Source organism: Varanus komodoensis, unplaced genomic scaffold (genome assembly GCF_004798865.1).
Source record: "Varanus komodoensis strain SLA01 unplaced genomic scaffold, ASM479886v1 scaffold27, whole genome shotgun sequence".
In the NCBI taxonomy this organism is placed as follows: domain Eukaryota; kingdom Metazoa; phylum Chordata; class Lepidosauria; order Squamata; family Varanidae; genus Varanus; species Varanus komodoensis.
In genome coordinates, this window is record NW_025335701.1 from 7,330,578 (window position 1) to 7,471,860 (window position 141,283).

At 48.9% G+C, this 141,283-nt stretch overlaps 4 protein-coding genes across 11 annotated transcripts; 3 read left to right on the forward strand and 1 right to left on the reverse strand.

Moving 5' to 3' along the window:
- The first annotated feature begins 2,595 nt into the window (after window positions 1-2,595).
- LOC123025317 (dipeptidase 2-like) lies at window positions 2,596-16,817 on the forward strand. The gene is made up of 9 exons (XM_044433905.1): window positions 2,596-2,640; window positions 3,607-3,736; window positions 4,930-5,077; window positions 6,306-6,378; window positions 7,998-8,174; window positions 8,723-8,810; window positions 11,122-11,197; window positions 13,854-13,989; window positions 16,701-16,817. The coding sequence occupies exons 2-9, from the start codon at window positions 3,691-3,693 to the stop codon at window positions 16,815-16,817; spliced, it is 861 nt and encodes a 286-aa protein (XP_044289840.1). The 5' UTR covers window positions 2,596-2,640; window positions 3,607-3,690.
- A 15,512-nt stretch (window positions 16,818-32,329) lies between these two features.
- LOC123025318 (galanin receptor type 1-like) lies at window positions 32,330-56,768 on the forward strand. Its single transcript, XM_044433906.1, has 3 exons — window positions 32,330-33,019; window positions 42,528-42,593; window positions 56,451-56,768. The coding sequence occupies exons 1-3, from the start codon at window positions 32,330-32,332 to the stop codon at window positions 56,766-56,768; spliced, it is 1,074 nt and encodes a 357-aa protein (XP_044289841.1).
- A 5,781-nt stretch (window positions 56,769-62,549) lies between these two features.
- On the reverse strand, window positions 62,550-64,373 carry DDX28 (DEAD-box helicase 28). Its single transcript, XM_044433907.1, has one exon. It carries the CDS (start codon window positions 64,371-64,373, stop codon window positions 62,694-62,696), a length of 1,680 nt encoding a protein of 559 aa, XP_044289842.1. The 3' UTR covers window positions 62,550-62,693.
- A 430-nt stretch (window positions 64,374-64,803) lies between these two features.
- DUS2 (dihydrouridine synthase 2) lies at window positions 64,804-93,370 on the forward strand. 8 transcript variants are annotated; one of them, XM_044434147.1, is made up of 16 exons: window positions 64,804-64,889; window positions 69,334-69,476; window positions 73,358-73,403; window positions 74,197-74,288; window positions 75,239-75,282; window positions 76,820-76,880; window positions 77,608-77,655; window positions 78,152-78,217; window positions 79,845-79,915; window positions 80,075-80,161; window positions 84,397-84,565; window positions 85,317-85,438; window positions 87,694-87,831; window positions 89,254-89,341; window positions 90,902-90,975; window positions 92,505-93,370. In XM_044434147.1, the coding sequence occupies exons 2-16, from the start codon at window positions 69,351-69,353 to the stop codon at window positions 92,731-92,733; spliced, it is 1,461 nt and encodes a 486-aa protein (XP_044290082.1). In that variant the 5' UTR covers window positions 64,804-64,889; window positions 69,334-69,350; the 3' UTR covers window positions 92,734-93,370. The 8 variants fall into 8 exon arrangements, with proteins under 8 accessions (XP_044290082.1, XP_044290074.1, XP_044290080.1 ...); XM_044434139.1 differs by lacking the exon at window positions 64,804-64,889 and adding an exon at window positions 67,580-67,655; XM_044434145.1 differs by lacking the exon at window positions 64,804-64,889 and adding an exon at window positions 67,580-67,655 and having other exon boundaries at window positions 69,334-69,407.
- Window positions 93,371-141,283: the final 47,913 nt, after the last annotated feature.

Consider the following 141,283-nt stretch of genomic DNA (forward strand, 5'->3'; position numbering starts at 1 on the left):
CTCCCGCGTCACGAACTGTGTTTCAGCCTGACTTTCCATGCTAGGACTTCTTTTTTCGGGGTGGGGTGCAGGAGCTCTAAAGATGGCTGAAGAAGTGGCAAAGAAAGAAAACTTGTCTTGAGGGTCTTAAAACAGGTTCTTTCTCATTCTCTGATGTTCTCCTCACTATGAGGAATAGCTGCTGCTGCAGTACCATATTTGGAACCTGCTTCATGTGATTCGATGCAATTTTTTCAAATGGGCAGGAAGTGCTCATCGTAATTACATTGGTGTTGGATGCAAGGGGCCCAGACTTGGCAGACATTGCCCAATGATGCACAAGAGTGAGAGGAGCAAAACTGTGTTTTGTTCTCACAAGTAAGTTCAATCCCAGTGAAAGGACAATCAACCCGGAGTGTATGATATGAGCAGTCCTCTTTTATACCTTTTGCTGACCACGGAGCAATGGCAGTTGTCCATTGGATCGAAATTCCACTGCAGTTGCTGATGGGTACATTTGGATTCAGATGATGCCCAGCTTACCCAGGGGGCTGGGCTACACGGGGTTGGGCTGGGAGCCCTCGCAGGGAATTCGCAATCCCTGGCCACGTGGAAAGCCCTGGCTCACCGTGATGAGGCTTGGGGATGTGACCAGCTTGCCCGGGCTGAATGCCGGCCGGGCAGGTGTGCCCCACAGTGGGGTCCTCTGGGAGTGAGGGGCAGAGTGAGTGTGAGTGTTAGTGCGAGTGCCAGGGAGGCTTGGAGCTTGGCGGGCTGACCTGACACTCGGGAGATCAGGGCTCCAGCCCTGACATTTGCTCAAGAAGCTCACTGGCTAACTTTGGCCCAGTCTCTTCCTCTCGGCCCAACCACTTCCTAGCTTGTTGCAAGGATAACATGAAGATGCCAGGTATATAAGCCGCTGTGCATTTATTGCAAGAGGGGAAAATATGGGATATGCATGCACATACAGCTGATATTTCCCCCACAACATCTTCCCATGTGTTTTCCTGAAGCGTCGCCTTTCCCTGGGCAGCTGGGAATGGAATTGAGAGGCGTCTTCGCGCAGGCTTGGGGCTGCCCTGCCCAGCTGGCACTGCACTTGCCTGGCCAGAAGACGTGGGCAATGCGTGGCCCAGATCCTTAGTTCACCTGACCCTCAGCCTATTTCCAAAAGTGGGGTGGGGGAGTAAAGAATAGAAAGATACCTGTAATGTAACACACCCACACCCACCCGCCCCATGGGAAACAAAAGAGTACGACAGGCAGTAAGTGTCTAATCCTGCAGCTCCACTGAACAGGGAAGAAATACCTGGGAAGGAATAACCATCAAACTGGAAGGGTTCAGTTTAAATAAACAATTAACCTAAAAATACCTTGGGAGTGCTTTGCCTGCCGGGTTGATGCTGCAGCTGCATTTTTGAAAAGTCACCATAAACCAGATGTGGGAGGAAAGTATCAGGAAATCAGCTCAAGGAAACATTGAAAAGCAACTCTTTGATGATTGTATTGTATGTCTTCTGTATTTAAACTGTACAAAAAAGGGAGGGGGAAATAGTCCAAAGAAAAAGTTCATTTAGAACTTGTCTAACTTAGGTTGCAATCCTATAAAAAGTTCCTGACACTGAATTTAACGGTGGGGAGACTCCAGCCTGCAAGCTTAACCCAGCCTGCAAATCCCCCTTGGAGGAACCTCTTAGTCCCACCACCTGGACCAGGCCACTGAAGTAGTCCGCTTAGTGATCAGGGCATTCCATTATCCGTTCTTCTCCCTTCCAACTGGGGCCAAAGAATATACTCACTACTCTCACCTCAGGCCACTGACTGGGGCTTGGAGTTCTCCCTCCAAGCACCAAAGGTATAGAGAATGTCTGGAGAAAAATAAGATGGGTGGGGACGGAACCAGGTGACCAAGCAGGGGGCAGAATTCCACCCCCAAATGCCACCTAGACTCTAGCAGGCATGAGGGGGAAGGGAATCTTGGCCCCAGTCAGTTCACCTGGCGGATTTCGTGGGACTTCTGAGTCTTAAAATACATAGGACTGCAAGATTATTTCCTTAAAATCTAAAGGGTGGCAGAACTTTGTGCAAAATGCAGTTGCCAGTAGCGATATCAAGAAACACATCAAAAGGGATACAACTAACATACACACACCCCAAACCTTTCCAGCAACAGCGATCATTGGATGATTATGGATTGTGTGAAGAGGTACTGCAAAGATATTGTAGTCAGCAAATTGCTACTCATTGTGACACCTCTCAACAGACTTTTCCTGGAAAATATCTGTAGCTGACAGTTCAAACGAGCAAGCTAGAGCTGCTGATCTATTGCAATTACTCATGCCGAAATGTACTAATGGTGAATTCTGTAGCAGCACTTAGCCGATGCCATCAGCAATGTCTGCAAGCACAGCTTTATAAATGTTCCAGTCACATACCTCTGATCCAGGGCTACTTTTATCTTGAGTGGATCACCACCACCATCACCACCAGAAGAAGTCCTGTCATGATTCTCCTGTCTTTTTATCACTCAGACACAATGACCTGCCATGGAAGCTGAGATGCTTTTACAAAAACAGGCTGAGCACAATTGACCTAAGGACCCTCAGCACCACAGACACTAATATTCAGAAACTCCAGGCTGGCCATGTTGGTGCTCAGGTAGGTGGGTTCTTTGCCCATCCAAGCCTTCAGGAAGTATTACAGAAGTATGACTTCCAAATCATGAGAAGTAGTAGTTCCTCTGTATTCCTCACTAGTCAGACCTCATCTGGGATACTGTGTGCAGTTCTGGGCACCAAGATTTAAGGAAGATGCAGCTAAATTAGGAAGGGTCCAGCGGAGGGCAACAAAAATGATGCAGGGTTTGGAAACACTGCCCTGTGAGGAGGGACTGAGAGAACTGGGCATGTTCAGCCTTGAGAAGAGAAGGCTGAGTTGAGTGGGGACATGATAGCCTTCTAGAAGTCCCTCAAAGGCTGTCACAGAGAGGAAGGTCAAGATCTCTTCTCATTCAGTCCAGAGTGCAGGACACAGAATACTGGACTTAAGTTAAAAGAAATCTGATTTAGACTAAACTCCAGGAAAAGCTACCTCACGGTCAGAGCAACACGACAGTGGGACCAGCTGCCTGGAGAGTGGGGGCTCTCCCACACTGGGGACATTCAGAAAGGAACTGGGCAGCCTCTGGGTGGGAGGGTGGAATTTGGTGACCTGCACCAGCAGGGTGGACCTGATGGCCTTTGTGGCCTCCTCTGACTCTACTGTTCTGTGATTCTAAGCTCAGCATGAGCGGCAAGATCTGCCAGCCACCCCTGCTAATCTGAACATCTTGGCAAGTGCCGGCTCTGCCACAATACGGAGCATAGCCAACATTTTTCCTAGAAATCTAAGTAATCCAAAAGGGTTTGGTGGCAGATACATAAGATTCCTTAGGAGACAAGCCTATGAAAATAGAGGGTGTCTCTCTCTCTCTCTCTCTCTCTCTCTCTCTCTCTCTCTCTCTCTCTCTCACACACACACACACACACACACACACACACACACCCTAGGCTGAGGGTGATCTTAGCCTAGGGACCCTTGAAACAGGGTGAAACAGACTCGCACTGCTGATGCTTTTTCTTTCAGTTTTGGTCCGTGTATGTTCCCTGCAGTGCTCAGAACAAAGATGCCATTCGCCTCACCCTGGAACAGGTCGATGTTGTCACACGGATGTGTGAAACATACGAGGAATTGGAACTGGTGACATCTTCACAAGGTGAGCTGTAGCCCTTTTGACCCAGTTCAAACCTAACGGCAAAGCCTGCGTGTGGACAGCTGTGGAACAATGGATTGCTGTTATGTGTGAACCTTGCATATGATTTAACTATGGGTTGGTAGCCAGATACAACATAGGCAGAAAATGCTTGTCCCGTCCTTTGATTCTCTTTTCTTTCCTACCACAAGCAACTTGTAGCTCCTAACCTGGCCATGAACCATGCATTCTCTTTTTGGGTTGTCTTCAGCCAATATTGTGTTGCATGGCTCTTACACACAGTAACCATCGACAATTCAGCGATAGCCCATAATCAACCTGGGTATTCTGGGTTGTTATGTGCAACCAGGTATTGATATTCTGATACCTTCTGGTGCATTGAGCTTGGATCACGAGAGACATCTTGGCACATGAACTCTCACTCCCCTTTCCCCACGATGTCTCACGCAGCTTTTTTCCAAAATGGGTTTCAAGTGCATTTTGTTGCGTGGCCTGTAAAACTCAGTAGCGTTTTACCCCAGACTCACAGTCTTGTTTGTTTGACTTCAGCTAGAAGAGTGTGATCCAGATGGAAGTTGAACCATCACCAGTTTCTTATCAGCTAAAGGGTTTTCCCCACCATTTTTTAGAAGAAACTGTTGGTGATCGAGGGAAGGAGGCTAGGAACAAGACTTGCAAGGAAAGAACTTGCATTATGAGGCTTCTCCTAATGTTTAACTGAGATCCGCTTTCTTGCAATTTATACCACTCAGTTTCACTCCTGCTTCCTGAAGCTACAGGGAGGAGTGAGTCCTCTGAATGCTTTGGGGGGATTGGATGCTTGCCTGTGACTCCGGGGGATTTTGACTCCCAAGTGCTCATCCAGTCCTTTGGCCACTGTGCCACAATGGAATGATTATCAAGCCAGTTTAAGATTGTGCCCAGATTACGCTTCTATAGTACAATCGACCCACCTCTTTCAAGGAATTTTATGGGGGAGCCAAATAATGATGTCTTCCACTCATAGGCAAAAGGAAGGAAGGAAGGAAGGAAGGAAGGAAGGAAGGAAGGAAGGAAGTTATGTCATCATGCCTTCTTGATTGTTGGTATTCCATCTGGAAACCTGTAGGAGTGCCTTTCCCAGGGAACTTTCAGTTCCTTCTATAGCTCTCTGTTAATCTGCCTCTTTAAGATCTGTTCTTTTATTTAAAATCCAGGGATCGCTGATGTGCGGAGCAACAAGATAGCCTGCCTGATCGGCATCGAAGGCGGACACTCCATTGACAGCAGTCTTGCGACTCTGAGGATGTTTTATGACCTGGGGGTTCGGTACATGACGCTGACGCACAGCTGCAACACCCCCTGGTAACTGGCAGGCCGGCCAAGCCTTCCCACTTCCCAAGAGGCAGGGATCTGGGATTCGGCAGCACTAGCAAGAAATAAACAGAGGTCTGGGGCCAGCCCAAGACCCTTTCCTGCCTGAGATGGTGCAGCACACAGTGTCCCCCCCCCCATAAGAAATTCCAAAAATCAGGCAGGTGTGTTGGCTCATGCCAGCAATCCCGCTCTAGACCAAATCATCACAAAATACTTTGGATTGCAAGGAGGAACAATATTGTTGTTGGGAGTTTTCACGGCCCCCCATCCCTGCTGCTTTTAGGGTTGCCAGAACTGGGCGGGAGGAGTGGGAGAGGGAGGTCTGAAGAGGGCAGCTTGTGACCACTGCCAATGGAGGGCCCTGGCACTGAGTCCCTCCGTGCCCTGGCGCTGCCCACCCCACTGACAAGCGCTCACGTCGGCAGACATAAATCTGGCTCGAATCGAGGGTTCAGCTATGTGAGCCAAACAAGTCTGCGGGGGCAATGCCAGAGCGCTAAAAGATGCTTGATGCCGCATAAATCACAGTGCTCCAAGGAATGCCACGTAGATGTGCTTTCGTCCCTGCGGTGGTATTATACATTTGTTGGGCAACATAGCGATTTCTTCTGAAATGCCCATTTCTGGCTTTCTCTGCTGGCTAACCCGGCACAAACTGTGCTGCTGTGAATCAGTGGTGATCTAATGCAATAGATACTGGCCACCAGTGAGTGTGCCGGTCGCATCTTTGTTTGCAGTGCACACGGTCCCTTCTTCTGGTGACACTCTTCTGCCTACTTTTGGAGTGCCCTTGCCGTTCTTTATGCAAGAAAGCAAAGGAACTTAGTACCCTGAGTCAAGAACCGGGAAAGAGCCGGCAGCTGCAGCATCAGGGAATCCTCCACGTGCAGCACTGTTGCTTCATTAAAAGACATATCTTGATGAGCCCTCAAACGAGCAGGGCTGGGACTCTGCACCCTAACCTGAGAAGGCTACACCGTTAAAGCAGTGGCCCTCTGACCTATAGCCACGCACTGGGATTCTGCCCAATGGTGCCTGGCTATCCTTGTTGCCTCCAGTGGAAAATCCCAGGTGGAAGGGACAGGCAGGGGTGAGCCTCCTCCAGACTTTCCTGGCCCAAGATTCGGCACCCTTCTCCTCCAGTTCTGCCTCACCTGCTTTTGAATAACGTGGGACCCACCTTGATGCATGTCTGTATTTTGGATTTGCTTTCCAGGGCACAGTCAGCAACGCAGCAGAAGGTACACAGCCTGTATCCCGTCACCAACCGCTTGAGTGGTTTTGGAAAAGTAAGCAAACACAAAGTCCCCTGTCTCTCTTCTGAGGAAGCGATCTTGCCTCCCCCAGCAAGGACTCCTTTATGTCTGCACTACAAGTCTATCTGGGTCTTACATCCAGAGAATCCTGCGAGCTGTGTCTGCTGAGAGAGCTGAGAAATCTCCTGCTGGTGTTCCAGCTTTCTATCCATTCAGAATTCCATCTCCCTGCCTGTGCGCAGAAAGTAGCTGCTTCATTATGCACAGAATGAGGAACATATGAAATGGTCTTATCCCCGGCTGGACCTTTAGTAGCACTAGCCCAGTATAGTCAGCTCTGACTGGCAGTGGCTTCTCAGGGTCTCAGGCAGAGCTTTTCCTGATCATTTTTTTTTCCAAACTGGAGATGCCAGGGATGGAATCCGGGACTTAGGCACGCACTGCGAAAGCTTGTAAAATCTCACCTGCAGGCTTTTTGAAGGAGTGCCACCAATGCGCTGTGATTTCACTCAGCCTACGAGTTCAGCACAGACTATTCCGGAGTGGCTCAGGCTGGTGTTTAGGAAGAGATGCATGTAAAGACGGCATCCATGTCGCATCCCCAGATTCAATGAGCTCATATCATCACTGGCACAGGTGGTCTAGTCCTTGCCAAGTATCCCTGAGTGAGGTGCCTTGGCTGAACCAGGCCTCTGGGGCTACAATGGCCGTGTAATTTGTAAATGCTATAAAATCAAGCTATTGTTGTCGCAGAATCAGAATTTTCTGAACAGTTGCTTTTCTTTTGAAGGACTCATCTCTGCCTCTGGGGACTTGGCCCAAATGCCATCGATGCACATCCTTACAGAACGGAATGGGTTAGATGTAGGAGGAAAAACGAAGGTAGAGGTGACTCTGAAAACAGGGGAGGTCGCAGCTTGAGAACATCTCATTGTGCAAACAAACACGCATCTTTTATACCTGGAGGGGGTGCTGTTTAGGGCACCATTCTCCCCACTTTTAAGGGGAGCTGAGTCTGTATGCAAAGCTCAGCTGTGGAAGCTTTCTGTTGCTTATTCCTCATGGCAGCCCCAACACACGTTTCCCTCCATTCCCAGTGCATGTTTGCATTTTTTTGACATCTTGTTGAGTTTTTTCCTAGGATATCTATGGAACTACAAATATATACACAGGCATATAGCACAGAAATAAATTCAACAAGATTTTAAATATATGTGCATCGATATTCTGTTCTACTTACATTGAACAGTCAAAAAAGACAAAAGGTGAAAAGCTTGCCTGGTCCGCAAGGGGAGAGATAAATCAGACAACTCTTTCAGCATTCAGCATGTTGGGAGGTCACCCTGGAATAAAGTTGCAATATTAGCTCAAATTAAGTCTTTGCCTTAGATTTTAATAAACCTGAATTATTTTAATAAGTTTATTGAAGGCAAATGGGGGATAATGAGTCCTGCAACTTCTGCTCTTGTCTCAGAGATTTCTACTGCATGGAGATGTGCGTCAATCTTCTGGCTTTTCCGTACATTCCCTTTCAAAGTAAAAAGGCAGGATGTGAGCCAGAACAGTGACACTACTGTAGCCAAGTACATGTTGCATGTTATTGTTAGCCAGCATGACAAAACTGAAGGTGTCTTTTGTCTATGTTGTGCTAGGAAGTGGTGAAGGAGATGAACCGCCTGGGTATGATAATAGACTTATCTCACACCTCTGACACAACGGCAATGGATGCTCTCAAAGTCTCCAAGGCACCCATCATTTTCAGTCATTCGTCAGCCTTCTCAATTTGCGGCCATTCAAGTAATGTTCCTGACCATATTTTGCATCAGCTGGTGGGTGAAGTTTATCTCTTGTGCCTGTGAAGGATCATGCAGGGGGAAGGTTCACAGCAGAGATTTGATTTTCCTTTTCACTGCAAAATCAGTAAGGAAAATGAATCTTCAGAAGAGTTCCAGGTACAATTATGCATCTTAAATATCAGCCAGTACTGGTGCAGAACAGTGCTGAAACTAATTTGACCCCTAACAGAGTTTCTCCTGCCAATGTTGGTGAGGAACGTATTTTGAAAATTCAGATGTTCCCTGGATATTTTATATGGGTATCTGATGAATCATTACACTCCCTCTCCACCCAGGATATGCACTATCTGATAATCATATGTTTTTACTATTTTGACAGATGCTACACGTTTATATTTTGCAGTTGATAATTTCAAGGGGTGGGGATGGCTGTGTTAGTATATTGCAGTAAAACAACAAAGTTGCCATGTAAAATTTGAATTAATAAGACTTTTCCACCTGTGCTCGCAAGAGGTTTTTCTACTTGGACATTTGTCGTGTCTCTTAGAGATACAAAGTACTGATTTTTGTTCCCCTTGCAGAGGATGAACAATGGGATGATCATGGTGACCTTCTATCCAGATATTCTGGCCTGTGGCAATGACATTGTTGACATTTCAACTGTGGCAGGTTTGTGGCCATTCCATCTAGAGTTGGGGAAGAGGGTAGGCTGAAATGTTTGGGTGATGGCTGTGATCCAGCACCTGTTACACTTGGGTTGCTTTATTTGACCCTAAGCTACAAATATTTATCTGGTGGTCTCATATACCAAGAATGCACTAGTCTTGGAGTGCACGATGGACATGGCACTCCTAAGAACACAAGCAGAACTATGCTGGACCCATCAGTCCAGCATTCTGTTCGCATGCTGGCCAAAAGGGAGTCTTCAAGAGAATTTTAATGAGCTGCAGTCCTCCACACCAAGGAGAAACAGCTCATCTTTGGAGTCGGAATCAGGTTACCCATTGCCTGATCTGCTTCTCTTAGAGGACCCTCTAACCGAGAAGACAAAAGCCAGAGCTTGAGTAGGAATGGGCTGCATGGATGACGCCTGCTCACAGCAGCATCGCCCTGGCACGACAGTTCACGACCCTGGCACAGGAAGAGACTCCATTTTTGGTATTGTTCACACAATCAGCTCTTTCAGACGCCACCAGAAATGGCATGCAAAGAGGTGTGTTGGAGGAGTGGCCACAATATTACTGGAAAGGAACATCCCGGAGCTGAGAATATCGGCCTGGGAGGAGTCACTGAAGGCACAACAAGACCTAGGCATGAATGTCCTACTCGGATCATGCCCCTTGGGCCTTCATATGGAATGTACATGTTGGTCCATCAAATTACATGGCGGAGTGTTGCTTCCTTTGAGCGTTGCTTGCTGTGCAATCACAGAGGGGGTGACCTTCAGCACTGGAGCTGCCGCTGGGGCAATCCACCGAGGAAGCAACTCCCTTGGGTTCTAGACTTCTGAGGTGTTCAAGGTGGCAAACATGGGCCTTACCCTTCAAAACCCATTCAAAGTAGTTTAGGGTGAAATGAAGGGACTCTTGAGATTAGGCTGGCGTCAGCACTAGAGACTTTTTGGTTTCACAGATATTTTGGAGAACGAATCTGCTGGGCTTGATTTTAAAGGATGCTTTGAAAGTTTTAGGCATTGCTACCATTTTGATTCTGTAATTTTATGGGTTTATAATTTTATGGATGTGTATAATTATTTTGGGACTGCAGGTGGCACAGTGGTTTAAACCACTGTGCTGCTGGGCTGGTTGATTGAAAGGTTGCCGATTCGAATCTGCACAACGGGGTGAGTTCCCGTTGCTCCGTCCCAGCTCCTGCCAACCTTGCAGTTCGAAAGCATGCAAATGCAAGTAGATAAAAAGGTACCACTTCAGTGGGCGGGTAACAGCGTTCTGTGCACTTCGGTGTTTAGTCATGCTGGCCACATGACCACGGAGACTGTCTGCGGACAAACGCTGGCTCCCTTGGCCAGGAAACAGAGATGAGCACCGCCCCCGAGAGTCAGACATGACTGGACTTAACGTCAAGGGGAAACCTTTACCTTTTACCTTATAATTATTTTATTATTGGTTAATTGTTTTGTATCCCCTTCCCCAGGTTAGTAATTTATTTAATTTACTTTTAATTACTGCTATTAGTTGATTATTATTATTAATTTTTCTCATTTAGTGTTATTACTGTTTTACCGTACTGTTGCTGTTATTGTGAATCTGACCATAAGTAAGCTGTCCAGAGAGCCTATGGCATATAAATAAAATCAATTGATCAAGCAAACAAACAATTCTCCCACTCCTTCCAAGCAGACCAAAACAAAGACTTTCTAATGAAAGGCTTTATTACATTAAAGCTGAGCAGCTAAGCCAGCTCTATAGTACAAAGGAGCACTGCAGAAGTCAGTAACGAAAGGAAGTTAGAATAGTAGTCACTGAAGCAATTCAGCTAAGTGAGAAGCAGTGGATTCCTCCCTGAATAGCCTTGTCCCTTGCAAACTGAGAAGTGCAAATCACACTTTGAAATCGGCTCCACCTTGCCTGTATGTTTGATGCCTCTCAGGTGGTCTACCCCCTTAACCTGCCGCCATGATGTTAGGTCTACCCCCACTTTCCCACCAAATTTTAAACTTTCTGATTCTTGGTGACTTATCTCCAGCTCTCTTGGCCTTGGCATTTCAACCGTAGATTATGGGCCCTACTCTTCATCTGAGTCAGACTCTGTTTCTACAACCTTCGAAGGCTCTTTCACAAGAGGAATGGCCCAGTCCCTACACCAACCAAGCCAACGCCACCCAGTGAGTTCCCTGAACGTTGGGTTTTGCGACTTGCTCTTTCCATGCTCTCTCCATATTACACAGGGGTCACTTTCCAAGTTGTGCTACTGTTTTGCCCCACCGTATACAGAGGCTCTCTCCTCTCTCTTTTCTCAGATCATCTTGATTACATCAAGGCAACCATAGGTGCGGAACACATCGGCATCAGTGGAGACTATGATGGAGTGAACAAGTTAGTAAACTATGAGTTGTGAACAGACCAACCCCTCTCTCCTAGGATTTGCCTTGCATCAAGCCAATCTGACTCCAGAGCAAGTGGAAGAGAGATCAGCTCTTTACTCAAGGCAGTCCATAGGGGTGGGCAGCTGGTTTCCGGGAACTGTTATTAAGATTCTTATTTAGATTCCTTAATAAGATAAGGAATCTTTTTAAGATGCATCCAGTGGCAGCAATGTAGGTGAACAAGAGGGACTTGGTCTTTTCTTTCCCTGCTTTCTACCGACATGCCGCTTAAGTGAATCGAGGCTTCCCTCACAGCGCCCCTGGCGAGTTGTGCCATCCCAAAGGAAGTCCCTCCTCACCCCGAGCATCTCTGGCCTGATGTCCCCCTCCCCCCCACCCTGCCACGTGCTACCCTGAACCTGCAGGACATGAAAGGTGTGGGACCTTGAGGCCCTTCTCTGCTGCAGAAGCAGTGGAAATGGCAGGCACTCCTTAAAAGCAGCAGTCCTGACCCAAGACCTGCGGGAAGGATGGGCAAGACAGGTATGTTTTGCCTGTGAAGATGAAGTAGCTATGAATGGGGCTTCACATATCTGATGGGCTGCCATACAGAAGACAAAGCAGATTTGTTGTTCCAAAGGGCAGAACTAGATGGGATGGGTGGACATTACGGGCGGCAGAGTTCAGCTCAGCATTAGGCAAAGGTTCCCAATAAAAGGATCACTACAGGAGCCCGAGGATATGCAGAATTTTAAAAATCTTTTTCCTCCGTGCTTTGTGAATTTGCTAGGTATCACTGACAAAACCATGTGTGTGCCTTTTTTAATGGGATGCACGACCATTTTCTTGCACTCGGGCCAGCATGCATTCGTACGAGTGCAGATTTGCGTCAATTCTTCCCCACAAGTTAGAAAATGGTTTGTAAATCAGTGGAATTCACATGACTCAGAAAAAACTGGTGGAATCCAAAGTCAGATCCATAACATCCAAACTCATTTAGCTCTGTTGCGGATTTCTCCAAAGTCCCTTTTTGAACCCTTTGACCCAGGAAACAATGGGCCTTCTTTCTCTGCAGGCATTTCAGTAGAGGCTGGACAGCTATCCATCAGGGATGCTCTGCTTGTGCCCCAGGATGCAGAACTTTCATTGCGCAGGGCTGGATGATGTCTAAGTTGCCCTCTAACTCCATGTTACTGTGACTGTATGATTACACTCAGCTTATCTTTATAATTTATGATCATCTTAACAAAGTTGCGCAATTACCTCTAAGAAAGTTATCCAATTGCTTCTGAGAAAGTTGGGCAATCATTATGGGAGATGCAAGAGATGACTAAGCTTCATTTCCTTATCAATTAGCCGACTTCCACAAACACTGGGTGATTCTTCCCACATGCAAAGCACCATCTGAGCATTTCCCTGCCAGAACAGGAAACACCAGTTTTTATATGTTTACTAATTAGAGGTCAACATCTTGCAAGTATTTGGAACAGAGAAGTCAGCTGCTCCCAAACTGACCTGGCTGATACCTAAACAGGGATTTAAGAATGTTTTGTTTGTTCTAAACAAGAAATGTTTACTCTGCACAGAAGTCTTGGCTGCTCTCCACCTGCTCCTTGTCGAGCAAGTGGTACGATGGTAAGCAGGGTTTGCGTCTGCATCGCTCAAGGCCTGGAAACGGCTGCCTTGATCTACACCACTGACACAAGTGATCTGCACATTACGTTAAAGAAATTGTCCCACAGTATTTTAGGATGCCCATGTTTGGGGGATTTTTGCAGTGCCCCATCATCTTGCAACATATGGCTTGCCTTTAATGACTGCACAACATGCAGAAAATAGCCACGGAAACTTTCCCAGGCACTTCAGTGCCCAGAACCAGGAAAAAACGTAAGCACTGTTTTTTCCTTTGCATGGTTTGTTATGAATTTGAAAAGCATTTGGAAACTTGCTTTAAAATGGCGCTGCCCAGTTTGATGGACGGGACCTGTGTCCTACGCTCTGCAGTATTGGTCATGTATTCACTTTCGCACTTGGAATTAGCTCAAAATATTGGTTCATGCCCTGAACAATGCAGGAAAACCATGACGGAAAAACCTGCTTCTTCCTTGCACATCCTTCTGTGCATTGGATCAATACCTGAAGCCCTGCTCTGCACTGTCGGAATGCAAGCATGCGAGGCAGGGCCTTCCCAGTGGTAGCACCTGCATTGTGGAATTTTGTCTATCCTACAGAGGACTGTCCACCTTCTTGCCCTGTCTGAGGGTTTTCTAAGCTGATGTGGGCCATGCACATTTTCCAGCATTTTTCTGCTATCTGGATTGTTTTGTTTGTTTGCTTGCTTGCTTGCTTGCTTGCTAGGTTCTGACTCACTTTTATTGTTTCTTGGCACTGTGGTTTCATTGTTATTAACTGCCTTTGTTTCCTTGGGAAGAATAGAGATATTACTGTTACTGATACTAATGTGTTTTGTTGGGCCTTAATCCTTAATCCTAACCCAAAACTCAAATCGGGTGACCACTTTTTAATTTCCAAAAGCAATTTAAGTGAGTTCAGGCCTTGCCTGCTCTGGAAAATATAAGCACATTTCTTCTACCCCTCTGATTATGGAACAGTTGAAGCATGTGTTTCATGGGGAATAATTCCTTCCATGTTTTGTTTGCAAACAGACATCCCAAAGGCCTGGAGGATGTCTCCAAATATCCAGCTTTGATTGAGGAGCTGCTGAAGAGAGGTTGGAGCGAGGCAGAACTGAAAGGCATTTTGAGAGATAACTTCCTTCGTATTTTCCGAGAGGTGGAAAAAGTAGGGTTTGGGTTTTTTTAAGCACCTTCTGAGTCATGCTGGTTTTCTTTGGCAGAACTGTTCTTCACTGTTAGTGTGGTTTGGGTGCTAGCAATGCTGTTCCAGGTACAACTGGTATATTGAATCATTCTGTCCATTTGGATGGGCAGCTGACATCCCATTGCAGGGTTGGAGAGGACCACAAAATTAATCCTCAATCTCTATCTGAGTGGATTAACTAAGTTCAAGATGAAGTGCTATTAGTTCCTACCATGTAAGTCCGGGGAAAAGCTAAGGTGTATGATGTCAAAGAGTAACTCAAGCATGACCTCAACATCACACAAAATCCATGTTGCAAAGTGGGGAGGGGTTGGAAAGGAACACCTGCGATCACAAGGTGGTGTCTCAAGCTGTTGGTGGAGAAAGCAGGACCAAAATGGCAGAGGCCTAACAGAGGCAGAGCAGATTAAGAAGAGGTGGCAAGATTACACCGAGGAACTATACAAGAAAGACCTTAACGTCCCTGATAACCACGATGGGGTGGTTGCTGACCTCGAGCCAGACATCCTGGAATGTGAAGTCAAATGGGCCTTAGGAAGTCTGAGCAACAACACAGCTAGTGGAGGCAACAATATCCCAGTTGAGCTACTCGAAATCCCAAAAGAAAATACAGTTAAAGTGCTACACTCAATATGCCAGCAAATTTGGAAAACTCAGCAGTGGCCACAGGATTGGAAAAGGTCAGTTTACATTCCGATCCCAAAGAAGGGCAATGTCAAAGAATGTTCAAACTACCGCACCATTGCACTCATTTCACATGCTAGCAAAGTTATGCTCAAAATCCTACAAGCTAGGCTCCAGCAGTACGTGGACCGAGAACTACCAGAAGTACAGGCAGGATTTCAAAGAGGGAGAGGAACTAGAGATCAAATTGCCAACATACGCTGGATCATGGAGAAAGCTAGGGAGTTCCAGAAAAACATCTACTTCTGCTTCATTGACTATGCTAAAGCCTTTGATTGTGTGGATCACAACAAATTGTGGCAAATTCTTATAGAGATGGGAGTACCAGACCATCTTATTTGTCTCTTGAGAAACCTGTATGTGTGTCAAGAAGCAACAGTGGTAACTGGACATGGAACTACTGATCAGTTCAAAATTGGGAAAGGAGTACAGCAAGGCTGTATACTGTCGCCCTGCCTATTTAACTTATATGCAGAGCACATCATGAGAAAGGCGGGCCTAGATGAATCACAAGTTGGAATTAAGATTGCTGGGAGAAATATCAACAACCTCAGATATGCAGATGATACCACTCTCATGGCAGAAAGTGAAGAGGAACTAAAGGGCCTCTTGAGGCAGGTGAAGGGGGAGAGCGCAAAAGTTGGCCTGAAACTCAACATTAAGAAAACTAAGATCATGGCATCCGGTCCTCTCACTTCCTGGCAAATAGATGGGGAAGAAATGGAGTAGTGACAGATTTTATTTTCCTGGGCTCCAAGATCACCGCAGACGGGGACTGCAGCCAAGAAATTAAAAGACACCTGCTCCTGGGGAGGAAAGCTATGGCAAATCTAGACAGCATACTAAAAAGCAGAGACATCACCCTGCCAACGAAAGTGCGTATAGTCAAGGCTATGGTTTTCCCAGTTGCAATGTATGGCTGTGTAAGAGGTTGAGGTGACTGAATGGGGTCACTGGGGAGGTGGGGGTAGGCTCAGGTGGATTCCAGGCGATGGTGGAGGCTGGGAGAGCCTGGGGGAATGTCCATGGGGTCGCAATGGGTCAGGCATGACTTTGCGAATAACATAAGGTTACGGCTAACAGTATCTGCTGACAGGATGCAGAGTGGGTAGCCTATGAGCTACAGCTGGTCCCCAAGTCCAGTTTGACAGCCTCCCCCTAGGGGGGCAGGACAGAGGAATCAAAAAAGGAAACTGCTCTAGAAATGAGCTTCTGGATTGCTACCATAGAACCTTGTTCCTGGTGTGTCCCCTGAAGTGCCATAAGAAGCCATGCCTGAAGGCTTCTGCCTCTCTCCTGGGACACTCTAGGAATAGGGCTTCTATGGCATGAATAACAGAGCCTTTTCCTGGGACATTCTCTCTTATTTTCTGGGATTTATAACTGAAAAAGTTCCAGGTGACAACAGGGTAGGTTGTCAGGATCTTCCAGGGGAGTGGATTAGAGGAAGGAGAAGGGCCAGGAGCCAGGATTCCTGGGTTAACAGGTGGTCTGAAAACCATCATTACTGATGGGTGTGTTGTTTTAATCAATCAGGTCTAAGGCCTCCAAACTGCCTCTGGGCAGGAGGTGGATTTGAGCAAGAGTGGTGTGCAGTTCCTGCCGCCCTAACAGATATCTGGTGTGGCCCTTGGAGCCAAAAGAGTTTGGTGCCCTGATCTAGGCAGCTCATCTGAGCAAACACACTTATTACTGTTAGACCCGCTTGTGTATTTTTAAACATCCAGAAGAGGGAGATATTTGCAAAAGCTCTTCTTGGTTGGACAGGGCCAGGAAAATGACCCTAATGTCCTTTTCTGCAAGGTTTTCCACTGAAATGCCGCTTTTATAAGGCAGGGACATGCCACGGCCCTCTATAGGAGAAGCTTTGCAAATGCTTCCTAAGAGCTCAGTGCTGCAGAGGATTAATTGCACCTAGCGCAAACCTACCCATCTCAGCATGCCACCAGTCTTACCTTCTGGTGATATCTGAATTTGACTTCTTCCAGGTGCGGGATGAGAGTGATTCTATGCCAGCAAGTGAAGAAGAAATTTCCCTGGAAGATTTGGACAGCCCCTGCCGTTTCACTTGGAAATCTCCTCCTGGAGCGGTCATTTTGAATTGATTTCTTCACTGGAACAAACAAACAGATAATGTTTTGTTACTGGTGCATTTGCATAGAAACAGTCAGGACAAAATGAGTGAAATCCCTACTATAATATGGCTGCCGAAAGCCTGGCATTGGAAGAACAGCTTTTGACTAACGGTGGAATACTGACTGATCAGGAAATCATATTGCAAGTCTTGTTCCTGCTTGTATACCGTAGTATGCGAATAGTTGCCTGTCCTGCAACTCCTTCCTTCCATACTCTCACGTCCTCTAGCAAACTGCCCCAGCGGCCCTGCACCACTTCTCCAAACTGGGCATGTACCTGGGAGGCTATAAAAGCTCCCAGTGTGGGCTCCATCTTGGTAGTCCCTTTGCAGGTACCTACATGCTGCATGTTTTTCCCATGTGCCTAAATAACCCGTAAATGTGCTTTTGAATGCACCCCCCAGCAAACCCGTATTCACTGTTTCTTGGCAAAATTACGTTGAGCAATGAGAATAAAATAAACTGGCTGGCATTAGAGGATCTTTGGAGGTGAGCAGGATTTCCAGTTGCGAGAGCCAGGTGGGGCCTGGGATTTGGGGCAGCGCAGGATGCATGGGATTGGCTTTCAGCAAAGTGTAGACCAAACCGATTTTCCAGCCTTGCCAGCTACGGCGGTGCCGTGTTAACGCCTGGTGCCAGCATGCTGCGAGAAGATGGAGTGTTCTCTGTTATGACGTGGATCCACAGCCTCTCTTACAGAACTGTAGCACAGTTCTCAGAGGTTCTTGGATGTTGTCGGAGTCTCCTCACCAATGGCAGGAATGAACACTCGGACCCATAGGGAAGATTAAAATGGCCTTGAACCCCACCGTTTTTACTGGTGAGACCATCCAAGCCCCCTGCAGTTACCTACCACAGCATGCTACCTGGTAGTGGCTCTCACCACCACCTACAAGCTTTTAGAGCATACAGAGAGTGTTTTATAGATTCTGAGTCACATGGGTCCCCCCCCCCCCCCGCAGCTGGGCAGTTGATGATGAAACAAGGGGAACTCAGTCAGAAGAAGGTGAGAGGTCTGCAAAGGGGACTCAATACAATGGCATTTGATTGCAGGGTATTAACATAATGATCATGGAGTCTTGGCATGCAAATAAGGGTGATTGCAATGCTGTTAACCTGGCAGCCTTATCAGCTCTTACTGATCAGCAAAACAAGAGCCATGGCAGCTTCTAAGCCAGCTATTAGTTTCCACTTCTTAAACCAGCAGCAAATGCTAAACAGTGACCTGGCTTGGGCATCAGGTGCTTCCTGAGAAAGGGATGCAGATTTGAATTTATAACACAAAGGCACATAAAAGCAACCCTTTTCTGCCAGGATTTATCTGAATTTTCCCAGCACTATTCCCAACAGATGCAGGGGCCCTGCTGCAATTCTAGTTATCCCTGACCATTGGTTGATAGGAATTGTAGTCAAATCTCATTTGGAGACTTAAGCTTGGGAAAGGCCGATTATTACAGCAAACAAGCAAATGCAAAATGTTTTCAGTGGTGAGCCAGCCCAGAGAAACCTCCTGTGGGATTTTAGGCCAGCAAGAAAGGCATTTGTTCCTGGAAATCTGATTTTATCAAGCCAAGGTTTGTTGCTGCAGTACTGAAGGGTTTTACTATGCTACAGCAAGCAACTGCTGTTTGAGGTCAGGCGGTGCCTCCGCTTCATTTTGGATGTAGAGCAAATGCCCCCATAAGCACGGGCCTTGCATCCACACATACCTGAACAGTGTGTAGCCGAGTCCTTTCTGCAGCTTTCAAAAACTGCGGCTAGATGGCAGCACTAAGCCTTTTGACAGTGTGCGCAATACCCAACCAGCAAGCCTCCAGAAATAATGGAGCTGCGTGCAGGATAATAGCCTTAATATTCTGTTTCGTGTGGTTCTAAATGTGCTTACTCCCTTATTGACTTCACCGGGCTTACTTCCAAATATGTTTGCATAAATGTTGACTCAGAGGAATAATACAGTTGCCAAAGTCATATTAAAAACGTTCTCCTTCTCCAAAAAAGACAAAAAAGTTGCAAAATGGATATATAGGCCTGGTCCGACCGAATGCATTTCGTGTAGTGTTTGAAGGTCTGCAGCTGGGCAAGAACGGAAGACAGAAGGCCGCATGAAACCCATCACAGATGTATGTTGGAGGAGGCCAATCCCATGCAGCTGAGCTGAGGCACACATCCCTGGTCTGAAGCTCTGGCTGTGGGGTGGAGTAAACTGGCGTCCTGGGCCAGCAGGCTTAGACCAATGGCCTTCTTGGCCCCTTCTGACTCTGCTATCTATGATTCTTGCTTGACTCACTTTCAAGTAGAGTGACCCCTTGTGCACTGGCAAACTTGAGGAAGTGTCTCCCCAGAAGAGAGGATGCACCTCCACGTGCAGCTTTATATGCACAGAGGCAAGTCTGGGACTAACTGCTAGAATGGAAAAGGCAGTCCCAGTCATCTCACCCAAGCTGCGGCGTGCGTCAACTGCTGCTTGGCAAAGCCAAGGCCCGCGGCTGCGTCTCCTTATTCTGCCTCTTCCGCTTTAGATCAGGGCTCGACTGGGTAGCCCTTCAAACAGAGGACTGCCTTCTGTCAGGACAGTGTCTGGCCCGACACGCTGGCAGCCTTACGCAGAACCCAAAATATGATAAAACCCTTTATAGCAGTTGAGCAGGTTTCCCGGAGAAGCTTTCCAAAGCACAGCTGACAGCTGACAGAGGAGAAATAGGACTGCACACTGGCAGATGGGACATGTCGCAACATTCCTTGGCAACGTTAGAGAATCCCTAGTCCAAGCCAAGAGAATTTCTCTGAACATTTCTGCTCCTTTCGATTTCTCTGTGCAAGCAATGAGAATGGCTGAAAACAATGTAGGAGAGATTTTTGGCATGGCACCATCAAACCCCTTCAAAATGAAAGCCTCACCTTCTCAGCGTGCATACAAATACGATGAATAAATGAAGTATTTTGATCCACAGATTCCACAACAGATGGCTTGTTATGGTCAGACAAAAGGCAAAGGGCCATTCTATTGGGGCTTATTATCTCAAGAGTTCTGTCTTGGATTTCATGCAAAATGGTAAGAACAGCTATTAGACCTGAGCAAACAGCTTCTCGTGGCAAATAATTTAAATTGCATCCTTCTAGAATCTGTCTGAAGTGCCACTAAACAATTATTGCGTATTGTGGCACAACAAGACATTCAAAACCCAGGTGTAAGCCTAGCGCATGCTCTGAACCATGTGGGTTTGTGAAATAATGGACGTTTTCATAAATTTACTATATAAGGCCTGTTGCAAGTTTGCCTGAGTGGGCCAGGGAGCTCTGTTGAGCCTTCTCTCCCATGTTCATGGCAAATAAAGAATTCCTCTGAACGTCCCGCTGCTGACTGGAATTTCTTCATCACTAGCCAGTCTTTTTTTTTAATGGAGAGCTTGCCCGGATTAATCTGGAACTCTTTTTTTAAATTTATTGCCAATTAACACAGTCAAAATATATAATTCCTTGATCACCCTTCCCTCACTGCTCTCCAGTGATGTGATGGTGAATTTTGGGTGTCGAGAGCTCATTAGGAGCAGAGCCACTCCCCTAAAGAGAAGGCAAAACCCTGCCAGCGGTGTGGATCCATAAGAAGCAGATTACTTCAAAGAGTTTTTATCGGCCAGGAGCAAGGGTTTGTAAAGCTAATGGGTTGTAATCACTCATTCAAGACCAAGGCACTCAAAAATACTTTGTGTGACAACAAGGAACCATATACTGTTGCTGGAAAAATTAATTTCTCTCCAGCCATTGTGTGGGTTCGAGCGAAGCTCAGAGAGAACAGGGGATTCTGTGCTGCATTGCGGTGAGTCCCAGTCCCGCCACACCGCTGCTGCTCCTTCCCCCACCTCCTTCCCTTTCCTTGCTTCCCCCCCCCCTTTCCTGATCCCCCACCACCCTGAGCACTTCACGTGTGAACAAGCAGCACCCACGGAAAGAAAGAAGCTGAAAGGGAAACCAGCCATTGGCAAAGTGCCTGCTGCAAGGCTAGGCAGAAGGACACAACTTCCCTATTTAGAGCAGCCTCTTTGCAATGGTCCCCAACCCCAAAAGAAAAAATAACTGGGAAAGCAGGCACTGGACTTTGTCAGAATCCCGGAATCTCAATTTGAGAAGAGGGAATAAAACTCGGGTTCATGGGAAAGACCAAGCGTCCAGATCATCGGAGGCTTTATTGTATTTACCCCAAGGTTCCCACGGTACACTCACGATAATGCAGGCTGCATTTCCGGGCAGGCAGAGCTGAACTCTGCTGCAAAGCTTCAATACCATTACAGGGCATTTATAGGCACACAGGTACAGGGCAATTGATGACAGAATGCAGAGATTACAATAAGATTCTGAGGTCATCACATACAGAACAGATAAAGAAATGTCAGTCAATCACACTGTAACAATGAGATTAGAATATTTCTAATTGCCTGTATTGACACTTTTGTTGAGTAACTTGAACCCATCTCCAGGTCTGCTTAGACATGTAAATTCAAGCTACTGAGAAGCTATTCATGATAAGCTCAGACTCTTATCTATACTCTAGACATTCTGAGTGATTAGGGCACATGGAGCCTCTGGGCAATCAAAAGATACTTCCTTGTAAACTGAATTTAAACAATGACTATTTACAATGTATATTTGAACTGAATGGCCTGTCTACTGTAGCCCACAGCTAAAGGTGAGAGAAAGGAGTGGGGGGGGGGAATGCCATTTTAAACAGTGACAGCTTGGTTTTGAGCAGGAAGACAGGATTTGATCCCACAATGCAAAAAAGGCACACAGAAGTAATGCTTTTCAGACAGGATTCATCCAAATTTTCCCAACAACTGTGCAGTGGAGCCTTTTGCTCTGCACAGACGCAAACATAGGAATAATGACTACAATTTAGGTGGAGACAAGAGGCACCCCACCATAGTGGAGAAGGTTCTCAATCTGCAGTACAGAAGCGACGTGCTAATTAGCAAGGCTAAGAGTTCTCTTCCTGAGGACCTTTGATCTCTAAAGCAGGCCAAGCAGCCTTTCAAAAGACAGAGTGGCTCAGTTTGGACATGGAGTCAGCCCCTTCAAAATGGCTTCACAGCGGTGAGTCGCCATGGAGACACGAATCCGCAGAAGTGTTAAGGCAGAAGGCAGTGGCCACATCGGGGCTGCATTTCTTCCAGATGTGCTGGACTACCATTCCCAGAGCAGCCAGCTGTGAGCCACCCAACCCATGTGGAGGACACCAGAGTTGGAGAAGGATGGTCAAGGATGTTCTCGAGCAGGAACAATCAACAGCCTCCTCATGAACTGTCAGGGCCAGCCTGACAGTTGGAGCGTCTCGGGCAAGAAGGATTGAGAGGTGACTGCAAAGTTCTGGAGGAGAGGGCAAACAATAGTTCGTGTTGTCCATGGACCCCTGAACTAGCCTGCTGCTTGCTTGTTTCAGAGAAACATCCAGCTACCAGTCCAGTCGACTTTGTATGTGGAATGGGAGAGGACACGGTTTGCTTTTTACTGGGGTAGCACAATGTCCCAGGCCATCCCTGACAACCGCCCACCACCACAGTCCGATGGTTGTTATTCCTTCCCTTCGCAGCAAACCCCACCTTCTCTAGGAGATAGCATTGCCCTGGCTTCTGGGACTGGCATGCGGTGACCATTTCTGGCCTCCACCCCAGGGCACTACTATCGTCTCTAAGCAACACAAAATAGAAACAGCATAAGGTGGGAAATCAATACAAAAAATATAACAGAAAGTTGCTAGCTCTGCCTGCCCTTCAATCTTGTTTTAAAGAAAGGCAGCTTTTTCTGCTAGGGATCATTTGGAGGAAGTCGTCCATTTCACAACAAAAGCCACTGGACTGGCATATGAAGAAACGGGAAAAATCAGGCAGATCCAGCCGTGAAAGAACAACTAAGTCGAATAAAATGTCCAGGATGCTAATTGGGGAGCGAAGATTTAATTCTCTGGATCTTTAGTTCATATCATAAGGCCTATCTGTTATCTCATTCCCGTGACTGGAAGAACCTTTGATACTTCTTCATGAGTTGGCTTGGAGTCAGCGTATTAGGCACTTCATTCCAGCTGGTCCTGGCACATTAAAACTAGGTCCCAGGCACATTAAAAAGAAAAGGCAGCCCCATCTGCAATTTCAGCTGCTAGAGAGACTTGTAATGTCTTGCCAGCTGCAGTTTGATTTGTACTTTCATGCTAAATTAACTTCATGGAGAAATTCTGGTTTGGAAATGGGGAAACAGCCTTTTTGTGGGACTGGGTTGAAACTGGAATTATACTTTAAATGAATTATTAGAACCACACAGAACCATTTTCAGAAGGCAGCTATTCCTTAACACTTACTGCTGGCTAGTTACTATTCAGTTACAACACCTTTTGGTGTCAATATGTAAGACATTATTGGTTAACACTCCAGATTGTCCTGCATGGTTGGAGAACTTGATTCTTTATTCTTTTGGAAGAATTACTGCCTACATAACAGAAGGAAGTAGGCAGTAAGGGCTGCACTCTAAGTTAAAGATACGTCTCTTTGCATTCTGGGACATGGCAACACCTCCTGGAAGACAGACTGCTGGGAAGGGATGGGCTGCACCTGGCAAGGACTGGAAAAAATGAGTTTGGCCCCCGCATGAAGACGTTTATCAGGAGGGCTTTAGAGTGAATCCTACATTGGAGGAAGATGTATACCTGAACATAAACAATGGACAAAAGCTTATGCCCCACAACAGAGGGAACAGCTCTAATAGCACCCAGTAATAGTCTTCCAAAAATGTATTAAGAAAACTAGAGTAAAAAGCACGAGGTCTTTGATGTCAAAATACGTATGCCCTGAGTATGAGAAACAAACAGCATGAACTTGAACTCTTAATACAGGAGGGCAAATATGACCGTATCGGTATAACTGAAACTTGATGGGATGACTCCCATTACTGGAATTCAACAATTGAAGGATATAAAGTGTTTGAAAAGAACAGAAGGGACAGAAAGGGAGGAAGAGTTAAAGGTACATCTCTCTGCACAGAAATGCAGGAGGATGTGCTTAGTAGTCCCATGGGAGCAAGGAATGAAAGGAATGCAAAGGTCACCCAGTCAAGGAACAGACGAGGATGAACATTTTGAAAATGGTGCGCCATCCCAGGATGGGAAGAGGAAAAATAGGTGAGAGACGGGGGAAAGCTGCGAGGCACTGCGGAGTCGAGGTCTGGTAGAACAACAAAAGAGTGGAAGCGGGATTAAGAGAGGGAGGCATCCATCTATCTATCTATGGAGAGAAATCAGATTAGGCAAGGAGAAGTAGAAAGTTCAGCAAATAAAGATGAAGAAGAGAGGAAATCAGTAAGCAAAGGAGAAAAATAGCTGCAAGGAATGGAGCAGACGCTTCCTGAGGCACCCACAATGGTGGCAGAAGAACTGAGGATTGGACGGAAGTCCCATCAGGGCAGGGCCAAGGGGGGGGGGGATTCCCAGTAAATAATCGCAGCTATAGAACCTTCCCCAAGCAAGCTCAGGAAAGTCCCAACACTTGATGCACAGAGACCTCTAGGAAGAACCAGGGAACAAGACGCCTCTCAAGTGGAGGGATTGGGTCGGTCACCCGGAATGAGATGTCAAATTGAGAGGAAGGAAGAGTTCCCACCCGTGCCACATTTTGTCTGGTTCCGGCTAAACTTCAGCTTGAGAACCACAGTTCTCAAGAACCAGTTCTCACAGAACCATAGAGAGGCATCAATCAGGCCGACCCTAATAGGCCGGCTGGAGCCGGGGGTCAGACTAGATGGCCTGGGAGACCCCTTCTGACTCACTCTGTTTCTATGTTTGTATGTTTCTAATATGTAAAGAAAGTCCTAGCTGATGGAACCTTGTGGAGACCAGCATCTTGCAGGCTTGGATATCTAGGTCTGAATTCTCTTAGTCACTCTTTGAATTCTTGTTTATTATATATTGGTAACAGGTTTATGTATGTCTAACCTGTGCTGATAATTACAATGCTTTTAGCTTGGCGCTAAGGTACCAGACAGAGCACCTGCTCCCATAACAACCTGCCAATATATCGATCTTTGAAGGCACTTCTCCATTCCACCGGATGGCTGGTCATCAGAAGGAAAGTATCTTTTTGGCCATATGTGGAATTCTGCTCCAGAGAGGCTGATCGACATATTTCTGTTTTTGGCGCACATTTTCATGAAACACATTTTCATTTCCCCAGCCTTTTAATAAGCATCAATACATCTCTTATATAGTTTGCTGGTTCTGACTTTTATTTTCTCTTGTTTTTGTAAACCACTCTGAAAATTCTGCTGAAAGATGGCACTGAATATCAAATTAAAGCAACCAGTCAATAAAAATAGAGGCCTCCTCCTCCTCCACAGTTTTGCCTCATCTCCTCTCAAAACCGTCCAAATCAACAATCCACGCAGCTAAAATTGGTGTTGTGTGCAGGAGGACTTTCTCTTGCCCGTCCTCGATCTACTGCCTGTCCCTTTCATTGCATGGCCACAAGCACTGGGCGCTATGAAAAAAGAAGGAAGCAACCCACTTGCTGTTGACGCTGCTTAAAAGCCAAGTGGGATGTCGCTCTTTTGCTGAAAAGCTATCTGGAAAAATGGTTATCAGCCTAAAGTTGTCTTTCACAACTGTCTTTCATGCTAACCGTCATTTGTCAGCTATGGCTGGATGGCAGCATGTGTAATTTGATTGACTGATTGATTGATTGATTTAAAACTTTTCTATACCGTCCCATACTTAAAAGTCTCAGGATGGTTTACAGCGATTAGTCCAAAAAAAAAAAAGAATAAGAATAGCAATAACAATAACAATTGCCCAGCATCCAATGTTAAAATATAAATCCACCACTAAAACAAATTAACAGTTAAAATACTGGGAGGAACAGTTGAAACATTTGCTAGAATCCAGGTTTGTTAGTAACTCAGGCCAGAGGATACTGGCATAGATTTCCTTAATTATCTACCTGTTTTTTTAATTTAATGCAAGGACTATGCAAAGGGATTTTTGCACCCTTTGGACAACGAAAGGACTGATGTTACAAATTACAAATACTGGGAGGACAAAGGGCAGGCTCTACTGATGAAAAGGGACAGAGAACTTCACACCGCGTTCGACGTTTGAACAGGTGGTCTTTAGCCATAAATAATAAATGAATCAATACATGGCTATTTAGTCTATCTTCTAGCTATATGCATATGCATAACCATACTTATGAATTATATAATAGATTGCGTTATATAAAATGCAAAGGGGTATATGTAGCAATTATAATTGATCTATTCATATTTCATGTAAGAAATCTAAACAATGTATTTCTTAGTTTTTCTTTCAGTTTTGTCTTGACTTAACGCCATTCACAATGAAAACACTAATGCAAAAAGAAAAAAAAACAACTTTCCTAAACCTAGCGTCTTCCGGATGTGTTGAACTGTATGGCCTTTACCTGGGCCCAGCCTGCAAGCTGGACTGATGGAAGCTCTTGTCCAACAAATCTGGATGGTGAGCGCCAGGTTTGCAGAATGTTTCCCTCACTAGTTTAAAACCTACTTGAGCCGCTGCAGGACTTCTGGGGCACCTGTGAAGGTTACCTGCTCAACTATCCGCCCAGTATCCATACAACCAAAGAGTACAACTAAATCTCTTGAAATCCCAGCAAGTGCGACTTCCTGGGCTAGTGCTTAGGTGTGCAGGATCAGTGCCCCTTCAGCGATCATAATTAATAGATCTGTGCATGCAAGTGTCTCACACCATACGACAAACACGCGTCCTGCATGCCAACTAGCCTGGCGGCACTCTGCCAGGCCCTCTAGCCATGCCAGGCCTCTCCTACCCACCATCTTGCAAACAGGCATGTTTACACCGCGCTGGAAAGAAACAGCTACGTCACTGAAATCCTACATTAGCCTTCTTCCTCCAGAAGTATCTGATTGCCACTCCCATCAGTCCAAGCCAGCCCAGCAAATGGGCAGGGATGATGGGAGTTGTAGTGAAATGTCTGGTGACTATCATGTCAAGGAATGGTTTGGGACCAGGTTATACATGGGCGCATCTCTTCCCACATGCTCACACACGTTTTTGCCACTCTACCCCCTGCACCGGGTTCTTTTGCCTTTGGAGGTTGTGTTGGCTGGGATGCAGGTCCCTCGCAGTGTTGGCCCCAGATTGTGGGACACCATGCCTCAAGAAGCCCTGTCCGCTCCTTCTCTTTAGCGTTTAGGTGATGTGTGTTTTATGCGTGTGTTTCATCCGCGGTTGGAAGGATTGAGATTAGGGCTGAGCAAAAGGTAGGTCTGGGTTTCTGAAGCTGATGGGCAAGGACTTTTGACTCCCAAGTGTTTAACAACAACAGCAACCAAATAACTCCTGCTCTGTATTATACTGCTGTAATGAAGAAATTTAAGGTAATGGAAAGTAGATTTTTCTATGGCAGGACTGCAAACTCTGTTCAGTTCCTCGTCTCCAAATTCTTTAACTGTACACATGTGACTTTCACACTAGGCTCTGATGGTTGGCTTTTGAGGCCGTACAAAATAATAAAATAAAATAAAATAAAATAATAAAATAAAATCCTGCAAGCCTGAAATCTGCCTGCCCTTGATGTAGCTGTCTCTCCCCATTGCTTATGTTTTCCCTTGTCTTTATGTTTTTATTTTCAAGCTCTGTTAGCATTTCTATTTTATTTCTGGGTTGTGTTCCATATGGTTTTCATTTTATTGTAATCATCATGGTTGAAAGTAGGAGAGAAATGAAAGAATAAAGAATTGATCGTGGCCATTATTCCTAGTGTTTGTGTCTGAGTGTAGTTGCCCACCTGTGCCTGCAGAAATCCAGCTCTCTGGCTCTCTAAACCCTCAATAAATAATAAGCAAGCAGGAGAGAGGCATTAGCAGGCTGGGAGGAACTCAAGATCTGCAGAAGTACAAAAGTTCTTGGGGGGCAGTGATACTAAGGAAGAAGACCCTCTGAAATGAATGCTGGCAAGACTATTGGGGTTTGGAGGACACTGAAAACTGGCAAACTGGGTAGGGTAATGGAGTATCACAGAGCATGGCTGGCTGGCATTCTGAAAACTGCCTGATCACAGAGCACTCCAGTATCAGAGGCAGCATTCCTCTGCCTCGGTTGCTGGCGAATATCAGCCGGAAGGATCTGCCTCTGCCTCATTGCTGGGGTATATTGGCCAAAAGGATCACGTCCTGCCTGCTGGACCAGACAGGTTCAAGCCCTCATCCAGCATGGTTGCTGCTCCTGCATTCTGCTGCATCTATTGCTGCAGGGCCCCGCATGTTCTTATTTTGATAACCGCCAATTAATTGTGTGAACAATGGGGCCCATAATCCCTGGCAGGCTGTGACTGCCTGTTCCCTCCCCGCACCCCGGTGAGATCAGCCACCCAGTCTTCCCACTGCCCCCGCCTTCCACCCCCTTCCACCTCGGCACAGGAAGGAAGAGCAGCTCCCTGCTGGGCCCTGAAACTCATGTGCAGGTGGATGTACCTGGCCACTCTTACCAGGTGGCCTTGCACTCCTGACCTCCCATTTGCAGAATTCTTCGCAGTTTCTTTCAAAAGAGCAGCAAGAAAATGAGCAGCAAGAAAGCAACATAGAGTAGAAACATTCCTCAAAGTGGCACCTAAAACCATAGAGTGGGAAGGGGCCATGAAGGCCATCAGGTCCAACCCCTGCTGTTGCAGGACACCAAGTCACACCCTCCCACCCAGAGGGCTGTCCAGTTTCTTTCTGAATGTCTCCAGTGTGAGAGAGCCCCCACCTCCCCAGGCAGCTGGTCCCACTGTCGTGTTGCTCTGACAGTGAGGAAGCTTTTCCTGATGTCCAGCCTGAATCTGGGTAGTTGCAGCTTGACTTGATTATTCCGTGTCCTGCACTGGTATCAGTGAGGACCTTCCTATTTGTAACAACCTTTGAGGTATTTATAGAGGGTTATCATATCCCCCTTCAGTCTTCCCTGCTCTGCTCTGTTCTGCTCTTCTCTTTTCAACATATTAGGACTCCAGCTTCGTTACAGATGAGAACTGAAAGTGCAGCTGCTGGGTAATTAAGGGACAAATCCAATTTACACAAAACATACTCTTGATACAAAGTGGAAGCTGAAAGCTATGTGCTTCCAACATGGCTAGTGTAACTCATGTTAGAATTCTCTAGTTTCTGACTTCCAGTTTTCAGAAAGAGCGCAAGCCATGCTATTTGCACAAATCTTCACAAATATTTATGCAAATTGCACAGTTTGCACATATTTGCTTAGTTGTACAAAATGCACCCTGTCTTAGAGAAAGAAGTCCATGGGGGAAAAAACCTCTGACTTGACCTGCTTCCAGTCATCAGATGGGAAGTGGGCAAGAAAAGCACGACGCTCAAATGAACCTGCAGATGACTTTAAAAGGGGCCTCGAGGCCACCAGGATTATAGAAACAGAGAAAGAGAGCGAGCCAGAAGGGGTCTCCCGGGCCATCTAGTCTGACCCCCAGCTCTAGCCAGCTCTATTCATGACATGCCCACCATGTGCATGTCCAGTCCGTCCTTGAACACCCTCGCCAATGGGGCCTCAACCACCTCCCATTAGGGGTCCTAACCGTCAGGAAGTACCCCGATTGAACCTTGGTTCCCTGAGCTTTGCTCCACTGGAACGCACCCTGCCCTCCACTGCAGGGGAAAAACGGTCATGACCCACCTCTGTGTGGCACCCCCTCATGCACCTGTATGCCGCTAGCAGGTCCCCTCGGAGTCTCCTCCCCTCCAGGCGGAAGAGACCCCGCTCCCTCCGTCTCTCCTCATATGGCTCCCCCCGCAAACCGGCCACCTTCCCCGCGCGGCCCTTCGCGGCACCGCTCTCGGCACCTGCCAGTCGCGCTGGCCGTGCAACATCTCCCGGGTCCGAGACAACGAGCCCCTGCATCGCCGCCTGCCTGGGCAGCGTGAGCAGGAGGGCACCGCCTCGCCTGTGCCCTGCCTGCCCATGGGCTTCCAGGAGTGTCCAGCCAGATTCTGTGGGAAGCAAGGTGCAGGCGCACGGGGCCCGTGGTCTGATCCTGCACGGCTTGCCCAGGGTCTGCAGCTCTGCAGGTGCTCCTGGCCTGCAGCTTCTGTCAGCCTCGAGCAGCGAGGGATGAGCAGCGAGCTGCGTCACAATGTTCTGGATGGATCAATGAGCTGGGATCAATTCGCTCGTCTTCACAGTGCTGCTCGCAATTTACGAAGCCGGTGGGGAACTGTTCCGGGAACAGTTTCCTGCTTTGGCCGAATGCACAGGGCTGCACAACGCTTCCCTTCCAGGGGACTATTGACTCTTTTGCCCAGCCTTCCTCTGCCGGCAGAAGAGGTGTAGTTTCGTGCTGTGAACATTTGCTAAGATACTTCTGGAAGCGGCCTCCCATAGCCGGCTTTCCCCATGAGAAGACAGTACTTGAGATTCACAATGCCTTTCCGGAGCCAGCTTATCGGGAAGGAGCGCATGTGGCACCTGCAGAAAGTGCTAGTGCTCAGAATGACGTCCAGTCCCCACCAGCCCTAAGGTGCGGCGCTTGGTCCCCTGTAGCGGCAACCTCCCCCCCGCCAAGCCGTTTCTGTCCAGTCCCCGGCCAGTGGCATGTTGATGCCGGTTAGCTAATATCCTCAGATCCTCAAATATTTTCAGCTTGCAAACCAGGCAACAGCCTTTAGGAAAGGTCAGCTTCCATGTCCCACGAGGATGCTCAGAACAGCACTGACTCATTTCTAGTTGTGCTGTCACGACTCACTTTAATAAACCAGAAATCCTGGACTCTGTCTTTTGTCCCTTAAAACAAAAGCTACTTTTTGCTGGCCGAATCCCAAATAGATCAAATTATTTCCTTAGTTGAATCAACTGTATGGAAGGGAAAGGGTAGCAAAGTTTCAGTTTCCACAGAACTCTTCTTCAGGCCGGAATAAAGTGTGATTTCATCTAGGCATATAAACATGGGAGATATGAACAAGGTTCATACTTAGCTTGGAGCTGGCTGAACCTTGAACCCAAAACTATGGCCAGCTATACCTGACTGAACTGAAGACCTGGACCTTGTAAATTTAACGTTTACTGTCTAAGATAAAGATTTCATCTAATAGGGTTTGTTTGATGAATTCAGTCTTTGTGAATTCTGGTGAAAACTGATTACTGGACAAGCTGCAGAAGGTAATCCCATAATGCTTTAAATTTTGCACTTCTCTGACTTTTGTAATGCACATTTTGCCTCAAAGTTCGTATCAAAATACATTTGCAAATGTATAGTGTATGATAAATAAAATGCTTAGAAATGTGTACATTTTGAAAAAATACCCCAGGAAGTGTCTATTTTATGAAAAATTTTATGAAGTGCCTCTTATGAAAGAGAACATGAAAAATACATTTATATATGAATTTTTATGCAGGCTTTTAAAAAATCTGCATATTCTTGTGGAAATGGGATGGATTGGGGTTTGTGAGGGTGTGACTGAGTTTCATCTATCCAGGTGGAACCAATATCACGCGCTTCCCCAACCCGGTGCCTTCCGAATGTTTCAGAACCCACTCCCAACATTCCCGACCCCTGGCTGTGCTAGCTGGGAGTGAAGCCCAAAATATCTGGAGGATGCCAAGTCAGGGAAAGGTGCTGTACCACCTTCTTCTCCTGCACTGCCTTCCAAGGAATTTGGGGAAACAGCAACATGGTCATCCCAATTCATCCTCCCAGCATTCCTAGCAAGTGGGTCAGACTGAGGAATCGTGGCTCCTTGAAGACTGGCCAGTCACTTCCCCACCACGTCTGTGGAATTCCCAGCCTCTGGAGGTCGGCACACGCAGTTTTGGCACCTACTGAACACGTGTTTGCTTTCCTTTTCCTTTTCCTCCGGGCAGTGCATGCCCCTTGAGATCCAGGATATTGCCATGCTGGGGAAGGGGAAAAGGAAAAGGAAAAACCGCTGTATGAGTGCCTGGAAAGAAAGTGAAGTAGGGCTATTGTCAGACCACCTGAGTTTGAGTTTTTTGGTCTGCACTGCAGATCTGGCAAAGGGGAAGAAACCCCCCCCCCCGTTCAGTCCCCCTCCCCACTGCCCCCTTCCCTGCCTGGTCAGCAGAGATCCTCTTCCCCTCCCTTGGGCTGCGGAGCAAGAGGAGGAGCGGCACAGCTTGCAGCTTGCCGCTCTTGGCAGAGCTCAGACGCCTCATCGGCTGCCGCGGGGGCTCGTGCAACCGGCTCCTTCAGCCTCTGGCTTGCATTAGCCGCGCTGCTGCGGCTGACCTCTGGATGCTGGGGCTGCCGGAGGCCGCTGGGGCTCTGCGGGGTCAGGGAGTGGCTTCACCGACCAACCGTGACACGGGAGAAGGGAGGATTCAACAGGTCTCCATCCTGGAGGAGAAGTGACGCGCCCAGGCGAAAGGGCGGGTTTTCCCGGAGGGGCTCAGGAGAGGCAAGGCTCCCCACTCCGAGGGGCAGTGTCCCATGAAGTGGCCTTTCTCTATGGAGGAGGATGCGGCCAATGCCACCCCTTGCCCCAGCAGCTTTGACCTCGGGCCGGCCAATGCTTCCGCTGGCTGGCCAGAGATGTCCGGAGGCGGCCCCGAAACGGTGATCGTGCCAGTGCTGTTTGGACTGATCTTCTTCCTTGGCCTGGTGGGGAACAGCCTGGTGCTGGTGGTGCTGGGCCGCCTCCGGCCGGGGAGGCGGCCCTCGCGGAGCGCCACCAACATCTTCATCCTCAACCTGAGCATCGCGGACTTCTCCTTCCTCCTCTTCTGCGTCCCCTTCCAGGCCACCATCTACTCCCTTCCGGAGTGGATCTTCGGAGCCTTCTTCTGCAAGTGGGTGCACTACCTGGCCACGGCCACCATGCTGGTCAGCATCTTCACCCTGGTGGCCATGTCTGTGGACAGGTACATCGCCGTGGTGCATGCCAAGCGCTCGCTCTGCATCCGCAGCAAGCGCAATGCCTGCCTGGGCGTGGGGGCCATCTGGCTGCTGTCCCTGCTCATTGCTGTCCCAGTGGCCCAGCACCAGGCCCTGGTGAGGGGGCACCAGCAGGCGCCCAACAGCTCCTTCTGCTGGGAACTCTGGTCCGACAACCCCGCCGCCAAGCAGACCTACAAGGTGGCCATCCTGGTGGTGGGGTACCTGCTGCCTCTCGTGCTCATCAGTTGCTGCTATGCCAAGGTGGGTGCGGATGGGGGCGGGGGGGAGCGGATGGGGGCAGCAGTGGCCGGTGGACCTCCCAGGTGCGTCTCAGCCGGACGTCAGGTGCTCCTTGGAGCACCCAGGTAATGGTCAGCTCCAGAATATGTGAGAAGATCGTGGAGAAGCCAGTCCCCTCCTGAGGATGACCTTACCCTAAGGAACCGCTCGTGCTTTCAGCTGTGGGGTGGGGGAGGGGGCTCAGGTTTGCTCTGCACGGCTAAGCCAGGAGCAAGACCTTCTTTTGATTGTCTGCCGAGATTCAGCTCTGAAATAGGCAGATGGTTCACAGAGAAGGCAGTGCCCCAGAGCATACACAGAGAGGCATCCCCTTGTCATTAAGGGACAAATGCCAGCCGATTGGTACCTTGAATGGTGGGGTTGGGAAGGGTGGCTCCAGCGCTTTGGGCTTTCCAGCTTAGGTTAGGCAAAAGCCTTCCTGCCTAAGAAACAAACTCCAAATCCCTCGTCGTGTCACGAGTGCTTGTACCAGGTTTGCACAGGCTCCTGGCCGTATCCCAGGAGTCCGGACTGAGACCTTAACTTACAGGTTCTCGTTCTTGTCTCGAGCATCTGTGACTGGCCAAGCCTTGCAATGCAGGGGCTGTGAGTGGGAGATGCAGGCGAGGGGCGAATGGAGCGGCGCTCCAGTGCCTGGGAACATTCTGAGAACCTTTGCCGGCCCACAAATGCATTGCAAGACCGTTTGCATGTGTTCACCCATCTCAGGAGTATAAAACCACAAATGCGCTAATTCAGCTGCACACTGCTGAGCAATTAGAACCCTTGAGGGAAAATGAGAACAGTCTCGAAACCCTGGAAATTGCAGGACCCTCTGCATGCGCAAAATTAGATTTCTGATTGATGTATGTGTAAGCAGCACTGCCGTGTGTGTTGAGGGGACCAAGTATTATGGTTTGATCCAACTGCAAATACTTTTTCAGATGCTTCCATGACATAGTTCTCTCTCCCTCCCTCCCTCCCTTTGCTCAACTTCCCTAGCTGATTTTTAAATTATTTTTGTTAATTGTGATTAATTTTTAACGACGTGTGGAAAGCTGAGCTGTTTATGGTGATGCCAATTTGTTTGTCAGTTGTAATCCCAGTTCTAGGGATGTAAAGTTGATTTAAAGATGGATCTGAGGATGGCGTGCTCTTCCCTGGACAACAGGGTTTTGCTCCCCATCCCCTTCAGACAAAAGAAAACTGTCTAATGTCAAGGAAAGTATCTGGAACATAAACTGAAGACATTTATGAAAGGCGATTTAGGGTGGCAATTTCCATATTTCCAAAACAAAAAACAAAAAAGCAGAGGGACAAGAGAGGACATGCATTTGCATACAATGTGCTTTTCCTTTCCTGCTTTAGTTAAACAAGATGGGGTTGGACAGGGCTTCAAATAAATGCTGTCTTCAGAGGACTCTCCTCAGCAATACAGGCCACAGGGCAGCTTATGGGACTACGTCTTCTCCCGCCCGAGAATGCCTGTGCCCAGACTTTTTGTCAGCTCCATCGAAACTCAGATAAGGAGCAGGGCTGGGTTCTCCATCCCGGTGCTTTTTCCCTCACCATTTTCACATGTTCTCTCTCCTTTGATCTTGGGCAGGCTTCCTCATTGCTTTAAGAGCGATTTTCCCCGCGCACCATTTTCTTGCAACCCCTTTCAGAGCTTCCTCTGCTTTGATCTCCCTTCCTCTGGGAGACTGTCTTGTCTCAGTTTCTCTTCTACATTTCTTTCAGCATCGCCCAATATGTGTCCCATGTTCCTTACACCTGCCCTTGCAGCTCCTCTAGGCAAGGGTCGAGCGAAAGATCTATTTATTTACTATATTTTTTCTTTCCAGGGAACTCAGGGCAGCCTCCTCTCAGCCTTATCCCCACAACAATCCTGTGAGGTAGGCTGAGCTGAGAGTCTGTGACTGGCCCAAAGTCTCCCAGTGGCTCCATGGCTGAGTGGGGACTAGAGCCCAGGCCGCCTGAGTCCCAGGCCTACTCTCCAAACCACTGCACCGCACTGCCTCCCCCAGCCAATTTCCTGGCTGCTTGCTAAAATTCCTGAAACGTATGCCAAACCCCCTGGCCCTTGACGCGTCGTCCAGCAAAACAGGCAGCTGCTCGGCCTCTTCAGAATGCCTGCATCCTCAGGATGGCTTAACTCAGCCTTCCCCAACCCGCCGCCCACCAGATCTGTTGGACCACAATTCCCATCATTCCAGTCAGGGTAGCCAGTGGCCATGAATGATGGGAGTTGCAGTCCAGCACAGCTAGAGGACACTGGGTGAGAGAAGACTGACTGAGCATTCGATTATTACGTGATACCGAGCATGCCTTCTCGTGATTTGGGAAGACCGAGGGGAACATGATAACCCTCGAGAGCACGAGTCCTCAAACTATGGCCCGGGGGCCGGATCCGGCCCGCCATGCCCACTTGGACCCACCATGGGCACGCCCGCGCCCACGTGCGTGCCCGCCACTGCCCACCTCGCTCCGCGCGCGGGGAGGCAGCGGCTTGCTCGCTCGGAGAAAACGATCTCCAAGCAAGCAAGCAAGCAAGCAAGCCGCTGCCTCATGTGCCCGCCTCGCAGTGCATGCCTGCCCCCGCCTCCCCTCGCCCCGCCTCGGCGTGCGCGCCTGCATGCACCACCCCCGCGCGCACCGCTGGCACCGCCTTGCCGGCCCACGCCCAGCACCGGCAGCTTTCAACGGGCCCCCGATGGAAAAGTTTGAGGACCCCTGCTCTAGAAGTCCCTCAAAGGCTGCCACAAAGAGGGAGGCCAAGATCTCTTCTGGCTGGTGCCAGCGTGCAGGGCACGCAAGAATCAGCTCACGCTGCAAGAACCGAGATTCAGGCTGGACATCGGGAAAAGCTTCCTCACTGCCAGAGCAATATGGCAGCTGCCTGGAGAGGTGGGGGGCTCTCCCACACTGGAGACATTCAAGAAGAAACTGGGCAGCCATCAGAGCCAATGGCCTTCAGAGCCCCTTCAAACTCTACTCTTCTCTGATTTGGAAATGTAAGAAAAAGCTTGTAAACTGCTCGGAGAGCTCCGGCTGCTGGGCGGTACAGAAATTAAATAATCCATAAATGCATACATAGCAGAATGTGGAATGTCTCATACTGAAATAAGGAACCATGTAAGACTAAAGCTGACCCTCACCTGCAAGTGTGCACCTGTACATGCAGCCCACTGCTCAGTACGGGGTGTGGATGGAGGCCCCGATCCAGCTTGACAAGTGGCAGCCCTCAGTTTAAAGGCATCCTCCAGTCCAAGTCCAGTTTAATGATAATGAGGCTTTCTAGACAAGTCATTTACTCTGTGGGTGAGATCTCACTCCTGGCAGTTTGCAGGTGCTTTACAGGATGTGAGGAGCAATTCCGTAGTCTACCCTCCAAGCCTCATCGTCAGTGGGTCCCAGAACCAAATCTCCCCTGTCAGCAGTACTTTTGCTAGCCTGTCGTTCACCTGGAGTATTTTTCTTTCTATTTCTCTTCCAAGAACTGGGAGGACGGATGAGAAAAGTCCCTGGGCCCCAAAGTTCTCGCACTTCCTACCCAAGCCATCCAACTCTGATGTGATTTCTTTCAGCTCCATCTGGTGGCATCGTTTGTTCCCAGGTGGATTCGAAGAAGCAGACAGGTGTCTGTGGGCTTTATGGGCTTGGCCATCCTTCAGCCACATCTCCAGCCTGAGCTCCAGGGAGACGGCACCCCTGGTGGGCCCAGGCGGCGGTGTGACGCACCCGGGCAACAAGGAGGCCCCACACTGCCCGCCAGCCTCGTTTCTCAGCAGCTGCCCTTCTGCGTCTCGCTCCCGTTGCCCTTGCGATTCTTCCTCCGCAGGCTGCCCCCTAGAGCCATTCTCCCGGAGCTGCAAGAGGCGACTCGCGAGAGGCTGTTGTCGCTTTTAAGTGGGCAGGTAGGCGCCGGATGCCTGGCAACTGCGTGCAAATCGGTCCGTGCTTTCTGCGCTCTCCTCCCACGGACAGCGGAAAGAGGCAAGGGAAGCGGCGCGCCTGGGCGCGTGCACGCCTGCGCCCGAAGGACGGGCCAAAAGGGCGTGTTCCCAGAGGGCCCCCCCCCCCCCCCGCCCGAGCCCTTCCTTTTGAGGCACAGAAATGTGGAAAGTAAAACGCTGGCACACAAATAGCAGTCCTTCTGAAGGTCCATTTGGGGACCCGCTGCAGGACAGTCACGGGTGAGGTTGTGACAGTGAGGGCCGGGTTTCTACCCGCATCGTGGCCATCCTGACAGCCACCCGGTGTAGTCGCTCTGCTGGGTTTGGACGACAGAACCAACCATTGCAGGCAGGAAAGACCCCAAAATGAGCCTCAGGGCGGCTTGTGCAACTCGCATCCAGCGTGTGGTCCACGCGTACAGTAATTCCGCGATCCTTCTCACTCGCAGGATTTCCCATCTCACGGTGATGCGCTTGGTTTCTTTTTCCTAGGCACAGACTTGGCATTGGTCCCTATTGAGTTTTATTTGGTTGTTTTCAGCCCAGGACTCTAACCTAGCAAGATCACCTTGAATCTTCTTCCTGTCTTCCGGGGTGTTAGCTACCCCACCCAGTTCTGTCTGTCTGCAATTCTGATAGGTGCTCCCTGCACTTCCTCATCCGAATCATTAATAAAAACGTTGAAGAGCCCTGGGCCCAGGACTGAGCCCTGCGGGACCCCACCTGCTACCTCTCCCCAGTCTGAGAAGGTGCCGCTGAGGAGCACTCTCTGAGTCCAGTTCTGTAGCCAGCTGTGGATCCATCTGATCGTTGTTCCATCCAGCTCACTTTTAACTAGTTTACTGATCAGGACATCATGAAGTATTTTTCAAAAGCTTTGCTGAAGTGAGATAAAAGACAAGGGTTGTTTCATATGTGAAGACACTCCCTTGGAGGAATGGCTTTGAGGAGTGTCATGATGAACACCTTCACTCCAGAATTTTGCCACCAAACTCACTTTATTAAGTTTTTGTCCAGAACTGCAGCATGTCCCATCCCAGATACTGCCAAAGGGGTAGTGAGCTGCGGCTCTTAGGATCAGTGCTCTGGGACTTCGGGATTAGCAGGGAGCATCATTCGACACACTCTTGGGTTTCCCTCTAAATGTAGCTGCAATCCAGATAGAGAAACACAGAAACAAACACAGAAACAGAGCGAGTCAGAAGGGGCCTCCCGGGTCATCCAGTCTGACCCTTGGCTCCAGCCGGATTCATTCACGACATGCCCACCATGCGCATGTCCAGCCTGTAGAGGCTTAGGAGAAAAGATTTTTGCCCACCAGAAATGTACTCTTGCAAGAGGTCCCCGTTGTAATGCGAAGCATTTGGGGTGCCCTGGCCTTGAATGGGCAGGACTATTCCTGAAAGCTGTCAGAAACAATTCACCAATAGGAATCAATACCGTTGCCTCCGATTTTGGGTTCTCCTTAGGGAATGTGGCCTGATGAGCCCTTGCGCTGCAAAGGGGACCACAAGATTTGCCACTGCGCAAGGTTTGTCCGTCATCTGCCTGTCCGGTCCTCAGGCCCTGCAGGGGCTGCTGTGGGGAGCAGGGGGAATCCCACTTCTGCCCACACCGTTGAGCCACTGCAACTATGGAATGGCAGCATGTTGGACTCAGGGTTCAGACCCCGGCTAACCTACCAGGCAGGGTTGCTGTGAGGATAAAGTGGGGATGTGTGGGGAGAACGGTTCTTGCTGCCTGGAGCTCCTCGAACCAGCCCTGTTTTGGAGCGGCCAACTTTGTCCAGTGAATTCACGTTCTCTTCCAACCACATAATTCTACAGCGGATCAGCCTGGACATTACTTTGGCTTTCTCTGCTTCACTGCTTTGGGTGAGCATGCCAGCAAGACACATAAATGTTGCATTTAATAGATGGATTTTCTTTTAATTAATTGGCTTAAGTACTTTAGGTCTCCTAGCTCTAATAGTTAAGTACATTCATTGCTTGGTTACGGTGGTGCTGTAACTGCGTTTTCAAAAGGTTAATCTAAATTTTGTTGGAGTGCTGGATAAATTTCCCCCTCTTAATGGCTTTCTTTCTTTTCCTTAAAATCACCTATGAATTTGTCTACAAGATTCTGAATCTGAAACAGAACAAAACAGACAAGCAAAACCTAATAGCGAGGTGATTGCCCCAAAGCAAAGAGCAGGCAGTTGAGTACCAGGAGCCACCTAAGGAAAGGGAACACCAAGATTCTTCCTGGCCCTGCTGCTCCCGGCAGCAGAGGCATGCCCTCCCATCAGCCATCAACCAACAATGCACCAGTAAATAAAAAATAGGTTACAAAGGATTGTATTTTGGAAAAGAAAGAAAGGAACAAATGGGAAATACTAAAACTTCTGGAAATAAAGTACACAAGAAAGGCATTGTGCTGCCTGGGGATATTAGGGCAAAATGGCAGCCCTGTACGGAAGCCGACTGGGGCGCAGTCGAATTTTGACTTTGCCGGTGGTGAGTGGCCAGCATCTTCCACTGCACTGGGGGCACCAGGCTAGCTGGGGGCAGTGCTGCAGGGCAGGTTAAGTGGCTGGAAACCAGCTCCGAAAACTCCAAAGAGATGGCAGTCTGGGCTTTCCAGGTTTTGGTGGCCCCTCAGGCAAGGTTCGACCAACTGGCCTCCTCCCTTGGGCAAGCCTACATTTCACCGCCACTGGCACCATCCACTGCTCTTGCCCCATATCTTCTTTCATCTCACTGGTGCCACTTCCATTCTTGGCCCGCAGGAAGCCTGGAAACAAGCCTGCAGGGACTTGTCTTGCCCCTGCTCCTCCTCCTCACCATCACCATCCTCTGAGCCGGTGGACAAAGCAGGTGAACCGGCAGGTGGCAATGGGGAAGGCGGAGCAAGTCCAGAGGTTGTCCCACCAGGCCCCCGCAGGTACCCAACCGCGCCCCCCTGTATGTCAGCCCTGCCAGTACCCACCCAAAGGTACCAGGACTGGCAGTGAAAAATGCCCCTGGTAGAGTCCTTCTGTGGAAGCTGGGGCTCTCAGCTGCACCATGACAGCACACACACAGCCCAGCGCCTTTGACCTCCCCCTTGCCTTCTGCCTGGTGTTTATGGAGTTTGGGGGAGGTTCCAAAAATACACCAAAATAGTTCAAGGAAAGCCCTAACGTAGACTCCCTCCTGAGACTCAAATGCAGTTCTGAAGTGCTGGAGGCAGCGAAGCCAGCAACCTCCTCCGCTCCGACCCTCCTGCTATCCAAGGCAAATCCACAGTCTGAGTGTCTGCAAGTCTTTGAACATCCCCAGAATGAAGAGCCTTCCATTTTTGCAAGGTTCTCTTTACAAGACAGGGCTCTCTCCAGTTTGTTCTTTGTGATAAAAGACCTCTGTGCCAGACGTGTGAGCGCAAGGGAAGCCCTATAGTGTCCGAACATCTTGGACACTGACTTTTTCCCCACCGTGGCCAAGTGGAGGTAATTTCACCTTCTCTGCAGCACCTGAGGTTAACTGCCTGAAAGTAGTTTGCACACGTGGGTGTTTTGCTAATAAAAAGGGGTTGGAAAAAGCCAGGGCAGTCTTAGCTTTATCTGGGATTAGGAAGCAAAACAAGGCTTTCTCAGTCCCTGACCCCTTCCCTTGGTGGTCCAGGCAGTTGTGGGGAAGCATCTCCTCTTCAAAGCTGTTACAGGCATTGTTGGTGCCTTGAAACAAACATTTATTATTGTTATTGTCGTTATTATGATCATTACACGGCATTTATAACCTGCTTTTCCCTCTTCTGTAAGGAATTCAAGGCTTGCCTAGCTCCATTTTATCCTCACAGCAACGACCCTGTGAGGGAAGTGAGACAGAGTGACTGGCCCAAAGTCACCCCGTGAGCTCCATGGCCAAATGGGGACTGGAGCCTCGATCGCTCAGGTCCCAGTCCAACCCCCTAAGCAGCACATGCATAGTTGATTCGAACAAACAAATCAGCAGACAAAATGATCCATTGCCTGTAATCAAATTCATGTCTAGCTGGACCACTGGCATTATGGTTCTGCTGAACCTGTCAAACCATCCCAAGACCTGGTAGTGGTTGGTATAAAAAAGTCCTAAATAAATAAAAAAACAAATAAACCTGAAGGTAGCATTTAGTCTGCAACAACTCTTCTTCCCTTGACTGTCACTATCAGCAATTAATTGCACCGACTGTACTAAGGAAGATGAAAGATGAAAATGCCCATTTTTCCGGCCCTCCTGGGAGACTTTTTATTCCCCTCCTCTCCTCTCCCTTTCCGTTCCTTTCCTTTCCGTTCCTTTTTCCTTGCATGCCATGTCTTTTTAGATTGTGCATCCTATAGATCATGTGCTGCTTTGAAAACCTTTTTGTCTGAGGAGAGGGGTAAAAAAGATTTCAATAAATGTAGCCATTGTAGCTAGTAGCCGTGGATCACCTTATTCCCATTAATATTATTTATTTATTTATTTATTAAAACATTTTTATGCCGCCCCATTCGCCGAAGCCTCTTTTGAATATCCCTAATCCTCTTTTGAAATTCTCTGTGCCATATAGATCGACAGTAGATAAGGCAGCAGATAGAACAGGATTGAATGGTAGCTGTCCGCTGACTTACGGGAAGTTTTCCATTTTACATGGTTTAATGATAACAATGCATTCCTGCCCAAATTAGGCTTACTGACATTACTAATAGCGGACCTATTTTCTGACAGTGGATCCGTATGTCCCCAAAACAACACTATGCCCAAGGCAAACCCAAGGCTGACAGAAATCTAAAACTCTTTCATGGGGCAGGGGGAACCTTAAGAAGGGGGAAGTCCCCAAAACTGTCCAATCGGGATTGAACATGGAAGGCTGGCCGGCTGTTGGAGGGCAGGGAAGGGTCCAAAAGCCAGATGGCTACTTGAAGACATGCCAAAGCCTGTTTTCCCTGAGTAGATGCCTTAGACATGAGCTGCTTTTGACTGTAAGAAACAAGCCTGCTTGCTTTCCCAAGAGGCTTTGTCTGCCCAGCCCCCTCCTCCAGAAGGGGGGTTAGGGCCTTGTGAACTGAGAGCCTCTAGAACAGTGGGAGAGAGGAACTTCACGAAATTTAGGCCAGAGCCATTGCCTTTTGTTCTCCGCTTGGGGAGAAGAATGCATGCAGTGCTCATTCCGGCAGGTTTGGTGGCCCACGGAGCATCTCCTGGCCAATTTAGAAACCAATATGGTCACAGATGTGGGGCTGTAAGTTAACTTCCACTTGGTTGTACCTGCTTCCCTATTTCAGCATTGCATTCAATAAACTGTATATCGTCTCTGAGACAAAGGGTTTTGCTTCTTCCTCAGTATCCCGAAAGGAGGTGCTCTGGTTGGGCCGGGCTCCTGGGATTAATAGAGTGGCCAAGAGATCTACAAAGGCATTGGAAGGACAGACTCTGACCAAGAGCAACTATTTGCTTGCTAGGCAAAATACATGCAAGAAATCCTGCATGTAGCGAGAGAAAGGGTGGGTAACCTTTCGTGTGATGAAGCGGCAAATTCTCTGTTTCTTTTTTCAGGTGTTGTATCATCTTCATAAAAAGGTGAAGAACGTTTCCAGGAAATCAGAGCAATCAAAAAGAAAGGTAAATTCAAAACACGACGAGCCAGTCAAAACTATGATGTTTTGTGGTTCACAAAGCAACTGTCCAAGCATGGTTTGTATCGAAGCTAAAGTATGAGTACTCTAAAATTATTATGCTGGACTTGCGTTTCTTTGAAAACGTGTGGAAATCTAGACTTGGGCGGGGCTATCAGCTGAATCATCTTATAAGCGTCTAATGACGGCTTGTGGGTTCGGTCCATTCCCCTTGCGACAGAGTATGAAATAATGGTGATATAATCAAATTGTCGCTGACAATTATCTCTTCGTGTGGGTGTAGTGAAGCTCAGTCTTTCCATCCATTCAAATATAAAGCCCTTGCGAAATTTCCTGTGCCATATTGCAATGCAGGGCGACATCTTTTGTTTGCAATAGTGACTCTCAAAGAAGGGACAGTCAGCGCAGGGAGCATTTGTGTACAAACCGTGAAAAAGACTCTGGCTTGTGTTATTACCAGGTCAGCATCAAAGGCATCTTCCCTTTATCTTGTTTTAATTTCCTACTTTTTAAAAATGCATGTTTCTAGCCCTCTGTATCTATGAGGATTGTTGTTGTTGTTAGTCGCAAAGTCATGTCCGACCCATTGCAACCCCATGGACAACATTCCTCCAGGCCTTCCTGTCCCCCACCATCCCCCAGAGTCCGCTCAAGCTCACGCCAACTGCTTCAGTGACTCCATCCAGCCACCTCATCCTCTGCCATCCCCTTCTTCTTTTGCCATCTATTGTTCCCAGAATCAGGGTCTTCTCCAGGGAGTCCTTCCTTCTCATTAGGTGGCCAAAGTATTTGAGTTTCATCCTCAGAATCTGGCCTTCCAAAGAGCACTCAGGGCTGGTCTCCTCTAGGACTGACTGGTTTGATCGCCTTGCAGTCCAAGGGACTCGCAGAGTCTCCTCCAGCACCAGAATTCAAAGGCCTAAATTCTTCTGCGCTCAGCTTTCCTTATGGTCCAGCTTTCACAGTCATACATTGCAACCGGGAAAACCATAGCCTTGACTATACACACTTTTGTTGGCAGGGTGATGTCTCTGCTTTTTACTATGCTGCCTAGATTTGCCATAGCTTTCCTCCCCAGGAGCAAATGTCTTTGAATTTCTTGGCTGCAGTCCCCGTCTGTGGTGATCTTGGAGCCCAGGAAAGTAAAATCTGTCACTATCTATGAGGATACATGGATGCATACATAGAAGGGAAAAAGAACAGAGGAGTTGGCCAGCAGAAGGACAACTGTACAAATTAAATATCTACAGTCTATGCATTTTACAGAATCCAGCTGATGTAACCCGCATTAGAATGTGATGCAAAACATCCTTAGACTATCTCAGCTAAGGATGGGGAACCAATGGACCCCTGCATGTTGCTGAATCACAGCTCCCAGCATCCCTGGCTGTTGGTTATGATGGCAAAAGCTTATAGGAGTTGGAATCCAGCAACATTTGGAGAGCCAGAGCATCTCCAGGACTGGCTGAATAGCAATGTCCTATATATTTCTACTTAGGGATGGCATCCCATGTTAGTATGGCTTAATCCCATGTGAATAGATATATGACAGCAGCTTTAGTAAGAAATTTGGTAGCACACGAACAATTCACCTCTAAAAGAAAGTGTTCTTTTTCTTAAATGCTCCTGAGAATAACTGTTCTTAGATACTGTAGGCACAACTCCGTGGTGATGCCACCAGGAGATTTGGCGATGCTTGGTCTGCTCCTCTCAAAATGCAACATCCCAAGCTGGAAATGGGGGCTGGAGGAAGGAGGGGAGGGGAAATGCCAGGGCTAGTGAGGAAGGCTGGCCGAGCAGCTGGTGAGCACCAGCGCCTGCTGGTGGAGGGAGACATGTAGACGGGGGGGGGGGGGGGGCAGAGAGGGAAGGCCATGAGCGGTCGACCCAGTGGCTCATCATTAAGCCATGCCCAACATTCCCTCTCTCTGGCCCATGAGCAGCAGGGCAGAGCCAGCCCATTGGTCTTCCCAGAGGGAGGAGGGGGCTCCTGGCACTGGCACGAGCCAGCCCCACCCACCGGCGATGCCTGCATAGCTGCTGCTTGTCAGCCATTCCGTTCTTACTCTGTACTGCAAAGGCCGCCTGGCTCAATAAAGGACTGTGCTTCGGAAGCCTTGCAGCTCGTCCTGCTGGACAGGGAAAGGAGAGAGGAACGCTCACGAAAGATAGGCCATACCCCAGCATATCTTAGTCTCCTTTGCTCCCCCTGAACAGCCTCTTCACACCAGCTGTGAGAGAGGAGGTAGATTTGAACAGAGGCCCCTCTTCAGCTCTTGGAGTTGGGAGTCTGAAATGTTCTATGGCCCTCTGGACACTGTCTGGGGGCCACAGGTTGCTGTGTAGGTACCTGAGCTCTACAAACATTCAAGACGTCTCCCCTTATTGCAAAGAAACAATTTCCATTCGTTTTTCTGAAGTCCCCCCTGCAAATGTAGAGGCTCTGCTCTGTGGATAGCATCATTTTACCATCCGGTCGCTAGGTGGCACTCGTGGGTGGGTTCACATGACACAACAAGCCATGGTGGTTTGTTGGTCTGTCATTCAAAACTCGTGGTGGGGTTGCAACATGGTTATGTTTTAGGAGCGGCAAACAGAAACAGCAGGCTGCTGCATACCATGATGGCTTATTTTCCAGATGCAGAAAACATAATTTTCAGAATGAGGGAACTGGCTTGGCAAGAAGGCGGTTACTGCTCTCGCCACGGCCCAGCCTGAGAGAACCACTAACCGCTCTTTGTGCGGCTGGCAAAGGTGTCTCCAATCCGCCTGCCTCCCGTCCTGAAAGTCTTCTTTGAGACAGGAGCAGGCAATTGGAAAGGAATGGCACCGCACAGCTGATTCCCCTGCGGGCCCACCACGCACAGGTCTGAGATGAGCCCCTCTGCTGAGAGAAACGGGCAAAATAGGTAGCCCCAAGGGTGCAGAGAGGGCCTTAAAACCAGCTTGATTTTTTCTACCGGGGCAAATTTGCACACTCTGAACAACCAACGAGACATGGGGAAGTTGGCACTGCGTCCAAACAGCACAAGTGCCCTTCACACAACTGCATGAGTGGAATCTTAGAAGGCAGCAGGAGGTGGGGGGCTTCCCCCTCATACGCATCCAGATGCCCCAGTCAAGAAGGGCCCAAGACTCTATTTGCAGGAGAGTGAGGGGAACACTTCCATAGTGTGACTGGCCCAGTGCTTTGGCTGACTGCAAAACAGAGGCAGCCCCCAGCAAGGGCGAACAGGGACGCTCCTTACCAAAGAGTGCATGCAAACAACAGAGAGCATCTTGCTCCTGGAGAGACCAGCGACCCCAGTGAACAGGCCAAATGCTTTTATACCTTAAGAGCCATCTCAGCAATCCTGGGTCATGTCCATCTCTCTCCATCTACCTTTGATCTTTCCTCTCTGTCTGCTGTTAGCGTTTGAAGGCTGTTTTTACTGCATCCCACATTTATCTGAACAGTGAACAGAGAAGACAGATGCGAGGCACTTTCTTCCCTGCATATGCCCTGTAATTCTCTCACTAGCGGAACAAAATTACAAATATGCTATTTCAGTGCAACTGTTTCTGCTCTACTAGTATTTCATTCACAGACACAAACACCTGCAAATTTCCTGTCTGTCAGTGGAAGATGTCCTGCAATCTTCCACACTGAACCCAGATTCTTCTGCTAGTGCAGGGGGTTTCCAAGTATGGGTCGAGAGGGACCACCATCTTGTCTTCTGCTTTAGCGAGGGAAATGTGTTGGCCAGTCCCGGAATCCTAATCCTTTCCCTCATACACACAACTTGTTTTTCATTCATGCACCAACCCAGCTCAGGGTCCTCCATTCATCACAGACACCGAGCTCTTTCAGCTGCGCCTTCAAACATTTAAACAGCTTTCAAGGAGAAAAAAACGAGGGGATTAACTGTCTTAGAAAGAATTGTGGGTGAGGCTGGAGAAGCTGGAAGTGAGCCTTATTGCTTGTGCTGCTCTTTCCAGCGTCACTTTGCAGATATACAGCATCTTACAGAAGTATTCCCCTGGCTGCTTTGAGTTTTTTCACATTTTATTGTGATAGGACCCAAAACTGAAAAGAATTTTATTGGCATTATTAGTATGTGATATACACTGCGAAGATGCAAAATAATTTACTGTGGTACCAATGTGACGTAAACTAACACCAACTGGAGTTTGTTGGTTGTATGAGTATCCACCCCCTTTGCTGTGGCCTGCCTAAAGCAACTCCAGCATAACCCACTGCCTGCCCCATTTCCTCCAGTCATCCAACATTTTTGGACCTGTGGGCACATTTGGGATTGAGAAACTGCTGTGGGTGCCGCCACAAAATGGCTGCCAGGAAGGAGCCCTTGTGTTGCTCGTGAGGGCTTGGCTGGTCTAGAGGTGGGAGACAGCAGTGGGGAGCTTGGAAGCTGGAGGAGCCGGGGAGGCCCAGTGCTCTCCTGGATTGGGAGCAGTTTTCTCCACGGTCGAAACGCCTCTCTGGAGCCTTAGTTCCTGGCAGTAAGTAGGAGCAATCCGATGACCCGAACATCTTCCAAGCAGCCATGGCCCGTTGACCTCCGGGGGGGGGGGGGGCGTTTGGCACCTCCTTGGTGCAGAGGTGGAAAGACCCGTGCCAGCCAGCCTCGGGGGAGACCCACATGCAAGTGTGCGTTTTTCATCTGGGGAGCCTGAGCCACAGATCTTTCCAGCACTTAGCATTGCCCGTCAGGGCAGCTAGGAACGCAAAATTCAGTTCTGCCCTTCTCCTGCCCTGCACTGGGTGATCAGAAGCTTCCACGTCCGGGGGCTTGGCAGTTATCAAGGGTGTGACCCACGGGACTGCACCCTGTGCTACAAAAAGGGGCATTTGGGGTCATCTTGCTCCCCCCACCCCGAAATCTTCTCCAAGAGGGAATGTGGTCCTTGAGCCAAAAGAGCGCCGTGTCCTGCTCCAGATCCAGGCAGAGGAGATGCTTGCAAGGTTCAAGGAGTCAGCAAAGGAGTGTGAGACGGCTGAGGGGCCGCGGCTTGCAAACGATTCTTGTCGTAGCAGTGAGGATAAAAACTTCATCCGCATCATTTCTCTGTGACAAGCTGAAAATAAATTTAGCAATATTTGGAGACCTTTTACTGAGTACAATTTAATAAAAGGAAAGGGGTGTGCACCACCCCAAGAGTCAGTGCAGTTCTGGAAAGGCAGTGGGGCCACCGGAATGAATAAATGACCTTACATCAAGGAATTAGAGCTGTTGGAGGTACCACTGATGTTGATGTGCTGTTTCATCAGTGATGTTTAGTCACAACTGTTGTTATTGTGTTAATTGCATTGCTTTCTTAGTTGTAAAAAAATAAAAAAGAGGAATGGCTGGGGCGGGGGAGGGGGGATTTAGGGGACATGCAGGGCAGAGGGAGCGTGGGGTTAACCCTTCCCACTCCAGCTGTGATCCTGCCTGGAAACCCGCCTTACCCAGCAGGGGAGCCTCGGAAAAAGGTCTCATTGGCACCCATTGAGGTTTTTTGAGCTCGACTGCCCTGAGGGGAGGGTGCGTGCATGCACGCGCAATCTTTGTCCGCAGCTGCACCCCTTGCAGTTTGTTCTTTGAGGGGGTGCATTTCTTTTAGAGATGCACTTGAATTTGCATATATCCACAAGAACAGAGGGCCAGTGTGGGGACGTGGTGGAAATGTTGTACTGGCGGTACACTCTCGTCCACACCTGGCAATGAAACTCCCCGAGTGACTTTGGGCCAGTCGCAGACCCAAAGCCCAGCCTACCTCATAGGGTTGTTGTTCTGGGGAGAAAATGGACTGACATAAGCTACCTTGGATTCCTCACAAGAGGAAAAAAAAGGTGGTGTCTATTCACAGATATTACAATTGTTCGATATTTAAATGATCGCTTATGAAAGAGACGTTGTGGTATCCAACAGACTCAGAGAAAAAGTCTTCCTGTATGATTACAAAACCTTCCATTCATGCTAATGACCTCTTAGGTCTCTTGGGAATAGATCTGAGGCTGTGGAAGAGAGATTCAGAGCTCAGACCCCAATCCCCAGCCCGTGTGGGGGTGATGGAAACCGTAGGCCAACACACCTGGAGGGCACCAGGTTGGGGAAGGCAGCCTGAGCTCAAGGGCTTTATCTTCGCAAGATTCTTGTCACATTTATCCTTTGTAAAAGCTTCAACAGTCGTTGATGTGCTTGCTCTTTTGCCCCTCTGTGGACAGAACCTTCCATTATGCTCGGTACCTTTGCCGAGGCTTATGCGATGGGGCCAGTATATAAGCTGTCTAAATAAATAAATAAAATAAATACCTCAGCAAACATGAAGCAGGAGGAGGCCAAGCCAGTGCCTTCCAGATGTTTTGGACCCCCCCCCCCATTGCCCTGACCATTGGCCATGCTAGCCAGAGGTGGATGGGAACTGTTGGCCAAAGCAACTGAAGGGCACGAAGGCTGCCCATGCTGGGTGTAAACACGCCTCTCTTCACCGGAGGAAAGCATGCTGAGAGATTTTTGCCATTACATGAAAACACAAAATCTCTATACAGCCCAAGTATCAGTTAATAAACCATTACTTGGGCCAAAGCGCTGCATTCATTTTGCTTCACCTCACCTGCTGAGAACTCACCCAATCTGCACAAACAGTCCCACAGTCACATTTTAAACAACCACCCAAAAAGGCACTGGGGAAACAAACAAACAAACGGTATGGATCAAGTCTTGTGGCAGGCAATTGCAGATGCTTTTACCATTTACTGCCTGCTTCTCGATCCAAACAAGATATGAATTGCACAAAGGGAAAGAAAAAAATGAAAACAGAAGCCAGAAAAAAACAGAGGACTGTTAGGAAGCCAGTGAGAGTTAAAAACAAACAAACTGGCTGTAGCACCTTCCCAAGGTTGTAGCAAGTGGACTTTGGTGAGGAGACCACTCCCTAGCGCATCCCTTTCTCTCTTTGAAAATGGCAGGATTGCCGATGAAAACACGGAAGGAAAGGCAGCAGCCCCCTTTCCCCACTGTGTTGTGCGAGCCAACTTCCCCCAATGTGGTTCTCTCCAAACAGGCTGGACTACAATAACCATCGTCCCCCTGTAGCAGGGACGGTCCAGGCTGAGGACAACACTGCTGCAGTCCAAGAGTCTGGAGAGTGCCAGGTTGGGGAAGGCATGGCCAAGCCATCCCTAGTTGCTAAGGAGGATGAGCCTAGCAGAGGTCCATCTTCTCCGCGTGCGTGCTTCATCCCAGGCATCTCTCGCTTGAAAGGGGCAGGGAGCAGGCGATGGGGAGCCCTTCTTTCCTGAGACGAGGGAGAGCCCTTGCCAGCCAGCCAGCACTGGGCTAGCTAGGCAAATGCTCTACCCGGAGAACAGCTGCCTTCTCTGCCACTAGCAACATGATGGTGAATTGCTCTTACACTTAAATAATCAGGTAACAGTGACAAGAAAGGCCAGGGAGCCTCTGCTGAGAGTGTACAACTAAAAGGACATTTACAGTTCATTCCGATGAAGGGGGAATGCCTGCGAGATGCAGGCAGCCCCCAAGGGGACTCCCAAGATGGAGTCTGTACAAGATGCTTTTATTACCTCTCAGGAGGTTATACACACGCAGCTGCATGCAGCAGGGATGGGGGATCACCGACACACATGAGAATAAAACAAAAGGCTTGAACGAATTAAGGCACCGCTCCCCAGAAAAGAGAAGAACTGTCAGGAGAGGCAAACAGTGAATGTGTCCAAGGTGTGCCTCTGAAGGGAGACTGGGGCAGGAATCCCACCTTCAGTCCAAAGCTGCTCGCTCTTACAGTGCCGGGCTTTTAGCCGCCATATGATGGCAGCGCTTTCGCTCGTTTTGTCCCGGCAATAGGCACAAAGAAATGAATTCAATTAATAACATTGATTCAATGCATTGATTCTAATCAAAGGACAAAGTGGATCAGGCCCTGGTGGCCGTCACCCAATTAAACACAACAGGAGTGAGAGGGGGAAATCTGCATTTTTCTTTTTGAGAATGAGTTTGATTACAAGCAAAATGGCAACTAACTGACCCAGGTGGCAGTCCCTGTTTATATCCTGGCTGAGCAGGTAGCAATGACAGCTACTTCCGGGTTGAAATTCCTGTCACGAGCAAAGACTGGTGCATTTGAATTCAGGCGGTCTCTGCACATACCTGGCGGCTGGGCTAAGGGCTTTGGTGGAAGATCACTCAGCCTCTGGCCATTGACACTGAGGATGCCTGGGACATGACCAGCCTGCTCCTGCTTAATGTCAGCCAGCCGGGCATGTCTTACAAAAGGTATATATGGGTTGGATAATTGAAAATCTCTGGACAGCATATATAATAAACCCCCAGTAAAAACAAATAGAAAATACAGATTCAGGCCTGAGTCAGGTCTGAATCTGAGGCCTGGAGGGAAGGTGCCACAGCCAGTGACTGCACTCAGACAGCAGAATCATCCGCAGGGTTAATTGTGGGTTGTTGCTGAAGCATGGGTTATCATGCTGTCTGAACCCAGGCACACTACTGAACCTCGATCTGTTAGCCTCAAACAACCCATGAAGCAAACCCAGGATTTGCGGTTAGATTGTGAATTTCTCAGGTAGGGATGTCTGAGAATTTTGTTTCAAGCATCCAGACCTGTCCCTGAACATGTACAGATGCACATTCTTTAAAACAAACACATCTGCACATTCCTGAACTTGTGGCCACATTTGGAAACAAAATAAAAACACTTTCACGTTTCAGTCAATGGTGGAGAAAATTCACATGCTGAATGGTAAAAGTGTTCTGGTTTGAACAGAAAAAAGTGAAATGAAATGGGATAGGCCAACCCAAGCTTTAAAGTGATGTTTAGGCAAACTCGGAAATTGCTGCTTCTCCCGTCCTGTGCTTTGGGAGATGGCAGGCTCTCCATCACTAGAGTTAGCCAAGCAAAGGCAAGGTGGCCACCTGGCAGGGATGTTGGAGTTGCATCCTGCATTGTTGGTCGCACACTGAGGAGGGGTTTGGAGTAGGGGACCTCCAAAATACCAACATTATGATCTTATAGGTGGCTGAGAAAGGAGGTCATTTGGAGAATCAGCCAGCATTTCCCTGCCCATTCCCCACCTGCCTCCAAATTCACTTTACTTCTGCAAACCCGAGTCCGGTATTTGCCTACTGCGGCATGTAATTTCATCCCGAGACTGTTGACCTTCCAGATGCTGGCAGCTCCTGATGGGTCCTCGGCAGCAGATGCCGTTTCTTCAGGCAAACATCCCCCTCCCACGTTTTTTCTTCTCCGTGTGCAGTTCCGCAATTAGTCTCCAGCATGACTGAAACCAATCTCAGTGCTGCACCGCGGAGTGTCTATTCAGCCTGAAATGACTCAATGTTTTTTGCACCAGATTGTTAGTGCCTCTGAGATAAGACACTCAGCTTCACTGAGGTAACCAAGAGCAACATAATGAGGATCTATTTCCAACACTACTTTAGCACTGGAAGTACCAATGGGAGAGTTGTGATGTTTGGATGATAATTCAGACTGAGACCTGGGACAGTAATTGTGAGCTGCAAAGAGAAAACAATGTTGATTCCCTATTAGTGTAATTCAGTGGGGAGGTAAGCTTTTGGAGCTGCGAGGACATCGGGCAATCTGAGACACTGTGATGAGCACTAGCACAAAATGGCTGTTGCGGGAGCTACGGCAGTGGACGAAGGACCGTGTTATGAGGCAGGGTCCCCACGCCTGAAGCAATACTTTTGAACGCACAGTTTTCTGTACCAATAAAAGGCTATTCTACTGCAGTTCCAGCTGCTAGTAAGAAAATGTGCTGGTAAAAAAGGCAGGGAGGAGAGAGTTAGAACCCAGAGAATGTGAGCGGCCGTGCTACTTGCTTGGGACGAAACACTTTTATTAGAGCTTTCAAAAGACCTGCACAACTCTTCTTCGGGTAAAAAGAAGCAAGTTGGGGGGTGGAGATGGGTAAGAAGGGAGGCAAGAGGGGTGCAACTGGCCCCTGGTCTTGCGGATGAATGAAAGGAGTTCAGTGCGGGCAACAGAGATAATCAGGAAATGCAGGACTGGGCAAGTTCGCTTTTGCCAAGAGAAGATGGAGGGGCGACATGAGAGTCTGGGTGGGTTCACACGACATGACACGCAAGGGTAGTTTTCTACCTTTTCTGGCCTGCTGTGTTGCTCAGAGTAAGGCCCCAGGCCGTTCTCTGTAATCTGAGACTACAGGTCATGAAGTAACAGGCTCAAGTGACAAGGAGGCAGATTTTAGCTCGGCATCAGGAGGAATGTTCCACCTGCTGGAGAAGTCAGACAATGGAACCGAATGCCTAGCAGGCCGTTGTGCGAGCAAAGACTGGAAGCCACCTGGATTCCTGCACTGAGTAAGGCATGATGACCCAAATGGCCCCGTCCAGCCCCGTGATTCTGTGGTCTTGCACCCCTGCTATAGACTGTGCTACTCAGCCCAGGCCGCATGACTTGCATGAGGACCAGGCGAGCGCCAAAGCAACCAGGAGCTGAGCCGGAGGCTCGGTGACCTGCCGGGGGCGGGCTGGTGCGCTGCGTCCGGTTCCCTGGGCCACACACAGGCTGGCTCCAAGCATGGAGGAGGACATTGGCAAAGTGCCCTCTCCCATGAGCCCCTTCTCGGCCGGTGGGCAGTGCTGGGAAGCGACCCACCAGCAGGCAGCACCAGGCCACCGAGGCCAGGAACGGCCATTTTGAACGGCCATGGGCATTGTGGGAATGAAACAAGGTAGCTCTTGAGCACAGGTGCTTTGTCACAGGCATTAGCAGAAGTCTAGCAGCTTCCCAAGGAGGCCAAATGCTGAACTTAGGACTAATCCCATGTCTTCCTTTATCCTCTTTAATATTTGTGTCCTGCATTTGGTTCAGCTGAGGTCTCCATCACGGTGCCTGCGGGCATTTACCAGGCTGCGTACCCTCCTGATGCAGATTTGATTTCTTTCAAAAACCACCTGTGAAGCTGGCCTGCCGCAGAGCAAAGCGCTTCTTCAAGCACCGTTTTTATCTGGGCTCAGCAGAGCGGGGTCGTGCTTTGGAGCGCAGTGCCTGCCTCGAACTGAGGCTCTTAGGCAAGCGACGTCCCCACAAGTCATGCCCCCTTGCCTTCTGGGGAAACCAGAATGCTTTGAGATGGGCCATATCAGCCAATTTTGTGTCATTTGATGACTGGGCGCATCCAAGGCAGACATCTCGTGAGAACCTCCACAACCTCGTCCCAAAATGCAAAAGTGCTCTTTTGAACCCAAACAATGACGGTGTGGGATGGCATACCAGCCTGCCAGGTAGATGGACAGGGGCAGGCAGGCAGGCAGGCAGGCAGGCAGAATTAATGACTGGGAGCCTTGTGAATGCACACAGTGCTTTGAGAGCAATCCATTTCCCCCATGACTTTGCCTTCCCCATATCTGTTTACTGAGCTGTTGTACCACAATAAAAATATTGTGTACCTTTGCACTGTTGTGTACATCAAGTAGTAACAATGCCAATTAAATCCATTCAAATTCCAGGTCATAACACAACAAAATGTGGAAAAGTCAAAGAAGGGAGACAACTTCTGCAAGGCTTTCTCTCTCCCTTTTCTCTCAGAAAGGGCAGGGGAGTGACAAGAGACATGCTTACTGAACATTAGCTGTTGTTGTTTCCAGAAACATAGCAAAAGGGGAGAATGCGAGGCAATTTATTTCCGTACTATTGGCATGTACCAAGAAAACAGACATTCTCTGCCTGACAATGACACTAATTAGTGGGGTGCTAGTCATGCATATCCAGAGTGGTTTATAAGACAGAAACGGCCTCCATAAAATACTTCAGTAAATCGAAGCATTTTCATGCACTCTGCATGCTCCCGATCCAGCTGTTGCTCAAGTGATGAAAAGTTCACAGATAAGGTTAGTGAGCATGTTCTGACGGTTTTTGATATTTCACCATTGCTTCTTTATAGTGCTCCAGGCTGGAATTAGTTATCCAACACAGATCTGCATCTATTATACACAAAGTTCCTGTTAAATACTTTTTTGCATATTTATTACTATGTGAATATTATTCTTGCCCTCCGCATTTCTGGGTTTGTGACTTTACGTTTCCTCTAATTTAAAATGGGAGACGGCCAGTTAGGACTTGAAGACAGGTGAAAAGGAAGACTGGTTTGGCACCCCCTTCTCCCTCCGCCCCATTCCCTCCCCTACAGTTTTGCCAAGGTTAGCTATAGGGCGGCTCCCAGCTCTGTGCCTTCCATGAGCTCCATTCTGCTTGAATGGACCCTGCTGTGAAGCACAGTTTTTAATTTCCCGGTGGTCATGTGTCTCCCAGCTCCAGAGTCATTTGGAGATTTAACATGGCAGTTCCCTGTCAGATGCCACCATTTAAATTCCCACAGTTCCCCAGAGTGGCACAATATCCAGTGCTCTGGAGCGCTTTATGAGAATATGATGGTTGTCGCCCATCCCTGGGGCGTCTTGGTGGCAGGGGGCCTCAGCAGGGCATCGTGATCTCAACAACTGCTTGAGGAATTCCAGAAGCCGGGGTGACACTTCGAAATCCTCTGCACACGTCTTCACCAGGGATGACAAATACATACGCACAATGTTGCAGACTTGGCCACTACCAATGGCTGGTAGGTGACCCATAAAAGAACCTTCTCGATGCCTAATGTTTAATGTTTAGTTCCCAGAGTGGTCAATTCACTTAAAGAGGGTTGAATGGGTGTTGCTTGGAAGGAGCAACTTTGCCCAGGCTGCCCACCCAAGAGCCCCTCAGATGTGTTGGACTAGAGTCTCTATCATGCACTCCTGGCCTGGCCATCCTGGCTGGGGATCATGGGAGCTGTGGAGCCAGAGGCCAGTCGCTGGGGAAGCCTGCTTCATAGATTCACCAGGATCACATTTATATCAGCCATTATATACATCACAATGGCAACTGTTTTTGAACAAAAATGGCTATTGCAATATAAATATTGCAGAATGAGCTCAGGATGGGGAGGGCAGAAATAGTAGAAAAGGCTATACGATGTACAGAGGTCCCTCGGCTCACGATGCCTCAGTTCATGACCAAACTGGGTTGCGAACAAAAATTTCATAAAAATTTTCACTCAGGTCGCGAACTCCGCATTGGGAGGCGACCGCGATCGTGGCCATCTCCCCCCCGCCCCGCGTGGAGGGATGGCCGCAATTGTGCTGGGGGCGGGGGGGAGATGGCAGAGATCGCACTCGTCTTTCCTGAAGGAGCGCAACCGTGATCTCAGCCATCTCTGCCCCCAGCACGATCGCGCCCGTCTCCCCCCACCAGTGTGCCCGCGTTTGCACCCATCTCTCCCCCCCAAGTGCCCCAGGGTGAGATGACAGGTGCATGTAGGGATGAGGGGCCTGATCACGGTCATGCTGGGGGGGCGAGGAGATGGCCGTGCTCGGGGTGGGGAGGGGGAGATGGCCGCGATCTTTATTGTTCTTTGTCACTTTGCTTCACATTTTTCTGATTAAAAAAATAGTTACAGAACGGATTAACCTTGTTTACACTGAACCTTATGGGGAAATTTAACTTGGCTCATGACCAATTTGGGTCCCGACCAGAGTCCTGGAATGGATTAAGTTCGTGAGCCAAGGTACCACTGTGTGTTGCGAGCACATTAAGTACAAGTAACAATGTTAGCAATTTACACTGACTGCAACGGAAGCCGCGTAGATTCTGCTTGTTTGCCCACAGTTCCAGGACAGTATTCCGCCATCGCAGAGCATCAAACGAGGCTGTCTCTATTTTAGTTGAAATTTGCCAGCAATCCCATATAACACCAAGGCCATATTTTGCATAGTCTTTACTGTCTGCTTTTCCTACCCCCACGCCCCAGACCGCACAGACCGTGTTGCTCGTGGTGGCCGTGTTCCTGATCTCCTGGCTACCGCACCACATCATCGTCATGTGGGTCGAGTTCGGGCAGTTCCCCCTGAACAACGCGTCCTTCACCTTCCGCATCATCTCCCACTGCTTGGCCTACGGGAACTCTTGCATCAACCCCATCATCTACGCTTTTCTGTCGGAGAATTTCCGCAAAGCCTGTCGGCAAGTCTTCACATACAAGTTTCTCCTCCAGAAGGACCCTGTGGAGAAGCTGGCGAGGATCCGCATGGAGAACTTTTCCACTACTCACACAACCACCAAGGTGTGAATTAGGAGGTGCGAATCAAAGCCTTCTATAACCTGGGTGCCCTCTAGATGTTTTGCAATTCATTTCCCATCTGCCCCAGCCAGCTTGGCCAGTGGTGAAAAATGCTGGAGCTTGTGGTCCAACATATCTGGAAGCCAGCTATGTCAGGTTAGGCCGCACAGTTAGAGAAAGGTACAGAGAGAAGAGCATGCAAACGTGTAGATTAACATCCAGTGCAGAAACAGATGCAACTAGGAGAAGCAGACTTAATCTGGATTATCTGATTGCTTGTGTTAATGGCCGTTACATGAGCCTCACTTGGTCCATCTTGCCTGTCTGGTCCAGCTGCATCTTCCAAGGGATGGTGTTCTCAGAGGCTTCTGACATTGCGCAAAGGGGATCTGAGCTTAGCTGCAGCACACTGAGTTATCATTGTCGTTTCTTGCTAAGCATGAAGGTTAATGACTCATGGAAAGGTACGTCTGTGCATAAAATGGATCTATCATGCAGAGGCACAGAATAAAGGCAAGTGGTGGTGATGAAGGAGGACCCAACAGTGCAAGGATGTCTTTTGAAATTGCTCCTAAGGCGTTAAAACAGGAAAGCACACTACCATCACTGCAAATTCATGAAAATTTGCTTGCAAAAGGTGCTCTTGATTGTGCAAGGTGGCTGGGGCTGTGAGTCACTTGTGCTAATAATTCTTAAATTGCTGCATCAAGATAAACTGGATTCTGCAACCTGTGTCTGGTATGATTTATTCTGCAAATTTTATTACTTTATCCTGGCTTACTCAATCATGGGAAGGAGCTGTGCAGAGCAACAAAGCCTTATTCTCACCCACTGGAAGGCTATGTCATCCCTCTAACTTTCGGTGTTTCAGCAGCAGCTCTCCTGCTGGAAACATAAACTTCTTTTTTTTTTTTAATAATGAAATTTGATTTGCGGGAAGCAGAATTCTGCTACTGCTTTAATCCATTCTGCTTGTTCTGTGATTGTGTGGCCAAAAGGTAACAAGTCTGACCAGCAGGCAGTAAGTAAGGCACTGGGGTGTTTTTTTGTGATAATGGAAAGGCAGAGAGAAGGAAGAATATTTTTGATATTCTGACTAAAAATGCTTTACAGCACCATCCACATCCAAGAAGGAAGTGCCAGCAGGCTCAGGGAAGACCCAAGGTGCTCAGAGCCAACAAAAAAGGGGGAATCCTTGCCCTCAGGTAGCCCGTGAGCACCGAAGTATATTCAATGCCCATAGAATAGAATGGTGACTGCTACTGCGTGGGGAATGGTGTGGAAATTGGGAGTAGGACAGAGAAATGGAGCATCTTGAAAAGTAGCACTCTATCCTGCAACATTACCTTGCAAGTTCCACTTGCAACAAATAGAAGTAGTCAATAGCATTCACTGAAGGTAAAGTGAATGTAATGTAACATTCACTGAAATAAAGAAATGTCATCACACACACTTGTCCTTTCTTTGCATTTGCCTGGGCTTCATACTGACCAGATTCCAGCATTCACGGGTGAATCCACATTCAAAGGTTGAGTATGGGCAATCACTGAAATATGGGCTACTGTGTTGTCTGAATCCAGGCACACAAACAGACCATGGTGAACAGCCCACGTGGTAAATAACCACTATCCATAACCCAGCAACAAGCCATGGGTTCTCTTCATGGGTTGTCCATGGTTAACAAGCCATGGCTTGTTAGCACAGCTGGGTGCAGTAACATGACAATCCATGTTTTAACAAGAGCCCACAATGAGCCACTGAATTTAAGTTGTTGTGGTGCTTGCACTGGCTGCTTTGAAGTGGTGCTTCTTTTATTCAAAAGCATGGGCTGCAAAGTGCATTGCTGCTTTAATGTTCTTGTCCAAAAATGCTTTTATTCTGAGCCAAAATGACTGTGTTTGATCTAAATAGTCAGTTTATTGCACTGCTGTTGTAAACATGAAATGGTTCTTACTGATTGCATCTGTGACTGAAAGAAATGTCTTCTTTCATCTTCCTTTGTAAATCGGAAAATGTGCCATTAAAACATTCTGTGACTCAGCTATGATCAATTGATGCATTACTGGCTGTAACCAAAGAGAAACAACTGCCATAGCCGGGCCAAGTGAAACCATCTCTCTTACTAATGGTCAGGATTTCACTTGGTTTAACTTAAATGCAAGGAGTCCTACTGCCAGCCAAGATTTAGACTGAAAGTGTACCAAAGGAAGGACGGACGGACGGACGGACAGACCAAGAATATATTTGGTGCTCATGTTAAAATATCTGCATCTAGAAATCTCAGGAATCAAGGTGTAGAAGCAATTATCCCATCCATCCGAGGAAACATAATAAACAAGGTGTGAAGATGTGTGAAAATCCAAATCTTTCTGATCTCACCCCCAGCTCAGAAGAGTTCAGCTTATATGGAAGAAATATAATTCACTGATCATTTTTCTTTTAAGAAATCATCTTGTTTTATGGATTGTAGTAAACCAATAAATACACAAACCACCCAGGGAGTTTCAGCTATGAGGTGTTATAGAAAATGATGCTTCCAATCCATCAGGCAGGCATGGGAAAGAGCAGAGAAATATAAACATGAACAGAAAACACATTCTGAGGAGGAAAGTGGTACCTGAAGTGAAACTCAGCTCAAGAATAGGGTAGTGAAAGTAATTTTAAAAATGCTCCCCCAAAGCTTTGGCTTTGGCCTCTGTCTTGAAGTAAGGAAGCAGCTCACAATTTCAGGTTTTCCAAAATTGGATTTTTTAAAATAGTAGCATGGCATACAGAAACTTAGGGGATAGGCAGGGGAAGATCAACCAAGGGCCTTCCCACCGCAGCAGCAGCTGCCCTGTCCCTGCTTTTCCAACATCCTTCCATCCACCTACAATTTCTCACTATCGTGAGGTGCTTCGCACAACCTTTTCATTATGAATTCCTGTTATCCAGAACTTGAAAACCAACTCTGGGGCAGAACCCTGGAAGCAGCATGAGCTGCAATGTGGGAAGGGGTGACCCTGGCGCCAAAGGAATCCCAGAGGAATCTCTGGAGGAATCGATAAGGGGGCAGACATTCATGCGCACAGGTTTACACCGAAGTGGTGATCAGGGAAAACAAGGGTTGTCTAAATGTTGCCTTGGCCCCTTGATCCTTTTTGCTTTTCAAGGGCATCCTGACAGAGTGAACATTCACAGAGTCAGACACTCGCAGTGTGTAGCGCACCACCACACCTCATGAAGACCCAATCTTCTCTCTGTAGTGACAGGCAGTGAAAAGGATCAGCTTTCTCCAGGACAGGTAAGCAATGGGCCAGGGGTGGCACAGATATGCTCATCGAAGGAAGGCATGCCCCATGTTGCCATCCTTGCTGCCCTCCACAGGCTGCCGCTTATGGGCTTGGGTAAAGGTAAGCCTGGCCAATGTCACCTCAGTGCATGTTCTGTCAAGGAAGACGCCCCATACCCCAATTTCTTAGCAGCACCCGATTTCTTAGGTGTGGCATGCCCATCTGAGGACACGGACGACTGCCCTCTTCTGAGATGATGATGCTTTATGCCCCATCCTTCTCCAAGGTCCAGACTGGCATGCTGGGGCAGGGTGTGGGACATGGCTCAGGGGCTGAGCCCAAGCTTTGTCCACAGGTGGCCTCAGGTTCAGACAGGTAAGCCCAGCTCAAAGGGCACCAGGTTGCAGAGCTGGGAAAACCCCATTGGCCTGAGACCCCAAGGAGCTACGGTCAACTGGAGTGGAAGATACTGGACTAGAGGTGAGCCATGCATCTGGCCCGGCATAAGGCAGCTTCCTAAATGCATGGAAGCTAGTCTACTTTTTCATTCCGTACAGGTTAGGAAGGGCTGAAATTAATCTTCACCTACCAGACTGAACCAGAGTTCACGTGGTCCAGTATCTTGTTTCCCACAGTACAAACTAACAATGAACTAGACCAGGGATCAGCAACCTGTGGCTCTGGAGCCGAATGTGACTCTTTCATCCCTCTGCTGCGGCTCCGTTGCTCAAAATATGCGTCACAATCGCCAATGTGCGACACCCGCCGGCACGCGATTTATTTAGCTTTTCAACCCCCAGTAGGCCAACCATGGATAAATCCAAGAAAAGAAAAGTTTCAGAAGAAGACAGAATGTTTAATGGTACGTGGGCAGATTCATTTGCTTTCACTGCTGACGAGACTGGATTACCAGTATGCTTAATATGTGGTGAGAAATTGGCAAACAAAAAGTTGAATGTTGCAAGACATTTCCAGAATAAACACACAGCCTTTGCTGAAAAATATCTGGATGGAGATGAGAGAAAAAAAGCCATTTCGGAACTGATGCGGAAGGTTGATCTAAGCAAAAATCATTTCAAGAAGTGGATTAAGTCTGCAAATTCAACTACATATGCTAATTTTGTGGCCGCTCAGGAAATAGTCAGGCACAGGAAGCCGTTCACAGATGGAGATTATATAAAAGAATCATTAATTGATTTCATAAATGCAACACACTATAGTTTTTTATACATAGCATGAAGGTAAAAAAACAATATATGCAGTGCTATCTTCATTTTAGATGTCAAAAGGAGTTTGCGGCTCCCGGTGTTTTCTTTTCTGTGGGAAACAGGTTGGCTCTTTTGAGTGTTTAAGGCTGCCGACCCCTGAACTAGACTGACTTACCGGAAGCCCCTACGATGTTCATTGGTTTCGCAGTCTCACCAGCCACTCGAAGCTAGTGAGACAATGGAGCAGACTGCCCCACCGAGTAGCTCAGAAAAAACACAGGATACAAATATCGGGAAGAAATGGCAACTTGCCATGCAGCTAACGATTAAGTGCTGAGAGCACAACTGTTCACAAGCCTGCTGCGGATGACATTTACTTAGACCACGCACTCAACAGTTAAACGGATCCCTCAGCAGCTTGATGTTTCCAATGAAGTGCATCATGCTAAATGTCATCATATTGTATGTTGCACCGCCATCCAGAGAACAAGGCTATTGGGCAGCCCATATAAATGCTGCAGCTTAACCCTGCACATACTTAGAAAAAGTCCTCAACTCCCAGCATCCCCTAACCGGTCTGGCCTTTTTTCTGCTGAACCAGACACAGGATTGCACCCTAAATAAATATACACACCTACCCCATATCCACTACTGTGATACAAGAACACCTGACACCTTTTCCTAGAGAATGAGACTTCTGACTTTGTCTGCAGAGTACTATAAAAACAAGTATGTCTTTAATTTTAAAACTGTGTGAAATCAGATTTAATTTTATCCCAAAAGTGCCAATCCTTTAAGGGGTACAGACTGCTCCCCCCACTCCCCCTCCACTAAAAGGAGCTGTGCTAGAGTGACAGGAAGCACAGAATCATGATCTCAAGACAGACCGTGTGTAGCACAGCACTGCTGGTGACTGGAGAAAGACCTTTAGAGTTCCAGAGGTATTTCCCAGGTCTGCTAAGAGATACAGGGGCCAAATGTGCAACCTTTTGAATGCAAATCTTGTGCTTCAGCCCTCTTGTGTGATGAAGGACAGATGGCAAAGGGCTAAAGGGATAAGCAGGAGCCGCTGAAAGATCTTTCCTTGCCCAGCTATCTTAGTTACTAAAAGGAGCAGAGGGTGCAGTAGGTCTTGGCTGCCATTTGTTCTTCCACAAGCTGCCCTTTTTAGGCTAAAACATGCAGGGGATGATACACAATGTGTCATACTTCCCTCCGCTACACAGAATGGATGAGGACAGGGTTGCTTTTTAGCATACGCAGGCATCCGCCTCTGTGAGGAAGGGAAAAGGAGACAATTCCACATAAGGTGCCTTTCAGGTTTGAGGCTTAATTTATTGTAAAATTCTTTGGCTGGGCTTGTCTGCACTGCCATTTTCCTTTGATGCTCAAATCAAGCATACAACAGTTTAAACAATGCTTTTTTCAGAAACATGGTCAAGTATTATTCCAACTCAGTGTCTTTGGAAACGCCTCCCCCTGCCTTTTTTGGAAACACCTTCCCCTGCCTTCACAATGGGTTCCAGCCCTGGCAGTGGAGCCCTTTTGCGAGCAGCTGTTTCTATTTTCCGGACAAGGTCCACATCCCACCTGTGGGTGACAAAGCTGACCGCAGTCCCAGGGAACCTACTGCCAATGCGGCCAACTCGCCCCACTCGATGGAGGTAATCATGCAAAGTTGGTGGAAAGTCATAGTTGATCACCAGCTCCACGTGGGTGGTATCCAGTCCTCGGGAAGCTATATCAGTGCATAGCAAGATGTCAAACCTGCCTTTCTGGAAGTCGTCAAAGATTCTCTCGCGCACTGCTGCTTGCATCTGTCCCTGCAGGCGCAGGTGCTTAATCTTATGGTCATCCAATATGTAGCCAAGCCAGTTCACTGTGCTGGCATTGTTGCAGAAAACCAGAATGGCTCCAGATGAAGGCGCTCGATCTTTAATCAACTGCAGCATCTCCACCACCTTGTCGCTGCCCTTCAGGCGTATAAATTTTTGTTCCACATGAGGCTGAATACGATGCAAGCTATGGCTGGTCAGTATTTTGACGCCGTCCAGGTCAGCTACCTTACTCAAGAGTGTGCCCAGCCCCTTCGGGATGGTGGCTCCCATGGCTACTAGCTGGGCTTTGGAATCCCAAATGTCAGCAGCTTCACTGAGCCTGGAGACAAGAGGAGCCTGCTGAAGCAAGTCTTCTATGAGGTCTACAAAGGTGGGATCCAGTAAGGTGTCCACTTCATCCAACACCAGGCAACACAGCCTTTCCAAGGTCAACAGATGACGCCTAAAGGCCTTACAAAGTGCACCTGGTGTGGCCACCAAGAGATCAGCGGGGCCTTCAAGAATCTTCTGCCGGATGTTGCCTATGCCCCGACCACCCCCAACCTGCCTCACCTGCAAGCCCAATGGAGTGCACAGGTAAGAGGCGACACTCCGCACCTGTCCTGCAAGTTCTCGGGAAGGTAGTACCACCAAGGAGCGGGGGGAGGCAATTTGCTGACTAGGCAAGCACTGGGGTTGCAAGAGCCGCTGTACAAGAGGGAGCAGATAGGCCAAGGTCTTGCCACTGCCTGTTTCTGCAGCGCAGAGTGCGCTGGACCCCCTCAGCAGGGTCGGGATGGTGCGCTTTTGCACAGCAGAAGGCTGCGAGATGCCCAGAACGTCCTGCAAGACAGAGACCAGCCGGGGTTCGATTCCTAGGTCTGTGAAGGAGGCGAGGGAAGAGTCAGCGTCCGCCTCCCGGTCTTGAGGAGGCTCCTGCCGCGTCCGCTCCAACTGGAAATAATCCCCTCGGGACAAGCGGTGCTTCCAGCCGCCCGAGACCAAGCGCGGCTTCTCCCAGCGCCCCACCGTGTCCCGAGCAGCTTGACTGAGCTCCTCCCGCCGGCTCCGCAGCAGCAGCTTCCCTGGGCGGGGGAGGGACGCCGCACGCGTGTCCCTTCGCGAGGCGGCCCGTTCCAGCCACAGCCGCCACGCGTGGGGTATCCGCACCACGTTCGCCGCCGCCGCCGCCGCCGCCTCCTTCTCCTCCTCGGGCGGCGCCCCGGAGCCCGAGCGCAGGCCCCAACGGCGCCAGGCCGGCGGCGCGCACGCGGCAAAGCGGCCTGGGGCGGCGGCCCCGCAGCCGCGCAGAGCCATGGCAGGAGGAGGAGCGGGCCGCGCGCGGGCAGCACCGGTCGCGCCGTCGTGACGCCACTTCCCCGCGCGGCCGCTGGACGCGTGCGCGGGCGCGGGCGAGTGACGGCGGCACGTCGCTCCGCGCGCGGCAAGCGGTGCACGCGGAGCCGGGGGCGCCAGCGTCCGGCGGCGGTGCGTAGCCTACAAGGCGCCGTAGCCTCAGAGGAAGACTTGCTTCCGACTGCCGATGGTTTCTCTTAAGACGCCGAGTCCGAGTGAAAACCGTCTCCCTTTGCTAGCCCCGCGAACTCCGCAGCGTCGCGTTAGGATGACGTTGCAACAGGGACCAGCGACTCTCGTCTCTCCCCCGCGTGGGGCGACTTCCCCGGTGCTCTGTGTTCCTCGACTCACAACAGATTTGCTTATTTATTTGTTAGATTCGTAGCCCGCCTTTTTTATTACAACGAACGCAAGGCAGCTTCTATCACTCTCCTGTTGTCTCTCTCCGAGTTATCCCCGCAACAACAACCCTGCGAGGCAGGCTGGGCTGAGAGGCTGTGACTGACCTAAAGTCACCCACTGGCCCCATGGCCGAGCGGGGACTCGAGCCTAGGTCGCCTGGGGCCCAGTCCCGCACTCTTCACCACCACACCAGCCTGGCTCTCGCCTGTAAATGTGGATTTGAAGTGGGGAGAGAGAAGTCGTGTAGTGATGACCGTGAGCCATCTCTGACCAGTAGATTTGCAGGCGAGAAAAATGCATTCCAAATCTACCTGATGCTGAGAAAATTAGAACATCTCTTCATACAGTGGACTATTCTGGATTTCTGGAGCTGCCCATAGAAATTGGTTGTTACTGCAGCGACCTGATGAATGAGAGCCCTCTAAAAGGTCCCATCCAGGACAGCCCTGCCCAGCTTGCACAAACTCAAGGCTCTGGCTTCTTTTACGGAGTCCATCTATCTCATATTTGCTCTTCCTCTTCTACTTCTGCCTTCAAGTTTACTGAGCATGATTGTCTTCTCCAGGGAGTTGTGTCTTCTCACGATGTGCCCAAAGAGGTTCACCTGGTGCCAACACTAAATTCCTTTTGGCGCCAGGCCAAAGCCTTTTTATACTCCCATTATTTTAAGGGTTGAGTGTGATTTTAATGTGGGGTTTTGTCATATAGAAAATCAACTTGGATGCTGTGTTCTACTTTGTTTTAATGTAAGACGGTCCCGAGACCTTTGTAGCAAATGGTATATAAAAGTTATAAATAAATAAACAAATCCAATGCCTGCAGTTTCATCATTTTGCTTCCAGCCTACAGAAAAAGATGGTGAATCACAGGTTTTTAGCCTTGGTGGACTAATAATGTGTTTACTCTAAAACAAAATATTGTGGCAATCATGCCATTTCAGAGGCAGATCTTATTTTGTTCAACTTTTTATTCTTAGTTTTATATTTTAAAATATTTCAAAATTTGTAGTGGCAGTGCCTATACTACAATTTGCAAAGCAGAATATGCTGGGATGTAGTAGTTTTGCTCAGCCATTTGGCAATGTAATCCACTGTTCAAACTGCAAGTCATAATACTAAGACTAGTTATTCCAGCCAAAAGTCCCCCATACGGACAATGCCTCACATTACACCAAAGATCAAATACTCCTGGGTCATATTTACTACTCAACTGCATATAGATTTTTTTGTACTCTGCTGGCTTCCATGTAGAGGTGTTTTGCTTTGAAACATTGAAAAATGAAATAACTATGGTAAATAAATGAGTAAGACTGATATTTCTCCACCCCAAGTAAGACTAAGTTATCTTGAGCAGAGACACCACCTTTTGCTGCCACTAATTTCAGGGTGGAGATGCTGGTGCCCCAAATCACAGCTATATTAAAACACCAGTGGCAGCTATATTAAAACACCAGTGGTTGCATTGAACTCCTGATTGTTTCTTTGACTAAAACACTCCTTACCTCATAACTGAATTTTAGTGGGTGACTTTCTTCAGGCAGAGTTGTACTCGAGCTATATCCTTTCTATTTTGGACTCATGGATTTAACAGTGTTCTAAGGAAAGTTTGTGGCTTGGGATTTTTTAATCGCTCAACCCTGACTGGTTCTTTTGCACAACTTTATTCCTGGAGGTTTGATAGCACCTTGCTCTTCATGATGCTGTTTATTTAGATCTACTCTCCAACAACCTCTGGACCTTCTGGAAACAGTCACACTCAATCGGATCCGGTGGCATTGGAGTTGCAAGCTGGGGCACTCCATTCAACTACAACACTCGCAGTATGTGACTTGTGGAGGCCGATCGGTTGCACCAGGCCTTATTTAGGCATGTCACAGCAAAGGGGGTGAGTGTGCAACTGACAAGGACCAATGTGTTTTTGTTCATTTTTGTGCTGCACCAAAATAGTTACATCTTCACAGTGAGTATCTTGTGTACATCAAGTGGTAACACTGCCAATTAAATCCATTTTAATTTCAGGTTGTGACCAACAAAATGTGGAAAAGTCCAAGAGAAAACCTCTTCAGTACACATATATGTAATATTAAAGCCTGGTGTGTATGCAAATATGGAGAGAGCTAGAAGTAGCTGTAAGAAAATAGTTGTGACAAGTAAGAAACCAATAAGAAAACTCTATGACTGTTGTTACTGTTTCTTCTGTATTTTAACTTTTGGCTGACAACGGGCATTTCAAAACATAGTTGCTTCAGAACTATCTGGATTTTCCACTCATCTGTAGCTGTGAGTTGTATCTTTAGCATGAAATAGATCTTGACATAAGTTTGTTTTAGGCTATCTTCTGCACGCATTGATATACGACGTGCAACCAAAGGGGCAGGAATTTCATATACTTGGAGCTGAAGCGAGCTGCAATTTTCAACGCCCATTCAGAGCGGCAGGCTGCAACGCAAAGTTCCGAGGGAGCAAAAGCAGAGCCGCGGCTGCTGGTGCAAAGGCGAGCACTTGTCTCCGCATTAAATCCATGTGAACTGGGAGCTCCGAGTCCGTAGGAGCCGCGGTTTTCCCTTCCAGCCCGCCTGCCCGCTGACGATCCGCGAGACCACGTGCCTGGGTGGAAACGCCTTGCGGCAGGCGGGGCTGCGCTCTCTTTGGGGGCGCTGGCGGAGCCGGCATGAACTCGGAGGCTCGAGCCCCCGCGTCTCTCTTCACTTTTGCTATCTCTGACTGCACAGCCGTAGCCGGGCGACGTCCTAGGAGGGGGAGGGGAGTGGGGGATCGAGGGCGCCTGCGCGGACGTCGGACGAGGTGCGCGGCGGGAGGGATCGGGCCGGCCTGGAGCGAGGTGAGGCCCGGCCGCGCCGTGGCTCCTTCGAGGGAGAGGGGAGGGAGGGTGCTCCGGGAGAGCCCCGGCCCTCCCTCGGTGCCCTGCGCGCCGCCCTGGGCTCTCTTCTGGGCTGAGGGCCCCGCCGAGGCCTGCAGCCCCCGGCCTGCGCGAGCCATCATGGCTAGCTGGGGCATGCCGGGAGTTGTAGGACTTTCGGTTTGTTTGTTTGTTTGTTTTTACTTCCCTCCTCGTTTCTTTTTCTTTTTTATGAACTCAGAGAGGCTTACATCAGTCTCCTGTTACTGATCTCAGTCCTATCTTCCCAACAACCCTGCGAGGTAGGCCGGGCTGACAGTCTGTGACTGGTCCAAAGTTTCCCATGGTCTGCACGGCTGAGCGGGGACTCGAACCCAGATCGCCCGAGTCCCAGGCCTGCACTTTAACCACTGCACAGCACTGCCTCTCCGTGTGACTTTTCTCTTGCCTAGACACCGATGGTGCCTGCTTAGGTGGGGGTGCGACTCGAAGGCCTTTCAGGCTGCAATTTCGGTTCAGCTCCTTTGGTTAGTGCATAGGTGAGAGGAAGAAGCCTTCACACACACACACACACACACACACACGGCCCCAAATTATGCTGCTGAACTGAAGAAAGTATTGGGTGTAGTAGCAGTGGGGTTTTGCATGGCAGGACTGAGCTTTGGTTCTGGTATCCAAGTCCCAAGGCTGGGGGTCCTTTCATGCCGCGGGGGAATTCATCACTTGCTCTAGCCAGTTAGGTGAATAGCTGCAGCGACAAGGATAGGGCTGCTGAGGCAAATGCCAGTGGCCCACGCTCTTGGGCTGGAGCCTGCTAACAAGAGCCCTGGACTTGCTGCTCTGCTTTGCCCTTGCAACCAGATTGTCACAGGCTTCTTGCTCTGACAAGTGAAAGAAAGTGGAGTGAAGCAGGAGTGCGAGGGGCCATTGCTTATTTCCACTCTGCTGGTCAGGCAAGCAAGCAAAAAGCAGCTGCATGGTTGAGAAGGATGTAGCAGAATGAGACCGGTAGCTGTAGGACACAGATGATTTAATTATTATGCTTTTCCTTGAAATGGTACAATTCAATTTCTCTTGTCCTCCTTTTTATCCTAATAGCTGTGAAGTGGGTTATAAATCTGGAATATTGTGCGCAGTTCTGTTTGCCACTTTTAAAAGGCATTATGGAGCAGGGAAAAGGGAAGGAAGTGGCAGTCAGAATGAGTAAGATTGTTTGCCTGGGAGGAAATATCATAAAGCTTGGGGTTATTTGGTTTAGGAGGAAGGTGTCTGGGCGGATACATGAATAAAGTATATAATAATTTTCCTGGGAAGGAGAAAATGAGCAAGAAAGTTTTTTCCTGTTTCATAATGCTACAACCTGGATCATTGTCCAGCATTTTTGGTTTGAACTTTTGCACCCAGGAAAGCACCAAAGCAAACTAGAATTAAACCAGGATAGCAGATCTGCATGTTACAGCTTTGGTGAGAAGCTAGCCATAGTTGTCTGTGGCAGGTTCATACAGATGTACCACCAGATCACAGCTATGCTAAGCAAGCTGCAGTTTAGCATATGGCCATTATCTTAGTTATCACAATAATAGCTTCCCTTGTACATATTTGTAAATAATGTTGCAATGATGTTTTCTAAAACATTTGTCTTTGCATTTTCTTGTTTCAGACAATCCAAAAGACACCATGACAGTGCACACAACACTGCTCTCTTTCAAAAACAAGACCATATTGGCTCCTATGGTGAGGGTTGGGACTCTACCAATGCGACTTCTGGCTTTAGATTATGGAGCAGATATTGTATACTGTGAGGTAGGGTATATTTTTGCCTCCATTGCTGCTGCTGTTGTTGTTAGTCGTGAAGTTTTGTCCAACCCATCACGACTCCATGGACACCATTCCTCCAGGCCTTCCTGTCCTCCACCATCCCCCGGAGTCCACTTAAGCTTACACCAACTGTTTCAGTGACTCCATCCAGCCACCTCATTCTCTGCCATCCCCTTCTTCTTTTGCCATCTATTGTTTCCAGCATTAGGCTCTTCTCCAGGGAGTCCTTCCTTTTCATTAGGTGGCCAAAGTATTTGAGTTTCATCTTCAGGATCTGGCCTTCTAAAGAGCAGTCAGGGTTGATCTCCTCTAGGACTGACCGGTTTGATCGCCTTGCGGTCCAAGGGACTCACAGGAGTCTCCTCCAGCACCACAATTCAAAGGCTTCAATTCTTCGGCGCTCAGCCTTCCTTATGGTCCAGCTTTCACAGCCATACATTGCAACTGGGAAAACCATAGCCTTGACTATATGCACTTTTGTTGGCAGGGTGGTGCCTCTGCTTTTTAGTATGCTGTGTAGATTTGCCATAGCTCTCCTCCCCAGGAGCAAGTGTCTTTTAATTTCTTGGCTGTAGTCCCCATCTGTGGTGATCTTGGAGCCCAGGAAAATAAAATCTGTCACTACCTCCATTTCTTCCCCATCTATTTGCCAGGAAGTGAGAGGATCGGATGCCATGATCTTAGTTTTCTTAATGTTGAGTTTCAAGCCAACTTTTGCATTCTCCTTCACCTGCATCAAGAGGCTCTTTAGTTCCTCTTCACTTTCTGCCATGAGAGTGGTATCTTCTGCATATCTGAGGTTGTTGATATTTCTCCCAGCAATCTTAATTCCAACTGGTGATTCATCTAGGCCCACCTTTCTCATGATGTGCTCTGCGTATAAGTTAAATAGGCAGGGCGACAGTATACAGCCTTGCCATACTCCTTTCCCAATTTTGAACCAATCAGTGGTTCCGTGCCCAGTTCTCACTGTTGCTTCTTGACACACATACAGGTTTCTCAAGAGATAAATAAGATGGTGAGGTACTCCCATGTCTTTAAGAACTTGCCACAGTTTGTTGTGATCCACACAATCAAAGGCTTTAGCATAGTCAATGAAGCAGAAGTAGATGTTTTTCTGGAACTCCCTAGCTTTCTCCATGATCCAGTGTATGTCTAGTTCCTCTCCCTCTTCGAAACCCTGCCTGTTCTTCTGGTAGTTCTCGGTCCACATACTGCTGGAGCCTGGCTTGTAGGATTTTGAGCATAACTCTGCTAGCATGTGAAATGAGTGCAATGGTGCGGTAGTTTGAACATTCTTTGGCATTGCCCTTCTTTGGGATGGGAATGTAAACTGACCTTTTCCTATCCTGTGGCCACTGTTGAGTTTTCCAAATTTGCTGGCATATTGAGTGTAGCACTTTTACTGCATCGTCTTTTAAGATTTTGAATAGCTCAGCTGGGATATTGTTGCCTCCACTAGCTTTGCCGTTGCTCAGTCTTCCTAAAGCCCATTTGACTTCACATTCCTGGATGTCTGACTCGAGGTCAGTGACCACCCCATCGTGGTTATCTGGGATGTTAAGCTCTTTCTTGTATAGTTCCTCCGTGTAATCTTGCCACCTCTTCTTAATCTCTTCTGCCTCTGTTAGGTCCCTGCCATTTTGGTCCTTTATCATGCCCATCTTTGCATGAAATGTTCCCTTCATATCTCCAATTTTCTTGAAGAGATCTCTGATCCTCCCTATTCTATTGTTTTCTTCTATTTTTTTGCACTGTTCATTTAAGAAGGCATTCTTATCTCTCCTAGCTATTCTCTGGAATTCTGCATTCAATTGGGTGTATCTTTCCTTTTCCCCCTTACCTTTTGCTTCCCTTCTTTCCTCAGCTATTTGTAGAGCTTCCTCAGACAGCCATTTTGCTTTCTAGCATTTCTTTTTCTTTGGGATGGTTTTAGTTGCTACCTCTTGTACAATGTTGCGAACCTCCATCCAAAGTTCTTCAGGCATTCTGTCTATCAGATCTACGAGTAATTCTTTAAATCTATTTGTCACCCCTACTGTATATTCATCAGGGATATGATTTAGGTTATACCTGAGTGGCCTAGTGCTTTTCCCTACTTTCTTCAATTTAAGCCTAAATTTTGCAACCAGAAGCTCATGATCTGAGCCACAGTCAGCTCCTGGTCTTGTTTTTACTGACTGTATAGAGCTTCTCCATCTTTGGCTGCAGAGCACATAGTCAATCTGATTTCTGTGTTGACCGTCTGGTGATGTCCATGTGTAGAGTCGTCTCTTGGGTTGTTGGAAAAGAGTGTTTGCTATGACCAGTGTATTCTCTTGACAAAATTCTACCAGCCTGTGCCCTGCTTCATTTTGTACTCCTAGGCCAAACTTGCCTGTTATTCCAGTTATCTTTTGGTTTCCTACTTTAGCATTCCAATCCCCCATGATGATAAGGACATCATTTTTGGGTGTTAACTCTAGAAGGTGTTGTAGGCTTTCATAGAACCGGTCAACTTCAGCCTCTTCAGCACCAGTGGTTGGGGCATAGACTTGGACTACTGTGATGTTGAATGGTTTGCCTTGGATTCGAACTGAGATCATGCTGTCATTTTGGAGATTGTATCCCAGTACTGCTTTTCCTGCTCTTTTATTGATTATGAAGGGGTCCATTTCTTCTGAGGGGTTCTTGCCCGCAGTAGTATACCTGATGGTCATCTGAATTAAATCCACCCATTCCTGTCCATTTTAGTTCACTGATTTCTAAGATGTCGATGTTCAGTCTTGTCATCTCTTGTTTGACCACGCCCAGCTTGCCTTGATTCATGGATCTTATAAATCAGGTTCCTATGGAGTATAGATCTTTGCAGCATTGGACTCGCCTTTCACTACCAGATACATCAGCAACTGAGTGTCCTTTCGGCTTTGACCCAGTCGCTTCATTCTTTCTGGCGCTACTAGTACTAGCCCTCCACTCTTCCCCAGTAGCATATTGGACACCTTCCAACCTGAGGGGCTCATCTTCCGGCGTCATATCTCTTTGCCTTTTGGTACTGTCCGTGGGGTTTTCATGGGAAAGCTACTGGAGTGGGTTGCCATTTCCTTCTCCAGTGGATCACGTTTTGTCAGAGCTGTCTGCTATGACCTGTCTGTCTTGGGTGGCCCTGCACGGCATAGTTCATAGCTTCATTGAGCTACGCAAGCCCCTTCACCATGACAAGGCAGTGATCTATGAAGGGGTTCATTGCTATAAATATTTCCAGTTATTTCACCTAGGCACCCAAAATTTTTGCTGGATATGTAAGGTTTCAATCTCATGTGGAGAGCCTTCAGTATGGCTCTCCATACCATAGGTCTAAAGTTGTAGACCTAACTGTCTACAACTTTACTTTAGAGAAGCTAAAAGGCTTGTGCAGCTGCAATGCTGGCCAAGAGTTATACTGGCCTCTTGTCAATCACAGGTGAGAAAGTGAGAGCCGCTCTTGGGAATACAAGCCCCCTTTCCCCCTCCCTCTAATCCATGGGGCAAGTTCTCTGCTGCTGCCTTAATCTCTAAGGGGAAACGTCAACCCCAGACCTAGCATAAAACCTTTTACTAGCCAGATGTAACTAAAATGTTTTCAGGGGCAGGCAGCCTGGAGGAGTTGAAGGATCTGCAAGGCACCTCCCATTCAGCCCTTTGTACCACGGCTGCTGGTCAAGGATTTGGGGGGTTGGCATCCAAATCTGTTTCTTTTTGCTGTAATAAGTCAGAAGGGGGAAATCTCTTTTCAGTTCTGTTTCTACATATTTTCTTTCATTAGATTTGTGTGCCTTTGTACAGAGAAATATATTTTTTTCTGCCTGGGACCTTGATCTAATCCATTCTTGTCATTGTTCTTTAAGGAGTTGATTGACCTAAAGATGCTTCAGTGCAAGAGGACTGTAAATGGCAAGTATACTTCCATTATATATTAGAAAGGCTTTGGCAGTTATAAGCGGCCTATAAGTACTTTTATTAATAATTATATGCCTACTTCTATTAGCCTTCTTGAGGTAAATTTGTAGTTGAGGTTTCTCTTCTTGTTTTGGTAAGATTATTCTTTGTGTTTGTTGGTAATCTTGTACCCCCTACTGCTAAATACCCATAAGGATGCTCTCAGTAGCATCTGTCAGCTCCTGAAATAATCACTTCCTGTATAATGGATTTTGTAACTCTTAGCTTGAGACAATAAACTCTTCTAACTACAAGCACCATACAATTTTCAACAGACCACTGAGTGTTCCCCATAAACACATTGGCTGCATGAATGCTTTTCAACGTGGGCCCAGATTTGAATTCATTGACATCCTTTGGCTAGAAGATTGGTATAGAGATAATTAAGAACTCTGGCTGCAAACTGAATAATAAACCATACATAAAAATAAATGTTTGTATATCTTTTTGTTATGTCTGAAAGTGTAGGCTGGGACTTCAGATTATTCAAGGTAGCTTCCATGGAGTATTAAAATGAGTCTTTGGGGTCTCTAATTCTGGCAGAAATGTGCCTCCTTGTCTTGGAAGAGCTTCATGCTAATCTGTCCATGTTGCACTAGACAGGTTTCATTGGGAAAATGGAAAGCCAAACTTCCAGCATCTTTTATTTCTCAAGCTTCTTCCTTTCTCAAGTTCTAGAACTGAAATCTTTTGAGTGACAATGTGGGTGCCCCTACCTTAATGTAGTTCTCCCTTCTTTGTTGTGCAGAGGTTCTTGGAACCGTGGACTTTGTTGCTCCCAATGGGAGGGTTGTGTTCAGGACCTGTGAAAGGGAAAAAGACTGTGTTGTCTTTCAAATGGTAAGAACTGCCTAGATCTTGGCTTCCTGCTTGACTTGACTGTACTGTTCACATACCTTAATGAACTGCTAGAGCAAGAGTCAATGAAGTCTCTCCCACTTTGACTGACTTAGGAAGAGAGAGCATGAAGAATATAATTTCTTAAGATTCAAATAAGAGTATGGGTGAGTATGTATTCTAGTTGTGTCAATACATCGCCTTGGTAAATTTGTCATCATTAGGTGTTCTGTCTGTTTAGAATCGCCTGCATATTCACAGCATTTGCAGTCTGGGCAGCTGAGGTTTTGGTTGCCTGCTTTAAAAGTATCACATAGAGATGAAGCTAAATTGGTTTTTATTGCTCTCTTCTGCCCCAGGGGTATATTAAGTTAAGAGACCAATGCAATAATTAAAGCAGTCTTCATAATGCAAAGAAATGGAAATGACTAAACGAAAACAAAATCTGTTGATTAAAAGTTAAGCAAACCATCGTGGCAGAATACTAATAAGGCAAACTGAACATAGTTAGGTATTTCCAAACTTGAAGGTTTAACTGGTAAATCAGTGTCAATCACAGATAAGAAATCACAGATTTCTTACCTGTTATTCTTATCAAGCCCTATAGGAAGGTTGAGCACAACTGGTTCTGCCCATCCATGCCTGCATTTCCCACTGAAATGAGTACAATATGCATAGTCTCATTTTAAGAGTGAGAGTTTTTTGGTTGTAGGATTTAGGAAAAACTTTTTTCCCAGCCCTCTGGCTAAGAAATACGTTGATTCTTCCAGTTTTAGCCCATATGCTACACGAACTGTGATTTGTTGCAGCGTTAAGGTGAATATAATGTTTTATTGTCTTGATTTATTTGTGAGCGTGTCTGGGGATCCTTTGGGTAGATGGGTGAGACCTAAATGTCTGACATAAAAATGAATAATTACATCATCGGTGTTTTCTCTCTACATGTTGTTCAGGGGACAGCAGATGCTGGGAGGGCTTTGGCAGTTGCAAAACTTGTGTAAGTAACCGTCGAGCTTTGTTTTATTATAGCTGTTTCTTTCTCTAGTATCTACTGACAGGACGTTACCAGCTGGCCCTGTCTTGCAAGTTTTCAGCGTCTGAGGCATGGGCAGCAGGAGTCTGGACAGAGGTAACAGGGCCTGAGGCAGGGCAGGGTCTGAAGACTGTCTGGAGTCTGGTAGCTGGTCAGAGGCAGAGTCATAGTTGAGAAACAGGCTGAAGTGAGGAAACAGGAGTGCATGTCAGAGCAGGATGAGGGCGTGGCCGTGACCAAACCTGTACGGACTGGGCCGGGCGCTCACTCTTAGCTGTCTTTCCAAGGGCCTGAAAGGGATTCTGAAGGGGAGGACACCAAGGAAGGGGCGGTGGGAAGGTAGAAAAATCAAGGGCGGGGGTCAGGAGTTTTGATGTGCTATCAGGGCAGTTGCCCAGTCTCCCAGGGCAAGTGGGCGAACAGACATGTTTTGGAAGAGATGGGAGGGGAGTCAGGAGTGGGGGGAGCCATTGCCTTACCCAGTCCCTGATCTCATGATGGGCGTTGGGAGAGATGAGCTACTCAGAGGACTTTCTGGCTGACTTTCCACCAGCAGGACCCACCCTAGGGGTGGAGCTTGCATGTGAATGAAAGGGGAGTTTTGGGGAGAAGTTTCCAGTTTGGATTCAACATGCCCTCACTCTTTGTGCCTGTCATTCAGCTTTTTAGAGTTGTATTGCCTGGTTAGCTGGGAGGTGCGGATAAGGACCTGCATTGTAAAGGACTGTCTGGTATTTTGGAGCCTGGGGCACAAAGGAGGAGTTGGGCTCTGAGCAGGGCGCGTGGTTGCATCCCAGATTGGGCAGGGAGCAAGTATCAGAGGCAGGATAAACCAGGCGGGATTCAGGAGCAGCAGGAGCTGCGGTGAGGCAAAGGATCGAGCAAGATGAAGGGGCTGGAAGAGCTTGCGCTCACACGGTCCCTCTCCCAGAGCCCCCAGCTGTTGTTCCTCAGGAGGACGGGAGCTCTAGCAAGTCCTGGTCCCAGTCTTGCGCTTGGTGTGGTGGCTGCTCCAATTCCCAGGTGGCGCCCCAGAGCCGCTCGGACCCTGGCACAAGTAAATCCTCAAAAAGCCTTGCTTTTTTCAATCTGCATATCAGGAGTAGAAGTTAGACTTGTCACACCAACATCTATATCTGTATCAAGCTGAACAGTAGATAATACAGATCTTATTTTTTTATAGCCTTGTGCTAGAATTAGGTCTGAGTGCTTGAGTATGGCGCACCTGAACACATCCTTAGCACAGTGGTTCGCTTTCAGCGCCAGAACTGGAGCTCTTTCTCTCTCACACATCCTCCAGTGCACAGATCTGCTTTTACTTCAACCTTCTTAATTGCAGCAACCTAATTCTGGTGTAAAATGTCAGGTTTTGCTGTCACTGTTGCTTCAGTTGCTGGCTATAATCGATCTTGGAAATTGATTGCTTCAAATCTTTTCAGTAGCATGTATCCACTTCTGCCCTGGTGTTTTTTGCATTTGTGATTTCCCTTTTGTATTTCAGAGAGAACGATGTGGCTGCTGTTGATGTCAACATGGGATGTCCCAAGGAATATTCCACTAAGGTCGGTTGAGTCTGTCTTGTGCTCCTTCACATTTAGCACCAGCAGTTTGCCAGATGCTGTACAATCCTTAGCTTGACATCAGTATAAACTTTGGGCATCATTTTGGTTGTTTTCCTCTTTCTTCGTACTATCATGTCATAAGAGAACGATACATATCTTCCCTTGTACTGTGAAACAATGCCAGGCGTTCTTCTGTGTCTCCAGGCCACATAAACCTTCCCACATAAACAATGCTTCATGCCTCATAGCACTGGGTAAAAATGTTTTAGCTAGGGATCTTGCTCCATTTCAATGGGATGCATAACTAAGATGTTGTCCCAGCAAAGTGGATGCCGTGTGCTTGTTGTTATGTTCCTTCCAGTCATCTCTGACTGATGGCAGAAAGGTGAGGCAATCCCAAGCTCAGGTGTGTAGTTTGAACTTCTTCTTGTCAAGGCTTAAAAGGGGCAAAGTGGCAGCTCCTCTCCTGGGCCTCAGTCTTGCCATCAGAGGTCCTTTGAACGAGGACCGTTAGTTTGGACCGGGCTTAGTGGCAACCATTGTCACTGCAGCAAGGGTGATGTGGGTTCCATGGAAGTAAAGGCAGCTGCCCCGACTCCTGTGCAACTGGAAGCTTCACATGAGGCGATCGCGATGCTGCCACACGATCTCATCCATCGTGGCCACCAGCCTGCCATCTGTGTTGCCACAGTCATGATTGTGTGTGTGTGTGTCTGTGTTCCCCCAGGGTGGCATGGGAGCAGCACTCCTTTCCAGTCCTGACAAAATAGAATCCGTGAGTAATTCATGCCTCAGTATTCGTTTTGCCCTGCTGCTGGATTTCTGTCATTTCTTCACAAAGAACAATTTTGATAGGAGTCGTAATTTGTCAAGTGGAGCTGAATCCAAAGCATATGAGTGTCATAACTTCACCCAAACAATTGTTGTTAGTGCAACCTTTCTCTCTGCAGCAAAATTATTGCTGTTATTTAGACTCTGTTTCATGGTGAGAGCCAAAAAGGACAGGCAGTAGATGTAGGTCGTGTTTAAGATTTCCAGGCATAGAGTGGCCAGCAGCCTGATCAAGCAGTGAAAGAGGCATAAGCCTGGGAACTTGCCCACTGCTACAGTTTCTTAAAGATTCCCTTTCAGATGCTTTAGTTCCCTCACTGTTCTCAATGGGGAAGCAATTGGAATGGGGAGGGACAACCTGGCAGGAATGTCAGGTGCTTTAAGCCTGCCAGGCACTGTTCCATGCACTTAAAGAGGACTTTTCTTCTCCCTTTCTTTAGATTCTAACTACTCTTGTCAATGGAATTAGTAAGCCGGTGACCTGCAAAATACGAATCCTGCCATCAGTAAGAACATGTTGTGATCTTGGAAGAATGCTTTGACTAAAACAGTAAATTGCTGATTGATAATAATAGATGAGCAGAATAGAAATGAGCCCAGAAAATACTGTGGTTTGGTGTCTGTGGGAAAGCATTCAGGAGGCAAAGTCTTACAAGATAAATAGGATCAGCTTTTTAAATTTTAAAAATACAAGGTGGCGCACCAGTCGCAGAAGCCAGCAGGGCCCCAAATGTGATTTCTCAAGCCGGTGGTCCACGCACAGGAAGCAGTGCTGTGACTGGAAGAGGCAAAGCAGATGAGATCGTCCCCCTCAAAAGGGAAGCTGTATAAAACAAGCTTGCATCATCGCATTCCTGCACACAATGTTAAAAAGTTGAGGCATGTTGCCTAGGAATGTTAAGGCACAGGCGGAGAGCTCTTTCAGCCTGAGGGCTGGATTCCGCTTTGAGGCTCGCTCAGGGCCACGTTCCAGTGCTGGGTCGAGCCGAAGGCAAAGGGGGTCAGGCTGAAGTTTGTCCCAGTTTGTCGCTGCCGGTTGATGGGTGGAAGCGCGTTGGCGCTTTGTGTGCAGAGGCTGGCTTCAGATGCCGCAGGAAAGTACACTCGGCACTTGCAAGTAGCATCACAAATGCCGAGCCTCCGTGTGTTTACTCAGCAGTCAGCGTGAGCATCATCACTGCTCATAAGTAAAAAGGGTAAGCAGGAAGGCCAGGCTGAATCGCTTAGTCATTTTCTGTGTGGTGCCCCCTCCCCCACACAGTAGCTCAGCACTGAGGCCATTTTCAGGGAAAAGCACTCCAATCAGTTCCTGATCGGAAAAAGGAACGTTTTGTTTCCTCTGGGGCAGAGGGAGCGGGCCAGGAACAGGGCCAGAAACAGCCAGGCCAGATGGGAAAGCCCCAAGGGCCTTACCGGGATGGATTTATTATTTACTATACTTATATCCCACCTTTTTCCACCACAGAAGCCAAGGTGGCTTGCATAGCCCCCCTTTCTGTTCTGTCTTCTCAGCAGCCCTGTGAGGTAGGGTAGACTGACAGTCGGTGGCTGGCCCAGGGTCCCCCACAGAGCTCCAGGGCCAAGTGGGGACTAGAACTTCGGTCTCCTGCATCCCAGTCCTGCTCTTCACACTGGGTAGTCCTCACTGTTGCTGTAAATCAGTCTTCCCTGCCCTTGTGCCTTCCAGACATGTTTGGACTGCAACACCCAGAATCCCCATTCAGTGTCCCTCCTGGATGAGAATTCTGCAAGTTGCTGTCCAAATGCCACAAGAGGCCACCAGGTTGGGTGAGGCCGCTCTAAACAGTCTTCTAAGAGTCAAAGGGGGTGAGTTCTTCTGCAAAGCATTCTGTGTGTGTGTATATATCTCTGTGTTACGATATCTTACTCGTAAATTACAATATTATTGGTCAGATAGGAGTTTTTTATGTTTAGGCCCAGTCTGTGCCTCTCAGAGTTGGGAACTGAAGATTGCATAAACTGTGTCTACATGTGTGGGTCCCTACTCAAGCATGGGGAATGCCAAGCCAACCCGGTGGCACATAGAGGCAAGTCCTTACAGAGCTACCTAATGCTGACATTTGATAGAGCAGAAAACATGAATATGTTTTTTCTTCCTTTTCTCCTTCTCAGAAAGAAGAAACAATAAGTTTAGTAAAGAGGATTGAGCGGACTGGAGTTGCTGCTATTGCAGTTCATGGAAGGTAAACCTCTCTGGGAGAGAGAGAGATACTAGCTGGCCTTTCTTGAATGCCGACTTGTATCACGAGGGCTGGCTGGGTGACATTCTCTCTTCTAAGAGAAACGCTTGGTGGTGATAAGCCTTGACCTGTTTGTTTGCTCTTGTTCTCTCTCCTGCAAAGGAAGAAAGATGAAAGGCCGCAGCACCCTGTCCATTGCGATGTCATTAAAGAAATTTCCGCAGCAGTCTCTATTCCAGTAATGGCCAAGTAAGTCGGACTCTGCCGCTTCTATTAGTCCAAGGTATCTCTGCAAACAGGCCGTATATTAAAAAACAAACTTACTAGAGACAGGATGTTTAGAGGCTTGTAGAAGAGGCATGGCAGAACAACAACAATGGCATTTATATTGTACCTTTTTTATTTTTGCAAGGAGCATAAGGTGGCCTCCCTGATTCCCTTTCCCCTCTCCATTTCATTCTCCAAACAGCCCTTTGAGGTAGGGTAGGACAAGAGTGGTCCAGGGAGATTCTTGGGTGAGCGTGGCCTAGAACTTGGATCTCCAGGTCTCAACTCAGCATCAACCTTTTTGCTGTCACAGAATAGTACCAAGAGCTGTGAGTTTTTGGTGCTAAACAATATACTGCATTTCAGCACTTCAGCAATCCAGATTCTGCACAACTAACTGCTGTGATGTGCAGAAATCATGAAGTGATGCAGACATTTCTCCTCTTTTGCTTGCTTGTGTGTTTTTCTCACTATTTGCTTAACACTGATTTTTGTATTGCCATGCAAGGGCAAAAAGTGAAATAGGGCCCTGAAACCTCACAGGAAATCATGTCAGCAACTCTGGTTTCTGAGATTTCATAGAAACATAGAAACAGAGTGAGTCAGGAGGGGTCTCCCGGGCCATCTAGTCTGACCCCTGGCTCCAGCCGGCTCTGCTCGTGACATGCCCACCATGTGCATGTCCAGCCTATCCCTGAACACCCTCACCGATGGGGCCTCCACCACCTCCCATGGAAGCCCATTCCACACTCTCGGGGTCCTGACTGTCAGGAAATGCTTCCTGGCAACTAAATGGAACCTTGGCTCCCTGAGCTTTGCTCCGTTGGAGCCCGTCCTGCCTTCCTCTGCAGGGGAAAACAGGTCTCTACCTACCTCCATGTGACATCCCCTCACATACCTGCATGTCGCCAACATAACCCCTCTGAGTCTCCTCCAGGCTGAAGAGACCCAGTTCCCTCAGTCTCGCCTCATACGGCATCCCCTGCAAACTGGCCACCAACCTTGTGGCCCTACGCTGCACTGACTCTAACCTGGCTATATCCTTTCTGTAATGAGGGGCCCAAAACGGAGCACAATACTCCAGTTGTGGGCGCACCAGAGTCGTATAGAGTGGTAGTAATACCTCTCTTGATCTAGAAGCCACACTTCTGGCTATGCAACCAAGGGTGGTGTTCGCCCTCTTGACCACCGCATCACACTGCTGACTCATGTTCAGCCTGCAGTCAACCAGCACCTCAAAGTCCCTTTCACAAGTGCTGCTCTCCAGCCACTTGTCCCCTAACCTGTACTTATGACACCCATTCCTATGCCCCAAGTGCAAGACTTTGCACTTATCCACATTGAACGCCATCCTGTTGTCTCCTGCCCACTTCCATAGTCTGTCCAGATCTTTTTGGATCTGGAGTACCTGCTCCTCAGTTGTGGCCACTGCTCCAGTTTTAGTATCGTCTGCGAATTTGATCAGCAGACAGTTCACCCCTTCTTCCATGTCGTTAATGAAAAGATTAAACAGGATCGGCCCCAGGACAGAGCCCTGGGGGACCCCGCTTGTCACTGGCCGCCATCCCGATGATTCTTCGCTAATGGTTACCCTCTGCTTTCGGTCAGTCAACCATGCCCTAATCCACTGGACAGTGCTTTGGTGTATCCCAAAACTCCTCAGTTTCTCCACCAGGATATCATGGGGCACTTTGTCAAAGGCCTTGCTGAAATCCAGGTATACCACATCCACTGCATCCCCTCCATCTAGCCATCTCGAAACCTTGTCATAGAATTCCACAAGGTTTGTCTGGCAGGACCTGTTTTTGCAGAAGCCGTGTTGTGTGGCTGCCAGCCTCCCTTCCCTATCTAGCATCACTAGATCTCTTGCTATTATGAGCCTTTCCACTGTTTTTCCTACAATGGACGTAAGGCTAATAGGTCTGTAATTTCAGTGGGCACTCCTTGTGTACTATTGCAACCAGAAGGACTAGAAACTTGTTTTTCCCTCTTCACCTGACCCCCTCTCCCTGCCACCCCCCCGAGACTCTTGAAAAGAGTCATTCTGTACCACATTTTGTGCTGATGTATAATTTGTCGCAGGCATGGAGCTGTGTTAATTCCTAATGCCAGCTCTTTTATTTTAGTGGAGGTTTTGTTACCTTCTTTAGAGTATTTCTTTGGTTTTGACTTAGCTGCTGTACTGTGAATTAGAAGTGCTTGTGTTAAGTCTCTTGACTGCCTTGATAATAAGTTTTTCTAATCCTTTTGGATGCATTAAGAGCACTGGGTCTGACTACCTTCCCAGCAGTCATTCTTTCTGCCTTGGTTAGAACAGTGTGATCCTATTATCAGGGAAAAGCCAGGATGCGTTCCAAACAAAATCATTCTAATTAGCAGCAGCTTAGCTGTTGGCTCGCATGGATTACAGAATAATAAGGCATGTGGAGGGTTTTTTTTTTCCTGCGGGAAATACATGGTTGTAGCCTGACTTTACTGTTTAAAATTATATAATCGACACATTTGCAGGGTTGTTTTTCAGACTTGAAGGAACTAGAACAGAGTAGCAATTATTAGCAGTGAATACTATCTGGCTACTTTTAATGTATCTCTTCTCTTGCTTTCTCTTTTAAAAATTGTCTTGCAACAGTTTTACAAAATGTGTTGATTGTATTACTTGAGACTGAAATGCCAATGACAATGGAATTGAATATAATTAATGTTACACTTTCTGGTGATAGATGATATATGAATTCAGAGAGCTGCAGACTTCATGCCTTATTACCCATAATAAAAACCATGCCATTGGGACGTACAATCAACCTCTGACAGAATTTTCACATAGCTAAAGAGCCTATCACCTTTTGCAAGACAGTCTTGATTACCTTACCTGTTGCAACATTTTCAGAAATGACCCTTTGCTCCAGTGCTCATGGCTATGCTTGTGTTCACCCTTAACTCTTTGGAGTGCTTCAGGGGTACATCTCCTCTTTCAGAGTAGTTGTAAGACAACCTACTAAGTGGAAACTCGCAGTGGCTTCTGAGCATGGTTGCCTGAACCCAGAGCGCATCCCAGAAGGTGGTTTAGAAATAAGCCCATGGTTTGTTCTAGGGGTTAATTAACCCACTCTCTCATCCCAACCTAGGCAGTGCAGTAAGCCATGGGCAGCCTGAGAGACAAGCATGCCCCGTGTCCAGAGTGGCAGAAGGGCTTGCTGCGTTAGCCAGGCGCTGGTGAGTTATCATCTTTCCCAGCCAGCCCCAAAAGCCGGGGCCTGCGCTTGGGCAACCTGGGAAGGCCTCTGCCTCGTGTGGCACAGCTGCCACTAGCCACTTCCTGGTGGCTGCAGCTTGGCTAAAACAATCAAAAGAGGAGATTTTCAGGTTGCAAAAGCCACCAGTGAAAGGCTGCTAAACGTCTTTGTGTAGGATTTGGGGGGCTGCCTTCCCAGGATGCCCGGCAAGGGTTGCCCATAATGGTGCATCATTTTTAAAAAGGATTTAACATCCGATACCGAGCTCAAGGAGCTATCAGAGGCATTGGGTAAAAAAAAAAAAAAAAAAAAAAAACCCAAAACGATTGCCCTGCCATTTGCACTGTCATTTTTAGCTCCACTGGGACAAGTCTGGGATAACGTGTGTGACATGGACCTCCTTGCTGCTTTTGCTGAACTTGCCAGGTATAAAGAATAGAAGGCTGGTGTGTTGTGTTCACCAGACAAAACTAGTGTCATGTAGTGACTGGGAGAGTGACTTGGGAGCCTGCTAAAATTTCACATCTTCCCCAGGCACCATAGGGAGCTTTTGCTGTCAGCTGTGTGGGGACAATAATATTGGTATCCCATTGAGCACCCTTCCCTAAACCTGGTACCCCCAGGTATGTTGGCTTGCCACCCCCAGCATGCCCCAGCTGGCCTGGCGGGCTGGTGCATGCTGGGAGTTGAAGTCCCAGCACATCTGTAGGACTCTAGGTTGAGGAAGGCTTTAGAGGACTGTTGCAAACATTTCTGAGTGGTAACTTGGGAAGCTCTTTAAATGCTTGAAATGTGCTGTGTGTAGAAGAGCTTGTTACTTGTGTGTGCCACATCCTTTAGAAGTGGGGAACGTTCCTTGGCTGCTTCCAGTGTGCTCCCATTTATATGCAGCATATATCCTGTCTTCTGCACTGTGTTTTGAACGTACCTGCGGATCGTTATGTTTTGCTCTTTCTGATGGGAGCAATGCTGTTTGTGTTTCAGTGGGGGATCCCATGACTTCATTAAAGAATATGCTGACATAGAGACTTTTCAGCAAGCGACTGCGGCGTCCTCTGTGATGGTAGCTCGTGCTGCCATGTGGAACCCCTCGGTCTTCAGGAAGGAAGGTCCATGCCCCCTGAAAGATGTCATGCAGGAATATATCAGATATGTATGGATTGCAATTCCTGACTTTTATGTTCTAACCTTTAACTAGACCGCAATTGCAGTCACATAAGACCCATGGGAGGTGTTTGCATTTCTCGGTATTCCTTATTCAACAGAAGCAGACTTGGTCTATCTTACACCCGGGTGAGCAACTTGTGACTCAGCCGATTTTGTGCAGGCTCTCAACAAGAAGTTGGCTCATTCACATCAGCAGCTGACGAGAGAAGGGGCTGGCAGGGGGGGGGGGGGAGAGGGAGAGGGAGAGGGAGAGAGAGATGTTGGCCATCCCCACGGCTGGCATTTACCCTCAAGGAAATGCGACCCTTGTTTGAAAGAAGGTTCCCCTCGCCTCTCCTACACAATGGCTAGATTTATATCCCCTCCACCCTCCACTATAGGAGGCATCTTCAGTTTTGATGGTTCGGTCATACAGTTTCAAAACTACCTGCAACAGAGGTTTAGAGATCAATCAATCTTTAGAAACAAAGCCAAGGGTTCTTGTGATTCAAAGGGCATTTGCTGGTTTCTCTTAGTGGGTTCTGCAACAACCCACTGTGTTTTTATCAAGCCCTGCTCTCTCTTACTGAATAAGAAGCCCCTGGGCCTTAAGCTTTTAGGCAACTCAGCCATGCCAGCTTCAGAAAGGAGGACGGCATTGTTCAGTGGCATGGGCTTGAAGCCCAATCTTGAAATGCTTCAGATCACTTCTTTCATGCTACTGCGCCTCTTCCTGATTTTTGCCTCGTTTTTATCAGGCAGTGAGATATGATAACCACTACACCAACACGAAGTACTGTTTGTGTCAGATGCTAAGGGAACAGTTGGAAAATGCACAAGGGAAGAAGCTGCATGGAGCACAGTCCATGCAGGAAATCTGGTAAGAGACTCTCCTCTATAATTAAGTAAAAGGGTAAAATCACCCATGTTAGAGGAAGGGAGAAAGGAGGTACCAGTTTTATAAATTAAATGTGCTTTAAATATATCAGGACTTGTATGTATGTTCCATCATATGAGGGCCCTGAAGGAAACAAGGCATTATTCTGTAAATGTATCTCTTGTGGAAGAGATATTTTATTCATTAAGCCCTAAATTATTTTGGTTCATACTTGGTTTATTAAACTATAAGTTAGCTTGCATTGCTTGGAGGAAAGGGGTTTTTATGCTTCATGCCTCTGAAGTGGTCTTTAAAATAACAAGATAAAGATTGATCAGTAATTGGAAAACCAAGCTGTGAAAGCACTGGGGTACATTTCTGCTGGGCACCATCTGCTTTGCTTGCCTGTTTTTATTACGAGAAAGCCATAGGTAGGTCCTGACAGGCAAGAGCCAGGTCTAGATCCGCAGTATTATGCATGTCTGCTCAGATTTAAGTCCCAGTGGAATCAAGGAGGCTTCCTTTGAGGGAAGAGGGTGCAGGATGGAAGCTTCTGTTGAAGTCCCACCAATTTCCCTCCGAGATTGGTGGGACTTCATTTAATGGAGCCCAACTTGCTCTGCTGAGTTTAGTGAAACCTACTTTCACCTAACTTAGTCTGTTTTGAAAAAAGCTTTGGAAAGAGGTTTATTTTAATTGAATTTGGCTTCAAGGAGGAGGCAGCTGGCTCCTATATGGTCTACCCAATGACACATTCCTCAAGCGTTCTGGGTCTTTGCTAGACCAGACTCTCTGCCTTGCCGGTTTATTCGCAGTCAAAGGTATGGACAGCCTTGGGCAAGGACTCGGCGATCGCTTTGGCCGTGCACACCCTTGCCCTGCGCTTCCCAGAGGCCGTGATTTGGCCCACCAAGGTCACTGTGCTGCATTTGAAGCCACTGGAATTTGGGAAGGGGGTTTTCAGATTTTGATTGAAACGAGATGTGTGACTGAATTGCTTCCATTGTTCATAGGTTAATTCTGATTTTAGGCATTAGACTTGTCTTTCTTCTCAAAATGTAACAATTGGGGTAGTTTTTGACAGGTGTAGAATTAGTCTGCTTTTGGAGCCGCGCAAATGAATCAGTCAAATCAGCATCTTTGGATTTAAACAGTAGCTTGGGACTGCTCTCTGGTGGCCAGTGGATGTATAGCACCCAGTAGAAAGTCACTGTTTCACACAGCAGGGCCACAGAATCTTTTACAGCCCACGGGCTGAATTCTGTTTTTGGAGAAATCCTTGCAGACTGCATCCCGTGGAAGCACAGAAAGCTGCTGCAGGGACATGGCTGCTGAAAATTCTTCTGGAAGAACCAGAGGCCGAAGGGAGCATGACCAGGATTCACGAAACACTGGCATGTTTTAGCTTAATGCTCTGACTGCTCATACTCAGCCTTAGGGGAGGCTTTTCAGCCTTTCAGAATGGAGGGAAACTACACCCAAGCTGAGGAAGCACCTGACAGTCAGTGGCTGAGGGGGAGGCGTTGGGGCCAGGGGAGGGGGCAAGGCCTTCTTTGAGCAGCAGAGGCCTTGGTTTTGCCCCCGGCCTGAGCTCCTGCACCCTGTCGTGTGGGTCTTGGTGAGTGCAGCTACACACTCAGTGACACATCCTGATCTAAGAACCCCCTGAACAGTTGTGAAACAGCAGGAGGAAGAGATGGTGGGAGCAGATGCCTCGGCCTTAGCCATTTTCCCTTCGATTGTGCTTCTGGGTGTTTGTTTGCTGGACAGGGTGCCAGGGAGGTGGGGCCTGGAGGGGAGAGTGGGGCTCGGGGTTGCCTGCATGCCTGCTCCTTCGCTGGGGGAAGTCAGTTCTTTCATTCTGCTGTTGCCGCTTCAGCTGAGCATCCGGGGCTTCGAGCTACTGCCGCAAGCATAGCTGCAGCATTAGAAGCTTTCAGTCAGCAGCACTTTCAGGGGGCAGCTTTCCCCCTAGCAGCTTTCTGTGCTTTCAGCGTGATACTGTAGTTCATCCCCCCACCCACTCCCCCAGCCCAGTACATACTCTGGAAGGCAGCTTTGCAGTAGATACTGTCCTAGACATCTTCCAAGAAGTCACAAAGGGGGCAGACAATTATGCCGTCTTTGCCCTAACTTCTCCCCATGTCCATCGCCTTTGAAACTGCTGTTTCCTTGCATATCTGTCTTCCTGCAGTTAGAGGGTTTGCATTCGTTTTGAATGTGCTGTGACTTTGCTCTTTTCCTTTCCTGTTTCTTAGTGAAGCCTTTGGGATGAGCAGCTTCTATCAAGAAGCATCAGCCCTTCTGGAAGCCAAACGGGTTTCCTTAGAAGCCAAGGACCAAGAGGAAGATGAAGAGGATGCAGACGTCATAAAAATGGCAGTTAGATTTGATAAGTAAGAAATAGTATCCACTTCCTCTGTTTATTTCAGTGTGGGGCTAGCCAACGACTCCTATTCTCTGGGAGCCAGCCTGGCGGCTAGTGCGGTGACTACAAGCGTATTTTGCCATGCACTTGGCCTGCGCACAGGGGTGTGGACTCCGTCAGGAAAGCTGCAGTACCTAGTTTTTAACAGGTTTCACAACCGCGGAGCGTGTGTGTTCAGGCATCATGTTGTATGTGTGCACTAACACAGAACCACATGTATTACCGACAAATGCAAAAGAGAGCTGCGACATGGGTGAAACTGTGGGGAAGTCTTTTTCTTTTCTTTTACTATAATATGCTTAAGAATGTGATACACTGCAAACTAAGCCCGCTTGCGGGAAGGCCAGACTTCTGTGTTACTGTATCGGCTAGATAGTCCCAAGACCATCTTGCTGAACCAGTTCTGTGTTGGTAATTGGTAAGGCTTTGTAGTAGAAACTGGGTAACTCACATACGGTAGCTGATGGTGGAGTGGCTTCTGAGAGCTTCCAGTGGCGTGGCCTCGGCGTGCCTCTGGAGCAGTCCAGCCAGCAAGAGAGCTGTGCTGTTGCTCGAACCCCCGTCTTCTCAGCAGCATCCGTGCCCTCAGGATGCGTAAGTTGTCCGGCTGGTGCTCCAGATGCGCTGCTGCTCCACATGGCAGCTTGCAGTACTTGTCCGGCCAGGCCAGGCCCAGGCCAGGGCAGCAGTGGAACAGGCATTCCACGAGAGTGCTTGGCAAACTGCTCACGATAAGCAAAACATTTAAAGTGGTTTGGCAAATCGACATCCCCATACTCGGCTGTGTTTGTGGAAACAAAACCTACGCCCTGGGCACACATTTTGCGTAATAGCTCTTACTCTTGTTTGCTTTACCGGACAGCTATCGCCGAGGCAATGTGTTCACCATGGTTGTGCAGGATTGCAGGAACAACTTAAAGATGTGGCACTGAGCAACAAAATCTTAACGTGCATTTAAAAAAATGTTTCTAGTCCTTATGATAACACAAACACACTTCAAAGTATATGGGCAATGCTTGATGAATTCTCAGGTGCTGGAGAGTTGGCCAGTTCTCGGTGACTGAAAGTGAGTGTTCAGTGCTGCCTATTGGCTGGGATAATAAGAGTAAGTTATACAAAGTAAAACAAGTTATGCAAATAGATTCTGCTTCCTTAATTTATACAGCTGTGGAGTTCAGATTTTCTTGGTATATAGTTGGGATTGCTGGGGTGCAGATGCATTTTTTCCCACAAACACAACAGGGTCACTTCTGCCGCCCAAACCAGTTTTATGCTTCTGGAGACCATTTGAGGGGTTCTTTTTGGCATCGGTCATCTTTGGCATTGAACAATAACACCGCTTCTGTCCTGAAATGTGCATTTATTATTTGTTTTTGCTCTTTCTTCTCAGGCGAGACTATCCCCCACAGATCACACCCAAAATGTGTCTTTTAGAATGGTGTAGAAAAGAGAAGCACCTTCAGCCAGTTTATGAAACGGTGAGTCTCTACATTCTGCAGAAAGTCAGGTTGTGAAAACGCCTGTAATTTAATCCTATACAGGTAGGTGTGCATAGGATTGGAGGTTTAGGCTGCTTCGCATGTGCATTTACACTTTATCTTTCCAAGTGGCATGCTTCATGATCCAAGAGCTGCATTTTCTTTGCACAAAATGGAGTCCATGGTTTTTCCTACAGAGAGATCGGAAGCCAGAAGGTCCAGTAACCAGACCGTCAGGCTCGGCTCAGCCTCATGGTCTGCATTTTTACCTGGGGTTAAGAAAAAGGACCCTTTTTACCTGGGGTGAGGAGCCCACAGGCCACATGGAGCCCCTCGTCTAATTTTATGCAGCCCATGGAAGCCTTCGCCACCGATCCCACTGTTTCCACACTGGACACGAAGGAAAGAGATTGGCCATTTGCATCTGCGTCATCCCCTGCCTGCCGGCCCACTGTGTTTTTAGACTGGTCAAGGAGGAAGGGGCTGCAATAGAGGGTGGGATCACTTAGCTTGTGAAATTGCTGAATCCGTAAGCACACCGAGGAAGAACCTGCTATTCGTTGGCTTTGCTTCTGCAGCTGTTCTTCCTTGCTGATCTACCAAAACACTTCTGAAACTCGGGGGTTTCAGGGTGTCTTTCAGTTTTGGACTCAAAAGACACCTGAAGCAAAGAGAGCCAAAAGCTGCAGGTGTGTGAACTCCGAATGCTGCCTCTCTCGTCCACAGGGCTAGAGAACGAGTCCTCATCTCACCAAAAGAGTGTGAGAAGGTGATGGTCTTAGAGGATGGGCTGATTCTTGTCAGCCATCACCACCATACAGCCTACAGTTGATAACCACTGATGAAATGTAGCTCTCAAAAGGAGAGGAAATCCCTGAATCACATGGCAGAAGCATTCTTTGAACATCATGACCTTCGGAAGGGAATCCTGTTGTCTGGAATCTTTGACTGAGATCCAAAGGGTACTTCAGACACACACAGTATGTTTGCATTTTTGACACTCTCCTTTTCAGTAGCAGATTGGGCCTCAAGCTGCCTTTGAGCTGCCCCTGGTTTCCAAAAGCAGTTTGCCTTATTAAGAGCAGCTGCTCAGGAAACAAGAGTGCAGATCTGAGGTTCTGTAGAGCCAGCTGTGTGTGTGTCTTTGGATCTTGGCCTGAGAATAGTATTTGGGGTGCTTGTTCCCAGCATCCCAGTTAAAACAGCACAGCTGTTGGTGGGCAAGGCTTGATATTTCAGACTGAAGTACCTGAGTGGCTCCGTGTTGAATGCATGATGTGTGCCCATCCCGATGGAGCTGTGCTTTTTTCTCCAACCTCCAATTTTGTAACGACACAGAAACGTAGCGAGTCAGAAGAGGTCTCCTGGGCCTTCTAGTCTGACCCTCCCGCTGGGCTCCAGCCAGCTCCACAACTCAAACGACCATTTGAGTTACTGCACCAAGGATTGAAGGATTGCACTAATGCTTCCCTGGAGAAAGTGCTCAGGTTTTGTGCATTGGGGTGTTCCGTTTTACAAAGCTGACCTCAAACCACCCTGTGACTTCTTATCGTCCTTTAGATTGAAAGACCACAAGACAGATTATTCTGTTCTGTTGTCACAGTAGCAGGAAAAAAATACAGATCAACCTTATGGTAAGTCTTTTTGGACATATATTGTTTGCAAATGGATCTTGAGGGTGGAGGGACGAGGTGTGTGTATTCAGCTTTGGGTAACAGGTACCTTGGAAAGAGGAGGTGGAGGAGGGATATTTTACACCTTTTTCAGGTGTTCAGAGCATCCCACAAGCCTTAGTTTGGCTCACTTGTACAACTAAACAATGGTTTGGCTTACAGCAAACCTCGGATTTGCACACTCTCTGCCCAGACCTCCACCCAGCAGCATCAGTGAGAGGGCTGGTGCCAAGCATTGACTAAGCTAGTGTGAGGAAATCAGCACAGCTTGCCCTAAAAGCAGCGGACTCACAGTGCTGGGCCAGCCGTCACCAGCCTAGCACCAACGACAGTCTGGCATAGTCTTCTCCTGGCCACTGGATGGCGCCACCTTCAGTCCAGGAGACTAGGCGCAAAGCACCCGGGAGGAGAGGCGGTTGTTCAAATGCAGACAGTCCACCTTGATCAGGTGCAGCTCCAAGCTGAACTTCTGTGGACAGATACCTGGTGTCTTCCGTACACGTCTTCTGCTAGGACAGGGGCTGGCAACGTTTAACACTCAAAGAGCCATTTGGACCCGTTTCCCACACAAAAGAAAACACCGGGAGCCGCAAAACCCTTTTGACATCTACAATGAAGATCACACTGCATATATCGTTTTTTACCTTAATGCTATGTATATCTTCATTATTTATTTATTTATTTATTTATTTAAAACATTTCTATGCCGCCCCCATCGCAACAAAGCCTCAGGGCAGCTCACAACAATTTAGCTGCAGCTCTTGTTCAGTCACTAAAAACTGTTATTTTTAATCTTACATTCTAAACTAGTAGGACTCCTTTCATATATTTTGAATAGGAGAACAGCTTCCTGAAGAGTCAAAGTCGGTGCTAAAGGGCTGCATGCATTAAACAGCAAGCCCCATAGGTTTGTCGGCAGTAAAAGCCAATGAATCTACTCACGTATCATTAAACGTTTGGTTTTCTTCAGAAACTTTTCTTTGATTTATCCATGGTTGGCCTAGGGTGGTGTGGGGGGGAGCTCAGTAAATCGGCACGGGTCCGCAGATCAGCGTATTAGCAGATAAACAGTCAAGTGCTGTGAATTGTGACAGATCCCAAGCACAGCTTTTAACATTCAGATGAAGGATATTACATTGGGACAAAGAGAATCTTTTCAGCAGCGTTTCGTGTAACATGAGAGCCTGCAAGAAGCTTGTTTAGCGGAGGAAAGTAGTGATTTACTTAACTAGCTGATTTACTTAACTAGCTGATCTACTTAATTAGCTAGCGCTGCGTTCCTGAGTGGAGCTTCGAGCAGATCAGCGGCTGTGCCGGCGCATGTTTTGAGCGACCGAGCCGCAGCAGAGGGGTGCAAGAGCCACGTGCGGCTCCAGAGCCACGGGTTGCCGACCCCTGTCCTAGGACAAGCACGCAAGATAGCTGTAGAGGCCAAGTAGGTGTGAGCCTCTGCATTGCTTTTTTACCCAGTCTGCTCTATTCTTTTACAGGGAAAAGTCAAAAAAGCTAGCGGAACAAGCTTCAGCGATTGCCTGTTTAAGGACTCTTGGCCTCCCAGAGGGGAAGTGGGAGAGAGAGGCAGATCATCTGGTTAACAAACGCAAGAGGCAAGACAGTGAATGTTTGAACAACGGAGAATTCGGAAATGACCTTGTGGCAGAGGCTGCGGGGAAAACGCTTCGCTTTCTCGCAGGAGCATCTGACGCCAGTGTTCCCTGAGGGAACAGATGTTTGCAGCTCTGCACCTGTGCCGCGCGCTGCACAGGCCTGAACCCCACTTGGGGATTTTGAATCGCCTCACACCTGAAATCATCAGCTTCTGGCTGCCTTCCGTTTGTGCCTTGCAAATGGAACAAAGCAGCTGCTTTTCTGGGAGAGGGAGGAGCGGCCTCCGTATTACATTCTCTTTTACAATGAATTAATTTTGAATGTGGGGAAGGGGGAATACTAATTACGAAAGTCTCTTCGTACTTGCAGTCCCAACACTTTGCAGTTTGCCACAGGTTCTGTCTTTGGGGAAAGCACATCATGACACAGTGATCATGCACAGGGAAGCGCATCATGGTACCAACAAGCACAGTGATCCAAACATCACGGACAATGAGAATGGGCTGCGTAATGTTGGGTGTTTCATTGCAGACGAAAGCTCATACTAGAGCAAATGGGAAGCCAAACGGAATGTAGCTTGGGAGGAACTAGAAGCTGACAGTTTATCTTACCCTCTATATTTTACAGAATGTATATTTTTAGTGTATATGAAATTATGGCACTCTGAATTGATATTTGAAATATCGATTCATCATTATTGGCCTTTATTCCCTGACAAAGAATTAAAAGACATACATTGTCTCCTAAACTACATTCTTTTAGCCTATTTGATAGGTTCTAATTGAAATTTTCTTGCCTTTTTATTGAATTCTGAGCCAAGTGAGATAGAAATGGAAACAAAGTATTATCCAGATCCAGTATATTGAGATTATTTCCTCTTGGAACTGCCAAAATAGTTGTATCCTAGCAAAATGCCCATCATCATACGGTGAAAGTCAGTGTGGTGCAATGGCTAGACTGAGACGCGGGAGTTCTGGGTTCTTCTCTTGCTTACCTGTGAAGCTCATCAAGTAATTTTGGGCCAGTTACTGAGTCTTGGTCTAACCCACCTCACAAGTTGCAAGGATAAGATGGGGAGGAAGAACCAACAAGAAGAAAGAACCAGGAGGGAAAAACTTAGGCTATAAATATAATGATCAGGAAATAAAACTTAGGACATGGCACTCGGGCTGGCGTATTTCAAAATGGCTCCCTCAGATTTCTATTTTGACACCACAGGTGCACAGAAAAAGGGATGCCGCGGAGACCCAGCTTTGGGAAAGAGTGCTGTGACCTGTGATAGAGGCTGCCGGGAGAGCGGCTGGTGTTTGCCCTATACTGGTGTCCCCAGGCACAACGCCTTATCTTTTCCATGTAAGTGTCATATACACTGGTATGACTGACGTTCCTTTATAAGAACTTCCATAAAGCAATTCTGCTGCATAGGCCAACTCTGGGGCGAGACCCCATCTCTGGTGTGCCTGCATCATGCTCATTGATGCACTACTGACAGGGCATTCTTTTCAACGCCACCGTAAAACATGTTGCCTGCGCATTTTAATGGCATATACTAGTTCATCTACTCCGCTGTTTTATGCTTTTGAATTGTTTTTACTGTGCCATTTTTGTCTTTATTGAAGTTTCCGATGTATTTTGATTTCTATGCCTCTTGGATACCACCCTGATAGATGGGTTAAACATTCTTACAACAACTGACAGAAAAAGGGAGGAAGGAAAGGGCTGCGCTCAGAGTACTTGCTGGAATGGGGTGAAGATTCCCCTGGGGACTTCCTGTGATGTGTTTTGGGTGATACCCTGACGGCACATAACAACACCACCTTGGAGAAGCAAGTCAGTCTTAGAATGGGGGAATAACAGGACAAAAGCTGGGAAGCCACCAGACACCTGTCATTTGCAAGAAAGGTGCCGAGCCCACCTGGGGACCCTCAGAGGACTGAATTGAGACCCCAGGACCGGAGGCTCTGCTGATTAGTAAAACCCACTGCTGCAGCATCTCTGCCTAGAGACTGCACCACCTTCCAAAGCAACCTGTCCTCATCTTCCCTTAGAACTCTGTGCGGGCAGGTTAGCTGTTCCGTCCGTCCGTGTTCTGTTTGTGTTGGTGTTTGGTGAGAGGGCATCATGTCTATTTCATACCTAAGAAGACAGATTTGCTGTCTCTCGGCATTGTCCCTTTGCTGCAGCGCACGGAGGCACAGCGTGAGTTGCTGTAAGCGAGAAGGACTTTAGAGGGCAGCGAAAGCCTCAGCTTCAGCCACTCTTGCTCCTGGCCCAGCCATGTGCCTGTGGCGCTGCACAAGAAGCCAAGGAGGCCAGACTGCTCCTGCTTTCGCACTTCTACTTTGCAAGCAAGCAGACTAATCTGGCATGGAAAAAACAACTGCCAGACTTCTGATTCATGCACGAATCTAGGTCAACAGCAAATGTGCACCATTGATCTGTGCATTGATTTTGAGAGACAGTGACTTTTTTTTTCGTCACAGATTTGCAGCATGTGTGTTTATGTTCTGCTGGATTCCACTAAAGACTTCCTTTATAAAATGCCATCTGTTGTCCAGGAAAGCTGCTGAGGACTCAGAGAGAGAGATTCCCAGTGGTTGGTCCATCAGTCGCTCTCAGATCTCCCTCCCTCTCCAGTTCTGCCAAAGTCCAAGCCTTGAGCACCTCTCAGAAACCTCATAGGACCGTGTCTCTAGCAACTAGTTCACCATTGTCTAGAAATGACAGGGAAATGTCGTCAAGATTTCCTCTCAGTCAGTTGTCTGCTTCCGATTATTGTCTTTTTACCTGCCTGTGGGCTAAATCCGTGATACAAATGGGGCAAGACCAAACCCTCCACAGTGCACGCACTGTGGAAGATCTCTGAGGCAAAGGGCACGGGCGCTTGCCTCTGGATGCACTGCTTGCGTGGAGCCTGCATCTGAGGAGAGGGCATGAAGCCCTCTGGCCTTAGATACTCCTGGGCTGGGGACTTCCTCCTCCTGAGGAAATGCTGGCGGAATGCTTTCTGGAATGTCCCAGCCGCCAGCTGAGCCCTGCCCTGGAATGCCAGGCCGAATAAGGGGCCAGGCGCCATTGGAGCAGTGCAGCTCAGCGCTCCCACACGCTGCCGTTCCAGAGCTGAGCTGCCCTCCCGTTCAGACTTCCCAAATGCTTGGCTGGCTTTTCTGTGCAGTTTTCTCTTTCAGACTAATTTCTTTACCCACCATGACCTGCAGCGCAGCGCAGTTTTCAGAAGGCTTTCCGCAGGCCTGCAGCGTGCTGAAAACAGGTGCTGGCTTGATAAAGGAGGCCTCTTTCACAGAAGGGTTTTTGTCCCCATGTCACTTGTGACAGTTAAAAGTCACCCTGGGGAAGCAGGTGGCTGGCGGTGGGGCCGGGGGCAGGTTAACTGGGACACACACAGCAACCCTAGCGCACGGACCTTGTTCCGAGCTGCTGGAGGCCATCTGGCTGGCACAAACAGACTGCTCTGCTGAACGTACGACGTGTGCACAAGAAAATTGATTTGTCCCCCATGCAGGCAGAATGAAGAGAAAGATACAGAGCCAGGCCTTAGGCCGAAGTGAGCTTGGAGTGGTTCTGTGCAGCTGGATGAAACCAAGCTTGAATTTCCCTCATTTTTAAAACCAAGCCTCTGGTCCTCGTGGGACTTCTTAGTACATTTGTAGTCTGCTTCCCCACCGCCATCACACCAGTTGCTCAGGATAACTGCCTGCCCACAAGGTCCCCCCAGAAGCTTCATGGCTGGACATGGTGTTGCCTTATGTCTTTTCAAACACACTTGCGTTAGTCCCTGGGCATGGCAGGGACAGTGACCCGCCTGTTGGAAAGGGTGGTTCTTTGCTAGGGTCGGTCTGCCTGCGATCTTGTTGCCACTCTGGCTCGCTGGAGCAGAGGCTCAGGCAGATGGGTGGGGCGCTCGGCGTCCAGGAACGCGTTGCCGCGACGAGCATTAAGAGCTCCTTCAGTAACGTGGCATCCACAGTGCTCTCCTTCGGGTTCCTGTGATTCAGTGGCTTAAGCCCTGCTGGAAATGTTTTCCTTGCTGTTGCGGAAGGAATGCGTTGACTCCGGCAAGTTGTGGCAAGAGCATCCGCAGCCCGTTCCATCAGTTCTGAACGTCTCCCCATTTCTGCTTATCCAGAATCAAATCGCACATGATGCGCGATCCGATTGAAAAGCAAGCTTAAGGGTCAACCACTTTCAAGTTATTTGAACCAAAATCACTCGGGGGGGGGGGGTGAGCGTGTATTTTTTTTCCAGTGCAAAACCTGGAATCCTGGCCCTTCCATCCTTCGCCTAAAAAGCTAAAAAGTAAGAGCTTCCTTGGGTACTAATTGAAAGTGTGTTTTGTGGGGCAGCCCCACGCAGGGTGAGGTTGGAGCCTGCTGGAAGGCGGAACTGGTCTGGGGGTGGTTGTCAGTTGTGTGTGTGTGTTAGCCCGAGTGCCAGCACACGTGGAGAAGCTCCCCAGGGGCTGCATCTCTGTTGTGGGCAGAGCTGGAGGCAGCCCTAAAATAGCACAAGGGAGATGTCCGTGACGGTGATCAGTGCATCAGAAGCACCATCCAAGAGAGCCCAGAAGTTCTGTGCACCACACTTGCTTGTACTGTGCAGCCCCCCCCCCCCCGGTCATGATTCTTAACTGAGGTGTAATCTTTGAGGGAGCTCATTTTCCCCACAACGGCAGAACTTCCATAAGGGAGCAGCAGTAAGCAAACTCCGTGCGGGGAAATACGGACTTTAAAACTCACCGGTGCAGCTTTTGTGTCTGTTGAGAGGTCTGAACATCCTTCACTGCTTTCACTTTTCCTGGCTCCCACTGTCCCTTCCTGGTTACCCACATCTTTTATCATAGAAGAGTTGGGCTGGAAGAGGCCAGAGGGCCATCTGGTCCAAGCCACTGCCCAGTGCAGGACTCCCAGTCAAACCATCCCTCTCCGAGGGCTGTCCAGCTGCGTCTTGAATCCCTCAAGTGTGGGGGAGCCCTGCCTCATTTCCCTGACGAGATTGGTTGGACTAAGAGAGAGTGAACTGCACATATTTAAGGCAGATGGAATATTTATACTCTAACAAAGGAGCTGTCCTCTCTCTTTCTGCGTTAGGCTTGCCCTTAGCCGCTTGCGCCAGTGACAGAGGCTGGGCACATCTCGCTATGTGTACTTCTTCCAAAGGGAATTGAATTTTGGCTTCCTTCACTCGTTCTGGGTTCTCATTCTTGCACATTTATTTATGGCTCTCGCATTAATCCAGAATCATAATGCTCTGGCGACTCCACAATGTTTGGCTGCTGATAGGCTATGGGGAGTCCACAGCAGTCGTGGCTGCTCACAGCCCCACAGCGCATGAAGCCCATGGGTCTGGACACCTACAAGCAAGTCACCCACCATTACTGGGCTGTCCTGTTGCCGTCTAGGTTTCATGACAGCTTCAAGCTCCTTAAAAGCTTGCGCAAGTGGGAAGCGTTCAGTAAATAAACCAGTGAAAGGGGCAGGACTAAAGCCACCCCCGCCTCCTAAGACCAGCCCTAATCTGGCCTTATGGTGTTCCTAGCCATTTGCACCCCTTCCCCCGGCCTGTACCCCTTTCCCATCTTTTGAGTAGATTTTTTTTTCCATTCGAGAAGCTGAATATGCCTCTCCTAAGACTTCTGTAAGTTAAACTACATTGATGTGTCTGGTGCGCCATTTTTGCTGTTGACACTGCCCACCATTAAAATGAGGCTCTTGCAAGCTTCTCTGAAATCATACTTGGTCCCTGGACTGAAGGAGGTTCTCAACCCCAACTAGAACAAACTTACTGGTCAATTAACCTAATCAACTAGAATCAGTCCCCGCAGGCTGTTGGACGGCAGCTTCCACCAAAGCCGTGGTGGCCGGCTGCAGATGGTGAGAGTGCGAATCCAACACACATGGAGTATCGGGAGACTGAACCAGGTGCTCAGCGAAAGACTTGATACTTCCACTAGATTGTTATGCCAATAGAGATTCCTTGGCTTGGCTTGGCTTGGACTAGACGCTTGAAATCAGCTCCTGGCTGAGTACAGGAGTGGCACAGAAGGGAGAAGCAGTGGGTGAAGAAAAGTTTAGCTGGCCCTCCCTCCCTGCCAGCCCACGTCCACCTGCTTCTTAGACGTCTACGCGATGCCTGGGTTCACAAGCCTGGTCACCTGAAGGTCTTGGTAGGCCTCAGCAAAAGCCTGCAGGTGACTAAAGGGTTAAAGAGAATGCAACACATCATCTGTTTCCCTGCCGATCACGAATCCCTCGCAGGGCACAGACTTTGCAGCTGGGATTTCTGCACATCTGGGAGGTGCCAGGAGTGCTGAAAGTGAATTGGCCAAGGCACAGGGCTCTTCCAGCTGGGAGAGGTCTCAACACAATCTGGGGAAGTGTAGCCAATCTCCTGTGGTTAATCCAGCTTCTGCCCTGGATTATTTTAATCCCTTTGCTGAGCCTGCAGGTGTCCTGTAATGTTGCAGCCGTGTGTCACCGGGCACTGAGAGCCGCAGCAACGGACGCTACAAGTGACCCTGTGGGTGATGAAGTCGGGGGCGCGGGCACACCGAGGTGCTTGAAGAGTGCCTGGAGTGTGATCTACAAACAAAACATCTTTCCAAAGGAGTTTCCTTAAATCACAGATACAATAAAAATAAGAAAATCAACATAATTTTCAAATGTAAAAAGAGCACAGCAATGCTGAAAGCCCCAGAGGAGATGGCATAAAGCTAGTTACTGAAAACAAAGCCAGCCAGTGTGGTTAAGGGTGAGTCCTGAGCTGGGATTCAGGAGACCCAGGTTCCTTGGTTTATTTCTTGCATCCCTCCTCCTCTCCGAAGAGTCCAAGGCAGCGTACGTGATCTTTCTGCTTCATCCTTAGAACAGTCATGAAGCTGACGGTGGCTTTGGAGCAGTCATTGACTCTTAGCCTAAGCGACCCTGCAGGCTCATTGTGCAGATAATATGGAGAGATGGAAGATCATGTAAGTCTCTTGGATCCCTTGCAAGATGGAAAAAGTGGTATGCAAATGCAGATATAAATGCATAAACTCAAACCCTAAGAAAAAGGCCAAAATCCATACTAGGGTTAATTCCTTTACGAGGCCAACTCAGAGCTCACAAAATAGCATGCAAACATTTGGGTTCTCTGCACCTTTTCTTCAGGGTAGGTCTCGGATGCAGAACTTTTAAGGCCTGAGGACCAAACCGTGGTATCCCAAAGCGTCAGGTCCAACGGTTTGGTGGTTTTCCAGCTTTTTTGCAGTTTATCCCCATTCTAAGTGGTTGGAATGCATCTTGTAAGGCTGATTCACTTGCAGCAAGTCCTTTCAGCTAAAATATGCCAGTGCTTTTGACTCCACCCCTCTTGCATTATGCCTACCCCACGAAGCTGCTCCAAACTAGACTTCAGTCCTCCATCTGAACAAGACTCCCGTGCCCTGGTGGGCTAGGTGGTAAGCAAAGCAAAGCAAAAGCGCAGGGGATCGTAGAGGAGAAAAGCAGTCGGAGTCAAAGCCCGTCTCCTGCATTTAGTCCCAGGCTTAAGATCAAACTCGAGAAGTTGCTGACATTCAAATTAGACTCTGCCAGGTGCCGGGCTGGTTTCAGTTTGCATCTGGGGCTGCCTCTAGAGCTGCTGGGATGATGAAACAAGCAGAAGTCTCTTCCTGCCCACGCTGCATTTTTCAACATACAAACTCCAGCTGAAAAGCTTCGGTGAACCACTGAATCGCGTTTCGGTCCCTGCCTGAAGGCCAGCACAGGAAGGGCCCTGCTGGATCAGACCGGCATCCCTTTAGCCCAGCTTTTGCTTTGCAGGATCCCACAGGCAGTGCACGAGAGCAGCAGCTTCCCACTGAACAGGCACTGGGCTCTGTCCTTGGAGCCAAGAGACCAGGAGCTCTGCTAGCCCCTCCATGGAGCCGTCTGATCCCCTTTTAAAACAGGAAAGCGGGAGAGAGAAGGCTCATGGGACTGTCTGTGGGCAGCATTTCCTTGACTGCGCAAAGAAAGCAACAAAGCCTTCCTCCTCAGATCTGCCGGTCAAATCTCTTCCAATCACAGGGCAGAGAACAGGCCTCTGTGCAGACCTTGGGTCCGTGAGGTTGTGGTTGCATGCAGGCTGCAAGTTTCCCCACGGGTCAGCCTTTTGAATGCAGCGGAGCTTGCTTCTGAGTACATCTGCGTGGGGTGGGACTGTTGGAGCCTTAATGGCTAGCATTAGCGCTTTAATCCCGGGGTATATTAGTACACCGATTAGTGTAGGATCAATGCACTTGTTCTTGCCTGCTGTCCAGTCCTCTCTGGGCTATGGCAGCCCCATGCATGAAGGCCTGCAGAATGTCCCACCCATGAAAGCTCCATTCAGTTCTCCCAAGGTCAAGGCTGCAGCATCCTTTGTGGAACCCACCCACCTCATCATTGCTCTTCTGCCTTCGACTTTCCCTGACATGATTGTCTTCTCCAGGGAGTCTCGCCTTCTCATAACGTGTCCAAAGCAGGACAGCCGCAGTCTCGTCCTTTCGGCTTCGATGGAAAGCTCCCGCTGGATTTGATCCCAGACCCACTTGTTGGTCGTTCTGTCACTCAAGGGCCTTTGCAAAGCTCTCCCCAACACCCTGTTTTGAACACAGCTTGGATGGACCTGCCCCAGCCTTCCTGTGGCAGGTGGCCCGTTTTGGGACATGGGGAGTAGGCTGAGAGGAGAAGAGGAAGCTGCAGACATTTCCTCTCTTTCATGAAAGTGCATTTGTTGCCAGGTGTGGCTGTGGAGGCTCCTTAGGACCTCTGAAGGCTGGTCAGCAACAGAGAGCAGTAGCCCTTCCTGTTACTGCCTGCGTAAGGCGCAAGCTCTGCATTTGGGCCCGCCGGAGACCAACCTGGAAGCCACTGCATAGTTTGGACTGCGGCTCCCATAACCTGTGACCACGGGCCATGTTGGCGAGGCTGATGGTGTTGCACTCCAAAGCATCTGGAGGGACCAGGCTGGCTGCCATGTGCTGGGCTGTGAGCCAGTCTCCCTTGGGCAGCTCCTTGACATGCTGCTCTGTTGGAGGCCTGGACCCAGGGCAGGATGGGGAAACAGTCGGGCAGGCTGCTCCTCCCTGGCTTGCCCATGCTTGAAACGGGCAAGCCAGGCACAGCCCTGCCCAGTGGCTTCTCAGCGTGGCTAGGTCAGTGTGGAGAAGCTCATTGAACCAGAGTGCTTGCACGGGATGCGCCACTGAGAGCCACCTTTCTGCTCCACACAGAAATCTCGGAACTGCAGCCGCCGCCTCCTACCTGGTGCTCTCCAGACATTCTGGACTGGACTCCCAGGCCCGCTTGCCAATGCAACCAAGTGCCGGGCAGCTTGGGTGTGGTACTCCAGAACCTCCAGAAGGCACTAGGGTGGGGACAACTGACCCACGAGCCCACCATTCCCTGGCCAGCCCGTCCTGCTGCCAGACTGCACGGAATAGTTGGGAAGGCTCTCCCAGTGCTGAGCCGGAGATACTTCCTTGCCATGTCCAACATCCATTCTAGTTCTGCACTCTTCAGCAACAGAAAGCACACCTACACCATCATCTGCATGGCAGTTCTTCACCTCTCTGAAGGCATCTATCCTGCCCCTCTTCGATCTTTTCTTCTCCTAGCTGAGAATGCTTGCGCTTGACCGTGGGAGCCCAGTAGCCAAGGAAGCGTGGGTAGTCAAGGATGCCTGGCAGCTTCCACTTTCCAGAGAAGTACCGAAGGCCGCCCATCGCAACAAAGAGGCCTGTAGCCCCGAAAGATGAGAAAGTGCATTGCAGCGTCTGTTTTCATGCACCAAAACCCACTTGATCAGTTGTGTAAGGTAGGCTGGACTGAGAGTCTGTGGCTGGCCCAAGGTCATCCAGTTGGCTCCATGGCTGAGTGAAGACCAGAGCCCCTGGCCCGTGCCCCTAACCACTTTTACTTTAAATTTGCTTATGTTGAATCACGCCACCATTGGATGCACATTCTCCCAGTTTGGAGAGATCCTTTCGATTTTAGCCACCCTAAATAGTTTGGTCTCATCAGGACAGCTGCCTCCTTCACCGCTCACTCCCAATTCTGGATCCTTTATGAACAAGCTGAAATGTCCCAGTTCAGACCCCTGCAGGACTCCAGTATGTACATGGCTCCCTTGGGAGGATTTGCTGTTTTTTCCTACTTTCTGCTTTTTGATCTTAAACCATTTATGGGTCCATAACAGCACTGCCCCTCTTACTCCAGGGACGCTAAGTTTGCTCCGGCATCTTTGCTGAGGAGTGTTTTAGAAGTCCGGGTAAACAAAATCTACTGAGTCAATCCTGTCCATCCTGAAAGAACTCCAAAATCAGGAGACAGGATGTAGCTTTGTGGAAGTTGTCACGATCCTTTTTCAACTAGGATCATCCTTCTGTAAGCCTACTAATTTTATCTTTAATGATGCTTACAAGCAATGTACCTGGAACAGACCTTAAGTTAACCAGCCTGTAATTTCCTGAATCCCCCTGGATCCTATTTTTAAAAAATGGTGCTACATAGGTCCTCTGGTTACAGAAGCCAATCTTAAATATTTATAATTCACTTATATTTGTAAGGTCAACAATTTCATAGTTGAGTTCTTAAAGAACTCTAGGACGACTTCTGCCTGGGCCCAGCCTTTCAGGTTCTCAATAAGACTAGAAAGTATTTCATGGCTTAGTTCCTTGGATTCTCTTCCTGGAAAAATCAGATCATAAACAGGTATCTGTTCTGTAATCTCTGCTATGAAAACAGATGAGAAACAATTCATTCCACTTCTCAGCAATCCATGGATCCTCAAGCCCAGCATCCGTTGCAAGAATCCCAGCAAGTTAGTGGCCCACCAGCAAGTGGTCAGTCACCAGTGGGTCTACCCTCCGTGTGCTCCCCACGCACCTCTAGGGCAGGCACTCTCTTTGTGTGGGTAGCAACTAGGCCCGCTGCTCTCCCGGCATGGAGTGCTCAGCCTAAAGAATATCCCCGTTCTGGTGTGTGCAGTGCTCAGGGGAACGATGAGGGGGCAAGATGCTTTTCAGGGAGGCAGTTTGCTGTTACGGACCTTCCCTTTGAGAAATCCTGGACAACTATCAAGGGAACGCTTCAGGAAGGCCAGGCTTTCCTAGGAACATTGTATGGAAGTCGAGTGAGGAGCAGAAGTTGGAGAAAGAAGCGAAAGTGAATGGTGGGAACTCGGGTCCAGACTTGTAAGCCTTCTTGCGACTGTGCGGACAGCTTCCACGGATTCCTAGACTTGCGCCTTTGGGGGCCTTTCCTGCTTTGCCCAGTGTTTGAGGTCAGCCATTTTAAGCTAAGCTTGGAGGATGCAAGACTGTCTTGCTTTCTTTGTGATCAGCTGGTAAAGGCTCGGACTTGACTCCTTCTATCAAAGACGTTGGGGAAGTCTGGAGGTTGCCATCCTTGCCTGCCCAGGGCTGCACCTGTTTGCAACATCGCCAGAAGCGAAAACCACAGAACAAAGCTTAAGCAAAATATATCTAGAATAAAGCTTTGCCCTTCTCCTCTCCCCAGCCCCACCAGGCAAAAGTAAAGCAAATGATGTGTAACCAAGAGGAGGAGAGGAGCGGTTCCAGCGAGAGTTGCTAAGTCAAGCTAACCTCATCCTGTTGACATCAACAAAACAGCCTTGTTTCCTTCAGCCCCTTTTTGCTCCTTGACAAAAAGGTGTTTGTGAAACTTCCATCCAAAATCTGGCAGTGGAGGAGAATGCGAGCGGCTCGCCCCCACAAGTTCACAGCCTTCGCGAAGAAGCGTCTTCTCTCACTCCTCTGCTTACACTGCCGTTTCCACTGGCCTAGGGAAACTGAGGCAGTAGGCACAGCTGCGCCAGTGTGCCTGCCGCCAGTCACCTAATCCGGCACAGACATGCTGCGAAGGAAGTCCGCGTGACCATGCACACCCCCCCCCCCGGATTCCTGGAAACGTACGTTGGATTTTCCCCAGGGAGAAGCCAAGGGTTTCAGCGCCCAAGCTTATGATGGAAGGGGATGGATTTTAATGACGTGCGTTTGGCATGCAGGAGGCTCCCCCCAAGGTTCAGTCCCATGGAAAGGGGTCAGCATCGCTGGCAGAAGCCCCTGTTTGGGGCTTGGAGAGCTGATTTCCTCCAGTTGGAGAAAATGCAGGCAGACACATGTTCTGACTTGGCCCAAGAGGCCTCCAGGATGCACAGGTGCCGTTCCAGGAGAGTCCAGGCATCTGCAGGCAGCCGTGCGGCTGTGCAGTGACAGGGCGGTTTCATGCTCTTTCTGCCTCCATCGGGAGCAGGGCCCCTTCGAGATCGTAAGCCCCCAGTAGCTCTCATTCTCCGAAGAAGCCATGTGTTGTCGCTTGGAGAATTCGTTTCCCTCCGGTCACCATGAGGACGGTAGCTAAGCTCCTGTGCAACAACGAGTGCCCAGCAGGGTGGCCGGCACAGTCACGGTCCCCACCATCAAGAAAGGTGTCTTGTTGTGTCCCCGCCACCACCGGCCCAACTTCTTGTCACTTAAGGTGCCTCAGCAAAAGCAACCTTCTGCCGTCAACTCCATGCCTGGCACTCGCATGTCTATGAACTCGCTGCCTTTGGAAGGAGAGAAGGGAGCAGAGCAAACGGACAGTTTCCTTCCAGAGATGTGTGTGGTGCCGTCCGCTTCCCCCGCTGCCTCTCCTGCTGAAGCCAGACTGGCCTAAAGGAGGGGAGAACTGAAACCCACCGACAACCAGTTAGTCCGCTTCCATTGCCGTCCTCCCGCCAAAGTTCCCAAAGCGGCATGCAGCCCGTCCGCTCCCCCGTGAGGCCAAGTTGGCTCTGTTGGCGATGGGTCCTTGGCAAACGCCCTCTGGTGCGGCCTGCCCTCCGCCTGTGCCCCCTCCCGTGGGCTCATTGCAGGCGACAGAAGCGGCAGCAAATCCTCACACCCACCTTCTGACGGGTGCGGTTTCCATTTCCAGAAAGTCTCCAGCAAGGATGCAGTTGGAAGGCAAAACGGCTCCTGGTGTCTCCTTGGCTGCCACAGGAAGAGGTTCTCCGGGGGGGGGGGGGGCTGGCGGCCACCCAGGAGTGCTGCCAGTGGTGCAGAGCTTGCCGGCCAGCAGCTCATGATGCGGAAAGGCCCCTTTGGGAGGGGGACCAAAGCCCCTCCCAGCCTTTCCAAGGTCCTCCGTTGGGGTGTGCTTTGTACGTACCCCGCCCAAGTGCAGGCTGGCAGCCAAGGAGGACACATTAGCGTAGGCTAATCTATATGCAGAGAAGCCTGTTCAGGGGTGATTATTAGAATCTGAGTAGGAATGCTGTGCACCCCCCCCCCCCCCCGAGCTGCGGGCCTCGCTCCATCTGCCGTAGGAACCACCTCAAGGACGCCTCCTCCTCCTCCTTTCATCAGACAGGCTAGGCAGCCCTTCCAACAGAGGACCGACCTCTATAAGAGAGGACACAGGGCCACCCCATGCTGGCAGGAGCTGAGGGGTAGGACGGAGGTGCCTGATCATGGAGAGCCGCTCGCGTGGACACTCTGCATCGGGCTCCCATGCTGGCTGGGAGCACTGGGAGCACTGGGAGGGTGCCCAGTTGAGAGAGGCTGGTCTTGCTTCTGTGCCACGCAGGCGTTCTGCCAGCCCAGATTTTTAAAAACTTGCATCCATGAGCAAAGTATTCACTGGCTCTTAAAGAAGCAGCACGGCTGTCCCCCTGCCCAAAACCTAACGGGCATAATCATTTGACAAGTTGTGCTCTGAGAGGCTCTTCTCTCGAGGGGCAAGGACGCCGCGCAGCCCCATCCGCTTCCTCTTCCAGCAGAGTATCTGCAACCACATCGTGCGACACCCACGCCAGTGCGACTGTCAACATTTCAGCTCAATTGGTTTTAAAAGGTCATCAGGTTGTGAGATCTTTGCACATGCATGCACATGTTGTTGAGCCGAAACCAAAATAAGATTTTCTGGAAAGAACGGGGTGGGGGGTGGGGGTAAAAGAGCATCCACCACATCAGAGGAGCAGAAACGTGGCCCACCTTAAAAACAAAACAAAACAAAACCTGCTACGGTCTGTGGCCTCTTGTCAGATCTGTGTGACTAACCCCCGCTGCCCCCACCCCCTCAAACAGGACCAAGCAGAGCGGTCCTTCACAGGCTGTCCTGGCCTTCTCTGGTCCGCAGGCGTAAAACATGCACAGCCTCCCAGGACATGATCTGAAGGCATGTGGCATGGCACATTTTATTTATTTATTAGATTTATATCCCGCTTTTTTCTTTTTAAAAAAATCTCAAAGTGGTTTACATCATTCTCCTCCTTCTGCTCTCCAGCTTATCCCCACAACAACAGCCCTGTGAGGTAGGCCGGGCTGAGAGTCTGTGGCTGGCCCAAAGTCATCCAGTGGGCTCCATGGCTGAGCGAGGACTCGAACCCAGATCCCTTGAGTCCCAGACCTGTGCTCCTGACCACTACACCACAGCCAGCCTGTTCTTGGAAGAAGGGCTGGCTACTTAGGTCTGGCTTCCTTTGGCAAACTGGAGACCTTGCATTTATATGTATTATTGGGATTCTGTAGCTACCAACTGCAAGTAGCACTGCTGTGCTGACGTGGCCAGAGTGGCGTCATCCAGTCAGTGGAAATGCCTCCCTGACAGAAAAGAGACGCCGGTTTGCATACAATTTGCATGTGCCTTTTTTAGCTGTATAGATGCAAGAGTGCAACTGACGATCGGAATTTGAATGCAAAGGTCGCACAGGTGCAGAGCCCGGAAGATGTGTGTGCCCCCCCCATGCAACCCGCAGTTTGGGTGGGCAGCCCCCTCTGGGGCACGAGACCTTCCACCCAGGCTTGGGCTGGACAGACCTTCGAACAACTGTCTGCAAGAGGGGCCACGCAGCCACCCGCTGGCCGGAGGCGAGCCTTGCGCGTGGCATTGGTTCCCCAGGAGAGGCACACAAGCCCGCAGGGTGGCTTCAGGGGGCATGTGTGCCGCTTTCTGTAAGACGGTCCTTCGTCTGAAGGCTTGTTGAGGCCACGTCCACCTTAAAGAGAGGCCAGCCGTGATTCCCCACGTTCTGACGCGCCTCCCGGCTGCCAGCAGGCGGGAAGGTGCTGCTGCTCCGGCACTTCCGGGGGCCCGGGGACGGTGGCCTCCTACCCGCCTCTGGGCTGCAGCAGCCGGTCTTTCTCGCAAGAGGCGCCCCGCTGTTCTGACCTGGCCATGGCTTAACGGTGTTGTCTGAGTCCAAGTTTATGCAACCCCTACTAATGTACCTCGGCTCACGAACTTAATCCATCCCAGGACCTGGTCGTGACCCAAATTGGTCGTGAGCCAAGTCAATTTCCCCATAAGGTTCAATGTAAATAAGGTTAATCTGTTCTGTAACCATTTTTTTAATCGCAAAAATTTGAAACAGATTGACAAAGAACAACAAAGTAACAAAGAACAACAAAGATTGTGGCCACCCCCCGCCCGCCGCCCCCGAGCACAACCGCAATCGTGCCAATGCAGGGAAGATGGGTGTGATCGCGATCGTCACCCGATGTGGAGTTTGCGACCTGAGGTAAAATTTTTCTGACATTTCTGTTCGCGACCCAATTTGGTCGTGAACTGAGGCGTTCGTGAGCCGAGGGACCACTGTACATGCCACGGGTGGTTGGCACGGTTTGCCGGCCACCCTGTGGGAAGAGTTCTGGGGTCATGCTGTGCAAATCCATGGCTGAATGTGTTGCGCTATCCATAGTGATAAACCTATGCAGGGCAGCATTGCCCAGCAGTACCAATCTTTTCTAGAATGCTCAAATTAAAAGCTGCAGTAGATAAGAAACCCCACTGATCCAGATGTCAGCTTCATGTCCCTGGTCCCTGCTTCTGTTCTTTATCATTAAACTGGACTTCGGACGGCCTTTCAAATAGAGGACTGTCCTCCATAAAGTAGGACGCATGGTTTGTTCTTGGTCACAGGGAGCAAATGTCTCAGTCTGGCCTTGCTTTGTGGAATTATTAAGCCGCTTATGCTGGGTTGGAGCTAATATCAAAGTGGCGGAAGGGGCTGGGGGTCCAGAACCAGAGCAGCCACCTCCAGGATCAGCCCCAGGCGATGTCGGAGCAAGCTCTCCCTCCAGGAACGGCCTCAGCAGCACCGGTCCTCCTGTTTGCAGTAGCGCCTGCTCCTGGCTCCTGCCACGTCTCCTGCCTTGCCATGCTGCCTCAGCAGCGCAGGTTCTCCTGCTTGCTGCTCTGCCTGCACCCTGCACCCTGCCTGCCCGTTCCTGCTTGTCCACGTTTCCTTGCTGCTGTGCCCGCCTCTTGCCTGCCTCAGTAACACAGGGCTCCCTGTAAGCTGGGCTCCAGCGCCAGCTCCTGCCTCTGCCGGACCCTCCCTGCAACTGATCTTTGCTGTCTCGTGCACCCTGCCCTGCCGTGTCTCCCACCCTGTTATCCTGTCCAAGGGACCTTCATCTCTGCCTGTCCTCCTGGTCCTCAGCCTTAGGCTTGTTCCTGACCGTGTCCTCCTCCTGCCCTCATGCGCACTTCTGGCTCCTGGCCGCAGCCTGACCACGGTTTGGACAAACCCTGCTTTTGGACCCCCCCCCTTGCCTGCAGTTCTGCTGCCCTGCCCCAGGGCCCCCACCTTGTCTCTGGCCCCCATGTCTTGGCCCCAGACCCTGTCAGTGGGCAGAGAAGGTGGCCGTGTGTCCTTAAATTTCCTGCTTAAGTGTCTGTCCTTAAATATCTGTGGATGCATATGAACGAGGAAGAGCACAAGTTATCCGCATGGGTGTCCTCCTGCTTGGTGCTGTGCGCCTTCGTTTCTTGCCCTTTGGCAGTGGCTGCACCGCGGGGGAAGGCTAGCGAAGCGTTGGTCTGCACGTGCGCTTTCGGCATGGCGTGTGTCCGTGTTAAACTCCTGGTCTAATGCGGACACAGTGGCCCAGGGAGGAGTAGCTGTCACAGCACGGGGCGCACACCGGGGCTCTGCGCTCGTGGCCTGACGCGCATCTGCTTTGCGTGCTGCACAGCCAATAAACCGCTGCTGAAAAGCGCCCTGCCACAAACACTTGCATTGTCCGGGGGCAAGCAGCTCTATGGGGGGCCATGGGTAGGTTTAATATTTATATGATGTGTGATTATAGAGGTGGCAGATTGTTTTTATTTAGGGTTAGTTTCCCAGTAAAGCTGCAAGCTCTTGAGAACAAAGAGTTTGTTCATGCAGCTGTTAGAAATTGGGCTGGGAGGAGGCCTCTGCTCCCGGCTCGATCTTGCATTTTCTCCCAAAAAGGAATCAGTCCAAGCCCCATTTAAGAACTCGAAGGAGAGCCCGAGGGCAGGGTTGGTGTCAAAGACCCTCAGACCCCCCCCCCCCAGTCACTATGCAGCATCTCTGCTGAAACAGGGATGGGTCACGGGGGCCCCAGCAGTCCCTGATACGGCAGTTTTTCGACAACAAAAAGTGGCCCATTGGTGGCAAATGTGGTGACAGGCCCAGACCTGCAGCACACCCGCTGTGCTCTGTGGGTTCCATTGAGCTTGGACCGAGCCGGATTGGGTCCATTTTCTGCTCCAAGCATGCAAGTGGCCACTGTGGGCAGAGGAGCAGAGTCCTGCCCTTGTGGGTCGTGGCTGGTGGGTGGGACATGGATGAGAATAGGCCCGGACTCCCCCGGGATGCTCACCCTTGATTTTTGCATGGGACCATCTAATTCAGCATCCCACCTTCTTTTGGCCTCTTTTTAAATAACCCTGTGAGTAGATTACCTTCTTGTTTAGGCTGAAATTCTGCGTACACTTATCTGAGAGTAAATCACTCTGAGATTCAAATGGAAGATGCTCTTCTTGGTTCACGGCAGAGTTCCAGGCGTGTTTTGTTTGAGACTTATTCCTCAGTAAGCAGGGCTTATTCCCTGAAATTAAAATGAGGGTGTCTGAGGGTTTCTGGGTGGTGGTGGGGGGAGATACATGATTCCCAAGAAGCATCATATACATTTTCCTTCAGTGCTGTGTTCCTTATAACCCTTGGTTTCTCTTGGCAAAGACTAAGCAACTAATCTAATTAGCACAGCATTCCCCAAAACAGCCGGTTCAGCTGGCCAAGCCTCAGCTGAGCCAGGCGGCCAAGGCAGGCCGTGTGCCGCCCGGGCAAGGGCAGGGAGACACGGCACCTCGTGCTGGTCTCTGCCCCCCCGCCACCCCTTGCAGCTCCTCCCTACGCGCCCCCTCTCAGTGTGGGTGTTCCACTCACAGGGACACGCGTGCCATTGGCCACGGTGCCAGATCCCCCAGCTCCCGGAGACGTTAGCTGCAGCCGCACGGCAGCTGGGAGAAACAGGTGCTCCCGACAGCAACAGGCCCTGGGGAGCAGTCTCTGCTGCAAAGCGGGGTGTCGGGGAGGGCTTGGGCTTGAAGGACAACTAAGAACAGTTCAGCCGCACTGGCCCGATCGTCTAGCCAGGCTCCCTTGGGGCCCCGTGGCCGGGCATAAACGGGGCAGAGCTGAGCAGGTGGGCGAGTGAGCCCAGTACTGCCATTGTGCTCGAGGTGGCAAGGGATGCGGGGTCCAGCCTGCCCCCCCCCAACACCCCTTTCTTCCCTCTCTGAGGTCCACTTCCTGAACAGAAAGGGCAGGCGGTGCAGTCCTTTGGTGTTGACTGTAAGGGGACTGGATTTCCAATCCCCCCTCCAAGCTCAGGGATCCCCAACACCCTTCGGCTTCTCGGAAAGAGTTTGTAGGCCACAGTGTCGCTTCCTTAATTGACTTCTCTTCTCGTAAGAATGAAAAGGGAAGAGGGGGAAGGACCACAAATAGAAACTGGCAGTGTCCAGACCTGTTTAAAATGCTCCATGTGAGGCATGGCAATCGCAAAACAAAGCCCTTGTCCGTTTTCATGTGTTTGTATCTGAGTGCCACTCTCTCCCTTTGCCTTTCTTTTATTTTGAGATCTCTATTTCTCGTGCAGCACTCTATTCCTCTGCAAAATCTCCCTGCCTCAGCAGGGCCTGGAATGGGTCCTCTGATGGGAGTGGAAGTGAGAGCTGAAGGAGGAATTCAGGGCTTGGCCGTGGCTGGAGGAGGAAATCGCAGCTACATCATCCATCTCAGTTCACCTATTACATGTCTGTATCTGCCAATAGCCACCCGGCATCCTAGGGAGCAGTTTGGATCCCCTGCATCCCCTGCACCCAGATATCCCACACCCCGCTTGAAAACGTCAACCTGCGTTCCCAAATGCTTGGGAGCAGGAGGAGATCTTGGCTTGGCCCGGACGAGATCACAGGCAGGCCTCCCGGAATGGGAGGGCAGCACCCCTCATTCATGCCAGCCGCTAGGGAACCTGGGCGGGAGGGGTCTGTGGCCTCCTGGGGGAGATCCTGAAGGATGCGGCTCGGCCAGCTTTGCCCCAGACTCCCCTTCCCTGCCAGGCCAGCTCTGCGCCTGCCCGTCCTGACGCTGGCAGAAGTCTGACGTACTCTCAGAATGGACAGACTGCGCTTGTGGCTTCACTGCACCTCCGCATGCAGCTGTACCTCAGGAAGGGGAGTGCCCAGCAGACGGGAAGTGCAAGCCAGGGCCTTGCCCCACTTTCCAGACCGTGTTTTCCTTTGCATTTGGAAGCCTAAACCCTGACGGGAGTCGCACCACCTGTGTTCTGGCTGGCACTTTGCAGCTCTGCTCCTTGACAGAGAAATGCTCCGTCTGGGCACCAGGCCTGGCCTGGCCTCCAAAACCAGGGTCTCTTTCCCCCACTGTTGGCCATCGTCGCAGGTGTTGGCAAATCGGTGGAGGGGAAATTAATCCCACCCCAAGTTGTTGTCATTATCAGCTTTCTATGGATGGTGCTGCGCCCTCTGGGATCCCGTTGGCCTCCCAGCTAAAGCCCCAGGAGGGACACTGGGTGTTCCCACAATATTCTGGCTAGGATCAGAACAAGATGCAAACGCCGGCAACCTCTCACAAACAAGGTGTGTTCACTGGAGGCCCAGGGCTGTCAGTCCTCACCCAGGAGACCCTGCTCGTTCGGAGGTGCAGCTGGACCACCACTGCTGGTCCCAATTCAAGCCATTTCTCATCCTCTACCCACCATGCCGGCAACCGGAAGGACCTTTGGAGGGCTCCCTGGTTTTGTTTCCATCGGCCTGCCGCAGCCGTTTGATGCCGTGTCCTTTGAGGCTTTGACAGTGTGGACACAGTTCTTAAAAGCTCTGTCGGGAGAGACAGCACCTTTCCTGAGCTAAAAGCGGAGCAGTTTCGATGCATACTTTCCATCCATCCCCTGATGAGTATCTCTCTTGTTCATGGCAATATGGGCCTTGATGATGAGCCCTCTTTCTTTTTGCCGCTCCGGAATGACTCTTCAATCTTAGTTTTGCTTGAACAGAGACAAGTACAGCCCACGAGGTTATTCTTCTGGGCCCCCATTCCTTTGTCCTCTTCAACAAGCACGTGTTTGCTCTCCGATATCGTTGCACCTCCTGGTTTCATCCTTGGGCGGCCCTCCCAGGGCTTTCTTTTCAGGGCCTCCCAAGGGCGTCTCAGTCAGAACTTTTATATTCAGTAAACATCTCCAACTACGCCGTTTCTCTATAGCTCTCTTGAGATCACCATGCGGTTTGCTGGCTCCTCCTGTGTACTTGCCGCTGGATTTTCTTACACTGGGTGATTCTGAAGGCTCTGCTTCGTTTGCTCCTAGAAGCTCAACATACCCTGCGTGCAGGAATTCCTGAATTTTGAGCTCGGGAATTTGAGCAGAACTGAGTTCAAAGACCTCCATACAAAACCCCATTATTTTAACCAGGGTGTCTTCATTTCTGCAGTGCAATTGAGGCTTGTATTAAGGGTCATTTTATGGTTCCATTTGTTACATTATCGGGAATCAGAAATCCTTGCCAACCTACTGCACAACTCCAAGAGATCTACCAGTACATTTGGATCTTCACCCTGGCAGTCCTGGCCTAGAAAGCCTAAAGTACTTGAATTTATTTATATTTTTAATATATTTTAATTTTATTTATATTTTCATTTGATCTAGCCAAGAAGAGATATCCTCTGGGTAGATTACAAAGCTAAACAAATAAAATGCTTCAGTGCAGTTGTTTTCAGGAGCTGTCCCTTTGCGAATGCCTTTGCAAAGGAGCTGCAACAGCAGCCTTTTCACTTACCAGGCCAGGTTTAAGATTCTAGTTCTCTTGGATAAAGCCTCGAAGCAGGAAACTTGAGAAGGCTCCTTCTCCCCTTGGGGTTGATGGGGTCGTCATTGAGGCCCCATCGGTGAGGGTGTTCAAAGATAGGCTGGACATGCACATGGTGGGCATGTCGTGAGTGGAGCTGGCTGGAGCCGGGGGTCAGACTGGATGGCCCGGGAGACCCCTTCTGACTCGCTCTGTTGCTGTGCTTCAACTTGCCCAGTCATTGAAGTCATTGGAGGACATGGACCTATGGTCCAATCAGAGTCACCCAGGAGAAGAGCCTTGAGTGTGTTGGGCCCATTTCTTTGGCGTCCCGTGTCTGGTGGTTGGGCGGGCTCCAAGACAGTGTTGTTGTCAGCCACCTGCTGAAGAACCTTCACTGAGCCTTCCTCACCGACCAGCCACATTCTTCACGTTATCCTGCTTTCCGGTACTGTTTCTATTATGTTGTTTGTTTTAGCTTTTTAACATTTGCAGCTCAGGATTCTGCTTCAATCCAGAGCAGGATACCACTCCTGTGAGTAAACCGGGAAGGCCACCTGCCGGTCCTCCCTTGCTTCCTTCAGTGGGTGCACCTGGAAAGAGGGCTTCTGAAGGAGACCTAAAGGGACAGTCCTATGCAAGCTTTGGCAGAAGAGCAGGCCTACAACTCCCGAGCCAGCATTCCCCAGCCATCTATGCTGCCTGAACTTTTTCTGTCCAAACTGGCACAGAATTGTGTCTCATCAGCCCTTGCGGGTACGTCGGAGAGGAAGCCCTCCCTTAGATCGGGGTGTGGAAGCTTCTGTCTGCGGGCCTCCAGGTCGCGTGGCGTCTCAATCTCTTTTAGGCTCCAACCCCCACCAAGGAATCCCCTGGAAACTTTCAGCGTGGCAAGACGACGGAGGCACTGAGAGGAAGGGAAGGAGGCGGCGGCCTGCTCTGGGCACATGCTGCCAGCTCCTGCAGCTTGTTTAAGCCGTGCGTTCAGGCTGCCCTCTGGGGATTCGCCCCGGCTGGTGGCTCCATCTGATCCTGAGAGGCCGCCCTCCAAGAGCCCCCGCCCAGGTCTGGGCAGCGTCGCAGCCGCACCAGGGCCTGTGACGCGTAGCTTAAGCAAGCCATGGGGCGCTGCGGCGATTGTGCAAACCGGGCGCTGAGACCCACCTTTCCTGGAACTGCCCGGGGCACTCACGATGGGGCAGTGGCAGCACCGAGAGATGCACTGCCGCCGAGCAGAGTGCCCACGCAGGCACCGTCCAACAAAGGGGACGTGCCTCGCAAGAGACGGAAACACACACTGTATTTAGACATGTAAATCTGAGGTAAATTGGATGTCGACTTGACACGGTGTAGGCAAACACCGAAATCATGATTACTGTCAAAGCAGGATCACACAGCAGTGAGGAAGACGGCGGCTGGGTGACCTGGGGGCAGGGCCGGTGCCCGGGGTGGGTGACGGGGCACTTGCTCCTCTTTGCCCCACCGTGGCAGTTTTCTCAGGTGCCTCTTGCGGGGCTCAGACGGGGCGGCAGTGAGGAGGAGAGCAGCCCTGCCCGCTTGCCCTCGGCTTCCTGCCTGCCACGTGGGCCGGTGGTGGCGGCGACCAAAAAGAGGAGAAGTTTTGAGACCCAAAAAGGAAGAAAAGAAAAGCCCGAATGTATGCATGCTAATTTACACATGCTCTAAAGTCTCTGTCTGCCCTCAGTGGAGTTTCTCTCCTAAGGGCACTTCTGTCTCTCATGGTTTGTGCTCCTGCTGGTGTTTGTTTACCACTGTTTGGTCGTTATGTCGCGTGTATTGTTTTTATTGCTCATTTTGTTTTTCCTACACTTTGTAAATCTGCTTAGAGAGGCCTGCTGGACCATTGGGTGAGCGGATTAGACATTCAGCCATAAATAAATAAATATTGTAAAAAGGGGGCTGCATGTTCAGGGGGGAGAGGGCAGCTGATTTCGGTGGGGGGGGTCAGGCTGAATGACACCAGGTGGGGCAGCCGTGGGGGAAGCCCACGAGGGCAACAGCACTGCTGATCCAGCAGAAGGCCTTGCGGAGACTTGGGTCCCCAAATGCAAGATTCAGGGCTCCAGTGCTTGTAGGCTGCCCCCATACCCCCCGTGCTGGTGCCGCCAGTGATGGGGAGGGGGCCGACAGAGGAAGGGCCAGGAAGAACCAGCAGGCAGCACTGCCAGGTGCCTCTGATGACCAGTCCACTCTCCGGCCACTAATGGGCTGGGCCGCTCCAAGGCTCACATCCCGGTTCTTTGACCGCGGGTCCGCTGTGAACTGGGCAGTGTTTCAGCAAGAGGACTGTCCTCCGCAAAGCAGGACACTTGGCCAAGCTGCAAGGCAGAGGATGTGCATTCTAGTGCCTGGAAGGGGAGGGTTTGCATGCTGCCAAGCAATAAACAAACCAGCAGTTCAGGCGCGATTAGGAATTTGTTCCTGGAAAACAAGAACGCTGCTCGCGGCTCTTCTGCCATTTTAACAGAGGAGTAGCTAGAGGACTGGGCAGAGCAGGAAGATACCCGCAGCAAACTGGTTTTTTCCTTCCATTAATTTGATGAATTTATAAATTGCATCCTCCTGCTTCCTCAACCAGGCAGTCTCATCAAAACAATAACGAACAACCAAATAAGAATAACCAGTAATCAAAGTTCGTGCCAACTTAACCTCCCTAGATTGTCTGTTAAGGGTTGTAAATTCCAGGGCAGTTTGTCCGAGAGCGGCTCATCCTTTCCAAGCTTTTTAGTTGCTCCTGAAATAATTAAAATGTAGACAGCAGCGAGGGAAACCCTCTAGAAATGGTCTGTATGCTTCTGATGACTGGCAGAGTAAGTGAAAACAAATGTTGCCTTTCCAAATATGAGCTCTGGAGTCCTGAACAGAAGGGAGGACTGGTGGGGGAGTGCTTGCCCCGAAAAGAGAGGGAGAGGAACCAGGTTGAAGAATTTCTGGTGGGGCTCTTAATCCAGTACCGGACAACAGCACAAAGTTCTGCCTGTGCATTCGAGGATCTTCCCAGGGCAGAAGGGAAAGAACTGCAGCTGGCCCACCTGCAAGCCCACCTGAGGTGCTTCCTCCTCTTGTGCTCCGTTCTCCAGCTTCCCGGACGAATCACCTTCTTCCGCCTGTCATACTCCCTTCAGTAAGAAGCTATCTGTCCATTCCGACCTCTGCAAGTGTAGGGCAGGATCTGTCCCAGGGCACCGTGAGGTTCTGGCGGGCGGCTGGTCTGTGCCAGGTGAGCTGCGACTGCTTGGTGAGGAACGTGTGTTTGGATAGGCGCCGGGGCACGAAGGGGGAGCGTGGGGGGAGAGAATCCATCCCCTGGGCAGCTCCAGACCCCTCTCCTGAATGTTCCCTTTGCAAACGGGATGGAAACTCAGGGGTGCAGCTGCTGCTTTGCTTGCAGAAGGCCACTGGTTCACCCCCAGCATTCCCAGGGAAGGCTAGGAAGGAACTTTGCCTGAGGGGAGGGGAGCCGCTGAGGGTTAGTGCCAACCATGCTGGTCTAGATAGGAAACAGAGCAAGTCAGGAGGGGTCTCCCAGGCCATCTAGTCTGACCCCTGGCTCCAGCTGGCTCCGCTCATGACAGGCCCACCTAATAGAAACATGCAGTGATTGAGGTTAGAAAACATGATAAACCCATACTCAAGAGTTGGATGCGGCTGCTATTGAACTGTGGGTGATCGTCTGGTGCCCATGGAGATAATAAACCATGGTGAAGAATGCACAGTTCAAAACCCAGCAACAAGCTGTGGGTTCTTTTCATTAGTTGTTGGTGGTAAAGAAGCCATGGCTTGTGATCTCGGCTAGGTTCAGATGATACTTGAATCCACATTTTCACCATAACCCATGATTCAATAACAACTCACACTCAACTTCTGAGTTTATTATGCTGTCTGAACCCAGTTAGTATAAGGCAGCACCCAGTGTTCCAGCTGCAATGCTGCTGGGCCCAACCGACCAAGCCTGGCCCTGTGGCCATAAGGGCTAGAACAGCAGAGCTGATGCCTGTTGCGCTAACAGAAGCATCACTTCTGAAACATGTGCAGCATCGGCTCCCCTCTACTCGGCACTGGTTAGGCCTTACCTGGAGTCCTGTGCCCAGTTCTGGGCACCGAAGTTGAAGAGAGCTGCAGACAAGCTGGAAAGGGTTCAGAGGAGGCAACAAGGATGGTCCGGAGACTGGAAACAAAGCCCTGTGAGGAGGGACTGAGAGAACTGGGCATGTTCAGCCTTGAGAAGAGAAGGCTGAGTTGAGTGGGGACATGATATCCTTCTAGAAGTCCCTCAAAGGCTGTCGCAGAGAGGAAGATCAAGATCTCTTCTCATTCAGTCCAGGATGCAGGACACAGAATAATGGACTTGACTTAAAAGAAATCTGATTTAGACTAAACTCCAGGAAAAGCTTCCTCACTGCCAGAGCAACACGACAGTGGGACCAGCTGCCTGGAGGGGTGGGGGCTCTCCCACACTCAAGACATTCAGGAAGAACCTGGGCAGCCCTCTGAGTGGGATGGTGGGACTTGCTGTCCTGCACCAGCAGGGGGTGGGACCCGGTGGCCTTCCTGGCCCTGTCCAACTCTTCTATTCTATGAACCGTTGTACCTTCAGCCCAAGGTCTACTTTTCATTTGGAAGAAGTTCTCTGTGCTCCATTCCAGCAACCTGAAGATATCAACCCCCTGTTGTAACCATCGAGAGCAAAGATCTCAGGAAGATCAACAACCATTCTTTCTTATGCCATGCATCTTTGCTGTATCTGATTCATGTATTTATTTATGCTTACATTTATTTATTTAGAAAATTTCTATGCCACCCCATTCACCGAAGCCTCAGGGCGGCTCACAAATATATCAATTAAAACATTATACAATAAAAATATAAAACAAGTTAACAATATAAAATAAGTTGCCCTGGCCGAAGAATAAAATAAATAAATAGTATTAACAGTTAAAATGACGTTTGAATAAAAAGGAATAAACATTTCCATCTCACCTACCTTTTCTTGCAAGGAACCCAAAGCCCCTCACATGCTCTCCCGCCTCTCCGCTTTATCCTTTAAGCAACCCCATGAAGTAGGTGAGGCTGAGGCTGTGTTCGCACATAACAACAAACCACGGCAGAAATGGCTTGTCGTTACGTGTGAATTCAGTAAGCATGCTGGAGCGGGGCATGTTTGGTTCTCTTGAATCCCCAAGGAGAATCAGCGATTTGTTCTAAGGTTCCCACATGGCAGCCAGGTTTGGTGTTAGGAGTGAATCCAGTGGCAACGTTTTTCCGTACGTTCCCTGTTTCCACTGTCCAGTTTGGTGGCAGGAGAGGTGGCAGCTCATGCCGCAGCCTCCGTTTTCGGCAGCCCTGTTCTGCCTAGCAACTGCTGAGGCAGCTGCAGCTGGCCTTTCCCTCTCTCTGCGCACTGCCTTCCTGATGCCCAGCTGCACCACGGGAAATTCGGTCGCACCTGCGCATCGCACAGCGCCACTGGTGGCTTTGCGGACAGGCATGCTTGGCAGGCCTCTGTGCAGCCGCACTTTCCTGGCCGGCGATCTGGAGCCTGGGGACCAGCTCTGCCCTCTTGCGAAGGCCGGTGCGCCCCAGAGGGGCGTGGCGGCTGTGTGTGGGCATCGCCACCCGGGCATTGCCCCGAGCAGCCCGGTCCTGGCGCTCTCTCCTGCCCTCCCGGCCACTCCCTGGTATTCTCGTGATATTCCCGAGGACCGTTGACAAGCCCTGCCACCCCCATTCCTGCTACGGCTGCAGATCCCCGGCGGCAGATGCCGGCACGTCCTCCCATGGAGAAGCGTTCCTGCCAGGTGTGCTCCCGGCATCGGTGCCTGGAAGATGTGCTGGATGCAGGGGAGGCAGCCCTGGGCAGCGAGTGCGAGCCCCACGCACAGGGCTGTGTGGAGTGGGCACACCAGCAGTGTGGGGAGGGGAGGGCAACCCACAAGCGTCTCTCCAGCCCTGCCCCGGCGAGCAGGCCGTTGCTTCTCAGAGCAGCAGGAGGAACAGCCAGGGGAAGGCGTGGGAGAGGCCAAGGAGCATGCACGCCAATGCGGTGGTAGGCCGGGAAGGCAGGAGCAGTGCATGCTGGGACTGGTTCCCAGCAGCAGGGGATGACGGGATATGTGCTGCCAGCTGGGGGAAGATGGCGGCATGGGGCAACTATGGATGAGTAGCTACCTGGCGAAAGTGTGAATATGGGGCCCAAGGTGAGAAAGGTGACGTTGCTTGGCTCTGAGAGCCCGTGACCGGTGCTTGCATCACCATGGAGGGACTTTGGGGTCCCCGTCTCTGGGGCTGTGAGGACAGACATGACAGAGGGGTGCAGAATTGTGCCCGGTGTGGCGAAAGTAGATAGGAAAACATCTCCCCTTCTCTCCTAATGCTAGAACCCAAATTTATTTATTCATTTATTTATTAAAAGCTTTTCTATCCCGTCCCCTACAAATGTCTTAGGACGGCTTGCAATAGGTAAGTAGAATAAAACAAACCTCACGGCATCCGGCTATTAATATACCAAAACCCCAGCTAAAATCAATTAAACATTAAAATAGTGGGAAAATAAAAAGGGTTTTGCCTGACGCCGAAAAGAATATAAAGTTGGTGCCAGGCGACCCTCTCTGGGGAGCGTATTCTGTAGTCATGAAGCTGATTGCGAGAGATTTAGGAGAGAAAAGGACGTACTTCTTGGAACACACAGGTACATGGTGCGAGTCCCCCGCCCTGGTGGGCGCCACTTGGGTGGCTTTAAGGGGGCTGGGCAAATTCATGGGGGAGGGGACTCCTGGGGGCCCCAGGCCTTGCCAGCGATGGGCTACCTCTCGCATCGGAGGCAGAGTGCCTGTGTACGCCTGTTGCTGGGGCACATGGACGGGAGAATGCTCTTGCACACCTGTCCTGCTGGTGGGTTCCCCACGGCTGGCCGTGTGAACACAGTGTGGGACTAGAGGGGCCCGAGGTTCTTTGGGGCACAATCTGGGCTTTCTGCCTCAGGCCGCAAAAGGCCTCTGCTTCCCAGGGCCTCCTACCAGCTTCTCTCCGAACACACCGATTCTGGCTCGAGGCCTGTGGGCCTTTATTTCTTTTGCCCATGACAGATCCCTCACGATGGCCCCTTAATCCACTGCGAGAGAGCCCCAAGCGGCTGCAGTGGGGAGGTGCTGCTCGCGTGCCTCTGCCCGTTCTGGATCCCTCGGCTCCACCCTGTGGCGCAGCAGCGGAGTGGGTGCGGCTCACCTTCCTTCGCCCTGAGCTGGGCGGCCTCTTTGGCCCACGGCTGTCCTTCTTTGGCAAGCCCGCCACGGGAGCACAGGGACGGATGCGGCCGTGCGCAGAAGGACGCCGTGAGCTTTGACTGAAACAATAACGGCAGCAACGCACGATTGAAAAGCGGCGGCGCAATCTGACCGGTGCACCCGTCATTTCTGGTTCCTGCAGGTTTTGACCAAAGCAAACTGAGGATATGCCTAACGGGAGCATCCAAGGGACCGACACAGGAAAAGCGGCCCCGTGCTTCCCCTGACGCATGTACACATTGTTACTTGCCTGCACATTCAGAAGAGCAAATAAACAAGCAGATGCATCATAGGAATCTCCAATGCATCGTGTGCACTCTTGCGGCCCCTTGAAGATTAGCCAAAGCCCACCACGCCCTCCGCTGTTTTTCCACGATGGTACAGCCATTAAGCAGGAAGTGAAGGAATGATGGCACAAGAGTCCTCTGTGCAAAAGTGGCCTTTGCCCATGAGACTTATGCCACAATAAAAGCCTGGATAAATGTGTCGCCTTCAGCCTTTAAGCCAAAAGACCCTTGGTTGCTTTTGCTGCAGCAAGTCTACCATGGTCACCCTTCTGGAAATTGCCACAAAGGGATGCGATATCTTGATAAGGGAGGGGAAACTTTCGGAGCCATGGGCACCTTTGGGAAAAGACAGGTAGCCTCCTTTAAAAGGGGGCATGAGGCAGAGGTGGGGTCTGAGCCACACAGCTCCTTCGAACCCACAGTGTTCAGCAAAACCAGAAAGCTCTTTCACCCAGATGCCAGCAAGAGATACATGATTTTTTTAAAAGGTGGAAGGTCTCCTGCACCCTGGAAAATTCCAGGCAAGGTGTCTGGAGGGATTTTGGTGCCTGTGAGCACTCTGCTCCTCACCCAGAATAGACATCTGCAGCCCAGCCACTCTGGGTTTTAATGGGAAAGGTTTCCTGTGCATGCAGTACAGGCCTGAGCACATTTATCCAAAAATATTAGAAACTACAGCTTTGATTTCTTCCTGGCCAACTGAAGCGAAAGCTGCAAGATCCCGGGCAGCACAAGAACCAGAAAATGGCAAATGCTTCCCCAGTCAGTGCCTCTTTTTAATGGCCCTTGCCTTTAATCTCTGTCCAGCAACTGTGTAAACCTGGCGGATTAGAGTCTGCAGGAGAGGAGCCTCATGCAAAGCAGCTGCCGCGGTTCCTGGCATTTTCATGCTGTGCAGAAGTGCGTTGGAGACGAGACTCATCCGATGCCGTTGCCTGGTGGAATTCATGGGTACAGGCAGTTCTGCTGGCTGATCCTTTCCCTCCCCGTGCAGCTGGCTGTCTTTGCAGAACAAACCCCCCTGACCCCTTGCCCATGTCAAATCCAACCAGGCCCTTTGATCCTACGGGCAAACCGGAGTGGAGCGCCTTCTGCGGGCCCTCAGCACGGCGTGATCATAAAAGGGGGCATGTGGGGAGGGTGTGTGAAATCCTCCAGGACTTTGGGGGCATGTGGAGTGCAGTAACTCTGGAAAGGCATTCCCAAACCCGCTGGGAGGAGTGATGCGTTCCAGCTGCTCCAAGTGGGTTTAAATGCCTGCCTCCTGCATTAAGAGCAGCGCTTTTAAGGTAAAATCCTATGCAAGTGTGGGGAGAAAGTGGGTACAATTCCCCAGCTAGCTATGCAGGACTTCTTCTGTCTGAACGTGCACAGGATCGGGCCCTTAGTCATTTGTCACTTCATTGTAATTTTTTTAAATGAATAGTTGTAAACTGCCCAGAAAGCTTTGCCTATGGGCTGGTATAGAAATGCAATTAATAATAATGGTGATACGATCATTCTTTTCACTGCTGATCAGCAGGTTGCAGAAGTTCACATGTGAGCACAAGAGGGAGAACAGTGCATCGTAAGGACATAGGCGCTTAGGATCATGAGGCAGGGGTCCTTCTCCGGGAGCCCCCTTGGGAGGAATGAGGAGGGCAGCTACTCGGAGAAGGGCCTTTTCAGCAGTGGTACCCTGACTGTGGAACACGCTCCCCAGGGAGGTTCGCCTGGCACCGTCGCTTTATCGTCAGGCAAAGACCTTTTCATTTTCCCAATTTTTAACAGTTAATTGGTTTTATCCTTGTTTTTATCATTATTTATCGGATGCAGTGTGTTGTGCGTTGTTGTTGTAATGGTTTACTTCGTTTTTTTGTTTTTCGTAAGCTGTCCAGAGACTTTTTAGTATTGGGACGGCATAGGAAAGCTTTAAACAAACAAACAAACAAACAAAGGAGCAAATGTTGGATTGTCCCCGGGGGGCACCCAGCAGGGCATTTTGTCCACACAGCAGTCGACTAGGATCCCACAAGCAGGAGCCGAGTGTGCCAAGCTCCCCAGGAACAGGAAGGGAGAGGCGCACGGATTCTGGTACCCCCTGTCGGCATCACGCAACTGTCAAGGCTACTTGCCATCGATGGCTTTCTCCTCCAAAAGGTTATTGCACACCATGCAAAAAACTTTTGCACAGGCATGTAAGTGAGCAGAAAAGCCGTCCTTTGTAAGGGCGCCTTTTGCAGATTTTGCCGTTGGGTCGTGCGTTGGCTCAGCGTAGCCTTGCGAAATACTCTGTCGGCCCGAATGATGTGCAGCAGCTGTTCGGCTGTGATTCCCTCCGTGCTCCAGCGGGTGTACTGCTTCGTGCGCGTGGGGCCTTGAGAAGAAGCAAGCTGCCGGGTGAGGGTCCAGCGCTGGGACTCGGGAGATCTGGGTCTAGTCCCCACCCAGCCCTGGAACTCCCTGGGTGATTCTGACCCAGGCAGTGGTGCTCAGCCTAGCCTACCTTACAGGATTGTTGTGAGGATATCATGAGTAGGAGGAGGAGGGTTACTTAAGCTGTCCTGGGTTCTTTGCCGGAAAAACGGTGGGATAGAAATATAATAAATAACATTAATGACGTCAAAAATTAACCAAGAGGTGGCACCTACTTTTGAGACAAACCTGGTGCTTTCCAGATGTGTTTTACTGTAGGTAGAACTGCACCATTCCTCAGCCAGCCATGCAGTCCAACACATCTGGAAATGTATTAGCACCAGGTCGGGGTTGATGGGCATCCAGGATAACTACTGGAAGGCATCTATGATTGCACTCAGTGTACAGTGAGGATAATAATAATAGCAACACTATAGCAACAGTATTAAAAACACAAGAAGGGTCATGATCTAGTTATCCACTTTGCAGCATTTTTGAATGCTTTGTTGTTTCTTTTGGATGTTGAGAAGTTTCAGGGTTGGCGCTGCTTGGGTTTGTCCTCCTTTGAGCAAAAGAGAATGGTAGTATTTTGGGGACATTTGCTTTATTAACAGATATACGAATAAGACAGAAATGTAAGCAAAGAGCAAGCACAATCGCATCACTTACATCAGAAGGTGCACGGCTTACATCATACCCCACAGGAGACTTTCCGTCCCAAGCTGCTCTCAGCCAGGTTGCAGCTCCCTTTGCGTCTCATTGCTCCAAACAGTTGCACTCACTCTTGTGCTCTTGGTCTCTCTCTGTGTGTCTCTCACACACAGGCACACACAAGCACATTTGTCCCACTACACATAAGGCTATGCAACAGAAAGAAACGGGCAAGCCAGGAGACGCAGCAGTGCCACCCAGGGTCAGCGGAGTCTGGGCACTGCTCGCTTCTGCCTGTGGGGCTCCCCCACTTCCCCGGCTTTGGTTTCTGTGGCACACATTTGCTTCTGCCACCACTCCCGGCGGTCATCCAATCACTCTCTCGGGCATGCCTCCGACGACTGATGCTTTATCCTTACACCAGCAACCCTGCAAGGTAGGTCAGGTCGAGAATCAGGTCCAGACCGGCTAAGGACGTCAGACTGGGCTAGTCTGTGGTTTGTGGTCCTGGTTTGGACAGCTCAGTCAAACCATCCTTTGCCCCTCCGCTTGCACCCACGAGTGCAGCACTTGTCCCCAGCGCGCCAGACAACGGCTCGGAAGCCTGCTTGGATTCACAGCATGCTTCTAAAAGTGTGAATAATTCACAGAATATGTCTGCCCTTTGGCATTCATCCTGGGACATCAAGCTCATGTTGTCATACAAAAAACCAAACCAAAATGAAGTGACTTTTTAAAAGTCTGCTTTTCCAACAGTGGTGGAGCTGAATAAAGTAACTGACATTACAGCTTTTTGCAGCTTTTGACCAAAGTCAAATAATAGGCAAATAAATTGCCTGCGTTTGACCAGTCAACAGCCCAGCCCAGTGAGGGCGAACCTTTTAGAGACCGAGTGCCCAAACTGCAACCCAAAACCCACTTATTTATCGCAAAGTGCCAACATTGCAAAACAACCTGAATGCTGAGCTTTTAGTTTTAAAAAAACAACTCAGAACCAGTACAAGAAAATATATACATGTATATCCTTGGCAGTGCACTGGCCGGCCATGCAAAAGCTCGGACGAGTCACGGCTAATGAAGCACGCGCATGGCCCCTGTGCATTCTGTTATCCGATGCTCGGCTGCTGGGGCGATGCTGGGGCGACTTGGCTCGCGTGCCGACAGAGAGGGCTCTGCATGCCGGCTGCGGCACGTGTGCCATGGGGTCGCCACCACTGGCCTAGCCTATTATGTCCAGCAGAGCTTATACACATCTGCACCCCGTGATCTATGGCACACGCACCGCATACCTTCCCTTCTTCCAGACTGGGATCTGGGGAAACTGGTTCTGTTCGCTGGTTGTGCACAAAGCGGATCGGTGGGAAAACCAGTGCCGTCACAAACCCAGCCACTCAGTCCTCCGTGAAGCAGCTTTTCAAGTGGCTTCCGCTTTTCCAAAAGGGACAAAGGCACACACAGTGTGAAAAAGGCACCGGATCAAGATCCAGTTCAGTGCTGCAAAAAAAGAGAGGAAGAGGAGCGGGGGGACTCTGCAAGACCCGCTTTTGAAATGTATTTCTGTACACACACATTGATATGATATTTAACACCCCACCCTTTTTCTTCATGATTTATTTTCTACTCTTCTGTAATATCTTTCATCTTTGGATCTTAAGCCATTTATCTCTGATTACTTAGCTTATGTTTTCCAGGTATGGCTGAGTTTTGCTTCCTTGTCCCTCTCTCACTCTCTCCTTTGCCCCTCTCAAGGTCTTTGCAGACTTATCTTCACCTTATGTGAACTTCTTGGTTGGCACCAGTTTAGAGAGCCATGATTGTGATCAAGGGAATGGTTTCATGGAAGCAAGGCACTGAAAATTGACTATCTAATTTGTAGCTCAGTTAGATAATGTCTTGCTTTGAATCCACTTTGATGAAGCGAGTGGAACTGTTCAGAGAAAAACCAGTTGAGCGTGTTAACAAGTGCACCATTTGGCAAAGCATAACAAATCAATGAAACAAGATGTATTTGGCTTGAAAAATGGGTTGTCACGGGATGTTATAGTCGTAGCAAAGCAGACTTTTATCACTTTGGCCAGATGTTGTAGCATGCCGCACATACTGCTTCAGTTTTTTCTTCATATTCTCTAGCAAAGGCTCTCTGGAAGGCCTACCAGGCCCCCTTTTCAGACCTGCTTTATGTGATTTCACACCTTTTAGGAGACAGAATTCCTGTCTTGGGCGACCTGAATGAAACACGTGTGTTTAAATGGCGGACAACTTCAATTTGTCATGAAGCACAGTGGAGAGCATTCTGCTTGAAAGTATCCTGCGCGTAGCGATTGGGCCCGTCCTCTCGCCCACTTCAGATTCGTGGTTGGATTCGGATTCGGAGGAGCGAAGTGGGGCGAGGGCTTTCTGGCTCCAAGTTCGCCTAGTGAAGTTCCTCAGGCAGAGTGTGAGAATCGGCCCACTTTGGAAGGGGCAGAGGGTTTTCAGGAGGGGAGGGGAAGCCTAGGTGGGGAGCAGCCCCTGGCCCATGAGGAGGCGTTGGAGGAAAGAAGCTGTGCAGCTGGAGCGGCTTTGCCACTGATGCCATTTTGATCTCCAGCAGCACCAACAGCCAAAAGCTTTACTAAAGGGGAAATTTCCAGTTTGGAGTCAAGCCGAACCCGAACCCGAACCTGAACCCGAACCCTCAGCTTTGGTAGAAGGCAATATTTAGTGTTCCTGCTGTTGTACAGTTTGTTACTTTTCAATAAAAGTGCTGCGCTTTGAAGGGCTGTCTGTTGGGAGACAAATTCTGCCAAACATGCCCCTCCAAGAAATGCCTAACGTGTGTTGCTGACAACTTCCTTCGACAGAAAGTGGAGGGAGGAACCAGAGGAACGGCTCTCCTTGACTTGATGCTCACCAGCAGGGAAGCGCTGTTGGGCAGAGTGCAGCGACAGGAACTCTGGGGGAAAGAGACCGTGCCACACTCGCACTGGTGAGTCTAATGGGAGCACAAGCCGAATGTAACAGGTACAAAAGCCAAAAGCCAAACACGCACCCTGCATTTTAGAAAGCCAGTTTGAATCAAGTCGGAGCAAAGATAAGACCAGTCACGTGGCAAGTGACTGGAATGAGAGCAGTTCGAGAGGGGTGGGGACTTTTTAAAAACAGAAATTCTAGAAGCACAATTGCAAATAATACCCACAAAGAGAAAGGTAGACGTCAACAGAAGAAGTCCATGTGGCTTTACAAAAAAGTTTAAGGATAACGTGAAAGCAAAAAAAGGACACGGTTAGGAAATGGAAGGAAAGCCAGGCTATAAAAGTACAAGCAGGTAGCGTGAAATTGCAGGGATGGTGTTAGGAAGGGTGAAAAAGGGAATAAACCGAGGTTAGCGAGGAATGCTGAAAGGGGCGAAAAGCCTTCTTCAGTTATGTCCACAGTAAAAGACACGGGAAAGAAATAGGGGCGCAACTACTATGTGTGAGCGGCAAAATAACAGACGACAAAGAGAGCGCACAGTTCCTGCTGTGGCTCCGCATTCTCCCAAAAGCAGATCCTTGACCTTCCTGATGACGGAGAAGTACAAGCTGAAGGAGCAGGATGGCGGCTCAGTATTGACAGGCAAACAGTCAAGGTTCATCTAACTGAGTTGAACGAGTTCAATTCTCCAGGGCCCGATGAACTCCATTCTAAAGCGATAAAGGAGCTAGTGGAAGGACTCCCACAAGCACTGTCTGTTATCCTTGAGAAACTGTGGAGGACAGGAGTCATGCCAGATGATCGGAGAAGGACAACTGTTGTCCCTGTCTTCAAGAAAGAAAGAGCTGAACACTGAGCCGAACCGAGTAACTATAGAATAGTGAGTCCGACATCAATTCCTGGGAAAATTCCAGGGCAGATTATAAAGCAGTCAGCCTGCAAACACCTTGAAAACCATGCAGTGATTACTGGAAGCTAACATGGATTTGTCAAGAACGAATCCTGCCAGATTAATCTGATCTCTCTCTCTCTCTCTCTCTCTCTCTCTCTCTCTCTCTCTCTGTGTGTGTGTGGGGGGGGTAACCTCCCTGGTGGACTGTGGAAATACTGTGGACAAAATATAGCTTGATATGAGCAAAACATTTGACAAAGGGCCCCATGATATCCTGATTAGCAAACTAGCTGAATGTGGGCGAGATGGAACAAGCATCAGGTGGGGGGCAGGAACACCTTGCGGCTCTTTTGGTGTCACATGCCCCTTCCCGTCTCTTTTCTGGATGTGCTGGGTGTGTTTGGCAGCCTTTAGCAGGAAGGGGGGGGCACAGCTCGGTGGAAGTGCCCCTGCTCTGCCTGCAGGACATCCCAGGTGTGATGCCCGGCATCTTGACTCAAAGGGTAGTGTTGGGAAAATTCAGATAAATCCTGGTAGAAAAAGGTTGTGTATATGTGCCTTTGTGTTATAAGATCAAACCTGAACCCCCTTCTCAGAAATTAGCGGAATTCCAAGCCTGGTTACTGTTTAGCACTGCTGTTACTTTAAGAGACAGAAACTCGGTGCTACATTCAGTTGTAAAGTTCACTTGCATTGAGGCCTTTGTGCTGCTAATCTACTAGCAGCAGCAACCTGGCCTGATTAATTCACATGCAAACTGATGGCCAAGACCAGCAATGACCCATGAGTGGCATAACAATCTCCTGTAATCAAATAGTATTGTAATAAGCCCCCCCCCCCACCCGCCAGACCTCTCACCTTCTTCTGACTGTGTTCCCCTTATTTTGCCATCAACTGCAGACCTGCTGGGCCCATGTGACTCAGAATCTATAAAACACTCTGTGTATGTTCTAAAAGCTAGTTGTTGGTGGTGAGAAGCATGGCCCGGCAGCATGCTGTCATAAGTGACCGCAGGGGGCCTGGATGATCTTTCAATAACCTGCTGAGGTTCAAGGCGAAAGGGGTCTTGCTCGACTGAACCCAGTTCTCCTGTCTCATGGCTGCTATCGTGGCTTCCCGACGGCAGATGATGGACAACCACATGTTGGGGATGACACGTGCAGAGCTGTCTGGAGCTGGGGGTCAGACTAGATTGCCCAGGAAACCCCTTCTCCCTTGCTATGTTTTGCCGCCGCCAGAATGCCCGTCAGTGCAGACTTCACAAGACTGGGTGGACCAAAGCTCAGTCACATATCCCAGCAAATGAGGGAGCGAATAAGGTTATAGCAATCACTGCGAAAGATGCTTCCCTGGAGAGTCCCTCAACGTGCAGGTTTTAAAAACTGCAAATGGCAACAGCAGGCTCAGCAGGCGGGAGTCGGAGCTCTGTGCCACAGTCCTGATACGGAGCGAGTCTCTGGCATTGCTCCCCCTGGCCCCTGAGTGTGACCCCTGGGGAGCTCCTTCCAGTCAGAGCAGCTAATCCTGAGCGCGATAAGCCAGCGATCTGGCTTGCTGTACTCTTAAGTCGGATCAGGGGTCTTCCTAGCTCAGAAGTGGGTGCCTTTGCGATTAGATTGTTGTACCCGCGGTGTTACAGACGAGGCCAGAGACCGGATGGTAAAGTAAAGAGGAGATTTATTCCTGCGGCAGGGACCAACATTCATGGTTAGAATGCGGTCCTTGAACAGAGTTGGAAGGAGATCTTTATACCTTCACAATCCGCTTTCGGCAAATGGGGAACAATACAATCAGTTTTTGACAAGAATGAGAACAATGGCGACAATGGGGAGTTACAAAATCACATAAGCAGTTGAGCAAGCGATATACAGAAGCAGATTTGGTTAGCAGTAAGCTTTATCTTTTAATTTACACCTTCTAAGCAATCTTTGTCCATTACATTGTAGGTAAGCTCTTTCCACTTGCCAGGGGAATTCTCTGAGGCAGTTACTAGTCATTTGAATGGGCTCGAGCTTAGGAGAGCTAAGCCTATCATGCATACCCTGAGACAGCTGATTATTCTAGTGTTTGGCCGTGTCATGCCTATCTGGAGCCTAGAGGAGTCATGCCTATCCTGAATGCCCTGAGAAAGCTGATAGGCATCTCTATTATGTCAGGATCCTGGGGAGTCAGGTACAACACAGACCCTGTTTAAAACAACCTTTTCAGGGGATTTGCACAAATGCACACTCACAAGTGCAAACAGGAATTAAATTCTTATGCGTTCTTAAAAAGAAAAAAGGAATGATTCTGTTGATGTCTGGATAATGGCATGGAAGGTGCCTGGAACTCAGCAAAGTGCAGTTGGAAAAGATTTTAGGAAATTCATTCATGCAGAATCTCAGCACTGCGGAAGGAGGGTGAGCGACGATCCACATGCTCGCGCAGGCTCCTCTCCAGGCGCAAACGCTGTTCTCTTCTCGAAACTGGACGGCCTGCCAAGGAGAGGATGCCTTCAGACAGACAAGAGCAGTGTCCTCAGGCAGTCCTTCCATTAGACGCGTGCCCTGTGCCGACGAGGCCTCCAGGATGCATCCTGCTCTTAGGAGATTGAAATATAATTTCTGTCCTGTCTGTCAAGGCATTTTATTGATTGATTTGTTTATTTTGGGGCAATTCAAATGTGGTGCTTGTATTGCAGCCCTGAAACGCTTGTAGAGGATGGGGTAAAAATGCTCCAAATCATCATCATCATCATCATCATCATCATCTCAGCCTCTCATTCTTTTGTGGAAGAAGTTGGTGTCTGTGAAATGGATTAAGCAAATTGCCCAGGGCTGGGCCACTAGGCTAACGGTTCCTCAAGCCAGCTCATATAGACGGCAACCATTGTTGTCTTCCCCTTTAAAATCTCAGAAATACAGAACAGAAGTTTATGAAGTAATGTCTACTTCATGTGGTGGAATGCAAACTGAACAATAAAGAAAGGCAGCATTTGTTTCATATCAGAAATTTTCTGGAGGGAAAAATAATACTTGGGTAGGTTAACCTCCCTGCATAACGTATGAGGAGCTGTTAAATTTCCTAAGGAAGGTCATAAAAGTGGTTATGAGGGACTCTGTGCGCCACTGTGGCTTTTTATGTGGGCTGAGTTTTCATTCAAGCTCACCTTGTGGGCAAATGTAATTGCCACAGGATAAACGCCCCATTGATTAGAAATTGTATACCTATATTGTATACACAAACTCTCCTTCTCTCTTTGAAAGATCAGAGCATTTTAACAGTGGACACATTCTTGGACAATGTCTATTTTTGCTGGAATCCTCTCTCATCTTGTTTGAATGTCTTTTTAAGTTTCGTCCATGAATTCCCTTCTTATTTAACAGATGCCTCAACTGGTAGAAAAACTACTAGTATCTGAGGGTTACCAGCTCTTTGAGCTCTTAACCAAAGCTTCAGGACTATGTAGTTAACTTTTTTAAAAAAATATATTATTAACTTGTGCCAGGAGTTTCATGGTTCACCCTTGCTCTGGTAATTAGCCAAGGAAATTATTAAAACAACCAGATGTTGTAGATTAAACAGAAGCCACCCATGACCCACTGTGCTGAATACAGAATTCCCCTGAATGCTGAAATTCACCAGCATATATTTTTTTCCTGTAGTTTAATGCTAAAAAAAACTAATCCAAATATTACTCAGACTGAGCCTAAAATAGCTCTTTCTCACGCTTCCCTTAGATATTCTGTGCTCAACTATTAATAAAAAAAGACAGGGATAAATTTTGGATTCAGCACAGACTGATTCAAAGATGAGGACCCCCCCCCCCACCTCTCCCAAAAGAGGACAGGCATCACCAAAAAAGAGGATTAAAAGGATGCGCATACGCGACTGCATAAGCTCTTATGTATGCCCATGTTGAAATTTAAACTCTTCTTCTGGTTGCTTCTTTAACATTAAACCAGATTTGGACTGGGCAGACCTTCAAAATAGAGGACTGTCCTTCGACAGCCTGTCAGATAGAAGACTACTTTCTATAAATGAGGACATGCGCCCCCCCATGACTGGCCTTAGAAGCAAAACCAGAAAGGCTGTATTGGGTAGTGGCCAGAGCAGTGGGGGGGCACATCTGGCATTTGAGGAAATGTCATGATGCCAAAGGGTTGCCAAGGGATGGATGCCTATTTGCAAAATGGCTGCCATGGTGTGCCCAAGTAATCACAAAATACCCATTTCACAGAATGGCAAGCTGGTGAGGCTGGAAGACTCATAATTTGTCCAGGACCCCTTAAAGGGAGCAGCAGTGGCTTTCGATCCCCAGAAACTGGCACCCACGGGTATTTCAGGAGAGGAAATTAAGGTGGTGCCTGCCTGCAGAACAGGGTTTTCAGTTGGCCTGGTTAAAAACAACAAAACATTGGTGTGTGGTGGGGGGGGGGAGTTAAAAATGGCAAAACAAAACAACCAAACAAAACAACTCTTAGCCCATCTGTGGAAGTGATGCCACCTCTGGGAGGCCTCTGGGTTGGAAGGCTGGACTAGGAATGGGGGTGCACAGGTTTGAACCCCCACTCTGCTCTCTCGCCCACACACTCACTTTCTGTCTCTCTGGCTACCCCATAGAATCCTGGTGATATTAAAGAGGGAGGGACCTTGTGGCCCCATAAACAACTTGAAGGGGAGATGGGGTAAAACTGCAGTCACAAGTGCAAATAAATGTAGGGTGCCAAAAAAACCCCATTACATCTGAAGATAAAAGCCTAGCTGGACACAGGTGTTCATGATCTTCATAGGCTTTATTTATTAATTTTATTTATTTATTTGGTGTGCTTGTATGCCGCCCCATTTGCATATGCCTCAGGGCGGCTTCCAACAAATAAATAACAATATACAAAAATATACAGAATTGGAAACATCCTGGAGTTAGATAAAAGCAATAAATAATTTAACAATCAATTAAAATAATATTTAAATAAAAAGGTCTTGGCCTGGCGCTGAAAAGCAAATAATGACGGTGCCAGGTGGACCTCTCTGGGGAGCGCATCTTCAGGGGCAGCCCCACATAGAGCGCGTTGCAGAAGTCTAATCGGGAAGTGACCAATGCATGCATCACTGTCGCCAGGCAATCGTCCTCCAGGTGGGGATGCAGCTGATGGATCAGCCGAAGCTGATGGAAAGCGCTCCTCGCCACCGCCGACACTTGAGCTTCCAAAGTCAGCTCTGGGTCAAGGAGCACCCCCAAGCTGCAGACCCTGTCCTTCAGAGGGAGTGCTACCCCATTCAGGACAAGGTCCAGGTCCCCCACCCCAGAGTCTGAACCACCCACCAATAGGACCTCCGTCTTGTCTGGATTGAGGCTCAGTTTATTGGCCCTCATCCAGCCCATTACCTCGGCCAGGCACCAGTTCAGTACAGCCACTGCCTCACCTGGATTGGTGGAGAACGAGAGGTAGAGCTGGGTATCATCAGCGTACTGATGATTCCGCAGCCCAAACTTCCTAATGACCTCTCCCAGCAGTTTCATGTAGATGTTAAACAGCAAAGGGGACAAAATAGATCCCTGCGGTACTCCATGGCATAGCTGCCATGGTACAGAGCCATAGTCCCCCAGCACCACCTTCTGGAATCGGCCATTGAGATAGGAGTGGAACCACTGCAAAGCAATGCCTCCTACTCCCAATCCCACAAGCCTATCCAGAAGGATACCATGGTCGATGGTATTGGAAGCTGCTGAGAGGTCCAGGAGAACCAACAGGGATGCACTCCCCCTGTCTCTCTCCCTGCACAGGTCATCATACAGGGCAACCAAGGCAGATTCAGTACCATACCCGGGTCTGAAGCCGGACTGAAATGGGTCCAGATAATCAGTTTCATCCAAGAGTGCTTGGAGTTGTCCCGCCACCACCCACTCTAACACCTTGCCCAGAAATGGGATGTTGGCCACTGGTCTGTAATTGGTGGCCATCTCTGGATCCAGGGATGCCTTCTTTAGGACCGGCCGGACTACTGCTTCTTTTAAAGGGGCAGGTACCCAGCCGTCCCTCAGAGAGGCATTGTCAACCTCCAGGATCCAGGCCCCAATCCCGTGCTTGGCTGTGTTAAGGCTTGGGGTTGGGGTGGGGAATAAAGCTAAGATTTGTAGTGGATGGTTTCATGAAGTAGGCACAGTCATGCCACAGTTGTAGGAAACCACAAGATATGTAGTATTGCTGTGTAGTTGTTGGCTGATTTTCATTCAGGAACGTGTGCAAAGTACACACTTTTTATGGTATGCCTTCATCTGGCTTAATCTAATTATGTATTGGCTACTAGTATGCCTAGCTCCATGACCTTGGGCTGGAAGTTTAAATTTATTAAGTGTTCGCACACAGCCGTCAAAATTCTAGGCAAGCAGCTGTATCGGCAGAAAGCAGTCAGGCTCCTGGCAAGCAGAGAAGCTTGTAAAAGTTACGAGCTTTCTTGGGTAGAAGGGGTTCCCCACTTTGGCAGAAACATCACCCTCTTGATTAACCATTGCATAAGAGGCTGTTACAATAGCATCTCTCAAGAATATACAGCAACCAGGAGTGGGAGAATAAGGGCGGGGGGGATAAGATCATATTCACATCAAGACCATTGTTGGAGGCTCTCCTCAGGGTCACCCCACAAATGAAACAAGGCGAGTGGCTAGAAGGGACAAGACTTTTTCAGCAAGAGACGACTGAAAGAAGTCCAGAGAAGGTCACCTGGTGGTTTTGGAGCCTGGTGAGGGAAGGCCTCTTTCTTCTCCAAAGCATTTTAAGAGCGGGTTTTTTCAGCATGTCAGCCTATGCACGTTTAACTCCCAGCATTCGCCAGCCAACCCTGTAAGGCCTTTTTAGGATTGTGCCCTAAAAGTGTTTTAAGTGCTTTATTCTGCTACATCTTTTAATTCTTTGTGTACTTACATTTTTGGTGTATTGTACATCGCCCAGAAAACTTCCACAATTGGGCAGTTTAAAAGTACAGTCACTAAACAAATAAAAGCATCTTTTTTCTGGTGATAAACATGTTACTGTTATGGAATGAAGCTGCACAAAAAGGTTTGTCAAAATTGTCCTGTTGTGCAACCACATTGTACAAACAACTGTACAAAACAGGACTGTACAAACAAGACTTCATGTGTAGGACAGTTTCCTTTCTCGCACCGTTTGGCTTGTTCTGGCTGAAAAATCATGGCCTCCGGCTCCGTTTCAGGCATACCACTTTGACCGGGTTTCCCTGGCACAGTGGCCACCCCGACGTTTGCAGACAGAAGTCTAGGACTTCCCGGGGCTTCGGGTGCGGCTCAGTTTCTGTCCCCTGAGCCACTCAGGTGCCAGGTAGTGGTTAGTGCTATTTCCCTTGGAGCAATCGCCATTTGTGAATAATAGCAATGACATGAAAGAACAACCCTCCTTCCCACACACCATCAGGAGAGTCGAGTTGAATGCCAGGGTAGGGCTCTCCTGACAGGAATGGATCCGCAAGCTGCAGTTCTCAAAATACTCATAGTTGCTTTGAAGTACTAGGAGAATCCTGGGCAAAATACCCAGATAACACCATTGCTGATGTTAATGAAAGAATGGGGAGGTTTTCTTGCACTTGTAGGAGAGTTCTGGCACTAAGAGAACCGTTGTCCGGGAGCTTACTCCATTGCATCTGGAATGTGAGATATGCAATCTTTAGATCTGGGATGCTATTTTCAGATTTTGCTGGGTAGGCAGTGAGTTTGGTAAGTCTCATGAGGAAACCTTGGGGGAGGGAGACCTGTGTATTGATGATAATGCTTATTTCTATTTTAAAGGATTTCTGTGATTTTTTCAAAAGCAAAGTCCCCTGAAACCAGTGTAAATTTTTTAAAAACTGTGACCGTATAATGATGGTACAATGAAACATCCAAGATAAAGCATCAAACCAAGTAAAATTATCCAAATTATGATATGAATATCTGCTGTCATTACTTTTTCATATCTCATAATTAGCAGCATCAACACAAAGTCAAAATGAAGGGATTTGTGCCTTCGGCCACAAAAAATAATTGTTAACTTACATTTATTTATTATTTATTTATTTAGGAGACTTCTATGCCGCCCCATTCGCTGAAGCCTCGGGGCGGCTCACATCCATAAATAAACTTCCATAAAATAATATAAATTAACAGTATAAATTAAGTCACCCTGGCCAAAGAATAACATAAAATGAATAAATACTATTAACAATTAAAATGACATTTGAATAAAAAGGTCTTTGCCTGGTGCCAAAAAACAAATAACGACGGCACCAGGCGGACCTCTCTGGGGAGCGCATTCCATAGATTGGGCGCCACCGCAGAGAAAGCCCTCCTCCGAGTACTCACCCTCCTAATTTCCTTCACGGAGGGTTCCCGGAGAAGGGCCTCTCCCGCAGATCTCAAGGGGCGGACGGGCATATATGGACATAAGCGCTCCTTCAGGTAACCAGGACCCAAGCCGTTTAGGGCTTTATAGGTCATCACCAACACCTTGAATTGGGCCTGGACTTCAGCGGGAAGCCAGTGAAGCTGACGGAGGACTGGAGTCATGTGAACATAACGCCCAGTCCCCGTCAGCAGCCTGGCAGCTCTATTTGGAACCAATTGAAGTATCTGGACCGTCTTCAAGGGTAGCCCCATGTAGAGCACGTTACAGAAGTCAAGTTGGGAAGTCACCAACGCATGTGTCACTGTCGCCAGGCAGTCGTACTCCAGGTAGGGGCGCAGCTGATGGATCAGCCGAAGCTGAAAGAAAGTGCTCCTCGCCACCGCTGTCACCTGAGCTTCCAGTGAAAGCTCTGGGTCGAGGAGAACTCCCAAGCTGCAGACCTTGAACTTGAACTGAACCTTGAACTATATCTGAACTGAAATTTGGCTCAGTTCAGATATAACAATCATTTCTGAGAGCAAGACTGGATCTGTGCCCAGGTGTTTTCTATACCCCATCTTTCCTTGTTCTCTTTCAGGGCATAATACTGTATTTCTAGTGTTTGTTATTCTGCTATTCCTGAAGCATGACCATGCTTTAAGTTTTGAGTACAAACCATGATTGCAAAAAGAGCTTGACTGTGGTTCCACCCTGGATTATGGTCAGCATTTAAGCCACTTTTTCCTAGTTCAGGTGCAACAAACAAGCATTGGTTGAACAAATTCCAGAAGCACTGCATTAAAATGTGGGAGAGAAAGAGGGGGCAAAGAGAAGAAGGAATGTGCCAAAAAAAAAAAAAAAGATGTTCTGGGTTCATTGGACAGAGATTGTTACATCTGAACCCAGCCAAAGCCCTATTGTGGCTTGTGAACTGTGGATCCAGGGAGTTAGCGAGAGATAGGATGATCCCCTGAAAAAATACGGTCCAGCCACCTGGACTGCGGTGTGGAGCAGGAAGGGGGAGAGAGTCTTAAAAAGAGAGAGCCTTTTGGAAAGATTGTACAACTCCACGCCCTCATGTTTTCAGCTCTGTTTTGGTGGGACCCTACAAAAAGTTTAATACAGCCCATTGTCTCAGATCCTTTCCAACCCCCTTGAGAAATACAAATTTGCCCTCTTAAATGTTACCGCAGTGCAATGTTTGGGGGTGACTCCAAGGTAGTGAACAGAGGAATATCTGTGTGGCAGTGGGGTGATAGTCACAACTGTAACTGTGTTTTATTCTCTCTGCTCTTTTTAAAGGAGCAGCAAGCACACACACACACACACACACACACAGAGAGAGAGAGAGAGAGAGAGAGAGAGAGAGGGAAGGAAAGTAGGGAAAATCTACAACTAATTTAAATCAGATGACCCAGAGGTTGTGGACAGAGCTGATACTAACAAGCAGCTTTGACTGCAGTGTAGCTAAAATCACATCTCTGGTGCGTATCCATGCCGTGTCATTCAGCAGCTCTATTTTAATTAACCCAGTTCTTCTGCTGTTAAATGACAGGGGCAGCTGTTCTTTCAGCTCATATCCAAGTATCACATTGCATAGTATAAATCAGCAATGGAATATTTGCACTTTTGCCTCTCATTCAAGCAAAATAACTTTTCTGGACAATGAATCGCACCTCTCCGTCCAGACCAGCCTGCTAAGAATGAAAACTGGAATGCAATTTTTGTACTATGATTCAGGCACCTGAACTGTTTCTGGATTGATACAAAATGATACAAAAATACTTTTCTTATATACTAAAATAGGGTGTATGTTCTAGAAAGATCACACACACAAGCTCTTCCTCAGTTGTTGGAACAGTTGATCGCCCTTGTTAAAGAGAAGCACACATTACAAGGGTTTAGCATTATTTCCTAACCTTCAAAAACTTTGCTTAAAGTGAAATGAAAGCAGTCTGACCCTTAAATCTAGGAATATTTACTAGGAAGTCGTTCTACTGGAATCGAAGGTTTGGGTGCAAACTGCAGGCATATTATCTGACACTAAAGCACACTTTTTATTTGTTGATATATGATTTACAGATGTCTGTTCACCCACCTGTTTCATTCTTTTCTCTTTTCAGAGCACACATCTGTGATCTGCAAAAGCAGTGGAGCAACTGGGACAATGAAGCGGTAAACCAGGTAAACAATCCCAATTTATATGGGACAGACAGTCGCTCCTGCTCTGAAGTCTGGGCTTTTCCAAATACCCTGAAATCCTATGAAATGTTGTAAAAAGATCTGCAAAGCTAGACTAAGGTTGAAGTGGGGCTTAACTGGGTGGAATGAGACATCATTGAAAAAGCAGGTCCCACATCTTGCCTGTCAAAGAGAATTAAAAAATTCCACCAGTTAAGCTGCATTACTGTGCAGTTTTAGACAGAAAAAAGGCCTACGGCTCTTTTTTTTTTTGGTCTAAACTTACATAGGATTGTGCCCTTAACATACTTGTCAAATGATGTGCATACTATAAATATGTAATTTTAAAACTGAGCCAGTTTGCTATTTTAGTGGCTAAAATTAGCACTCCACAGCAAGGAATGCGGCAGGCATGAAAGGGTCAGAATATCTCCTGTGTTTCTTTTCTTCCCATCCCTGAAATGAAGCAAGAAGAATAAAATGTATTCTGCACATGCTTTCTATCATGTTGTGAAGGCTTATTTATGGCTTATAATACCCAAATGCCTGATGGATCCTCTTCAGCGCCCCTGAACCTAGGGCTGCGCATGCGCTTTAAACTGAGTGAAAGCCAGACGAATGAGCCCCCCATGTGCTCACAGTGAAGGCAAAGAGGCAACGCAGCGAAACGAAGTGGAACCGTGCGCTGAGCGTGGGCGCTGCCTCATGCTGTGTTTCCCTAGATGGCCATTTTCAGCTGTCTGGATTCAGCTCCAGGGACAGGGAAGGAGGGTGGCTGGGTGCTCCTTTCCTCCTCTCTCCTGAAATCCTACTTTTTTGTCCTCTAACACCCAGTTTCAGCCTTGGGAAGAGGAGAAGCTGGTATGCTTCTCTCTCTAGACTGGCTGCGAGGCGGTGGAGCAGGGACTGGGTCTCAGAGTCCGGACACTGTGGGCAAAGGACACAGTCCTCGGACTCTAAAAATCCTAGTGCCCCCCAGATGATGCCGGAAGGCCACAGGATTGCAGGCTGAATTACTTTGTGCGGGAGAGAGGCATTGTTCTGCATTTTGCTGGGTTATCACTGCTTTCCTTGTGTTTGCTGTTTTCTTCCGAATGCTTGCTCTCCTTTCTCTTTCATTCTGGGGGCTTGTTTGGCTGAAGAGTGGGGTTCAGATGCCTCAGATAAATAAGTAACAAACAAACAAACAAACAAACAAATAAATAAATGGAAAACATGCCTTGCCCAGACGTCTGGATACAGTTCATAGTAACTGGACCGTAGGAGTTGCGGGGATGGTGAAGAAACAGTGCAGCTCACCTGAGCAAAGCTCTAAGCCTAGAGGTTGCCTGCAATAACATCGGTAGGTGCCCCTCCAAGAATCCACCGAATCCCTTTTCAAATCCATCCAAACCAGCACACACAGTACCCTAACTTAATTTCAGGCATGCATGCATGCATGCATTCATATACCACCCAGTAGCCAAGGCTCTCTGGACTATTAACAAAAGTCAAAATTAAACAAACCTTAAAGCAAACACACAAACATTAATTGAAAAGAATAAAACCATAAAAGCAACGGCACTAGTTCCACCATGTGAAGCAGTTCTTCCCTGAATCTCCTGCCAATTATTTTCCTTGTGGGGTTGGCCCTGTTGGGTTCTGAGAGAGGGCGGGAAGAGTGTCTTTATTATGGGTGTCTTAATTTATTGTCCATACTGCCCTTTAGCTGCCCTGAGGCAACATGGGCATGACCCATGCCAGGAAAGCACCAGCCCCGAAAACCTCCCGAAGTTGCAGCGTGGCTCTTTCTGCCTGGCCGCGGGCCAAAGATGGCAGGCGCCATGGATGGGGGGCATTTGGGGCAGTGAGGCGGGAGGGATGAGGCACAGCCAGGTTCTGCCAAACTGCGGTATCTCCCTTCTTCCTGTGGAGGAGAAAAACATGCAGGTGGCTGAAATGAGCTCTCTCAGGATTTTCAAGGGTGAGGAGAGCCCATATGCGGAGGGCCTATTGAAGATTGATGTCTCCAAAAGAAAGATGCGTAGTTCCAGTCCTAGCGGACTTCTACCCAGCATGGTGCCCTCCGGCCTACTAGCTGATCCCGAGCGGCTTCTCCACCCTTGCCCCTGTCCTAAAAGTCTTTTCCAAGCAGTAGATCGCATTGAACTCAGTGGGGCTTACTTCTCAGTAAGCATACTCAATCCTAAAGGCATTCGGCCCTGACTGTTCTCTAGAAGGACAGATGCTGAAGCTCAAATGCTTTGGCCACCTGATGAGAAGGAAGGACTCATTGGAGAAGACCCTGATGCTGGAACGATGGAAGGCAAAAGGAGAAGGGGATGGCAGGGGATGAAATGGTTAGATATGAGTAGTGCCACTGGTGCAATGAACATGAATTTGGGTGAACTCCGGGAAAAAGTAGAGGACAGGAGTGCTGCAGTCTGTGCTGTTACGAAGAGTTGGACACAACTTTGTAACGGAACAACACAACATACTGAGCCCAGGGCTG

What these genes read in the sequence shown, in the direction of transcription:
- LOC123025318 (XM_044433906.1), top strand. Translation starts at nt 32,330, where the DNA reads ATGGAGGAGGATGCGGCCAATGCCACCCCTTGCCCCAGCAGCTTTGAC. An exon ending in TCAGTTGCTGCTATGCCAAG is followed by an intron (nt 33,020 to 42,527) that starts GTGGGTGCGGAT and finishes TTCTTTTTTCAG; the next exon opens with GTGTTGTATCATCTTCATAA. An exon ending in CAGAGCAATCAAAAAGAAAG is followed by an intron (nt 42,594 to 56,450) that starts GTAAATTCAAAA and finishes CCCACGCCCCAG; the next exon opens with ACCGCACAGACCGTGTTGCT.
- DDX28 (XM_044433907.1), bottom strand. Translation starts at nt 64,373, where the DNA reads ATGGCTCTGCGCGGCTGCGGGGCCGCCGCCCCAGGCCGCTTTGCCGCG.
- LOC123025317 (XM_044433905.1), top strand. Translation starts at nt 3,691, where the DNA reads ATGTGTGAAACATACGAGGAATTGGAACTGGTGACATCTTCACAAG. An exon ending in CACAGCTGCAACACCCCCTG is followed by an intron (nt 5,078 to 6,305) that starts GTAACTGGCAGG and finishes TTTGCTTTCCAG; the next exon opens with GGCACAGTCAGCAACGCAGC. An exon ending in ACCATATTTTGCATCAGCTG is followed by an intron (nt 8,175 to 8,722) that starts GTGGGTGAAGTT and finishes TTCCCCTTGCAG; the next exon opens with AGGATGAACAATGGGATGAT.
- DUS2 (XM_044434147.1), top strand. Translation starts at nt 69,351, where the DNA reads ATGACAGTGCACACAACACTGCTCTCTTTCAAAAACAAGACCATATTG. An exon ending in GCTATTGCAGTTCATGGAAG is followed by an intron (nt 79,916 to 80,074) that starts GTAAACCTCTCT and finishes TCTCCTGCAAAG; the next exon opens with GAAGAAAGATGAAAGGCCGC. An exon ending in TTCAGCCAGTTTATGAAACG is followed by an intron (nt 89,342 to 90,901) that starts GTGAGTCTCTAC and finishes ATCGTCCTTTAG; the next exon opens with ATTGAAAGACCACAAGACAG.